We start from the raw sequence: 144,179 nt of genomic DNA, 5'->3' as shown, positions 1-144,179 counted from the left end.
TATGTTTTAGTATATGTTTGAATAAGTAAGGTGTGTATAACTGTATAGTTGAGGAAATGGAGGTGTGATTGATTCTTTGCATGACTGACTAAGTGTCTGAGTAACTCCATGGATGAGTGACAGTCTATGAGTGTCTGTTTACACTGAGTGTATCTAAGGTTATATTAGAGTCTGAAGAGGTTCATCGTATTATCACATGAATGATGTCATCAGTGATGTGATCAGTAATGTCAAATGAGATGTCATCAGTGATGTCATCAGTGATGTCATTTGAGATGTCATCAGTGATGTCATTTGAGATGTCATCAGTGATGTCATCAGTGATGTCACTGACCATGTCATGAATGATGTAATATGTGACATCATCAGCAGTGGATTGCGGGTGCGCGATATATAGTTAGTACAACTAACTATATATGGAATTTCAATGGTTTTGTGTGAGTAAAATAAGGTTTTTTAAATGCTAATTCCTAACTATATATGGTCTATAACCTATGGTTTTTTCAGTGAATTTTCAAGGTTTTGTAAATGCTAATTCCTAACTATATATGGTCTATAACCTATGGTTTTTTCAGTGAATTTCATTGGTTTTTTAAAAGCTAATATCTGTAGCTGTAAAATGTATTCTTCTTTAAATCCCAAAATATATTTTATATGTTTATTAATAATTTTTTTTTTAATACTTTTTTTTTGTTCGCTCCCGGTTCGCGAACCGGGAAGCTTCCCGTTAGCTCATCTTGATGCCGCGACCCAGTCCGCAAACCGGTAAACGTTCCGTTAGCGCAACTGCCGCGTTAGAAATCAACATCGTGACGCGTCGCGGAAGCGCGACGTATCACGTTGTCGCGTAATGCGTCTTATGACACGCCGCGTTAGTGCACCCGGAAGTGCTCCGGTACGCGAACTGAGACGCGAAGCGCAGCTCCCCGAAAGCGATCCGCGGCGCGTCGCGAAAGCGCGACGTATCGCGTTGCCGCGTAATGCGTCTTATGACGCGCCGCGTTAGCGCACCCGGAAGTGCTCCGGAGCGCGAACCGGAAGCGATCCGGGGCGCGTTCCGCAGCGCGTAACATAAGCGTAACAGGTCATGTGACTTGTTAATAAAACTTTTCATTGGTTCATTTCACTTTTGGTTTCATAATGAAGTAAGGCTAGGTCAGGTGACCTAAAAATAACACTTTTCATTGGTTTAGAACTATTGTTTTTCCCAAATGATGAAAACCCCTCCTTCTTTCCTCACTCTGACTTTCATCATTGTGAGAGGAAGACCATTTTGGATAGTTGAGCAATGGCATCATTAGTTGCTTCAGCTGGTGCACCCCCACCACCACCTCCACCTCCTCATGGGAAGAGAGGACCACCTCCCCAGTTCATCAGCAACACAGAGGAGGAAGAGGATGAACTAGAGGAAGAGGAGACAGAAGGACCACAGTTCTTACAAGAGGTGCCCCGGGTTTCCCATCGGAAAGCCAGTTTTATTTGGCAGTTTTTTTCACTCCCTCGAGGGCAGAAGAAAGTAAATGCTAGGTATGTCACCTGCCTCATTTGTAAAGACCGGTTATCTAGAGGCACTGATAAAAAGTATAGCTTCGGTAACTATACAATGCATCGTCACATGAACAGTTGGCATCCATTGAACTACAGCCAGGCAGAGATACGTGACATGCAAGATAACCCAACAACAACTCCTGTGGCCAGGTCAACATCACTGATATCGTTGACAGGAGCAGAGGCACGGGAAACCGTGCCAAACATTCAGGAGAACTTTGCTCATATGAAATTTACTTGTATGTATTGCGGTGCATTGCTGTCATGTGGTAACATGAGCATTACGTTAATCAACCTAGCTTATGTAAATCACAATTGCCCTAACCGCCCCAGACAGTAAATTTTTTTTTGCGCCTGTTGAGCCCTTTTCAATGCCTGTTTTTTGTTGTTTCCCCTCCATCAAAAACAAAAAAAAAACATAAAACTGTTCAAAAAATACAAAAAAACCAAACAATGTTCAAAAAATAAAAAAAAAATATAAAACAACAAAAACATTAAAAAAAAAGTTCTTTTCAGAACTACCTCCCCTTTCAAAAAAAAATTGCTAGAATGTTTAGCACTCTGGCAAGCTCTATTTCTTTTAGTTCGCTTCCCCGTTCGCTTCCCGGTTCGCGAACCGGGAGCGAACCCCAAAAATTTTTTTTACAAAAAAAAAGAAGAGTAAGTATAAGAGAAGTAAACAGAGAGTAATGTTAAAAGAAAGACAGCTATAGGGAGCAAACCAGAGATACTGTTTAATAGATCTATTTACCGAAGAAAAGATGGAAGAGGGTATAATTGGGAAAAACAAAAGAGATAAGGAAGTGAAAGAAAAAAAAGAGAGTAGAACAATAACAAAGAAGAGTTTCTTGGAGAATGTGAGTGAATGTTCAAAATCAGATTAAAATATGTGGAATAACAGAGAGAAAAAACAGAAAAGAAAAAGATTAATTGAAACAGCAAAGAAATGTAAATAACATAGAGCCATATCATCAACATAGGCAATAAAAGTTTTGCAGCTTTTATCGGCAGAAATGTGTCGCTAAAGCCGCTTTTGCGGCGGAAAACTGCCACTAAAACCACTTTTGCAACAGTTTTCTGCCAATAAAAACAGCAATAATTTTATTGGCTGTGTTCATAATATGCCCCTTAGTGTGCTTCAACTACACAGAAGAAGCATAATGAACAAGTAGTGAAAGAGTGATCAGTCAAAGACACTAAGAGTAATAGAGACGGAGTGAGTGAACAAGAGTGAGGAACTATGAGAAGAGAGGGACTGAGAAAAGGAGTGGAAGGAGTAGAGTAAGTAGGTAATAGAGAAAGGAATGAGGGAAGTAGCAAAGGCAGGAAACTGAGGGTTAAAGAAATGAAGCTGTCGAACTACTAGTAGGTGAATGTGATAGAAATGTAACGAAAAGAGTACAAAACATTTACCTTATAATTGTCGTTAACTTACTCACTTTTTGTTTTTATACTTTCAATCTGTGAAAGAGAGAACAAACATTTGAAAAATATTAAAACATGTATTTAAAAATTAGAAAAGACAAGGGAAAAGATTGAAGGACAAACAGTTTTTCAACAACTTTGACACTTACAGAAGCTTCTGCTTCTCCAGGCCCCCTACACAGTCCTAAAGATATACATTTTAAACTAACAGTATCTTGATGCAGATGAAGTGAGGCCTATCTTAAAACATGGTGCATCTTTTGCACTGCTGTTGTCTCACAAAAGTGTCGCAAGACACTAACATTTTAAATGATTGTTTCAGGATGCCAATAAGATGTGTCCTATCCAGAGGTTTGTTTGAGGTGAGGCCTACTCAGGGTTCCAAATGAAATTTCGAGTTGTTCAAGAGAACAGAGGACATAATACATGTGAAGGCCTACCAATGAAGTAAGTCATGTCCACTTCACTCTTGAACAAAGGCCAGACCTCTTCTGTGTCCGTGGACAGACCTAAACTTCATCTGCACAATGTCATTCGTAAACTTAGGAAACACAGGTGATGTAATTGAAAAATGTGGAGTTTCTTTTCCTCATTTCACAATCACATCATCTGTGTTGCCTAGGCTTAGGTATCTCATAGTGCAGATGTAGTGCAGCATATTAAACAGTACCCAGAAGTGCAGCACTGCATGCAACAACTTTGACACTTACAAAAGCTTCAGCTTCTGCATGCCCCCTACACAGTGCTAATTATATACATTTTAAACTGATGGTATCTTGCTGGAGATGAACTGAAACCTATCTTGCAACATGGTGCATCTTTTACACAAAAGTGACCCACAATGGAGCAAAAGAGGCGCACGGCCACCATAAATCTGACCCTAACATTTTAAATGATTGTTTCAAGATGCCAATAAGGTGTAACCTATGCACAGATTTGTTTCAGGTAAGTCCTACTCAGGGTTGCAGATGGAATTTAGGTTTGTTGAAGAATACAGAGGAGATAATACATGTGGAGGCCTACCAACGAAGTGAGTCATGTCCACTGCACTCTTGAACAAATGTCAGACGTCCTCTGTCTCCAGGAACAGGCCTAAACCTCATCTACACAATGTGATGTGTAATGTTAGGAAACACAGGTAATATAATTGAAAAACGTGCAATTTTTTTTGCTCATTCCACAATCATATCACCTGTGTTTCCTTTGCTTAGGTATCTCATTGTGGAAATGTAGTCTATCATATGAAAGACTACGTAGAATATGAGCACTGTATGCAACAACTTTGACACTTACAGAAGCCTCTCCTTCTCCATGCCTCCTACACAGTTCTAAATGTACATCATAAATGCAAACAGTACAGAATTAATTATACATGTTAAATGGTTTATTTTTGCTGTTCTCAGAATGTATCAAATTTCACTAAAAACAGTGACTTGAAGGTATTCATCATATAACAGCGGGGAAAAAAAAACACAATCAAAATGATTTTGTTTAAAAAACCCATACAACATAACAAATCAGAATTCAGAATTCCTTAAAGTTAACTTACTTTCCATGACGTCGAAGGATGTCCTATGAACAGCTTACACTCTGTTGTGCTGTTATTACTTTCAGACCGCCACTTTCTGAAAGAAAACCTCCATCGTTTTGAAAAACATGTTACATACAATAAATGACTTCTTGCTCTCTACCACACGTTTCCACAAGGCCAAATCATGTCAGAGCCATTTATAACTCTTAGAATTCTTGTAAGCCAATCCCGTCATGTTGTATTTCCGCAACTTTCACAATTAAAATGTTGAAGATCATTTTCACAATCCTGGACTAGTAATATCTTCCCCTTCTTGCTCAGTCATGTTCTACATTTCCTATGACACTGATACTGCTTACTATGAAGCAGACTTACACTATCTCTATGACTACTACAATTATTTAATTCTCTACATCACTTTTAATCACAAAGCAATATAAAACAGTAGACAGAATTGCAGACTTACATTCCCTCTACTCCATGTTTTGATTGGCTGCTTCAATTTGCTTATAAAAAGAAACAGTTTTTCTGAATTCATTCAAAGTGCAGTTATTTCTCCATGACGTCCAGTGTTATGGTAAGAAGTTATGTCTCTGTACTACACTTATCCTCAAGGCCAAATCGTGTAGGAGCCATTAGAACTTCTTGAAATTCCTCAGAGCACATCCCGAGATTCTTTCCCTAAAATTTTGGTTTTAAAAACACCAGGTAAGAGTTTTTAAGGTCATACGGCAATTTGTTTTTGAAAATTAAAACAGAATCATTGCAGAATGACCAGCGATTTCTAGACTTTAAATAAGCTGTGTAATGTCCTGATGTTAATGAAGGACCGTCATGATATATAATTGCTGCAGTTACAAAAGTCCTTCCTGATATTGACAACTGTGAAGCCACAAAATTTTTAATTAAAGTTGTCAATTTTGTTCCATCAGGCCTACATCGTTGGAACATTAAAATAACATACTGGCCATATGTTCGTATAAATAATGTGGACATCATTTCAGATTTACATTGGCTACACTCCATGTTGTGATCAGCTGCTTTTACTAGTTTATTAAAAGAGACTGATTTACTGTCTGGCAAAGTTAAATATATAAATCTTTCTGAGTCTACACTAGTAGTACTTGATACCCTACAGTTCTCGCAGTCATGCTGCCATTGATAAGAAAGCCCAAACAGGTGATCTACATCTACACCTTCAGCATGCAATACATCAAGCATATACATTAAAAACTCCTGACAATCTTGCTGAATATTTTGAGAGAATTGTGTTTGGCCTGAACATCTGTCTAACAGATTTCGAATTTCAGACACACTTTCTATATTTTTGTTCTATCAGTGCTACATTTCTCTAACACAGAATTTAACAAACTGCAAAATCTTTGATCAGAATTGACCACAATCTCTTCTTTTACATTTTCTAGAGAAAACAAAACATTAACCACTACATTAGCATAGCAGTTGACACCAGAACTGTTTTCAAATTGAAAACCAACATCTTCAACAGAATCCTTTTTGTTTCTGCTTATAATTTCAGGTTCATCGACTTTTCGTCTTTTTGCTACAACCTCCCCAGTATTGGTCACATTTCTTCGTTTCCGGCCTACCACACGTTTCTCAAACAAAGGACATTGAGGCAAATGTGGCGCATACTCTCTTCTTAACCTATTGTATTCCTTAACACAATCTAGATCCGCACAAATGTTTGTGACATCACACTCAATCAAGTACAATCCCGATAAAGTTCTAACTCGTGACAATGCCACATATGCCATACCCTCCTTGAACACAGAACTGCCAATATTCACCAATGCACTGTCTACACTTAAACCTTGCGATTTATGGATTGTCACCGCATATGCCAAGCAAACAGGAAACTGCTTACGGCGAACATATAAGTCTTTTACAAGCAAAAATCTAGCAGAACAACGACCAATTAGCTGTACTTCCTCAATGCCATCAAATTTAATTTTTAAAAATTCAATTCCATCTCTATTTCTGTATTTTACAAAATCAACAACATTACCCATTGATCCATTTACCAGACCTCTTTCAACATGTAAATTCCTTCTTAAAATTATACGGCAGTTCAAGCACACATTCAGAGTCTTTTCAAAACCTGCAGTTTTAGATATAGTCTTCTCTAATGAATCCAATTTTGTTTTCAAATTCTCAGACAAAATAATTGTTGATCCCATATGCTCTACTCTGTCAATAGCTTCCAGTTTCACAATCTCTTGCTTTTCTAAATGCAACATTTTGTTGTTGAATTTGGCACATTCTGCAAGAGTTGGCATCAAACATATTCCAGATTTCTTCTCAGTAATTTTCTGAAAAATATTCTCAGGCACAACATCTTGTTCTGGATATAAATTTGACAGTAATCGTGCATGTAAAGCTTCTTTCCCATGCTCGGTCACTTTTCCAATTCTAACATCTTGTAGAATAGTCTTGTAAACTTCATCCTTCGCCTGACGCATATTTTCATGCAGTTCAGCATAATTGAAGTTTAACCATATATTGACGTTGCCAATGCTCCCTAGGCACTTCCTGGTATCTTCATGCGTGAGCATTTTGAACACAGGTTGCCCTTTCACTGGTGTCAGCTGCAGAAGATCTCCGAAAACAATGATGTGTTTGCCACCAAATAACACATCATACTCTGTTTTGAGAACTTCTTGCATTCTCAAATGCACAAAGGCAAGCATGACATTGGAAACCATGCTTACTTCGTCAATGATAAGAAGTTTCATTTTCCTCAAGATTCTTGAAACTTCACAACAAGCATCTCCAGATAGCTTGTGATATTGTAATTTGTTGTCATGCTCCACTGGCAGCATCAGTAAACGATGTAAAGTAATCCCTTTAATGTTATGTGCTGCCAGTCCAGTTGGAGCGGTGACAACACAAGACAGCGATGACTCTGTCCTTTCCTGCAAATAACATGAAATTGCTTTAATAAGGAAACTTTTTCCAGTTCCCGCTTCTCCACTCACGTACAGTCGGACAGGCTTCAACGACGTACATGAGCACTCTTTCTTGTCATGACTTAATCCATGATCAATTTGCATGGTAACTTCGTCATATATTTTCCTCTGCTCAACGTTGAGTTGTCTTTCCAACTCTTCTAAGTTAACCGCATCCTCCTGAGCATGTGCCATGGCTCTTTCCACTTCATTCATAGCAGTGGCAGCTTCATTTTCGATAACAGGTCCTCCTAGTGGATCCTGACTCAATGAAGCAGAACTCTGACTGTCCTGAGAACTGTCTCTGGCAATCTCGGCTGCAATCGTTGCTTCCTGCTCAATTTCCGCATTCAACATTTCTACATATTTGGGAAAAGCAGGACATTCTATGGTCTCCTTGGCAGCATTGAAAGAGTCTTCGTAACAGAGGAAATCTCCAAGCAGTTCCTCTTCTGCACGCCAAGGCTTGAAAAGTTGCAAAAGTGCTAAATAGAAAAACTCCTTTTTTTCAGGAGATTCGCCACTCAATTTTCGATGGTTTACCAAGTGGCATTTTCTTTGCTTGACCAGACATCCCTCACTTCCTATTACAGCATACACTCCTTTCTCAGTATCTTCTTTGATGTTCCTCTTGAATATGTAATTTTGAAGAACCTCATACAGACAAACATTCTCGAGGTGACTGCTTCGATTTGGATAATATGTATCCAACATGTTGGTCTTCAAAATGTCGGTACTGTTTGGCTCCTTTTCCGCCAAATACTCAATTTCCCGCACAGGTTTCAGAACTCGATTACGCGTTGCAGCAAGACCAAGACTTGCCCAAACGATACTCCTGGACTTGGCATAGAGACTTGCTGAAGACAACCGGTCAGAACATTCGTAAGCTCCGATTTCTCGATGCGACAACATCTTCAGACTGAAACTGTACAACTTCTTACTGAGGCTCTTTTCATGGGAAATGTCCTCCCACATATCCTTCAATTCTGTCTTCTCTTTTTTGGTGATGTAAGATGTCACATACCGAGCCACAGCCATACAGTTATCAGCCACAAACTGTATATCCATGTTAGCATTCCACATGGACAAAATCACCGGGTTGTAGTCGTTGATGTACTTAGACTCTTCGTTCCTCTTCAAATTGTATGTGTTTTTAGGTGATTTCTTCATCACATTATGTCGCAGCGAAGACATCAAACTGTTTACTCTTCCTTTAGAAATCACCGGTCGTGGAAAGCCGAAACGACATTTGGTGTAGAACTTGTCCTTGTTTCGGAATTTACGACGACAGTACTTTCCACATCGATGGCTTTGGAAACGTAGAACTTTTTCTCTTAGGCTTTTCTTCTCCTTTGCGTTTGGAACAGCACACGTAGAATACTGTTGTATGAAACTCATCACTGATTTTTCTGGATCCGTTCCAAATTTAGGTGCATCCTTGATCCACAGCAGCATATGTATATGAGGAGCACCTCTTGCTTGGTACTCCTTTCTCCAGAAGAAATCCAACACCTCTCCAAGAGGTGGATTCTTCTTATTCATGATGAAAGACATCATAGCTTCAAATCTATGATTGAAGTACCTGCATACATTGACTGGATCCAAAGAGCACAGTTCTCCGGGTGTCTTGAATTCGATGTTTTCGATGTTTCCATTTGCCTCTCGTAGAAATTCAAGTAAGTCTTCCCAGCCATACTCGGCACAGCTCAGAGTGAGGAACCATGTGGGAGTTCCTAAGTTCCTCAGTTACATTTTAAATCACCATGACGACGGTACCAGTACTCATTAGTACCACGCTGACACGCCATGAGATTAATCAGGTGAGAATCCAAAATACTGTCTTGGACATTGACTTTATCCATAAAGTCACTTGCCGAGATGTTTTGCATGTGTATACCACTTTTCAAGATGTGGTTCACTGCATATGACAGTCCAGACAGATCGCTTTGAAACAGGAGATGAAACAAATAGGGAATGCATTGTCGAAACCTAGCATCTCCTGCATACAATCGCAAAGTCCGGTATTCAGAAGCAGGAATTTGATGAGGTCGCTCATCATATCTTCCTCCCTGACCTGTTGGAAAAAGCTGTGGGAAACACCGAGCTTCCAAACTTTCCTCCCAAACACTAATGGGACTCCCTTTGGCTTGTTTCATTTGAAACAACTCAATAGCATTCCCCATGACTTCCTTGGAATGCAAAGGATGAACACTATAATGTTCATATATTTCTTCACTAGTACAGGGTTCTACTTTCTCAATTTGACCAGCACACAAATCGCTATCCTCTTCCTCACTTACTTCCTCTTCTGCAACATATACATTCTTATAGTATTTATTATTTTTTTTCAAATACAATGTTGCCTTTTTAACTTTCCTAACATCCACTAAATCTTGCCATATTTTCTTATTCTTTGTCGGAACCCCATTAACTAAGATAACCAGAGGTTCCTCTTCCACTTTTTCTACTCCAATTGTGTTAATGTTTTTCTTCAAATCTAGAGGCAAATAAACAACTCTTCCCTTTAATCCTCTCTGTAAATCTGATGGAGGCAATTTCCCTGTCTTTGGCTCCATTCTTACAATAGCCTGAAAGGGATGGATACTTTGAATCAAAATAGATTCATAAGTATTTAAATCCTTCAATTCAGAAGGAATCTCAACCAATTCCAGATTATTATGAACTGCTCTAGCAGGCATCTGGTTTTGATTTAATTTGTTACAACAATAAGTACACACACGTTGATCCAATCCCAAATCAAAACAATTTTCTACCATCAAGTATGTTGTGAAATCCTTCCATTCACTATTATTTTCCCTTTCACTTTTTGCATATAAATCCACTAACTTAGTCTGATTCTTATAATAAGTGCGTCGACAACACACACAAGTGAAATTTGGCCTCTCACTTGATTTCACCTCAAACGTCGCAATTTCCCTCTGGAAATTATCTGTACTGGAAACCTGTACACTATCTTCCACATTACCCTCTTCTTCTTGGTCAATTTCAACATTCTCCTCTTTACTTCCAAAGTAACAAAACTCAATTTCTTCACATATATTCTTCACATCTATTTCAGAACCATGCAAAAGAGCAGCGCATAATTGTTTAAGCATAATTGCTGGACTCTTAGCATAATACAACATTCTAACTAATTTCCTCACTTTATTATGATGCACTGCTAGCATCCTGAAATGATGAAAAACACTCTGGCATACTCTCCTGGAAAGACAAGCCAGTGAATGACCATGCAAACCTGTCACTTCTCTCACTCTGCAAGGATCTAATTCTTGCAACAACTTCATTTTCTGCTTCAAACTTTTCTTATTAAATGACCGTACAAAATCACAAAGCAAATTGATGGAATCCTGTTGCACACTGCAAATACTACTACACTTCCAGGTGTACACAGGACCCTTAGGACGTCTTCCTAAAACCTCATTACCTAACACCTCTTCTATCTCTGTTGTCACAAGTTTTTCTTTTTCAACTGGACAACCATCTTTCACTTCATAAGCTCGACCACTGGTGTCAACTGCATGCACCAAATCATTATCCTGGAAATAACTCTCCTCATTAAAAAATGCCTCACAGCTTGAACTATGCATCCATTCTCCAGAAAAAACTTCACAAAAATTACTACGATTAACTATTCTCTTCCATCTACTATTTCTTTTGAAATCATAAATTGCCTTGTTTAGCTTCCTAATTCTATTGATTATCAAAATAAATAACTTACGTTTAATTTCAAATGCCTGATCAATAACTTTCTCAACTATTTTTTTTCTCTTATAAAAAACCACTTTCTGTTGACCTTTCTTAATATTTTTTAACAAATTGCCAATTATCCTGTTGCGGAACATTCGTTTACGAATGTCCCTAAACTGTTGTTTCCTTCTACTATCATGCACAGAGTTATCTCTTGCTCTAGCAGTAACATTTTTCATTGGCCTTTCCTTTCCGTTTGAATTGCTTCTCTTTTTCTGGACTGAAACATTTTCTGTAGTAATATTTTTTTTACTACAGATATTTCTTATGAATGTTTTTGTACTCTTACCCGGTGCTTTCTTGGTGACTTGACAAATCTTTTTGTTAGAGGACTGCTGCTTTTTTTCATTGACCTGCTGTCTTTGACGTTTTGCAGCCTTTCTCAGTCTTTCTTTGGTTGGCATGCTGAAATCTTGAAATGATCTGCAGTTGAATCTGTGGTAAAATATAATAAAAAATGTTATTAACCACTATTACCCAACAGTAAATCAATAACAGTCATCAAAAACTTAACACACTACTTGACATTTTTACATAGAAGATTTTTTAGTGCTTGGCAAATTTAGAATACAGAAATAGCAGAAAAGAAATGGAATTTATATTCATTTTACCTGTGCTGTTTTATATGTGAATCTGATCTAATTTTATGAGCATATTTTAATATTTTATTGAAGACACTACACATAACCTGTTTTTGAAGGTGTCTTTATTTTTAAATTAAACGGTTTACATTTTTACTTTTTATTTATTATAAATTTTTAAAATAAATGTTTATAGTTCCATAGGCTCAAGCACGTCAGCTTCCCATCCTATGTCATACAATTCTGACAAATCTGCATCCTCATCACGTTCTTCTTCATCCTCAGGATTTAAATCATCCAAAGGATCAACATCCACTGATGTTTCAATTACGAGTTCAATGATGAGGTCGAAATCAACTGATTGCTGATTGTCGCTCATGTTGATGTTGTCTTTATCTTTAAAGAAAGATAACAACAATGAGATGTTGCAGAGTAAGAGACAAATCTCAGAGATTATAATAGTAAAATTGTTTAACAAGAGTAACATTTTGCAGCTATTATTTAGCCATGTCCAGCGATGCTGAGGAGGTGAAGCCTATGTCCAATTTTTCAGTGAACAGGACTCATCTCTTCTTAACCTTGGATAAGCCTCACCGACTCTGTGTCCCCTGCACATACTTAAATGTAAAGGGGAAGATTTATGTTAACTGGCACATCCCCAGGGATGCACCAGTTAACGTGCACCGCTGCTCTGCCACCTGGTGTGCCGCATTTACAATCAGATAGGACAAAGCTGCGTCAAAACCCTGCACCTGCTTGAAGCAGGCATAGGTCTTGACGCAGCATTGTGGAGATGGGGCACCCCTGAGCCTTGCTGGAGCTGCATCGCACTTGCGATACAACTCCAGCAATGCGCCACCTTTACGGCACAGATGCGTCACGCATCTGTGCCGTTTTTGCCCCATGGTGCGCCGCATTGTAAATGCAGCACACCATGGGTGGCGGAACAGCGGCGCAGGATGACTGGCACATCCCTGGTGATGCGCCAGTCATCATAAATCTATCCCTAAGCTTCTTATTTTGTTAGAGATGAACCGCCATATGTATCATCAAACTATTTTGCATTTCCTAAATAGCGAATTTTAAGGAATAAATAGCGATTCTTTACCATTCCTAATTTGCGATGAGCAAATTGCTAATTGCAAATTACCCATTCATTTCCATGGGCCAGGAGGCCCATAGGAATGAAGGTGCAATTTGCGATTAGCTAATCGCAAATTAGGAATTTTTCCAAGGGTGCAGGGGTGTCTCAAGAACACCCTGCTGCACCCCTGAAAAAGAAATTTGGGGGCATATGGCGCACATACATGCCCTAAGGGCATGTATGGGCGTCATATGGCACCTTTTGTTTTTTGTTAAAAAAGCTTTTTTGAAAAGAATTTGCAAATTACCACCAACTAGAAGTTGGTGGTAATTTGCAAATCCTTAATGGCTTTTTTTGCATATTTTTTGTTTGATACATTGCATTTAAGGAATCGCAAAATTTGCAAATCCTTAAGTGCAATCGCAAAATAAGGAATAGCAAATTTTGCTATTCCTTATTTTGCATCAAACTTGTTTGATACATACCATTTGTCTAATTAGCATTCGCAAAGGCCGAAATTCGCAGAATTTCGGCCTTTGCGAATGCTAATTAGCTTGATACATATGGCCCCAAGTGAGGCCTGTCTTGCAACATGGTGCATCTTTTGCATCACTGCTGCATCGGTTTCATGTGGCACGGTTTTTTTACAGCATGACACATCTGCCTAAATGCATCAAGTTGTAAATATGTCGCCACATAGCAAATCTTTTGCACCGCCGCTGCGTCACAAAAGTGACGCACAGTGGCGCAAAAGAGGCATACACCTATCATAAATCTGTCCCTAGCATTTTAAATGATTAATTCAGGATGACGATAAGGTGTGGCCTATCCAGAGGTTTGTTTAAGGTGAGGCCTACTCAGGGTTGCAGATCAAAGTTACGCTTGTTGAAGAATACAGAGGAGATAATACATGTAAAGGCCTACCAATGAAGTAAGTGATGTCCACTTCATTGCGCCAGTCATCATAAATCTATCCCTAAGCTTCTTATCTTGTTAGAGATGAACCGCCATATGTATCATCAAACTATTATGCATTTCCTAAATAGCGAATTTTAAGGAATAAATAGCGATTCTTTACCATTCCTAATTTGCGATGAGCAAATTGCTAATTGCAAATTACCCATTCATTTTCATGGGCCAGGAGGCCCATAGGAATGAAGGTGCAATTTGCGATTAGCAATTAGCTAATCGCAAATTAGGAATTTTTCCAAGGGTGCAGGGGTGTCTCAAGAACAGCCTGCTGCACCCCTGAAAAAGAAATTTGGGGGCATATGGCGCACATATGGGCGTCACATGGCACCTTTTGGTTTTTTGGAAAAAAAGCTTTTTGAAAAGAATTTGCAAATTACCACCAACTAGAAGTTGGTGGTAATTTGCAAATCCTTAATGGCATTTTTTGCATATTTTTTGTTTGATACATTGCATTTAAGGAATCGCAAAATTTGCAAATCCTTAAGTGCAATCGCAAAATAAGGAATAGCAAATTTTGCTATTCCTTATTTTGCATCAAACTTGTTTGATACATACCATTTGTCTAATTAGCATTCGCAAAGGCCGAAATTTGCAGAATTTCGGCCTTTGCGAATGCTAATTAGCTTGATACATATGGCCCCAAGTGAGGCCTGTCTTGCAACATGGTGCATCTTTTGCATCACTGCTGCATCGGTTTCATGTGGCACGTTTTTTTTACAGCATGACACATCTGCCTAAATGCATTAATTTGTAATTTTGTCGCCTCATAGCAAATCTTTTGCACCGCCGCTCCATCACAAAAGTGACGCACAGTGGCGCAAAAGAGGCATACACCTATCATAAATCTGTCCCTAGCATTTTAAATGATTAATTCAGGATGACGATAAGGTGTGGCCTATCCAGAGGTTTGTTTAAGGTGAGGCCTACTCAGGGTTGCAGATCAAAGTTACGCTTGTTGAAGAATACAGAGGAGATAATACATGTAAAGGCCTACCAATGAAGTAAGTGATGTCCACTTCATTGCGCCAGTCATCATAAATCTATCCCTAAGCTTCTTATCTTGTTAGAGATGAACCGCCATATGTATCATCAAACTATTTTGCATTTCCTAAATAGCGAATTTTAAGGAATAAATAGCGATTCTTTACCATTCCTAATTTGCGATGAGCAAATTGCTAATTGCAAATTACCCATTCATTTCCATGGGCCAGGAGGCCCATAGGAATGAAGGTGCAATTTGCGATTAGCAATTAGCTAATCGCAAATTAGGAATTTTTCCAAGGGTGCAGGGGTGTCTCAAGAACACCCTGCAGCACCCCTGAAAAAGAAATTTGGGGGCATATGGCGCACGTACATGCCCTAAGGGCATGTATGGGCGTCATATGGCACCTTTTGTTTTTTGGAAAAAAAGCTTTTTGAAAAGAAGTTGCAAATTACCACCAACTAGAAGTTGGTGGTAATTTGCAAATCCTTAATGGCATTTTTTGCATATTTTTTGTTTGATACATTGCATTTAAGGAATCGCAAAATTTGCAAATCCTTAAGTGCAATCGCAAAATAAGGAATAGCAAATTTTGCTATTCCTTATTTTGCATCAAACTTGTTTGATACATACCATTTGTCTAATTAGCATTTGCAAAGGCCGAAATTCGCAGAATTTCGGCCTTTGCGAATGCTAATTAGCTTGATACATATGGCCCCAAGTGAGGCCTGTCTTGCAACATGGTGCATCTTTTGCATCACTGCTGCATCGGTTTCATGTGGCACGGTTTTTTTACAGCATGACACATCTGCCTAAATGCATCAAGTTGTAAATATGTCGCCACATAGCAAATCTTTTGCACCGCCGCTGCATCACAAAAGTGACGCACAGTGGCGCAAAAGAGGCATACACCTATCATAAATCTGTCCCTAGCATTTTAAATGATTAATTCAGGATGACGATAAGGTGTGGCCTATCCAGAGGTTTGTTTAAGGTGAGGCCTACTCAGGGTTGCAGATCAAAGTTACGCTTGTTGAAGAATACAGAGGAGATAATACATGTAAAGGCCTACCAATGAAGTAAGTGATGTCCACTTCATTGCGCCAGTCATCATAAATCTATCCCTAAGCTTCTTATCTTGTTAGAGATGAACCGCCATATGTATCATCAAACTATTATGCATTTCCTAAATAGCGAATTTTAAGGAATAAATAGCGATTCTTTACCATTCCTAATTTGCGATGAGCAAATTGCTAATTGCAAATTACCCATTCATTTTCATGGGCCAGGAGGCCCATAGGAATGAAGGTGCAATTTGCGATTAGCAATTAGCTAATCGCAAATTAGGAATTTTTCCAAGGGTGCAGGGGTGTCTCAAGAACAGCCTGCTGCACCCCTGAAAAATAAATTTGGGGGCATATGGCGCACATACATGCCCTAAGGGCATGTATGGGCGTCATATGGCACCTTTTGTTTTTTGGAAAAAAAGCTTTTTGAAAAGAAGTTGCAAATTACCACCAACTAGAAGTTGGTGGTAATTTGCAAATCCTTAATGGCATTTTTTGCATATTTTTTGTTTGATACATTGCATTTAAGGAATCGCAAAATGTGCAAATCCTTAAGTGCAATCGCAAAATAAGGAATAGCAAATTTTGCTATTCCTTATTTTGCATCAAACTTGTTTGATACATACCATTTGTCTAATTAGCATTTGCAAAGGCCGAAATTCGCAGAATTTCGGCCTTTGCGAATGCTAATTAGCTTGATACATATGGCCCCAAGTGAGGCCTGTCTTGCAACATGGTGCATCTTTTGCATCACTGCTGCATCGGTTTCATGTGGCACGGTTTTTTTACAGCATGACACATCTGCCTAAATGCATCAAGTTGTAAATATGTCGCCACATAGCAAATCTTTTGCACCGCCGCTGCATCACAAAAGTGACGCACAGTGGCGCAAAAGAGGCATACACCTATCATAAATCTGGCCCTAGCATTTTAAATGATTAATTCAGGATGACGATAAGGTGTGGCCTATCCAGAGGTTTGTTTAAGGTGAGGCCTACTCAGGGTTGCAGATCAAAGTTACGCTTGTTGAAGAATACAGAGGAGATAATACATGTAAAGGCCTACCAATGAAGTAAGTGATGTCCACTTCATTGCGCCAGTCATCATAAATCTATCCCTAAGCTTCTTATCTTGTTAGAGATGAACCGCCATATGTATCATCAAACTATTATGCATTTCCTAAATAGCGAATTTTAAGGAATAAATAGCGATTCTTTACCATTCCTAATTTGCGATGAGCAAATTGCTAATTGCAAATTACCCATTCATTTTCATGGGCCAGGAGGCCCATAGGAATGAAGGTGCAATTTGCGATTAGCAATTAGCTAATCGCAAATTAGGAATTTTTCCAAGGGTGCAGGGGTGTTTCAAGAACAGCCTGCTGCACCCCTGAAAAAGAAATTTGGGGGCATATGGCGCACATACATGCCCTCAGGGCATGTATGGGCGTCATATGGCACCTTTTGGTTTTTTGGAAAAAAAGCTTTTTGAAAAGAATTTGCAAATTACCACCAACTAGAAGTTGGTGGTAATTTGCAAATCCTTAATGGCATTTTTTTGCATATTTTTTGTTTGATACATTGCATTTAAGGAATCGCAAAATTTGCAAATCCTTAAGTGCAATCGCAAAATAAGGAATAGCAAATTTTGCTATTACTTATTTTGCATCAAACTTGTTTGATACATACCATTTGTCTAATTAGCATTCGCAAAGGCCGAAATTCGCAGAATTTCGGCCTTTGCGAATGCTAATTAGCTTGATACATATGGCCCCAAGTGAGGCCTGTCTTGCAACATGGTGCATCTTTTGCATCACTGCTGCATCGGTTTCATGTGGCACGTTTTTTTTACAGCATGACACATCTGCCTAAATGCATTAATTTGTAATTTTGTCGCCTCATAGCAAATCTTTTGCACCGCCGCTCCATCACAAAAGTGACGCACAGTGGCGCAAAAGAGGCATACACCTATCATAAATCTGTCCCTAGCATTTTAAATGATTAATTCAGGATGACGATAAGGTGTGGCCTATCCAGAGGTTTGTTTAAGGTGAGGCCTACTCAGGGTTGCAGATCAAAGTTACGCTTGTTGAAGAATACAGAGGAGATAATACATGTAAAGGCCTACCAATGAAGTAAGTGATGTCCACTTCATTGCGCCAGTCATCATAAATCTATCCCTAAGCTTCTTATCTTGTTAGAGATGAACCGCCATATGTATCATCAAACTATTTTGCATTTCCTAAATAGCGAATTTTAAGGAATAAATAGCGATTCTTTACCATTGCTAATTTGCGATGAGCAAATTGCTAATTGCAAATTACCCATTCATTTCCATGGGCCAGGAGGCCCATAGGAATGAAGGTGCAATTTGCGATTAGCAATTAGCTAATCGCAAATTAGGAATTTTTCCAAGGGTGCAGGGGTGTCTCAAGAACACCCTGCTGCACCCCTGAAAAAGAAATTTGGGGGCATATGGCGCACATACATGCCCTAAGGGCATGTATGGGCGTCATATGGCACCTTTTGTTTTTTGGAAAAAAAGCTTTTTGAAAAGAAGTTGCAAATTACCACCAACTAGAAGTTGGTGGTAATTTGCAAATCCTTAATGGCATTTTTTGCATATTTTTTGTTTGATACATTGCATTTAAGGAATCGCAAAATTTGCAAATCCTTAAGTGCAATCGCAAAATAAGGAATAGCAAATTTTGCTATTCCTTATTTTGCATCAAACTTGTTTGATACATACCATTTGTCTAATTAGCATTCGCAAAGGCCGAAATTCGCAGAATTTCGGCCTTTGCGAATGCTAATTAGCTTGATACATATGGCCCCAAGTGAGGCCTGTCTTGGAACATGGTGCATCTTTTGCATCACTGCTGCATCAGTTTCATGTGGCACGGTTTTTTTACAGCATGACACATCTGCCTAAATGCATCAATTTGTAATTTTGTCGCCTCATAGCAAATCTTTTGCACCGCCGCTGCATCACAAAAGTGACGCAGAGTGGCGCAAAAGAGGCATACACCTATCATAAATCTGTCCCTAGCATTTTAAATGATTAATTCAGGATGACAATAAGGTGTGGCCTATCCAGAGGTTTGTTTAAGGTGAGGCCTACTCAGGGTTGCAGATCAAAGTTACGCTTCTTGAAGAATACAGAGGAGATAATACATGTAAAGGCCTACCAATGAAGTAAGTGATGTCCACTTCATTGCGCCAGTCATCATAAATCTATCCCTAAGCTTCTTATCTTGTTAGAGATGAACCGCCATATGTATCATCAAACTATTTTGCATTTCCTAAATAGCGAATTTTAAGGAATAAATAGCAATTCTTTACCATTTCTAATTTGCGATGAGCAAATTGGTAATTGCAAATTACCCATTCATTTCCATGGGCCAGGAGGCCCATAGGAATGAAGATGCAATTTGCGATTAGCAATTAGCTCATCGCAAATTAGGAATTTTTCCAAGGGTGCAGGGGTGTCTCAAGAACACCCTGCTGCACCCCTGAAAAAGAAATTTGGGGGCATATGGCGCACATAAATTTTAAAAACATTCCTTTACCTCAAAAACGATTTTCAAGTCATAATTTGAAAACACTGCCCACGGGGAAATGACTTAAAATGTCCTTAAGACACATGAAAGTGTTTTTTTAAAGCCTTTGCAACTTTTTTAGGTCACTTTTAACATGGCTATGTAACTCAATCAATCAAAATCTAAATTTACCATGCACAGGTGGGAGCATATTTACAAGGAATTTGCTCCACGGGGAAAGGTCTTTTAATTTAATATGGGAAAAATAACATCAGAGACACTGAAATGCCTTATAAAGAAGCATACACCATTATGTCCTTGTCATAAATTTTAAAACCATTCCTTTTCCTCAAAAACGATTTTCAAGTCATAATTTGAAAACACTCCACATGGGGAAATGACTTAAAATGTCCTTAAGACACATGAAAGCGTTTTTTGATTGCCTTTGCAGCATGTTTGGGTCACTTTTTACATGGCTATGTAATGCAAACAATCAAAATCTAAATTTGCCATGCACAGGTGGGAGCATATTTACAAGCAATTTGCTCCACAGGGAAAGGTCTTACATTAAAATGGGAAAAATAACATCAGAGACACTGAAATGCCTTATAAAGAAGCATACACCATTATGTCCTTGTCATAAATTTTAAAACCATTCCTTTTCCTCAAAAATGATTTTCTAGTCATAATTTGAAAACACTCCACAGCTCCTATGCACAAAAACACCCTGTCAGTACTAATACTTCACATTTTCTCCAATTACAATTTCTCAAAGAAACAAAATCTATTTGTAAAACACTTGAGGCAAAGCAACATTTTAAAAACACAACTTTCTTCATAATTTTCTCCTTAAAGCACACTATTCTCTATCTAAATTAAATAAATCTTTTCTCACCTTAGCAAATACTTTATGAGTTTCAAAACAGTCTCAGAAACACACCACTTTGTCTTTAGCAGAGCAAAAGGTATGCACTCCAGAGTCTGCAGCTATCAAAAGCACAGAAATGCTGTAATTCTTCACACATATCTCTCATGTCACCCAATCAAAACTCTTCCCTCACTTTTTTCAAATCAAAACCCTTCCCCCCTCTGCCCTCTCTGCCTTTTTTGCATAGCAACCACCTCTTGGAAGACCTCTGGTGTTTGCAAGTTCACACAACAATGTTTCAATTGAACTCTGAACTCTCAGTGCACCTGCATATCCAGTGCAATCTTTCATTTAATGATTTTTTCTTGACCACTCAAAATACATCTTTCAAAGAACTCATCCATGCACCCTAACTTTCTGTTTTCAGCAATCAAAATCCACCAATCACTGTTACTGCTTCATTAACACAGAAACTCCACAGTTTTTTTCATTTTAAACTCTTATTTTTTCAACTGCCATTTCATTGCCACACTTCATCTGACTGCAGCAGAACCTTCTCTCACCATGTTTTCTGTCTGGATTGTTGGACATAGTTACATCTACTGGGCTCAGAGGTATGCTTATAACAGAAATTTACCTAACCTCAATTTACAAGATGTGGAAATTAAGTGGTTTGGCCACAGAGGATTAAAATGTCACCAATTGATACCATTGGTGAAAACCTTTATGCATTTGCCAAAACCTGACCTGTTAATTGTGCACTGTGGAGGTAATGACTTGGGCACTTTGACTGGGGTTGGTCTGGAAATGCTTTTAAAGGACACCTTTGAGCAATTAATGGCACTTTTTCCTCAGACTGCCTTGGTATATTCAAATATATGCCAAAGACAGAAATGGAGGTGGTCGAACCAATTTTGTCCACAAATTGAGAAGTCGAGGAAGCATGTAAACAAATCTGTTTCAGCTTACATGAGAGACCATGGAATGGGCTCCGTGTACAACAATAACTTGCGTTACTACATGCAAGATATCTACAGAGGAGATGGAGTTCACTTCTCAGATGAGGGCAACAGAATTTTCATTCTGAATTTAAGACTGTGCATTGGTACCTACTTATAAGTACCTAAATGTACCATAAACCCAAAAGCTCTTCTCAGAGCTACCCTACATCTGATCACTCACAATTATTATTTTACTCTAACTTTTTTCACTAATTTTCAACAAAGTACGCTCCCCGGGGCGCTACCCGGTACGCGAACCGGAAGCTAACCTCGCGAAATTTTTTTAAAAGATGTTTTTTTTTCGCACATATGGGCCTCCTCAGCCACCCTCAGAAAACCTAGGGGGTCAAGATAAGTCTACCGTGCCCCCTTCTACCCATTCTGAACATTAGTTGCCCTCCATCTTGTATCTTAATTCGACCGAAACACAAAATGGTGGACTCCCGTAACGCTTCAGGTTCGCGTACCGGGGCGCTCGCCAGTTCGCGTACCGGGGCGCTCCCCGGGAAGCGCTCCATCAAAAAAGGTGGGAAAGTAATTTACAGAAAAACGACTGGAGACACTTTCACCAAATATAGATTAGCTCATACTACATACCAATCCCTATCATTTTCACAAATTTGATTGAAATTCCATTTAGCCATTTAGCCTGTAGACCTCTCTAAATACCGTGAGGTAAATTACTTCACAAAACACATCTGAAGTGTTGGAATTGACAACCAATGAAAATGTTACTTTCATTTTCTACTTTTTTTACCTGACATTTGATTGGTTATATACCTGAATATATATAAAGGAAGAGAAGGAAACACACCCATTTTGACTACTACTTCCTGGTGTACATTTCAATTGGATTTTCACTAATCACTTCAACTTCTTTGTAAAGGTAAGTTGTTATTTTAAAAACTGAAGTATATTGTGCACTATCAGTTAATATGGTAAACTTTTTCTGATAGTTATATACTATCCCTCTGTAGTAGTTATAGATTTAGATAGACTTCTCTGTTATAGTTATGGATGGAGTTAGGTTTCTCTTGTATAATTATGAATTTACTTACGTTAAATCACATACACTTTTTTATATTCCTACTTCCACTCTGATACTATACACTGCCCAAAGATAAATTCACTGATAAAAACTGCCTATCTAAAATTAATCCCAACAGTGCCCTATCTCTACTAATATATATTTTTTACACTTTTTTATATTCCTACTTCCACTCTGATACTATACACTGCCCAAAGATAAATTCACTGATAAAAACTGCCTATCTAAAATTAATCCCAACAGTGCCCTATCTCTACTAATATATATTTTTTTTATCCAAATTTCAGGCAACATGGAAGGCAAACAGAAAGTTTCATTTCAAATTGTCCTGCAAGAGAGCAGCCAAGAATTAATTGATCCAAATTATATAGAATTTATGGATGAAACTTGGGACCAAGAACTACTGCAATGTGTGCAAGCAGTAGATGACCTCCTTCAAAATGAGGACATTTTACACCCTCAGAGATTACAAACTATGTTCAATGAAAATGACGACATTTCAGACAGTGAAATGTTAGAAATGTTATTAAATTTTGATACACAATCACAATAATAAATAATTGCTTAAAAAATAAAGAAATTAAAAAATAATCAACAAAACCAACAATCAATTAACATACAGTATTTGAAAAGTCTATCATTCTTTTTTCCTTATAGTACGTTCCCCAGAACGCTTCCCGGTTTGCGAACCGGGCGCTCCCCACGCAAAAAAATTTTTTTTTTTTTTTTTGCCCTGCGGTGCCCTTTTAAAGCCTCCACATCAAACCTAGGGGGTCAGGGAGGATCTACTATGCCCCCTTATGGTAATTTCCCCCTTTGTTTTGGCCTCCTCTTGTCTCTCGATCCTACCGAGAGACAAGATGGCGGCCGCTCCGGACTGTTTAGAATGTTGACAGACACCGGAGAGCCAATCAGCTTTGCTTCGCGAAGTTCCGTTACGCGTAAAGTACGCGAACCGGAGCGCTGCCCAGAGCGCGCTTACAGATATATATCTTTTTTTGAACGTTAATTTCTCAAAATCCACTGGAGCACCTAGCAAAGGCACATCGGGCTAACAGTCCCTACAATTTTGCCAAGTTTCGTGCAAATCCATTCAGCCGTTCGGGCTAAAAGTGAGGCCAACCGCCCTATGGAAATTAACATTGGAAAAACACGTTTTGGGACCCCCCTTTTTTCTCGGCCCCCCCTTGACGAACCCCCCCCAAATTTCTAGGGGCTGCTCAGAAACAAAATGTTCCATTTTCCTAAAAATTTCAGCCAATTCCGTCCACAAACGCCAAAGTTATTAGACATAGAATTTTCAAAAATCCCATAGGGAAAAAATCCTAACTATATATACCTACTGGCGACCGCCAGTAGGTAATATATATATATATATATATATATATATATATATATATATATATATACATACACATATATATATATATATATATTCACTGAAAAAACCATGGGTTATAGACCATATATAGTTAGGAATTAGCATTTACAAAACCTTATTTTACTCACACAAAACCATTGAAATTCCATATATAGTTAGTTGCACTAACTATATATCGCGCACCCGCAATCCACTGCTGATGATGTCACATATTACATCATTCATGACATGGTCAGTGACATCACTGATGACATCACTGATGACATCTCAAATGACATCACTGATGACATCACTGATGACAACATCCAGTGACTGTATGTTTCTGTAAAGTTAAAATATGTCTTACATATTGAAGAATGAGTGGATGTATAAGTGTCTGGATGAAGGATTTAGTAGGTGCATGACTGACTGTATGAGTGAGTGATTAAATGTGTCTCACTGAGTGCATGGGTTAGTGACTAAACTGTTTTAATTTGTGCATCATTGTGTCTGTTGTTCTGTAATCTGCTGCATGTGTTGATCATTAGCTATATGACTAACTATATGGGTTATTGATTGGTTGCCCAAGTATTTGTATGGGAGACTGAGTGTGTGTGTGGGTGGCTGGGAGGTGTATGACTCTGTGCATAGATGTGTGAGCAGTTGATTCACTAGATGTATGGGTTCAAAAGTGCACGTGGAAACAGCTGTATGGGCGGTTGACTGTGTGCATGAGTGTATTGGTGAGTGAATGGATATCTCAGTGCTACATGTCAAAGTAAGTACATATGTAAAACACAGTACATGTGAGAGTTGACATATATAAATAACTGTGCATAAGAGCCAGTGAATGTGTGAGTGGCTGTATGGATCATTGTGAACTTGTATCAGGGATTGTATAAGAGAGTAAATATGTGTTAGTATATGTTTCAATAAGTAAGGTGTGTATAACTATATAGTTGAGGAAATGGAGGTGTGATTGATTCTTTGCAAGACTGACTAGGTGTGTGAGTAACTCCATGGATGAGTGACAGTCTGTGAGTGTCTGTTTACACTGAGTGTATCTAAGGTTATATTAGAGTCTGAAGAGGTTCATCGTATCATCACATGAATGATGTCATCAGTGATGTGATCAGTAATGTCAAATGAGATGTCATCAGTGATGTCATCAGTGATGTCATTTGAGATGTCATCAGTGATGTCATTTGAGATGTCATCAGTGATGTCATCAGTGATGTCACTGACCATGTCATGAATGATGTAATATGTGACATCATCAGCAGTGGATTGCGGGTGCGCGATATATAGTTAGTGCAACTAACTATATATGGAATTTCAATGGTTTTGTGTGAGTAAAATAAGGTTTTGTAAATGCTAATTCCTAACTATATATGGTCTATAACCCATGGTTTTTTCAGTGAATTTTCAAGGTTTTGTAAATGCTAATTCCTAACTATATATGGTCTATAACATATGGTTTTTTCAGTGAATTTCAATGTTTTTTTATTAGCAAATATCAAAAGCTTTAAAATGTCAAGTACGTGGTAGGTAAAAACATTTTCGTGTTTATGCACGCTGATGTGCTTTGAACGCTGCCCCCCCCTCCCCTCTTTTCTTTTAGGAGTATTCTCTCTTTCCAGATAGTGAAGGGTAGGTAACGCAGGCCTTTGCCCCCGTTGTAATCCGTCGTGCCTGCTTCCCTCTCCATTTGATTGATTGTTATCCAAGCATTTACTGTTTTGGAATTGCTTCTCTTTGGTTCATTCTCTATTTACAAACAAGCACATAGTCGCAATACTCTGTTTAGTCTTTGCAGATAGTGAAAAATCGTTAGAAAAAACAAAAGGAATCAAGCAAAATCAGTAGCCCACTAATGGGATCTCTTTTTGACCTCGCTAAAATAGAAACATTAGGAACAACCCCTCATGAGAAATATGAAACTAGTGAGAGGAACCGAGCTCGACGCCATGATGGCTGCAAGACAGCTCGGCTCCGCCGCCCACCCCGCCCAAAATAACGACAAACCCTATGCAAATATTATAAATATATACAACACACCAGCAAAGTAACAGGGTAAAACGTTTTATTAAATAACTATTTACATGGCAGCCTGCTGCAACATCGATCCAAATACATGCTGCCGTTCCCGGGATTTCTCCCCGACTACTCTGCGGCCTACGAGATGGAGAGGCCGGGGCGTTGACTATGCGGGGCCTCTGGCCGCAACCACAGCGCCAACGATCGCTGCTGACGGAGGGTAGCCTTGCCGGTGAGACCACTGATCTGAAGAACCGCTGCCTGCGGTGCCTCCCTGAGCCGCTTGACGGAGGCCCCCGAGGGGCGGTGTGGTGGCGCGGACTCGGAAGGGGCGCTTGGCTCCTGCCCCCTCCCCAAGTCTTGTTGCCCTGCTGTGGCTTGAGATCGCCCCCGACATAGGCGGCCGGCTCCCGGGGTCCGGCGGAACTTTTTGTCTTTTGGTGACTCTTCCATTCTGGACCTTGTCCCACAATCCGTTTGACCTGAAGACACGTCCTGCGGTGCCCTGGTCCGACCATCACATATACCTGCGCCAGGAGACGGTGTGGGGTGCACTGGAAGGAAGAGGCGGCGCGAACGAGCCTCCCCCACCTCCCCAGGTGGAGGTTTCTCAGCTGCACCCCAGCGCTTCACTCGGCAGCTGAGTTACGCCCACTCTTGCGGCACAGTGCCTATCTCGGCCAGCTGAGTTGCGCCTGCTCTTGCTATTACAGCGTCTCACCCGCCATCCGGCTGAATTGCACCCACTCTTGCGGTACAGCGACAGGCGGCTGCCACGGAGCTCACGAAATGGCGGTCGGCTCCACAGACTTGGGCCTGGCCTGCAAGGATGGCTCTGGGCAACCCTGGAACTCGGACGCTTGACTGCTAGGGCATGGGCCCCATTCCCAAAAGCGTCCCCTCAGCCTTGAAGATTCTACAAGAGTCACCGGGGCCCCCGACTCCCGCAGACTTCCGGTGGGGAGCGACTGCCATGATTGCTCGTGGAACGGTCACGACGTAGCCACGGGGTGCTCTCATGCTGACGCCAGCTTCAGTCTGAAACATCCAGAAACACTGTAGTATCGCGTTGTCGCGTAATGCGTCATATGACGCGCCGCGTTCGCGCACACGATGCGCGAAGCGAGGCGCAAAGCGCAGCTTCCCGGAAGCGATCCGGGGCGCGGCGCGGAGCGCGTAACGTAAGCATAACAGGTCATGTGACTTGTTAATAAAAATGTTCATTGGTTTATTTCACTTTTGGTTTCCTAATGATGTAAGGCTAGGTCATGTGACCTAAAAATGACACTTTTCATTGGTTTACAACTATTTTTTTTATCCCAAATGATGAAAACCCCTCCTTGTTTCCTCACTCTGACTTTCATCTTTGTGAGAGGAAGACCTACAGTGCCTCGCTCGGCCACCTGAGTTACGCCCGCTCTTGCGGCACAGTGCCTCGCTCGGCCAGCTGAGTTCCGCCCACTGTTGCGGCACAGTGCCTCGCTCGGCCAGCTGAGTTCCGCCCACTCTTGCGGTACTGTGCCTCGCTCGGCCAGCTGAGTTCCGCCCGCTCTTGCGGCACAGTGCCTCACTCGGCCAGCTGAGTTCCGCCCACTCTTGCGGCACAGTGCCTCGCTCGGCCAGCTGAGTTCCACCCGCTCTTGCGGCACAGTGCCTCACTCGGCCGGTTGAGTTTCGCCTACTCTTGCGGCTACAGCGTCTCACCCGCCATCCAGCTGAGTTGCGCCCACTCTTGCGGCCTACGACATGGAGAGGCCGGAGCGTTGACTAGGTGTGGCCTCCGGCCGCAACCACAGCGCCAACGATCGCTGCTGACGGAGGGGAGCCTTGCCGGTGAGAGCCACTGATCTGAAGAACCGCTGCCTGCGGTGCCTCCCTGAACCGCTTGACGGAGGCCCCCGAGGGGCGGTGTGGTGACGCGGACTGGGAGGGGGCGCTTGGCTCCTGCCCCCTCCCCAAGTCTTGTTGCCCTGGTGTGGCCTGAGATCGGCCCCGACAAAAGCGGCCGCCTCCCGGGGTCCGGCGGAACTTTTTGCCTTTTGGTGACTCTTCATTCTGGACCTTGTCCCACAATCCGTTTGACCTGAAGACACGTCTTGCGGTGCCCTCGCAATGCGGCCTGGTCCCTGAATGTGTGCAGGTGGACAGTATTGATTGGATCAAGATGGCGGCTTCACACAAAGCTGACTCAAGTGTTGCTGCTGATGCTATGCAGACAAAAACTGGTTTTCAGTTTGTACATTCTTCAGGATTTTTCCATCCAAGGCTGGTTGAGAGTTTGTAGAACGATGGCTTCAGATTTTCAACATACTACTCTTCAACATTCTTCCTAAATGTAACAATGTGAGACTCACTAGGAGAACGGCCGTTTATCTTTCCTTTCAAAATGCTGACAACAATATTTATGAATGAAAGACACCATCTTGTAGCATAAAGGGCTGCGTCAAGGGTGGTATTGCCTAGAATGTCTTGTTTTCTAGTGCTCGTAATGACGAAGCCAGAACTGCCGAAAGGGATTCTGGCCCTGCCGCTACTTATTGGAGACATTGAACTATACTCTGGACCTGCCTGGCCTCGACCAAAATGGCGCCAGTATGGGAGCGACTTGCAACTCCTTATGACGTTCTAGTTACTTATCCTTGACGTTATGGGGGATGTATGCGGTCTTTGTGCACATGGCGGGCGGGGAAGGGTACTGACTGGGAATACGGACAACCCTATTGATGTCGATTTTTCATTATTGATTATTGTATTAATAAAGCTTCGAAGTAATGTTACCCATGATACTCGCCCATGGTTTGCGTATGGACGATTTTATTGTAACTGATCCTGTTATACTTTCAATTAAAAAATCAACCTTCACTGATTCTGCAACCGTTTGTCACGTTTAGTTTTTTCAATTAAATTGCTCGCTTGTTACATACTCCTATACCCCTGGCTTTTGAAAGACACCATCTTGTAGAATAAAGGGCTGCGTCAAGGGTGGTATTGCCCAGAATGTCTTGTTTTTTAGTGCTCGTAATGACGAAGCCAGAACTGCCGAAAGGGATTCTGCTCCTGCCGCTACTTATTGGAGACATTGAACTATACTCTGGACCTGCCTGGCCTCAACCAAAATGGCGCCAGTATGGGAGCGACTTGCAACTCCTTATGACGTTCTAGTTACTTAGCCTTGACTTTATGGGGGATGTATGCAGTCTTTGTGCACATGGCGGGCGGGGAAGGGTACTGACTGGGAATACGGACAACCCTATTGATGTTGATTTTTCATTATTGATTATTGTATTAATAAAGCTTCAAAGTAATGTTACCCATGATACTCGCCCATGGTGTGCGTATGGACGATTTTATTGTAACTGATCCTGTTATACTTTCAATTAAAAAATCAACCTTCACTGATTCTGCAACCGTTTGTCACGTTTAGTATTTTCAATTAAATGGCTCGCTTGTTACATACTCCTATACCCCTGGCTTTTGAAAGACACCATCTTGTAGAATAAAGGGCTGCGTCAAGGGTGGTATTGCCCAGAATGTCTTGTTTTCTAGTGCTCGTAATGACGAAGCCAGAACTGCCAAAAGGGATTCTGCTCCTGCCGCTACTTATTGGAGACATTGAACTATACTCTGGACCTGCCTGGCCTCGACCAAAATGGCGCCAGTATGGGAGCGACTTGCAACTCCTTATGACGTTCTAGTTACTTAGCCTTGACGTTATGGGGGATGTATGCGGTCTTTGTGCACATGGCGGGCGGGGAAGGGTACTGACTGGGAATACGGACAACCCTATTGATGTCGATTTTTCATTATTGATTATTGTATTAATAAAGCTTCGAAATAATGTTACCCATGATACTCGCCCATGGTGTGCGTATGAACGATTTTATTGTAACTGATCCTGTTATACTTTCAATTATAAAATCAACCTTCACTGATCCTGCAACCGTTTGTCACGTTTCGTTTTTTCAATTAAATGGACCGCTTGTTACATACTCCTATACCCCTAGCTTTTGAAAGACACCATCTTGTAGAATAAAGTGCTGCGTCAAGGGTGGTATTACCCAGAATGTCTTGTTTTCTAGTGCTCGTAATGACGAAGCCAGAACTGCCGAAAGGGATTCTGGTCCTGCCGCTACTTATTGGAGACATTGAACTATACTCTGGACCTGCCTGGCCTCGACCAAAATGGCGCCAGTATGGGAGCGACTTGCAACTCCTTATGACGTTCTAGTTACTTAGCCTTGACGTTATGGGGGATGTATGCGGTCTTTGTGCACATGGCGGGCGGGGAAGGGTACTGACTGGGAATACGGACAACCCTATTGATGTCGATTTTTCATTATTGTTTATTGTATTAATAAAGCTAGAGATAAGTCAAGTACGTGGTAGATCAAAACATTTTCGTGTTTATGCACGCTGATGTGCTTTGAACGCTGCCCCCCCCCCCTCATCATTTAGATTACCACCGCCCATTGCACAAAAGCGTACCGGGCGCTCCCCAAGCAAAAAAAACGATTTTTTTTGTTTGCCCCGCGGGGCCCTTTTAAAGCCTCCACATCAAACCTAGAGGGTGAGGGAGGATCTACTATGCCCCCTTATGGTCATTTCCCCCTTTGTTTTGGCCTCCTCTTGTCTCTCGATCCTACCGAGAGACAAGATGGCGGCCGCTCCGGACTGTTTAGAATGTTGACAGACACCGGAGAGCCAATCAGCTTCGCTTCGCGAAGTTCCGTTACGCGTCAAGTACGCGAACTGGAGCGCTACCCGGAGCGCTGTTACAGATATATATATTTTTTTGAACGTTAATTTATCAAAATCCACTGGAGCACATATATTGAGACCTAGCAAAGGCACATCGGGCTAACAGTCCCTACAATTTTGCCAAGTTTCATGCAAATCCATTCAGCCGTTCGGGCTAAAAGTGAGGCCAACCGCCCTATGGAAATTAACATGGGAAAAACGCGTTTTGGGACCCCCCTTTTTTCTCGGCCCCCCCTTGACGACCCCCCCCAAATTTTCAGGGGCTGCTCAGAAACAAAATGTTCCATTTTCCTGAAAATTTCAGCCAATTCCGTCCACAAACGCCAAAGTTATTAGACATAGAATTTTCAAAAATCCCATAGAGAAAAAATCCTAACTATATATACCTACTGGCGACCGCCAGTAGGTAATATATATATATATATATATATATATATATATATATATATATATATATATATATGTGAAGGGGGCGGAGCTTGCCGGCATCGATGGCGGCCGCCTGAGCGCTCAGCTCCGCCACTTCACCTAAAAGATCCTCCACTTATCCTGTTCCCCCACAGCGCTGGAAGTCGGGCGGGACTGCGCCTCACCCCCGCATGCCGCTGACGCCCCCGGTGCCGCACTCAGGGTCCGGGCGGGGCCGCAAGACACCGGAACACACAAGCGGGAAAGCCGAGGCGGAAGGCCGCGGTGCCGCGGCCTCAGTTATTTCTGTCCCCGGGCTGCGTGACGGGACGTGCGGCGCGGGCGCTGCCGGAGGCCCGAGTGACATCACGAGCCCGCATCCCAGCCCCGAGTATTCGGCTGGCGAGGACGTGGAGGGCTGCACACTGCCCGCAGGAGCGCCGGGGGGCCGCGGAGGGCCTCCACTGTCATCCCCTGCAAAACAGATTGTTCTCCCCTGCACAACAGTTTGTTCTCGCCTCGGAGGGACGAGAATCGAAGGGGCTGCCCCGGCGGGCCAGATCGGCGAGGGGGGCCGTCAGAGTCGACGAGGGGGCCCAGTAAGGTGAGGTGCTCTCTGCGCACGTGGCTGGTTCTGGGGCTGTGTGGGCCCCCAGACGTCTCTCATCGTAACAGCCTGCGCGTGCCAGCCAGGATGCGCTTTCTACCCCCCCCCCCGGACACGATAACGGCGACACTTCTGGGACTACTTTCACCCCAGCTGGGGTAGTGAGAAGCATAGAGGCAGGCGCCCTGCGGCGCAACCCCGGTCAACGGCCCGGCTACTACTACAGAGCCCCTCCTGTAGGGTGGACAGGTAAGGGGCACAGAGACAGTCACGGTCCCCTTTCCGGTGAGGGTGGCAAACGCGAGGGAAGTTGGGCTGGGGTGTCCCGGAATCCCCTTTGCTGAAAGGGTGTCGCGGCCACCGCGAGAGACAGCTCCCCCCGGGGCCTGCAGATTGAGAGGGAGCTCGACAGAGCAGCAGCGAGGCAAGATGGGGAAAGGGGACGCGAAGCAGTCAAAACTCCCATTCGAGCAGCGTCGCACCAAGCCGGCGGACTCGGGAGAAGCAGACAGTGGGCAGGCATCTGCGGCGCTGGAGGGCTCTATCTACGCTGGCATAAAGGACCTGCTGGTCACCATGGAAAAGGGCCTGCAGGAGAGTATGGCGTCGATCGGGACCAAGCTGGACGCCCTCACCTACCGCATGGACAGGATGTCGGAAAGGGTCGACAAACACGCAGAACGCCTCGACATGTCCGAAAGACGCCTCACGGAAGTGGAGGAAGGACAAATGGAACTGGACAAGGACCGCAAGCACATGGCAAAGTTATTGCAGGTCATTCAGGACAAGTCGGAGGATTTAGAAGCGCGCTCCAGGAGGTCCAATATACGGATCACGGGGGTGCCGGAGACGACCCAAACGGGCAAAATGGAGCTATTTGTGGAGAAGTTGTTGACCAGCCTGCTGGGGGAAGGTGTATTCTCCAACATGTTCATAGTGGAGAGGGCACACCGCTCTTTGGGACCGAGACCTCCACCGGGAGCCTCCCCCAGGCCCATAATAGCCAAACTCCTAAATTACCGTGACAGGGACTCGGCTCTGAGAGTCGCACGGGAGAAAGGACAGCTGCAATTTGAGGGATCCAACATATCCTTATACCCTGACTTCACGGCTCGTGTACAGGAGGATCGGAGACGTTTTGCCCCTTACAAGCAACAGATGAGAGACCTTGGTCTGGACTATGCAATGTTGTATCCGGCACGGCTGCGGATAAATCAGGGTGGTCACTCCCATTTCTTCACAGACCCGAAAGAGCTGCAAAAGGCGCTGAAAACCTGGGCGAAAGAGCGACGAAACAGCCCGAGGGATAGACCAGAGGACCCGGGCCCCTCCAGTGGGCTGGAAGAGCAAGAATGACGGCTCAGCCTCTAGGGGCTCGTCCGGTTGGGGCTGGGCCGGCGCTCCGCCACTGTGGGGTATGGGACAACCAGTTCTGCTCCGGGGTTCACACCACGAGATGTACGGAGCAGAGAAGATGAGCTGTCGACGCATTGGGAGTGAGCACGGACTGCGTCGAATGGTGAGACTGTTCCTGTATGTGGGGGGGTTGTTTGACCTTGGCGCCACTTGAGTGCATTGCTCGCTCACTATGACTTAGTGGCTTTCAAGAGCCTGTTGGAGCTGACAGATTTTCTTCCCCCTGGTCTGCATTGACTTTTCAAAGAATGGGGTGTTGGGGCGGCGGGAGGGTGGGGCGTTAAGTTTCTTGGCTGCCAAGGTTACTGGTCATGATTAGAGACTCTGTTATAGCATGCTGTGGTAGGACTACGGATAGAGGTGAAGGGGCGGGGAGCCTGTTGGCGAACGTTGGTTTTGTCTAAATGCTTTCTGACATTCTCTTGGTGACCTCTGCCCTAGAGCTGATCGCACACAGGGTTCCGGCTGAGCCCTATGGTTTAGGTTTGGGGGACATGGGGAGGGGGGAGGTCTTCTGTATCATGCTAGGCCGAGTTGGGGTTGGTCTGCTGTGGGTGGAGGGGGGGAAGACATGGTTGCCGTTATGAGACTATGGGAAAGTTGCAATTGTTATGTTCTGTCTCAATGTGCCTTACCTCAAAGAAATCAATATTCTTGCTTCAACTGTTTGATTGTCTGCTCTTCAGTCTGTTCACGACACTTGCCTGCGTTGACACTTCCCGGGCGGCTCCCTGATGGCTGAGGGCGGGGTTGGAAGGGCCACTGAGCGCCCCGGATTGGTACACGCCATGACATGGAATGTGAGGGGGCTGAATGACCACAGGAAACTTAGAAGGGTACTCTGCTATCTTAGACGCCATAATATCGACATCGCGCTTTTGCAAGAAACGCACCTCCCACTCACCAGTAATATGCTACACACCAGGAGTTTAGCGGGTAAAGTAGCGGTGGCGGGGTTCACCACTCACGCGCGGGGCGTCCTCACCTGGATAAACCCGAAATCGGGATTCCTCCTGCAGACCCTCCAGGTCGACCCAGAGGGGAGGTATGTCATGGCGTCCTGCACAGGGAGGGGGATGGAATTACTAGTAGTAAACACATATGGCCCCAATTTTGACTCTCCTGTATTTTTTGACTCCCTGGCCATTGAGATCTCCAAACACAACAAGTCACACATACTGTGGGGTGGGGACTTTAATTTGGCGCTAAACCCTGACTTAGATAGGTCTTCGGGTCCCCCCCGGCGGCCCTCCGCAGCCGGACAGTCACTCTCTGCGAAGCTGGTGATGTTGGACATGATAGATGTGTGGAGGAGCAGGAACGACGGAAGGAGTGGTTTTACCCATTACTCTGCGTTCCATGACATACATACAAGGATAGACTACTGGTTTGCTACGGCGACCTTTGACCGCCTGATAAAGGGCTGCAAGGTTCTCCCCCGCACACTCTCGGACCACTCCCCCATTTTGTTGACCCTGGAGACCCCGGTGAAGGGTTATGCTCCGTTCACCTGGCGCTTTCCGCCGTATTCCTTGTTGGATCCGGTTTTCCGCAGAGAGTTGGCGGAGGCGATCGAGGTGTTTTTTGAGACGAATGTGGGCTCGGTTGACGACTTCCAAACGGTGTGGGAAGCATTCAAAGTATATATTAGAGGGATTGCAATGTCCAAACACTCTAGTATCTTGAAGTCTATCAGAGCCACGTTGGCTCACCTTGAGCGACAATTGCTCGCTCTTGAGATGAGGTCTCGCTCCCACCCGGACGACTCTGTGCAGGGGGAGATTAAGCGTCTGCTGATGGACTACCACGAGGCGGCCGACAGAGAGGTACTACACCTGGGCAAGTATGCCACGGCACGCACTTACGGAGAGGGGGAGAGACCGGGTGCAGTCCTAGCTAATATTGTCAAAGGACGGAGGAGAAAGGCCCATATCCCCGACTTAAAGAACGCGAGCGGGGACAGAGTGTCGGGTGAGGCGGAGATGGCGGCAGTCTTTAGGGACTACTATGCGGATCTGTATTCCTCCAAAAGTGGAGATTTGACGGAGGAAATCTCAGATTATTTAGAACATATACAGCTTCCATTTCTCCCTCACTCCAGCAGGGAATTCCTGATGTGTCCCATTCAACTGGACGAAATTAAAGACGCACTGGCCTCCATGAGATCGGGTAGTGCGCCGGGTATGGATGGCCTCTCGGTCGATTTCTATAAAGCGTTCCAAGAACAACTACTACCGCACATCCACACACTACTGGACGACATAGGGGTTCAAGGTACCATGCCCAGCTCTATGAGGGAGGCGATGATAGTTACCATTCTTAAGCCGGGTAAGCCATACGCCGACTGTAGCTCATATCGCCCGATCTCGCTGCTCAACGTTGACACCAAACTATACGCCAAAGTACTCGCGAATAGACTGGCGCTTCTCGCTCCTGATTTGGTAGCCCCAGAACAGGCGGGATTCATCCCATCCAGGAATTTGACTTATAATATCAGAACGGTCTTGGGTACCATTCAACACGTGAAGCAAGACACACCAGCGGTAGCACTCTTTTTAGACATGGAGAAGGCGTTTGACTCCGTTGAATGGTCATTCCTGCTGCAGGTACTTCGCCGAATAGGCCTGGGCGACCCCTTTCTCCAAATGATTGGCGCGCTCTATGATGGCCCGGCGGCAAGGGTCCGGGTAGGCAATGCGATATCCCCTCCCTTGTTCATAGGGAGAGGCACCCGTCAGGGATGCCCTCTGTCCCCTTTACTATACGCGCTGGCTGCTGAACCCCTCGCCTGCGCCCTAAGAGAATATCATAATCACAGGGGAGTTAGGTTCCCCACATACAAACTGGTAGTGTCTATGTATGCGGACGACACCTTACTATATGCCCATGACCCGGCTATCTCGCTTCCCCCGCTCCTGCGAGAGGTGGTCCGATTCGGCGCGCTCTCGGGGCTCAGGGTTAACTGGGCGAAATCTGTGGTACTGCCCCTGACTCCGGTGACGTCTCGGGTGGAGACCGAGTTCCCTGTACAATGGACGGAGGACCCGATTAGATATCTGGGGATCCAGATACATACGGACCCAGATTTACTCCTGAGGCAGAACTACGGACGGGCGGTCAGTAGGCTCGAGGACAAGATAGACATATGGTGTAAACTACCTCTAACGCTGATGGGCCGCATAGCTCTGATGAAGATGATAGTGCTACCATGATTTCTATTCCTGTTTAACGCACTACCGATCGTGCTCTCTAAATCCTTCTTCCATCGTCTAAATACTCTACTGATCAAATTGGCATGGGCAGGCAAACAGCCGCGAGTCAAATGGACTACGCTCATCCTCCCATACAAGTTGGGGGGGTTGGCGGCGCCAGATCTGGAATTGTACTACAGGACCGCCCAGGCATCCCATCTACATACCTGGATACATGGTGATAAGCTAATCCCGCACGTCCGACTAGAACGATTGTTCGCGCACCCCGTACCGCTCCCGGCCATGATCTGCCAACCGCAGGATCGCCGGACGGGGATATTGGACTCCATATCCTCTACCAATCACGCGTGGCACTCACTCCTATTTCGCCGGGGAGGGGCGTTGCTATATTCCCCGGAGATGCCGCTTGAGTGGATGCGCTGGCTACCTCCCATGGCAGACAAGGCGACCACACGGGAACTCGCGAAACTGGGGCTGAGCAAGGCGGGAGACCTCTTCCACGACGGCACGGCCAAAACCTGGGACCAGGCGCGGGGAGACGGAGTCGCCCCTCCGCTACTCCAGAGGTTCCACTTCCACAGGACTCGGAGCGCCCTTGCCGAACTCCTGGGTCCAGATATGTCGGAGCCTCCGGACGTGCCGGAACTAACATATGTGATCTCCCACAAAGACCCCAAGAAACTTTTGACGAACCTTTACGGTATAGCGAGAACTCAGGGGGAACATCAACTTATGAAAGCTCGCTTAGAGTGGCAGAGGGACCTGGGAACCTCACTCGATGACTTGACGTGGAGCTATTGCTGCGAAAGCACAAAGCGTATTTCCCTAAATGGGAAACACCGACTCATACACTTTAAGTTCCTTCAAAGGGTGTACTACACCCCAGCACGACTTCACAGATATGGGCTGCGGCCGGAGGCGCACTGTGAGCGCTGCCGAGCGGCAGACGCCGACTTCTTGCACCTGGCATGGAGTTGCCCGGGGATACAAAGTTTTTGGCGAGACATTTTCTCCGAAGTGAGCAGGATTCTGGAGGTCGACTTAGACTTGGATCCGGGATTAGCACTAATTGGCAACTCAAAAAGACTCCAGAGGGCGCTGCGCAGACTTACGGACATGGGGATGCTGCTAGCGAGAAGGGTGGTAGCTCAGTGTTGGATGCGGGGCCCTCTTCCTACCAAGGCTAGATGGGCGAGAGACATGCTATACTGCTCCACGCAGACGGAGGCATACAGTGAGCTGCTACCCCCGAAATCCCGCATGAAGAACTTCTGGGCCCTTTATGGGACCTACTTGCAGGGCCAGCAAAACGAGGGCACCACAGACAGAACCCCTTCAGGGGCAGCAGCTGATCCCACACACGATTTGGACTAGGAAGCAGACATCAGGGGGGGAGGATAACAGGGGAGTACGGAACTTGAGGGGGGAGGGGTTGGAGGAGCAGGGATTCCATGGGGGAGAGATTCACAGGGTAGGACACACACCACCCGATTTCTTCACTAGTAGGGGAGTGGGAGGCGTAGTTGAGGGTCGGACCCCCCCGTTCAAGGCCCCTTTGCCATCACTGGGTTGGTCCTGATAGATGGGTGGGACGGGGTGCATACACGGTCGTTGCAGAGATGGCTAGGCTAGAAGGAGCGAGACACATGGGGAAGGCCACAGACAAGGTTTGAGGGGGGGCTCAGAGGGAGTTTAAGGTTTGTTGGGGGGGGGCGAAAATAGAAAAACGCACAGAATGACGGGTGGCCGCCCACTGGTAAGACCTATGCTACATAATAAATCTCAGATGTACCCAAGCGCCGCCGGACCCCCGGGTTGTCGGCCCTGAGGCTGTGTACTACCTGTACGGTGATTAAGGCGAATAACTGTGTTGCGGCCTGCCCCGGAAGGGTTGTGGGCCAGAAGCTGTGATAACTGCATGTCCTTATTCTGTGCAACAAAATAAAATAATATATATATATATGTTTCATGTGCACTACGCCTCAAAGTAAAGCAACGGGAAGCGGAGTTAAAGCAAAACGACATATCATCCTGCCACGAACTGGTCGAGCGCCGACGTGCTGGGTCAGAGGACAAGGACACGATCGGGAGTCTCCCAGGTAAGCGACTGCTGGTGGGTGTCTGTTGTGTGTGCCGAAGTAAGGTGAGAGAAGGAATTGACCGGCTACTGAGAAGCCGTGTCCATCTGAAAGGGAAACAATTCTTTCAGCAAACCTCGCTTGGTAAAATCACACAAACAGTGATTTGGGGCCCGATCAACGGGGCTCCTACTGAAACGAAAGAACCATTGGTGTTAGCAACTGTCCCGTAGAGTGCAAAGTGACTGCAGATATCGAGCACTGGGGCTGGACTTGAGCTTATTAAAATGAAGTGAACACTTGTGAAGCAATGGAAGAACGTGAAGCTAAAAGAATGACGAAGGCTGAAAGCTGAAAGCATGTTCCAAAGGGGCACGGCAACAACCAAACGCCGAGATGAGACGAGAAAAGATACGCAATCAGCCACAAACACCTCAAAACAGTTGTTTTTGCAACTTGAAAAACTAATGCAGAAATAAATTTCTAGATCGTGGGAAATAATTACACTAGAAAAATATATAGAGTGTAATATGGTACCAAGAGGCTTGCGTATCTTCACGCTCCCAGATCACCCAGACACGAAGCCTGATATGCTGGAGGAATGGGGAAGGAGTAATATTGAATGTTACCGCAACATGATGCTAATAATCATCAAATATGCGAGAAAGGAAGTGGAAGAACTACATCAGAAAATATCGGAGATCGAAAGTCAACTAACTGCCCTAAAAGAAGATAGTGGCATAATGAAAAAATTAAGAACGGATATGGGAAAAAAATCTTGATAAACACGAGGACGAAGTCAAAATAGAAAACAAAGGAAGTTTCGTAGAGACGAAGACGACTATGAGTTTGGCACAATTCTAACGTTTGCTAGGAAATATGAGGTCTTTAAACAACAATGGAAAACAAACACTGATGTAACCACTGGGCAATCTGCGAGTGAAACAGAATCAGATTTGAGCGAAGGCGAGCAAAGATCAAGAGGGCCGAGGAAGTTTTCTTTTTTAGAGGAGCTGAAGCTGCTATACCAAGAGCAGCAGACACCTCGGGGCAAACCAAGAGGCCGAGTGGCGGGCCGAACAAGAGCAAGAGGCAGGGGATTCTTTCCCTCAAGAGATCAGGACGAAAAACAAGGAGAAGCAAGCGACAGAAGCGGTGGATACAATTTGAGAACCCGCACAGTAATAAGGAAGTAACCCCACTGAAACAACTACAAAACAAACCCCCCGACCTAGTAATCAACCTTTCTAGATATACACTAACCGAGAGTGAAAAGGATCTCCTCAACAAAGGGTTATCATTTTGCCCAGAGATACACCAGGATATTGTAGACACCAAAATAGATCTCTACAAATATATAAGAAACTCAAATAAAAAAAAACACTTCACGAAATTTCCAAAGTACAGAGGAATGGCTCCAAGTCATGGGGCGCCATCTAAAGACTCGGATAGTCATAAGATAGCGGAAATACCACAGCTCCGCACAGCATATGAGTTAGCAAATGAAACAAGTGCCTCACAGATCCCGAATACACAAGTACTGGAAGAAATGGGCATAGAAACTGGGAAACGAATAGCCACAGAATTTAAAAGTAAATCAAAATTCTGCCCTGCCTTAAATCCGGGGAACAAGATAGACATCTTCTATGATCTTGTGGTGGGAGATCTTGAAAAAATGCGAAATAATGGGAACAAAAAACCAGAAAACTTGAGCAGAAAAGAACGCATGGCAATACAATCCCTGAAGAACAACAACACTATCGAGATAAAACCTGCCGATAAAGGCGGAAATATAGTCGTCATGGAGAAGAACGACTATATAGAGGAAGCCATGTGACAATTGAATGATAAAAACAATTACAAAGTATTACAAAGGAATCCCACCCAAGATTTCATGATTGATCTGCGGAAGAAACTAGAGCTATGGAAAGATAAAGGCCTTATATCGGAAGAGGAAAGGACATTTTTAATGGTAGACAATCCTATCACGCCCACCATACATTTCCTTCCAAAGGTCCACAAAACTCTTAACAAACCTCCAGGACGACTAATTATATCCAGCTGCGGAAGCCTCTACGAAAACATCTCAATTTATGTAGACCATTTCCTAGCTCCAATTGTACCAACGCTGAGTTCATATTTAAAGGACACAGGCGACTTCCTACGTATACTTATGGACACAGAATGGCAGCCCACATATCTTCTAGTGACAATTGATGTCATATCACTGTATACTTCCATCAACCATGACATTGGCATACAGGCGATCCAATACTTTCTTCAACAACGGTCAGTAAATGAATTTGAACATTTAAAGATGCTGGTTGAAATGATCACGTTGTGCCTTCACAGCAATGTGTTTTTGTTCAACAAGAAGGTGTATGCACAGTGCTGCGGAACTGCCATGGGAGCTTCCTTATCTCCAAGCTATGCTAACCTCATGATGGGGAGGTGGGAGAGGAGCGTAGCTTGGAGGGAAGAAAACAACCAACATATGGCAAACGTGGCATTGTGGCTGCGCTTTTTTGACGATCTCTTTCTCTTATGGAAGGGTACGGAATCGGAATTTTTAACATTCTACTCTATACTAAACACCAATGATGTGGGACTTAAATTCACATATAGTATAAGTGCTAAAGAAATAGAATTCCTCGATACCAGGGTGTACGTTAGGGACAACAAAATACAAACGACTGTTCACAGGAAGAAAACTGCGACGAATAGCTTGTTACACGGCCGAAGTTTCCACCCAGAAAAACTCAAAAGGAGCATACCCTATGGAGAAGAGAACTCTTAAGAATGAAGTGGAATTGCTCGGAAAACTGTGAAATGGAGAAAAAGTTCACAGAGACCAAAATGCGGTTTGCACAACGTGGGTAGAAACAGACAGATATCAACAGAGGGAAGGTGGAAGCGAGAAAGAAAACCAGAGCAGAAACCCTCTTAACCAAAGAAGAGAAAAGTAAGGATGAACAAACCGAAAAAGAGGCCAACCGATCAGACAAAAAGAAAGGAAACACAGCACAAAAGGAGGAACAACCGCGCATGATAATGACGTTCAAAAAAGAAAGTTATAAAATTCTAAAAATTATGACAAAGTATTGGCACTTACTGAAAAAAGATCCTGACATTGGCGGTAAGACCATTAACGTCTTACCGCAGAGCACCGAATCTTTCTGACCATCTGGTACGGAGCCATTTTGAAATGAAGAAATCTGGAAATTGGCTCCAAATTAGGTCCAAGGGTTTCACGAAGTGCCGAACATGTAAGGCCTGTAAAATTGGAAAAAACTTGAAAAATCTCACAGACCCAGCTGGAAAAAACTTCGAAATCAGGGACAACATCACCTGTGAGTCCTCATTTGTGGTTTACATGCTCCAATGTTGCTGTGGCAAACAGTACATTGGGAGCACAATATGCCCACTTAAAATCCGCATTTTGGAGCATGTTCGTGCTATACAAAATGGAGACCACACATATGCATTGGCCAAACACATCATTTGCCACCCTGGAAAAACATGTCTGGATATAAAATACTCCGGATTAGCAACCATCTCACAACACGAACGAGGTGGTAATAGAATGCTGAAATTGAGGAGGCTGGAGTCTAAGCTCATCATGAGATTTAAAACGAAACAACCGCTGGGCCTCAATGGGGACGAAGAAATGTATGTTCACCTACAGAACAATAATATCTAAGGGAGACTACTGTGTCAAAATGAGAGAAGCTGCGGCACAAAATGACTTGATTCAATCATGGAGAGAACTTTGATTGATAGAACCTTTGTTTATTCCAGGCTTTTGAGTGTTTTAGAGTTTATTTATGTATATAGCAATTACTACAATAAGGGCCGCTATTGTTACAAACAGATTGTGAGAGAATCTGCATTTCACAGGGTCTAATATAGAGCGGGGTTAAGGGCATTCAGCCCTAGAAACGAAAACATTACACACACGATTACAATTCTTTTTAGTTTTTAACTAACTGATCATGCATACACAGGCTACACCCCGGAACATAATCGTGTTATAAATCGAGAATAGGGACATGTACAGTGTAGTGCAATGTAGGAACACCGCTTAGCCACCAACCCGATAGCAATACACATAAAGATGGCCAATTTTGTATATATTGCTTGCACAAGAGGGATATACATGGCCTCAGACATACGATACAAATGCAGTGGCCGCATGAAAGAACATAATAAACATCTGAGATGAAACATAGGGTGGTGGTTAGGGCACTCAGCCCCAGAAATTTGAGCATAAGCAACAAGATGATACACACGACCCCTATAATTCCGCTCGCGGGATCTGGGGCGCTGGCTTGAAAACACAGAGCATGCTGAAATGCTTTAACATTAGGAAAGGCCCATGTTGTGATGCTATTGTACACCACCGTAACATTGTTTCACCCACAGACATAAGTTAACCGCATCGCTGCTAGAGCGATTCCCCTGCTGTGCTGGACAGCAATAAAAACGGGTGAGGTCATGACGAGCTCAGCTCGTCATGAGCACAGGAGCACTGTTGCAATGTGTAGCACTATAAATAATGAAATGAAAAAGGGACAAACTGTATAACACTGCCGTGAAAAGGAACTACAGGTTCGAAACGCGTAGGCCCTCACAGTTTTGAAATAAATATTCTTGAAAATTACCAAGTGGAGTGCCACGAGGGATTTTGCGTGGGATTTATATATATATATATGCAGAGATGTCGGCTGACAACGTCCGTAATCGGGAAGCAGCAGCTTTGACTATGTTTTCCGACGACTCTCCGGTCCCCGATAACATCCGGAGGCGGACTAATGAGGGAGTGAGCAGTGGCAGTAACACATTAAGGGACATTTTCAAAGTACTGGAAAATAAATCCAGAAGTGAGCAGGCTAAATGGTGGGAGTCAAAATCCCTACAGCGGTACATTGATGTTAACCGAATACCCCGTGGCCTCCGGATTCTGACAGCACCCACATACGAAGATCCCAACCCCGAATTAATGAAGGAGTGGGCGGAAATTAACTTGGAAGCGTCCCGCCGGCAAGTGCTTGTTTTGATCAAATATGCTGATATTGACAGGGCGGTGCTTCTGGGTGAAATTGCTACGCTGTATGAACAAATAGAATCTATGGGGGAACCGGAAGAAAGAGCAAGATTGTTAAAAGAAATGAAAACACGTTTAAACAAAGAAGAAGCGAAAATAATGGAATGTAAGACATTTAAGTTCCAAAGGGACCGTACAGACTACGAGTTGGGGCAAATATTCACGTTTTCTAGGAAATATGATGCAATGCGGCGACCTGCCCCCAAACCAGTTGTGAAACCGAGAGGCAATGCAAAACAAAAGCAACAAAGTGACTCGTCTGCCTCAGCATTAAGCTCAGATGTAGAGAGCGAATCGGAAACGGACCGACGCAGGAATGCAGCTGCCAGTACCCAAGCCATACTATCTTCGGGACAAGAAATTAGTTTTTTATGTCAGGAAAGACTACAGACATTGAGGCCAAGGATATGGCAAGATTACACCGGCAAAGGTCAAACTACATACGCAGGCAGAGGCTCAGGGTGAGGAAAAGGCGGCAACTATCAAACGCCGAAGAAAGGCAGAGGTCAGTGGGTGGCAAATCAGAAATCATGAAGGGTCCTTCCAATCGAACAGTAATAAACCTGACATCACTTAAGCTATCTGGGGAGGAGGAATGGATTTTGGGCCTGGGCCTCTCCTATGCACCGGCCTGTAATTTCAATTACCCAGCCACCAGATGTGACATTTACAAAGCTGTTCGCAAATTGAAACTGCGCAAATTTTTCACGTTGAAAACAATGAATAAGAATAAGAACATGCCAGAACAACTTGAGGTCTTGGCAGACATACCGGGGACCCCGGTTCCAGAAGAAATTACGGAGTTGTGGAACACTGATGGGCTCGGATACGGAGAACGGGTGTCCAAGAAATCGCCCCTTGGTGAAATTGACAAATTGGGGAATCGTATATCCACTGTTTCACCATTCAAACCCCAATCTACATTTACCCAGGTGATGCCCCGCGACGCCATTGATATTTTTCACGAAAATACTGTCAAACAGTTGAAGGTACTGCAGAGGAATACTTGCATGCATATGAATAAGAGGATGGATAAATTAACGCAGGAATATCGAGCACTTGTTGCACGGCTCTTCAAGGATAGAAACATCATTGTCCGGGGGAGCGACAAAGGAGGTAATGTGGTCCTCATGACCAGGCAGCAGTATGATGGGAAGCATACTTACAATTAAATGACCGCCAATGCTATGAACGGACAAACACTGCAGCATTAAATAAGACAAAAATTGACTTCCATAAGAAATTGGTCAAGTGGAAAATGGCAAAACTTCTATCTGAGGCCGAATACAAATACTTGAAAAATGACAACCCTGTAACACCGTGTTTGTACTTTATCCCTAAGGTCCACAAGGATGTCAACAACCCCCCTGGCAGACCCATCATCTCTGCCAGGCGTTAGTGTGCACTGCCAAACCCTTATAACATGATTTCAAGGGCTGCACCCGAGGTGGTTCTGAATGTTTACCACGCCAACCGCTTCATTACTATGGTGGTTGGCCACTTCCCGTTGGTATAGCGACTATTGCGCTTTCTACACCCATGGTTCATGCATTGCATAATGTAAAGGTGTTTTGATTCAATCATCCTCTGTTCTCCACCTGCGTTTGTTTGGGATCCCATGAGGACCATCTTAACTGTGTGCTTATATGCCCCCACTCCAGGAAGCTTGCCCATCACCCCTTCTTGTCCTGATGAAGACCCTTTTCTAAGGGACTACTGATCCAACACCTTTTTGGGTCGAAAAGTAGACTACCAAGCTCCGTACCAGCTTCTACCCCTAGCACGAATTGTACTGATGACTTACGAAGTTTGGTTGCTCAAAATTTCACGATCATTTGATGCTCCTGTTTGAAGCCAGGTGTAAATTTTGTTTTCTTTTTGCTTTTAAACAAGTATGTTTGACCTGCATCACGTTCCCTACCTTGCACCACTTCCTACCACTCAACGTTTCCCCCCTGTCCCTTTCCCTGTCATTGGGCACTACTATTGGTCAAGTAAATTATCCATGTAATGTAGCTAAAGATTATTGTTAGTACTCTGTGATTAAATAACACTGTACTCTAAAGGAAATGTATCTCATGTGCTTTATCTATCCTCCCGTTCTGGGACCCCTCTCTCTGTATTACTACATACCCAGGTCCCAGTGACTTCTCTTTGGGTTGACTCTACTTTGTGTAAAATATTCAAAACTTAGCAACAAGATTAAAAATGCCATTAACTCGACCTGGAGCGTCCTAAATGATAACCAGCTAGGCAAACTGGAAAAACCATTGTTCGCATTTGAAAGAAATAACAATCTGAGACAGGACCTGGTGCATACATACAGAGACGGCCCCAAACAACATCAACTCACAATTGCAGGCAATACAGCGGTGGGCAACTATAAATGTCATAGTTTCCTAATGTGCGATCAGTATATTCTGGGAAAGGAGTATACTTATAATGGACACACCCTGAGACCCAGAACACGAAACAATTGTAGAACGAAAAATAATGTATTTTTAATGGTATGCCCATGCAATTTAGGTTATGTGGGCGAGTCGGCACGAGAGGTCCGTGTCCGATTACTGGAACATAGGTCAGCCATTAAAAATAAAAAACCTAACGCCTCTCTAGTGGACCATTTTTATAAAAAAAGCACATACCCTTGTAGATTTTAAGTGGTTCATCATTGAACATATGGAGGGTAACAGGAGGGGTGGTGACCTTACAGTAAACAGAAAAAATCGGGCACAGTGTTACATTTGCATTCTCAATACCATTAGAAATGGTTTAAATATGAAGGAGGATTGGATGCGTATAGTAGAAAGTTAAATAGAGTTTCCATTGAAGTCTGAATATCATAGAAACATTTTTTTTAGTGACAGGAAAGAGAGTGTTTTCTGTGGGGTGTGGGCCACGGTCGGATGATATGTATGTACCGGCCATACATTCATCTTGCTGTGCATACACTCTCACACTGTCACTCTTCAATAAGGTATTTTATTTAAAAAAAATTGTCATCACATACAAACAGCTTGTTTGGGAGTATCTTTTAGCATGATGTATTGTGAAAATAAATGCATACAATAAGGAAGGAAGGTCCATGTAAAGAAAAGAAAAAAAGTGGTTTGGTATTGAGATATACCATGTGCTTGGCATTATATATTGTTATGCACATGTTCTATATATGTATGTACACACAGTATTGAGTATCTTCGGCCTAGTATAAGTATAACTTTAGCATTAACTTAGTCGGCACTGTGTACACAAAGATATACATTTATCCTAAATTTAAGCGGTCATATACCCCAATAGATTTATTTGTCAATATATAGTCATTAAAGTAACCATCGCGGTGATTTACTTACATTTCTTATCAGCTTGTTATTTAGGACTGAGTACAGGAATGGTTGCCCTTTTAACCATAATATTTTAGGGTGGGGTCCACCAAGGATGGGAGAGGTGGTGTTTCCCGTTTAATTAGCCCTGAACTGAAGGGCCCAAATTGGTCGAATGTCAGCATGCCGGCTGGGATTGAGTGCAGGAACCATTGCCCCTTTAACTATGTTATCCCAGGGCAGGGCCCACCGAGAGAGCAGGAGAAATGACGTATCCCTGTCGTTGACCCTGAACGAACGGGTGCTGCGGAGATGACGTAAGCGCCATTACAGGTGTTTTGATTTTGGCAGTATAATTAAAGTGAAGGTCGGGCGCGGTCTCCGTGTACAAAAAATTCCTGTATCTCGGAGGTGCCGCTCACGCCATTGAGGACCAGGATCGCATCTTATTGTATGCTAGGTAAGCCCGGGCTCTGAGGACATGCCAGTCAGATAGGATGTAAATCCCTAGGGGGAGGGTGATTGGTTTACCCCGCTACGAAGTTTAGTTTTAGTTTTAACTTGGAGAGTGAGTGCTGGCGATTTTTACTTAAAACTTCCGGTGACAGTTGGATAAGATTGGACTTAAATCCTTAGGGGGAGGGTGATTGGTTTACCCCGCTCTGAAGTTTAGTTTTAACCCGGAGAGTGAGTGTAGGCGGTTTTACTTAAAAATTCCGGTTGGTGAGAAACCGCAAAGAATTATTTAATAACAAATGACAGAAGCTATATTACTCCGGTTTATGTGTAATGGCAGCATGTATGTGAGAGGGATACAGTGGCCCCAGTATACAGGATATTGGTTACACGTGATATTTTGAAGTTCGTGGCTGTTCCATCTAATAACCGCAGTGAGTCATTTATTGTAGGGTTGCAACAAGAAAGGAAGGATCCCCTTGTGGCTTTGTTTTTTCTTATTATGGCAACTACTGCGTATAGTGTGGAGTATAGGGATTACCCAGTCTGTAGAGAAACAGAATGAAGGTTGTGGTGTATCCCTCTAATGAAAATGTAGGGCACCTTTTTATTTATATATTCTAAGGTCCCGCTGTATTTGGACAGAATTGAGGGTCCAACTTATGGGAGGAATCAGGACTAACAGGCGTATCGTTCCTCTTTTTAACCCAAAGTTTAAGCCCATCTCTCCAACAGATGTTAACCTTTGGTGAGTGTGAATGCGGTGTTTATGATTCAGGCAAAGAGCTCAACAGTAGGGGCATTGATTGTTTCTTTTTATATATATATAGACATATTACCTACTGGCGGTCGCCAGTAGGTAGTTATAGTTAGGACCTAGTTTCCATAGGAAATCCGCAACATTCTATTTGGAATAACTTTTGCGCCGGTTGACGAATCTTCGCGAAATTCTCCTTCCTCAAAAGTTTAGGGGTGATTCGTGAAGCGAGGGACGAGAAAAAAGGGGGGTCCCAATCCGTGTTTTCCCCATGCAAATTTCCATAGGGACCTTTAGACACGGCTACAGACTGAACTGCTGAACGGAATTACACCAAATTTGGCAAAAAGGTAGAGTTTGGTTAGCAGATTACACTTTTTTTTAAATGGTGTAAACCCGTTCAATAGTTCCTGAGGAAAGTAAAATCATAGATATATCTATAGACGAAGTACCGTTAGCGTACCTTTCCGAGCACAAGCTTTATGCTAATTGGCTGTCAACACTCCAAACCAGGAAGTGTTGACAGTCATCGTGTGCCTCGGTAGAACTGAGGCACAAGAAAGCAGTGAAGGAAACCACGCAAAAAATCGCGGGATACGCGTACGGTACGCGTATCCCGCGAAAAAAAAAAGAAAAACCCGAAGTCTGATTTTTTTTTTTAATTAGCCCCCGGGGGGGGGGGGGGGCAAATCCCGGGGGCAATATTGTTTATTATAATGGGGGGCCAAGAGGGGCCCCCATCCCTGGGGACCGCCACCCCACGGGGCTTGAATGTTATGTATGCGGGGGCTCACGGCCCCCCCACAGCCCCAAAGACCGCCACCCCCTTGAGCTTCTTTTTCTTTAATAATAATGGGGGGTCCAGAGGGGCCCCCAACCCTGGGGACTGCCACCCCCGGGTCTTTAATATTATGTAAGCGGGGGGTTCCCCAAATAATAAAAAAAAAAAAAAAGAGGATGCAGGCCAGCCCCGGGGATGGGGCCTTAAGTGGCCTGAGGGGGGCCCAAAAAAAAGAAAAAGAAGGGGGGTTACACAGCCCCCCATCTTAAAAACAAACCACCCCCCCAAAAAACGGGATCGGGGAGGAGGCCACGCCCCCTCCCTGCACCACTCTGCAAACGCGCCCCCTGGTGCGTTTGCAGAAGGGGAAGTAATTCCCCTTGAGTACTGAAGGTCCCTGGGGGTCAAGTAGCCCACCAGGAACCTCCAGTATGCGCCAGGGGACTGCCTTGCAGAGAGGTGTAATGAGGCCACACCCCTTTTTACACCTATCTGCAACACAGCCCCCTGGTGCATACTGGAGGTTCCTGGTGGGCTAGTTGGTCCCCAGGGGCCCCCAGTATCCAAGGGGATTTAGTTCCCCCTCTGGAAAGGTGCCAAGGGACTGCATTGCAGAGAGGTGTAATGAGGCCACGCCCCTTTTTACACCTCTCTGCAATGCAGCCCCCTGGCGTATACTGGAGGTTTGTGGTGGGCTAGTTGGCCCCCAGGGACCCCCAGTATCCAAGGGGATTTAGTTCCCCCTCTGGAAACGCGCCAGGAGGCTGCGTTGCAGAGAGGTGTAATGAGGGCACGCCCCTTTTACACCTCTCTGCAATGCAGCCCCCTGGCGCATACTGGAGGTTCCTGGTGGGTTAGTTGGCCCCCAGGGACCCCCAGTCTTCAAGGGAATTTAGTTCCCCCTCTGGAAACGCGCCAGGGGGCTGCGTTGCAGAGAGGTGTAATGAGGCCACGCCTCTTTTTACACCTCTCTGCAACGCAGCCCCCTGGCGTATACTTGAGGTTCCTGGTGGGCTAGTTGGCCCCCAGGGACCGCCATTATTTTATTTATTTAAAACATTTATAAAGCGCCTGACTCACCCCGAATGGAGTATTTCCGCGCATGATGACAACAAGCAATACAACACAGGAAAAGAATAGGAGCTAAAAAAGATGAGTCTTAACCTTTTTCCTGAATGTCAAATAGTTGGTATTCAGGCAAAGATCCAAAGGCAGCTGATCCCATAGAAGGGGGGCTATGTAAGTGAAGGATTTTCCTCCCAGTCTGGATAGCTTAATTCGAGGAACGACTAGTAGGCCTTTTCCCTCAGAACGAAGTGTGCGAGATGGGATATATTTGATGAATTTTTCAGCCAAATAGGTAGGAGCCATCTGATTGAGGCCTTTGAACACAAGGCAGCACACTTTAAAATGAATTCTCTTCCAAATAGTAAGCCAGTGTAAGTTATGTAGTAGGGGAAGAGATGGGGCTCGTCTGGGTGCACTGGTCACCAGACGTGCAGCAGTATATTGCACTACGGCAAGCTTTGTTAGAATCCTTGGCCGAAATCGGCAAAGCATTACTATAATCCAAGCGACTAAGAACTAAGGCATGGATTAGTGTTTTCCGAGTACTAATTGGAAGGAAATTAAAGATCTTACGAAACAAACTCAGCGCATAGAAGCAGGATTTTTTAATAGTTGCTATATGAACGTCCAGGTTAGGATCTCTGTTTACTAGGACCCCTAGGTTTTTAACAACTGTTTTAGGTGTAGGAGCAGTACCTAGTTTTTCTGGCCACCAACTAGGAGACCACCTATTAACAGCATCCTTAAAGAGCATGATTTCCGTTTTTCCTGCGTTTAACTGCAGGAAGTTATTCTTCATCCAGGAGGTAATCGTTTTCATGCCTTCCAAGAATGCGTTCTGGATGTTGGGGGTATATTTATTGTAAGTAAAGATCATTTGCGTGTCGTCCGCATAGGAAATTGGGGAAAACCCAATTTTCCTAAGAAGTTGCTAAGGGGGCGACATACACATTGAATAAAGACGGGCTAAGACAAGAGCCCTGAGGTACCCCTTTCGTGACATGGCTGATCTTAGATTTAAAAGGGCCTAGGTTCACTATTTGTGTCTTATCTGTCAGGAAATCTTGTATCCAGTTCAAGGCAGTGTGCTGGACACCTGTAGAGCGTAATCTTTCCATTAGTATTTGGTGAGAGATAGTATCGAATGCGGCGGATAGGTCGAGCAGCACAAGAATTACTGCCTGACCTGCATCCGCCAGCATTCGAATGTCATCCGTTACCTCGACCAAAGCAAGACGAAAACCAGACTGGGAATAGTCCAGACAGTTGTTGGATTCCAGATAAGCTGAAATATGGGTATTAACATGTTTCTCTAGCAGTTTACTGTATAGAGGTAGCAGAGAAATAGGATGATAATTAGTTATGATGTCCGAGGCCAATTTGGTGTTTTTATGAATGGGCATAATTTGAGCAACTTTCCATGCTTTGGGAAGTTGGCCTTTTTTAATGGAATGGTTGAAAATGGAACTGAGAGGTTCTGCCAATTCAACAGCTAATTTTTTAGCAAATTTGGCAGGAATTAGATCAGTTGGAGAGTCGGATTTTGCAATTTAAATAGAAGTTCTGTGTCCTGAGCTGTCAGCAATGGAAATTCTTTAATGGTTCCCTGTCCGAGACGATCAAAAGATTGGACAGTGCCAAAGTCGCACTTATTATTATCAGAAGAGGTTATGTTAATATATATATCCTCATATTTTGAGAGAAAGTAGTCTGGAATTTTATCACTGAGGAGTTGGGTGGGTTCTACTTCTGTGTTAAGGGCTTTGGCGGTTGACAAAGGTATTAAGAATATGAAAAAGCATTTTGGGGGAGTTGCCTGATTGTTCCAGTTGCATAGTAATATGGCGTTTACGTGCATATTTGACGTTTTTATGATATGTAACAAATGCCAATTTATATAGTTCCTTGGTTACAGAATCCTGGGTGCGCCGCCAATTACGTTCGAGTTTTTTACAGTTTCTCTTCTCCATCCTAAGATCAGATGTATACCAGGTGGTTTGAATGCGGCTTGACACAGTGTTAGATGTTTTCTCCGGGATTAGCGCATCCAAAGAAGTTTCCACCGTGTTGTAAAAGGACGCATAGTGATTGTCCACTGTGACAGGACCAGATTTCAGCTCATTCCAGGTGAGCATTTCACCAAATTTATTAGGAGATAATTTGTGCCAGTGTCTGAAGGTTCTGTTGGTTGGGGTCTTCTTTACTATCTGTTTCCTAGGATTTAAAAGGTCAAAAGAGACCATAGAATGGTCTGACCATGTAAGCGGATGAGTGCAAGGGGACTTAATCCCCCAACTTAGAACGTGCTACGGGGCGTGTTTGCACAGTGGTGAAGGTAGGGGGCGGGGCTTGAGGTGATATGTGTGCAAACACGCCCTGTGGCGCGTTTTAAGTTGGGGGAATTAATTCCTCTTCAATCTAGAGGTCCCCTAGGGGCCAACTAGCCCAACAGGTACCAATAGTAAGTGCCACAGAGCTGCGTTACAGAGTGTTGTAAAAAGGGGACGTGGCCTCTGAACACTTCTTTGCAACGCAGCTCCCTGGCGCAAACTGGAGGTACCTGGTGGGCTAGTTGGCCCACAGGGGACCTCAGGATTGAAGAGGAATTAATTCCCCAACTTAAAACGCGCCATAGGGCGTGTTTACACACATGTCACCTCAGGCCCCGCCCCCTTCCTTCACTATTGAGCAAAATATTCCTCTAAAATCAGCCGAACTACGAATTCCAATTTACTCACCTGTTATCACGAGAGACGTCAGTGCTGCATCTTTGAGCCCAGTACAGACCCTGAAAAGTAAATCTAAGTGTACTTACCAGTAACTTGTATTTCCTTCCATAGGAATCTATTGTGTGGTTTTCACCAGAAAAGTTTCTATGGGGCGATTATGATCGCGGATAATCCGCATCCTCCAGGATGCGGATTAACCGCTGCGGACTGGATTAGGATGGCTGGGAGATATTTTTTCAGTCCGCAGCTTTTTCGCCGGGGTCGCCTTCTGACCGTGGCGGAAAAGCTCTAACATGGCTGACGGTGTCTATCAGACACCGGCAGGTATATTAGGATGGCGGCGGTCCTATGCCTTTCCACGGCAGCATTTCCGCCGTGGAAAGGCATACGGTCTTCTCTTTGGGGGCCCGTTGCGGGCCCCCAGGGGTGAAGGGGAGGTGGAGGGTGCACATGGAGGGTACCTATGGTACCCCCCTGCCTTTGCGTGCACAAAGCGGCAGGCACCACGCGGTGCCTGCCGCATCGTGCATGCAAAGGTCAACATGCACTTTTTAACCTTGCGGCGGGTGCTGCTACAAGCAGCACCCGCCGCAATGTTAAACATACAGGATGTGACAGCCAGGGTGGCGGTCACATCCTAATTTGCACGGAGGGACACCCCCGCTGCCCCTGCGGATGGTCCCTCCACCTCTGGGGTGGTGGACGGACGCAGGTCCGTCCCCCATCCTTATAGGGCCCTAGGTGTCTGTTTTCGAAATGTACAAATATTCCTCTAAAATCAGTCGAACTATGAATTCCGATTTACTCACCTGTTATCAGAAGAGACCTCTGTACTGCATCTTTCATCCCACTTCTGATCCTGAAAAGTAATTCTAACCATACTTACACTAACTTGAATTTCCTTCCATAGGCTAACATTGACTGGTTTCACTTGGAAATTCTTCTAAGTGTGGAGTTTTGGAACTTTAAAAAATTCCTCTAAAATCAGCCGAAGTACGGATTCCAATTTACTCACTTGTTATCAGGGGAGACCTCAGTGCTGCATCTTTCAGCCCACTACGGATCCTGAAAAGTAATTCTAACCATACTTACAGTAATTTGAATTTCCTTCCCTAGGCTAACATTGACTGGTTTCACTTGGAAATTCTTCTAAATAAAAATAAAATGTATTACAATTTCAATATTTTCAAAAAAAATCCCCAATTTTTATTAAAAATATGTAATGCAATTTAAAAAATAAAATATCTAAAAATAAATACTTTAAAACAATGTAGTAAATCAGTATAAAAAAATATAATAATTAATACATTTAAAAATTATCATTTACAAAACCTTTGAAATTCACTGAAAAAAACCATAGGTTTCAGCCACGTTATGGTTAGGAATTAGCATTTAAAAAACCTTGGAAATTCACTGAAAAAACCATAGGTTTCAGCCACGTTATAGTTAGGAATTAGCATTTAAAAAACCTTAGAAATTCACTGAACAAAACCATAGGTTTAACACATGTTATAGTTAGCTGGACATTTTACTCATACAAAACCATTGAAATTCCCCCGTTATAGTTAGTTCAGCTAACTATAACTCGCTCGCCCGCAATGCACTGATGATGACGTTACATATTACATCACTCATGACATGGTCAGTGACATCACTCATGACATCACTGATGACATCTCAAATGACATCGAAAATTTTCAAAAAAATGGAGATACCAATACCAGTTACAACAACCTATTAGTTAATTCCAACATCTACATACACATCCACTCATTTACCAACAGTTGTATATAGTCACTCAAACATGTACTCACTCATATGTAATCATACACCTATACATCCTGTTACACACCGATACTCATCCATAGACTTACTCACACACATACTCACACATCAAACATCCATTTACTTGCATATACAGCTATACACACACCATTACACTTACTTCTACAGAAAGGCACACATACTTACTCTCTTAAACACTCACTTATAGAAACACATACTTATTTATACAGGAACTCTTCCAATCTCTCACTCTCACATATACTCACTTATATACATCAATACTCACATATACTAGTTTAAAACATATATAGTTACTCATAAAGATACTATTGAGACTGTCATTCACTCACTAACACACCCATACACACACTCATCCCCATACAGTCCTGCACACATGCTGTCTTCAAAACACTTACAAACAGTGAGTCAGTCATTCATGCATCTGTGCGCTAAGTGATACCCCCACCAAACCATACAGACACTCATTCTCGTACTCAAAAAACAACTAATAACTCATATAGACACTCATGTAGCTACTCACCAATCCATGCAGCCCCTTATACACAAAGTGAGACACTGATACAGATATTTACATATTTAAACTTTTCTCGCTAATACTTGTATTCACTAAGATACACTTAATAAGTCAGTTATACAATCAATTCTTAAAAAAAACATCAATTTAGACACTTATTTACCCATGTATTCATCCATCGACCTTTAGATGTACATATATAAAAAATATTTATTTTCAGAAAGAACCACATTCACTGGATGATGTCATCAGTGATGTCATTTGAGATGTCATTAGTGATGTCACTGACCATGTCATGAGTGATGTAATGTGTGACGTCATCAGCAGTGCATTGCAGGTGCGCGAGTTATAGTTAGCTGAACTAACTATAACAGTGGAATTTCAATGGTTTTGTATGAGTGAAATGTCCAGCTAACTATAACGTGTGTGAAGCCTATGGTTTTTTCAGTGAAAATATATATATATTTATTTAAAAATGTTGCATACACTGATTAGATATCAGTCGAAAAAGGCGCGATGCCGAAATGCGTCCAGTTTTGTTTGTCTGTGAATTACGAGAAATAAATATTGGAAAGAATCTCAAGCCTGGAGTGCGATCCATTCCTTTCACTGTTGGGAGAGGAAATTGAGCGTTAATAATATATATATATATATATATATATATATATATATATATATATATATATATATATATATATATATATATAATCTTTACTATGTCTACTATGTAACGGCACTATGCACTTTAAAAACGGTATGCCAGCCCCCATGACGGTGTCATGTGATCAAGGCTTCGTTAAGCCGAAACGTGTCATGGCAGTTTGGTGTTGGGCTAAACAATAAATAATCTGCACTATTCCTGGGTCTCGCCTCGTCTGTTCTGGCTGATTTGCTGACTTTCGGACGTCCACATACCATATATATATATATATATATATATATATATATATATATATATATATATATATATATATATATATATATATATATATATATATATTTTTTTTCACTGAAAAAACCATAGGTTTCTCACACGTTATAGTTAGGAATTAGCATTTAAAAAACCTTGCAAATTCATTGAAAAAAACCATAGCTTTCATAGATGTTATAGTTAGCTGGACATTTCACTCATCTCATCTCCAATGACATCACTGATGACATTATCCAGTGAATGTGTCTTTCTGAAAAACAAATATTTTTTATATATGTATATCTAAAGGTCGATGGAAGAATAAATGGGTAAATTAGTGTCTAAATGAATGTTTTTTTTGTAAAATTGATTGTATAACTGACTTATTAAGTGTATCTTAGTGAATACATGTATTAGAGAGTAATGTTTAAATATGTTAATATCTATATCAGTGTCTCACTTTGTGTATAAGTGGCTGCATGGGTTGGTGAGTAGCTACATGAGTGTCTATATGAATTATTAGTTGTTTTTTGAGTATCAGAATGAGTGTCTGTATGGTTTGGTGGGGGTTATTACTTAGCGCACAGATGCATGAATGAGTGATTCACTGTTTGTATGTGTTTTGAAGACAGCATGTGTGCAGGACTGTATGGGTGGGTGAGTGTGTGCATGGGCGTGTTAGTGAGTGAATAACTGTCTCAATAGCATATTTATGAGTAACTACATATGTTTTAAACTAGTATATGTGAGTATTGATGTATATAAGTGAGTATATGTGAGAGTGAAAGATTGGAAGAGTTCCTGTATAAATAAGTATGTGTTTCTATAAGTGATTGTTTAAGAGAGTAAGTATGTGTACGTTTCTGTAAAAGTAAGCGTAGTGCTGTGTATATAGCTGTATATGCAAGTCAATGGATGTTTGATAGTTTATTTGCATTTGTGAGTATATGTGTGAGTAACTCTATGGATGAGTATTGGTGTAACAAGATGTATAGGTGTATGAGTACATATGATGAGTGAGTACATGTATGAGTGACTATATAGAACTGTTGGTGAATGAGTGGATGTATATGTAGATTTTGTAATTACTGAATAGGTTGTTGTAACTGGTATTGATATCTCCATTGTTTTGAAAATTTTAGTTTCTATTTTTCAATGTGTTTATCAAAGGTTATATTACAGTGAGAGGAGGTCTGCCACTCTTTTACAAGGATGATGTCATCAGTGATGTCATTTGAGATGTCATCAGTGATGTCATGAGTGATGTCACTGACCATGTCATGAGTGATGTAATATGTGACATCATCAGCAGTGCATTGCGGGTGCGCGAGTTATAGTTAGCTCAACTAACTATAACGGGGGAATTTCAATGGTTTTGTATGAGTGAAATGTCCAGCTAACTATAACATGTGTGAAACCTATGGTTTTTTCAATGAATTTGCAAGGTTTTTTAAATGCTAATTCCTAACTATAACGTGTGTGAAACATATGTTTTTTTTTAGTGAATTTGCAAAGTTTGTTAAATGCTAATTCCTAACTATAACGTGTGTGAAACCTATGGTTTTTTCAGGGAATTTGCAAGGTTTTTTAAATGCTAATTCCTAACTATAACGTGTGTGGAACCTATGTTTTTTAGTGAATTTCAAAGGTTTTGTAAATGATAATTATTAAATGTATTAATTTTTGTATTTCTTTGTTTTTATACTAATTTGTTAAATTTTATTATAAATATTTATATTTATTTTATTTTTATAATTATATTTCACATTCGTATAACAAAACTAAATTCAAAAATAATTTTTTGTTGATAACATTTTTAAATAGTATTTTAAAATTAAATTCTATATAATTCCTTTTTTTTTTTTTTTTTTTAATTTGTATTTATTGTTGCATCAAGACATACACATTGGCAGGAGTAATCAGTCGTCAGTGTAGCGTCAACATTCAGCTACATCCAACCGCTAGCGCAACTGTTCCATTTTTATTTGCAACTTTCAACTTTTAGGGTCATAGATTGGAAATTCAGCAGCATTCAATATATACATCGTCTTGCTTAATCATGGTAGTATAGCGGTTAAAGCCCTGTACTCCACAGTTCGCATATCTATTGTTCATGCCGGGAGAGCACGGGAATCCCGGAGCCTTTCCTGTCACTGCGCATCCCTACCACTCCTGTCACCCCTCATCTGTGTCATCTTCCTCCCCTGAACTGTCTATATCCTCCTCTTCAGGCAGTGGCTCACACAGATCCCCCCTATATGTGTTCCAAGGTGACCATATTTTATTCCATTTACGTGGGTTAGCTCTGTTGATACACCGCCCTCTCTGCCATCATGAGCATATCCATGTTTCTGTACCACTGCGCTAAGGTTGGTGCTTCTGATGCCCCCCATTTTTGCGCTATGTCTCGCTTTGCCAACATCATTCCGATAACCACCCATTGCCGTCCGTGCGACGTCGGGTTGGTCGGGCCCCATACATTCAATAAACATACTCTAGGGTCAGGTGTGACGGAGATTCGTAGGGTCTGGGCAACAGTACGTGTCACACGCCACCAGTAGTCTACCATGCTGGGACAGGACCACAGTGTATGAAACAGTGTGCCTTCTTCTCCGCAATTTCTCAAGCAATAAGGGTGGTCTGCCCTCTGAATTTTATGTAGGGTGGTGCGTGTGTAGTATACGCGGTGTAATATTTTAAATTGCACTAGCCGAAATCTCGCCGGGATACCAGCTTCTCTAGGTGACGCCATCGCTGCATTCCAATTTGTCTCATCCATCTCCCCCAAATCGTCCTCCCATTTCTCTTTCAGTTTCTGCAACGGATCGGGTAGATTGTTTATCAGTTTGCGGTAGGTGAGGGAAGTGGCGCTGGCTTCCATGTAGTCTGTTTGTAGGCGGTCTTCCAACGGAGCAGATTCCGGGACCTTAGTACCTGGTGCAATTGCATTCATTAATGCATGTCTAATCTGTATGTAACGGTATGTCTCATTAATGCCCAGATCATACTGCTCCCTCAGGGTCTCAAATGGAACCACCCCATCCTTCGTCCACATATCACCCACAGTGGATATCCCGATGTTATCCCATTGGGTAAACCCTTTACTATGCCTTAGGTTACCCAGGGCCTTGGAGTCCCACAAGGGTGTAAGCTGTGTAATCACACCCTCCCACTTCAGTCGTACCTGTGCTTTATGCCATAGCGTCACTGTGTGTCTAGTTGGGCCAATCAGTGTTGCCGTCAGTCCCTTGGTGTAGAGCGGGGCCAGAAGGGTGTTGGTACCTAGCTGCCTCCTGTCCGCTAAATACGCCGGGTCATCCTGCGGTGCATGCATCCACTCGTTGATCACCTTGAGGTGAGCCGCCCAGTAGTATAGTTCCAGGTTGGGGAGTGCCACCCCCCCACTATACCAGTCTCTGACCAGTTTCACCTGTGCGACCCTAGCTGGTCGGTTCCCCCATAGTAGGCCCGACAGTTGACCTGATACCTGGACGATGGGACCATCGCCGGCGTGTTCTCCAAGACATACAGGAAACGGGGCAGCGCCATCATCTTGAATAGCGCCGCTCTGCCCAATAACATTAATGGGAGGGTCTTCCAGTGTTTTACATCCGTTTTCAATCTTTCGAGCAGCGGCCTTAGATTCAGGTCCTGAAATGTCGTGTGGTTTCGCGTGATTTGGATCCCCAAGTACCTGAAGGATGCGGTCTCCAATATTAATGGGCAGCCCTCTCCAAGGTTAGGCGGCGTTCCATGCAGCATGTAAATCACCGATTTCGACCAGTTAATTTTATAACCTGAGGCTATACCGTGGTTCTCACACAGCGCCAGTAACACTGGAATTCCCACTGCCAGGTCCGTTAGGTATATTAACATATCGTCGGCATATAGTGACACTGTCCTCCCACTTGTCTCCCCAGTCTATGCCCCGCAATAGCCGAGTGGATCTAATAATAGTGGCTAATGGCTCCAGCACCAAGGCGAACAGTAGCGGCGAGAGCAGGCAGCCTTGTCTCTTACCCCTTGCTAGCGGTATTTCTCTTGAGATGTGGCCGTTCGCCGTCACTCGCGCCACTGGGTTACTATACAATAATTTAATCCACGCTATGAATTTTGGGCCGAAACCCATGTGTTCTAGGACCGCGAAGAGGTAGCGCCATTCTACCAAATCAAACGCCATTTTGGCGTCAAGCGAGAGGATTGCTGCCGGTTCTGTCAATAATGGAGCTCGCGCCATCACACCATGTAATCGTCTGAGATTCATCGCCGTACTCCTGTGCGGCATAAGCCCCGACTGATCTGGATGTATGAGGTGTGTTAGATGAGGCAGTAATCTGTTGGCCAGTAGTTTTGCCAAGATTTTGCTTTCAGCGTTGAGAAGGGATATCGGAAGGTATGAGCCGCATTCTTCCGGCGGTTTGCCGGGTTTCGGGATCGCCACTATGGTAGCCACACATTGGTCAGGCGGCAATTGTCCCTGTTCCAGACTTTCAGTAAACATATTGAGTAGGGGCGTACTAAGCGTCTCTGACATGGTTTTGTACCACTCAATCGGTATCCCGTTAGGGCCCAGTGCTTTCCCCGAGTGTAGTGCTGCGATAGCCGTCTGTAACTCCTCAGCGGTTAGGTCTGTTTCCAGCTCTTCCACATTATCTTGTGACAGGGTGCGGGTGGGTACTCCCACGAGAGCCGTCTCTGCCATCTCCTGTGTAACGTCCAATTCAGGGGAATACACCACTTGGAAATGGTCTGCCAATAGTCCAACTATCAGTGATGGACGGGTTTGTAGTACACCTGCAGGGTCCTTCAACTGTAGTATATTTCTCTGTCCTCCCTGTTTCTTTTCTAGCCAGGCTAGGAGCTTACTAGCTTTATCCCCAACATCGTATATCCTGTGCGCTGTGGCCGCTATATTCTCTACTACTCTACGGCGTAGAAGATCGGTATGACGCTGCTGACACAGCCGGAGCGTGTGCAGCGTGTCCCTCGACGGATCAGCCATATGGTCTTCGTTAGCCCTAGCAAGTTTGTCCTCTAAATCTAGTAGTTCCTGTTTCTGGGTGTGCTTGTACCTTGTTATGGTGGATATAGCTTGCCCTCGAAGAACCGTTTTGTAGGCTTCCCACAGGACAGAGGGGGACGATACTGAGCCTACGTTCTCTGCGAGGTAGCACTTCGTCGCTTTTTTCAGTGTTTTAGCCACTAGTGGCACCTTAAGGTACCCCGGGTATATCGGGTAGATGCATTTTCGGGTCCGCTCCGGGTTGGAGAGAACCAGCGTCAACGGGGAATGATCTGAGATACCCCTTGGCTTAATTTGTACGTCATCGATAGTGAGGAGCCCGTCGCCCAGTGTTAGGAAGTAGTCTATCCGTGACAGACTGTCATGGACCGCCGAGTGGTATGTGTATTGTTGGTCGTCCGGGTGTAACTGCCTCCAGATGTCCACTAAACCCTGTGCTTCTAGAAAGCCATTTAGCCGGGAAGGCCCGGAAGTCTGCGCTCGTGCCGGGAATCTGTCTCCTGTGTTGTGTGCCACCGCGTTAAAGTCCCCTCCTAAGATGAGATCTCCCTCCGGGAGTTCCAGCAGGAATTTCCCCAGTTCCGGGAGAACGACTGCGTGCAGTGCCGGCGGAATATACACCGAGACCACATTCAGTGGCCTCCCTTCCCACTGTCCGTGCGTTGCCGCAAAGCTTCCCTGTGTGTCTACTTTCGTGGACTGGACTATGTATCTAGAAGATCGGTGCATTAGGATCCCTGTACCACGGGACCCCCTAGTGAATTCATAGTGAACAATCATATGGTAACCTCTTCTGTCTAGGGCATGTGTTGCTGTGCCCGTCAAGTGCGTTTCCTGTAATAGGACCAGGGCCGGATTTAGTCTTCTTATACTTTGCAGTACTAAGCCTCGTTTGACCTTGTCCCCCAGTCCCCTCACATTCCAAGACATGAGTTGCAGCGGTGTCACTGGCCCCATTCTAGATTCCCCCCTCCCCTAGCTTCTGCGGTTGAAAGTACTTGCTTGCCATACCAGCTGAGTTCGATTTAATTGCCGGGTTCTCGCTATACTGCGTGCATGCGCCTCGTAGTTCCAATCTCGACCAGTGAAATAATCTAGAATTTGCAAAACTTCCCAACCCCCAACTCCCCCCCCCTCCCTGCCCCCCTGCTAAACGGACTCAAAACTGCCCACCCCCCCAACTCAGCAGAGTGCCTGACCCAAACCCAAAACACAGTACTTGCACGCTGGGGTGAAGGACTCTCCGGAGTCAGCGGCCCCCCTTCTTGACCACGGAGGACCTCCGCCCAGTGTCCTTGGCGGCTCACCCGGTCAGCGTTGCATTTGGCCTAGAAAAGTAACCTCGGGAAGTCATTGTTCTTCGGTATCTTCAGTCTCTGGTGTTGCGCTCAGAGGTGAGTGCGGTGCCATTTCTCCCCCGGATGCCTGGGAGCCCGGACGAAATCCATTAGCTCGGTGCTTGTTTGTCCTGTTGGAACGGCGAGGTTGGCCCGTTGGTCTCCAGCCTTCCAGCCAATCCTGCGCAGCCTCCGGTGTGTCGAAAAACCACGTTTTATTGTCCGCCACGAGCCGTAGCTTGGCTGGGAAGAGCATTGAGTAAGGAATCTCTCTTGCCCTAAGCTCTTTTTTCACTTCGAAGAATGTCCTCCTCCTACGTGCGACTTCCGCCGTATAATCTGGAAAGAACGCTAATGTAGAGTTTTGGATTTTAATGGGGGGCGAGTTTCGTGCTGCTTGCAGTATCGCATCCCTGTCTCTGAAATTAAAGAGCCGAGCAATGATCGGCCTTGGGGAGGCACCCGTTTTCGGGCGGCCCCCCGGGATTCGATGCGCCCTTTCCACTGAGAAAAAATCGGAAAGACCCTTAGGCTTGAGCTCTTGTTTGATCAGGTCTTCTACGTAAAGATCCCTCGCTCTCGTGTCCTCCGATTCCGGAACCCCTATTATGCGGATATTGTTCCGTCTTGAGCGCCCTTCCTGATCATCCAGCTTTTCACGCAGGTCCTTGTTTTCCTTCGAGATCCGTTCCATACTTATTTGCAATTCTGATACGTCCTCCACCAACGATTTGGTCACTATTTCCATTGTGTTCACCTTTTCTGACATTTTGTGGAAGTCCGCTCTTATTAGTGTTATTTCTGCTGAGATCCCACTGTCACCTGCACTTGTGTCAGGGCCCGCATCACATCATCTAGAGTCGCTTTCTTACCTCCCACCGTTTCGACGGCTTTGTTCGCCTGCGTTTTAGCGTCTGTTGGGGAGGAAGTTGTTTTATCATATGCGTATCTTTCAAGACGTGACTGTGCAGTCCCCCCTTTCGGCCCTTTACCGGTCATGTTGGTGTTCACTTCAGTAGGGCCCTGTAGCAGGGTGTCCGCTGTGAATAGCTTCGTTGATGGAGCTGAGTTTGTCGGAAGTATCTCTGGTGGATGCTTGCAGCGTTTTTCGCGACTTTCGGAATTATATGGGCCGTGCAGTGACGATGTGCACCAGGCGACGGAGCTTCTCCTTCTTTCTACCAGGCAGCTGGTGGATGCGACCAGTACTATTCACCGCGCTCAGGGTGTAGATCGTTCGTGATCTATAAGGTAGTGTCGATGCCACCTGGCGATCCGCCGAGTACACTCATGTGTGGTTTCCCGCTGGCGCTAATTGTCCGTGGTAACAGTGTCAGGGGTGATGCGGCCCCTCGGACGCTGTCCTCACCGTGTTCCCGCTAGGCAATAGATTGCAGGCTCTGTCTGCGGTGGTCTCCGTGTTCAGGCCGCTACCATTTCGGCCGCAGCCAGGAAGCGCCCGCGTGTCCGCTGCTGTGGATGAGCAAGCGGCGCTTCTCAACCGCCGAGGTCGGGGGCACCGTCGTCCGCGACGTAAATCATCTTTTATTAGGGCAGGAGAGCTGGGCTGAGTGCACCTATGCCCCGGTATGAACGTCTGAGGCTCCACTACACACGATGGGGTGTAGGGCCCTCAATATACTGGGTCCGCACCCTGAATACAGTGTCTGTTCACAGGCGACTGTCGGAATCGTGTGCTGGCGTATCCCCGTCTGCCGCTGTGCCGCCGCCCTATGGGCGCCCCAGGGGTCCGTAGTGCTCCTCACCGGGGTAGATCGTAGTCCGTCGATCGCCACCTCCCGACCCCCACAGGTCCAGCCGGGTCTCGTGCGGACTGGAGCGGCTCTTCCCCAGTCCCAGGTACCGCAGTGCTCGGAGTTCAAGATTGCGGCACCGGTCCCAGGGTCGGTAGGACCGACCGCCTCCGTCCGCTGGCCAGGTGCGTTCCTATTACTCGCCGGGCAGTAGACAGCGATGCTCGTCCCCCCAACCAGGGGCGCCTTAAGTCCGGTGTCGGCGCGGTGCCCTCCGTCACTCCGAGGTCACCCACGAGCGGGCGCTTCCGGTGCTTCCTCGCCCTGCTTGGAACACTTCCTGTCGGCTCTCCGCGCCAGGCAGCTCCCCGGCTCCAATTCTCCGCAGCGGCCTGAACGGACCGCACTTCTATCTTCACTTCCTTCCGTCGGATTTACGTTCTGCTCGCCACCTTTTGAGCCGCCCGGTCCCGGGCTTCGGTACCTTGCCGCAGGTAAATATTTATCACCGGATCATTAGTCGGATCTTCAAGGAGGCCGCTTCAACCACGGAGCTCGCCTTCTATGCTGCCGCCATGTCCGGCTGCTAGCCACGCCCCTCTATAATTCCTTTTTTATTGTTTTTTTATTAATCGTACGGTACGCGTAAATGACATAAAACTGTTCACTCTTCCTTTCGATATTACAGGACGTGGAAATCCAAAACGACATTTGGTGTAGAACTTGTCCTTCGATTTGTACTTTCGACAACAGTATTTCCCACAACGATGGCTTTGGAATCGTAAGACTTGTTGTCTTAAGTCTTTTTCTTGTATACTTTTGGGTATATCACATGTAGCATATTCTTCAATAAAAGACAACACCGTATCATCTGAGTCTGTTCCAAATTTGGGAGCATCTTTGATCCATATTAGCGTAAGTATGTGAGGAGCACCTCTCACTTGATACTCCTTTCTCCAAAAGAAATCCAGAACCTCTCCAAGAGGAGGATTTTTTTTATTGGTGATAAAAGACATCGTAGCTTCGAATCTATGATGCACACATTGAATAAGAATAGACTCATAGATATTTAAATCCATCAGTTCAGAAGGAATACTTACCAACTCAAGATTATTATGCACAGCTCTAGCAGGCATTTTGTTCTCGTCTATTTTGTTATAACTATATTTACAAAAACGCTGATCAGAACCCAAATCAAAATAATTCTCTACCAACAAATAAGTTGCAAAATCCTTCCACTCATTATTATTTTCCTTTTCACTTTTTAAATACAGATCAACAGTCCTGGTCTGATTTTTATACTGAGTTCGTCGACAACAAATACAAGAATAATTTGGCTTCTCACCTGAAATCACCTTAAACTTTGTAATTTTTTGCTCACAATTTTCTACAGTACAACATTGTACATTCTCTTCCACATTTTCTTCTAATAATATCTCAGTTTCTGCACTGTCTTCCTGAGGACCACTGTAACTAAGCAGAATTTCATCACAAACATTTGTTACATCTGAAACCGATCCACGCAAAAGAGCACTGTTCAACTTTTTTAACATTAGTGCTGGACTTTTTGCGAAATACAATGTTCTGACTAATTTCCTCATTTGAGTATGAACTGCTAACATCCTGAAATGGTGAAAAACACTTCGACATACTTTTTTAGAAAGACAAGCCAGAGAATGACCTTGCAAACCAGTATTTTCTCTCACTCTGCAAGGGTCTAGTCCTTGCAACATCTTCATCTTTTAACACTTTTCTTACTATAGTTACGTAAGAAATTACGTAAAAAATCAATAGATTCTTGCCGTGCACTACAAATACTTCTACAATTCCAAGTGTACACTGGAGCTTTAGGACGTCTCCCTAAAACTTCATCAGCTAACACCTCTTCTGCATTTCTAGGAACAATTTTCTCGTTCTCAATAGCACAACTATTTCTAACCTCATAAGCACGACCACTAGTGTCAACTGCATGCAACAAATCATTACTTTGTAGATAACTCTCTTCATTAAAAAAAGGCTCAGAACTTGAACTATGTTTCCATTCACCCAAAAAACCTCTGAAAAATTACTTCTGTTAATTACTCTTCTCCACTTACTTTTGGCCTTCATTAAATGGATTGGCTTGTCTATTGATTGAATCCTATTAATTACTAAAATAAACAATTTTTTTTCAATTCGAAAGCTTTCTCAACTACTTTTTCTATATGTTTTCTTTTGTTATAAAAAGCAGGTTTTTTTACATTTCTTGACTTCTTTCAACAAGTTCGACAAAACTCTATTATAAAACATTCTTTTTCTAATTTCCTGAAATTGATTCTTCCTCCTTTTACTATACACTTCTTTTCTACAAGGTACATTTCCATGGCTATTCTCTTTCTTCTTGCTTTTCTTTTTATTTGCAGATACATAATTTATATTTTTCACATTGTGCACACTACTCTTAAGGGTCCATTAGGATGTCGGGCGGTGGCACCACCGCGGTGGTGGCGGTGCGGAAAAACAGCTATTTCTGCCCGCGAGCAGCGGTACTCAGGTCCGCCACATTAGGATAGCAAAACATAGGTCAATTCCCGTCTGCCGTAGAGCGATGCGCACCGCCATCAAAGTGCACCCGCCACTGCGGCGGCGGGAGCCAATCGAGACACTCCGCCGTGCCGAATGACATCCGCCCCGCTCGACAAATTAGGATGGCCCAAACAAGTCAAGTCAAGTCAAATAATTTATATAGCGCACTACATACCCAGAGGGTCTCAAGGCGCTTGAGGAAGGGTGGGGAATTATTTGTCGAAAATCCAGGTTTTGAGCTGCTTTCTGAAGGCTGGGTGGTTTTGAGTGAGGCGGAGGTGAGTGGGAAGGGAGTTCCATGTTTTAGCCGCTAGGTAGGAGAATGATCTTCCCCCCATGGTGGATTTGTTGATGCGTGGAACCGCAGCGAGGGCTTGGTTGGAGGAACGTAGCTGGCGGGGGGGGGGGGAGTAGAAGGATAATCGCGTGTTGAGGCATTCTGGTCCAAGTTTGTAGAGTGCTTTGTGTGCATGAGTGAGGAGGCGGAACGTTATCCTCTTATTGATAGGGAGCCAGTGGAGGTCTTTTAGGTGACCGGAAATGTGGTCTTTACGCGGGATGTCTAGTATGAGTCTGGCTGATGCGTTTTGGATGCGCTGGAGTTTTCTCTGAAGTTTAGCGGTGGTACCGGCGTATAGGGTGTTTCCGTAGTCCAGGCGGCTTGTAACTAGTGCGTGGGTGACCGTTTTTCTAGTTTCGGTGGGGATCCAGCGAAATGTTTTTTTGAGCATGCGGAGGATGTTGAAGCAAGATGAAGAAACTGCGTTGACTTGTCTGGTCATCGAGAGAGAGGAGTCCATGATGACGCCCAGGTTCCGTGCGTGGTCCGTTGGAATGGGTGCTTTTCCTGGGGCAGCTGGCCACCAAGAATCGTCCCAGGCAGAAGGGGAAGTACCTAGGATGAGGACTTCTGTTTTGTCTGAGTTCAGTTTAAGACGGCTGTGCTTCATCCACTCGGCTACTTTCATTCCTTCATGTAGGTTGGTTTTAGCGGTGTTTGGGTCTTTGGTGAGGGAGAGGATCAGCTGAGTGTCATCAGCGTAGGAGATGATGTTGAGGTTGTGTTGGCGTGCGATGGCCGCGAGGGGGCTCATGTATACGTTGAAGAGGGTGGGGCTGAGTGAAGAGCCTTGTGGCACGCCGCAGGTGACTTCGGTGGCCTCCGACTTGAACGGTGGGAGGCGGACTTTCTGAGTTCTTCCGGCGAGGAACGAGGTGATCCAGTCCAGTGCTTTTCCTTGGATTCCGATGTTGTTGAGGCGTTGTAAAAGGGTGCTGTGGCAGACTGTGTCGAAGGCTGCGGAGAGGTCAAGGAGGATGAGGGCGACTGTGTCTCCATTGTCTAGTAGTGTTTGAATGTCATCTGTTGCTGCGATGAGGGCGGTCTCAGTGCTGTGTTTGGCTCGGAAGCCGGACTGTGATGAGTCGAGGGATTTGTTGATTTTGAGGAAGGCGGCAAGCTGGTTGTTGACTGCTTTCTCGATGACTTTGGCCGGGAATGGTAGGAGCGAAATGGGGCGGTAGTTTTTGAGTTCGGTGGGATCAGCTGTGGGTTTTTTCAGGAGGGCGCTGAGTTCGGCGTGTTTCCAGCTTTCCGGGAAGTTGGCGGATTTGAAGGAGCAATTGATGACGTCTTGGAGATAGGGTGCTATGATGGAGTCTGCTTTGTTGAAGATGTGGTGAGGACATGGGTCTGTGGGGGATCCTGAGTGGATGGAGTTCATCAGGCGGATGGTGTCCTCAGTGGAGATTGGGTTCCAGTCATTAAGGATGTTCAAGGGGGGTGAAGGTACGGTGGAAGGTTGGGTGGGTTGGTGTCCGGGTTGGTTGTCGAAGCTGTTGTGGATGTCTGCGATTTTGTCGTGGAAGAACGAAGCTAGGGAGTCGCAAAGGGTTTGAGAGGGAGTGATGTCGTTGGAGTTGGCAGTGGGGTTGGAAAAATCTTTGACGATGTTGAATAGTTCCTTGCTGTTGTGGGCGTTGTTGTCTAGTCGGTCTTTGAATGCAGCTTTCTTGGCAGTTCGGATCAGTTGGTGTATGCGGGTGGCGTTTTTGAAGGCGTCTCTGGTGCTGGTGTTTGGGTCTTTTTTCCAGGCTTTCTCAAGGGAGCGACAGAGTTTCTTGGATTTCTTAAGATCATCGTTGAACCAGGGGGCGTTTTTGCTGCCTAGTTTGATTTGGCGTTTTTTCAAAGGTGCTAGGTTGTCGGCGCAGTTGGTTATCCATTGAGTGAGGTTAATGGCTGCTTGGTTGGCGTTCGATGAGTGGGCAGGGGGGTTTTGAAGAAGCGATGAGGAGATCTGGTCGATGGTGATTTTGTTCCAGTTTCTTTGCAGAGTAGGTTGAGGATGGTTGTGGGTTGTGGTCTTTTTGTAGACAAAGTGAACGCAGCTGTGGTCCGTCCAATGGAGAACTGAAGTGTGACTGAAGGAGATGTGTTTGCTGGAGGTGAAGATAGGGTCGAGAGTGTGTCCTGCGTTGTGGGTGGGGGTGTTAACTAGTTGTTTGAGTCTGAGGTTGGCGAGATTGTCCAGAAGGGTGGTGGTGTTGCTGTCGTTACTCTTTTCCAGGTGAAAATTGAGGTCTCCCAGTAGGATGTAGTCCTCGGAGGGGAGGGCGTGTGGGGTGATGAAGTCAGTGATGTCTTCACTGAATTGTGCACGGGGTCCTGGTGGCCTGTAGAGGAGTGTGCCTCTGAGTGTTGTCTTGGGGTCGGTGTGGATCTGGAAGTGAAGGTGTTCGGCGTTAGTGAGGTTGTTGTCAGAGTTGGTTGAGACGCGGATGGAGTTCCTATGGACGATGGCGATGCCTCCTCCTGTTTGGTTAGTGCGGTCCTTTCGGATGATCTTGTAGCCTTCCGGGATGGCTATGGTGATGTCCGGAGCTGATGAGGCGTTCATCCAGGTTTCTGTTAGGAAGGCGACGTCCGGAGAAATGGTGTCTAGTAGATTCCATAGGTCGATGGTGTGTCTGTGGACCGAGCGGGTGTTGAGCAGGATGCAATTTAGGTGGTTAGTGTCGGATCTCTGTTTGGTGTTTGTGGGTGTGGAGTTGGTCTTGGTGCCGTCATACTTGCCGGAATTGCATGTGAAGGGTCCATGGGTGTGTCCAGGTGCGGCTTGGGCGCAGTTGGGGAGTCGGCCGGGGTTTAGTGCTAGGAGGGTGAAGGCGTCTTATGTAATGCGGGAGGGGTGGGTGGAGCGGGGGCCAGGGGGTCTGGCTCTGGGCGCGGGCCAGGCGCGGACGGGCGTAGACGGGCTTACCTTTGGCGCACCTTCGGCGCGGCCGCAGCGCGTGGCCGCTGCGCGTTGGGACATCTGCCTTAAGAGGATAGTGGAGGGGGGCGGAGCATGGGAGGGTCAGCTGGGAGGCGGTATCGGGGAAGGAGAGGCGGGCCAAGGGAAACCACAACAACAAAATGGAGGTCAGAGGTACATTTAAACAGGGGCAGCAAATGTGCAATAGCACCGAGTGTTACCAGCGCGTAAATATGAGCCTGAGAAATGATGCGCTATGCAGAGCAGTGAGTGCGGCGCTGCGTCTCAAAGCGCTAGATTATGAGACTTTGATTTTCGCAAATTACATTTAATTAAAGCTGCGATGTTAAACACCAAAAAAACGATACAAAAGTTAAAGCTGGCAGAGTGAACGATACCAGATCCGGCAGCAATTCTATTCAGCTGATTCAGCTGATTCAAGCTGACGCACCGCAGCGGAGACACCGCCCAGCTTGAGCAGGCGGAAAGTCGACAGTGGATCGCGAACGCCGAGACCTTGTCGTGAACGCCATGGACCAAGCCCTCCATATGCATCCGGTGATGTACCTGCTACAACACTACCGCCAGATGGCTGACAAGGAACACACAATACCAGTGCCACACACACTGAAGGCACACAATCCTTGCAAGCACATACACACACAAACAAACACACACCCTGGGTGTAGCCACAAACACAACACACACACAGGGATGCCTCAACAAATGCCTGCACAAGAACAACACACAAACACTACAGGAACACATACTGAACTCCAATAGAAACAGACATACCCTGTCAGCCAAACTGGGGAAAAGCAATGGGAGCACAGACACAACAGGAGTACACAACAACATCACTCAGGAACAAAACACACACACCATAACACCAATCGCACAAGAAGTGCATCTGGACAAACACACACTGCCACATCAAACCGACCACAGATGCACATGCACATGAAACCCTAATCAACAAACACCACAAGACATCAGGGGATGCACATCAGGCAATGCCAAGGCCACATACACACAGCACTGCATGCACAACAAGCAGTGTGTGCATAACAAGCACAACAGCCACACCCACACATGATTGACACAACCGCATCACACACACCACTAATCAGCACTGCACAAATACAACAGCACACCCAGGAACTGAAGCAATACCCCAGCCAACATCCACACATCCAACACAACTACACATGGACCATTCTGGGATACAAGAGCCCAGCCACCTCTACCAGAGCACTGGCCAGCACACACAGCTGAAGTGCACATGACCACTACAGAATGACCAATAGCACAAGGACAGCACACATAAACCATTGGGGCAATGTCCAGAGTGGAATAACACTCATGGCCCAAGAACTGCACCCAAAGCACAAGCCCACAAATGAAGTGATGTGGAGGCACACACACACGGAAACCAAGGGGACAGCTGACTTCAAAGTGAAACAGCCTGCATGTCAGTAGCAGACATGTAAGGGGTGTACCACACACAAATAGAGGGAGGGAACTCCCACAATGGCCAGGCACAAGTAGCACACATAGTGGATGGTCCACAACCACACACACCATGCCATACAGGAGTTGAAAAACCACCATGTGCCTGCAATACATGACAAACACATTGCCAGTGTGGAGCAGCAGAGCCACGCACTTTACACAAAAACAACCAAAACACATTGAGGATCAACCAACACAACACTGATGTACAACTCGCACACTTCAAACTTACAAACACAACAAGGAGTCACACACAACACCATGGATACACCAACAAACAGCACAGTGCACTACAAACCGCTCACACAAGTGCATCCAATCCTCTACACAGGGCAAGACAAAACAAACAACAGAAATACAACTCCTGGGTGACATGTGTGTCCCCCACAATATAGGGGCACACATATATCCACTACAAACTGACACCCTTCACACTGCACACTTCTGCTACACCCAAGACCACGCATCTCATGTAGGCCATGGTACCAGGACCAAGGGCCAACACAAGATGACCATACACATACAAGGCTGGGCACACAGAAAGGAAACCACACACATACTTCATGACATATCCCAGCCAGCTCCTAAACATTTGCACACCATCACACCCTGTGCTGGCAGTGTCCCCCAAACAGACATGTGAACAGTGTAGGCAACAGTAGCAAATTACTAACAAGATGGCTGCATGGCAGGTAAAATAGCCATCACACATGACAACATTTGCAGGGTAAGAATAGACTGAAGACCCTGTCACCCCTGTTCAAAAATATGATGCCTGCAAAGAACCTTGCAATGTTGACGGTATACATGGAGCATGGTGCACAGGCAATCAAATGCGAACAGAAACAGAACTGAAATCAGCAAGGACACTGACAAAACACACAACAGAAGTAACTGTATTTATTCACGTATTGCACAGATGTAGCGGTACAACAATTGTAGACAACAGCAAGGCTCAAAATGATGTACAAATGCTAGATACCATGCACAGGTGAAACACAAACAGGAAGGCCAGTGTCCATAGCACAGGGGAGAGGCCAACACAGCAGATCAACAGGGCCAGGGTCCATGGCAGGTGAGAGTACAGCACAGCAGAGCAACAGGGCCAGTGTCCATGGTAGGTGAGACAGCAAGTAGACGAGAGGCTGCACAGGGGAGAGTACAGCACAGCAGAGCAACAGGGCCATTGTCCATGGCAGGTGAGAGGCCAACACAGCAGAGCAACAGGGCCAGCAACACACCCATGTTCCAAACAATGTACAGGACTAGCACACCTGTATGATGCACAGGCGTATGAGGGTGATGTCAACTCACTCCTGGCTGTCATGCGGACTTGTACCTGGCTGTGTGTCGGGGACAGGAGGGCCACTTGACTGTAGTGACAGAGCCCCAGGTGCTGTGGGGCTAACAGTGGCTTGGCAAGCTGGAGGCTGTGTGGACCAGGTGGCATAGTGGCACGTGGAGGTGGGGTCATGCAGACCTCTGACACAGTGTGGGTGGGTGAGGTTGGCGGGGTGCCCTTCCACTTTTTGGGAATATGAAATGGCTTCCCTGACTTAGGGTTGATGGAAAGTGGTGATGACACAACAGGCACACACCCCAACTGTCCCACATCAGGTGCAGACACTGGTACTACCTCTGGAGATGTGCTGGAACCCGCGGAACGCTTGGTCTGGCTACGTCTCTGGACCATCTTCCCCTCTTTGCCAGGTGTACCCCCTACCGTGCCCTCCTTCGCCTTCCTGCCAGGGGTGGTCTCTACACTGCCCTCCTTTGCCTTCTTGCCACGTGTACCCCCTACAGTGCCCTCCTTTGCCTTCTTGCCAGGGGTGGTCTCTACACTGCCCTCCTTTGCCTTCTTGCCAGGGGTGGTCTCTACACTGCCCTCCTTTGCCTTCTTGCCAGGGGTGGTCTCTACACTGCCCTCCTCCAGCTGCATCAATGGACGTGGAAATGGGGTAGATGCTTTTGGTGGATGTGTCCCTGTGCTCTTCCTAGGTGTACTCCTGATATGCAAGACCTCCTCAGTGGGCACAGACACTGCATGGGTAGGTTTGTGTGATGTACTACGGACAGGAGTGTCTTTTGCTGGTGATGCCTCTGCAGCATGTGAGGCTGATGTCTGCCTCATTGCTCTTCTGGCTTTGCCCTTCCCTAACTGGCTCTTGTCTGTGCATACTGGGGTGGCCATGCTCTTCAGTGGGGATGGTGTCTGTGGGCGGGAGTGTTTGGGTTGTGTCTTCTGTGTGGTCCTGGTGCTGTACCTTTTCGTTGACACAGGCGAAGCGCGCACACTGTCATCTGATGTGGCCACTGACTGGGGTGTGGACAAAGGCACCTGAGCTGCAATGGGAGCATGTGCCTGTTGAAGGGCTGACGTGACTGTGGATGACAACGCCTGGACTGTACGGTGTAGCCCACCCACGTCTTAGTGTATTCCCTCCATGTATGCAACCACCTGGCCTAATTTCTGGTCATGGTCACTGAAGGCATTGAGCAGGGCGGTCTGACCCACACAAAGCTGGCGCAGGAGCTCAACACACTCTGCACTGAGGGCAGCAGGGGGGGCAGGTGCAGGGGCAGCAGTGCCAGGTGTAAATGTGACTCGTCCCCTCTTAGTGACACGGATACGGGCAGCGCCAGAGGAAGCGGATGGGAGGCTGGGCACTGGCCGCTGGGTGGTAGATGATGATGCAGACTCCTCATCCCCTGTGCCTGCCAACATGGATGCATCCCCGCTGCCATCTGATGATGTGGTACTCTGTGTCTCTGGCACATATTCCTCCTGCACACTTCTGTCCCCCTCAGATGCACTGGTGGGCTCTGTGTCACTGGCCTCCAGTGCAGCTGTAGTGCTACTCTCTCCACCATTGGTTTCTGGATCATGCTCCTCCGTGGTCTCTTGCGAATGTGCATGAGAGAGAGAGATACAGGGTTGTGTAAGTGTCATCATCTGGTCACACTTATTACAAGCACTGCAGTATAGGAGATGCCCAAATCTACATGGTAACCGCCACACCCTGCAATCACTGTGCAGCAACACACTAGAAATAATACCATGAATTAGCCATGTTGATGCAACACATCACTCCTCCCTGCCCGTAGATGGAGTGCCCCCCCAAATCGCCCTGCCCTAGGGACATGATGTGGATACAACACTTATTACCAATGTCAGACCTTCAGGGAACAGGAGGGGACAACACGCACATCTATTAGGTCATTGTAGTCCACAATGCCAAGTAGGCCATAGCAAGCACCATGTGGTAATCTGGGGCACATTGTTTTCAGATGTGTGGGCCTCAACGATGATGGTGCATGCAAAGTAGGCATACATGAAGTCACACTCAGAAAGTCGACACTGTAGATCACCCCATTATGGATTCCCCACACTATCCCAATGAAGAACGACCATGTGGAGCCTAACCCATCTGGCAATGCGAAAGTACAGCAGGGATTATCAGCTCAGTAAGGCCAGGGTGGGCCAATGCCTGATAGAATGACACATCACAGCAGTCACTCACATACACAGCACATCACAGCACCGCACACACATCACATGGGTCTCCGGTGCCACAGGCCCTGTACACATGCATCCACTCCCAGCAAATGTCACCCTCCCCAGATACTCACCACCCCTGCCTTGCTGCCGATGCTCCCTCAGACGTGCATCCAGGTCTGGATGAGTCACTGCCAAGATGAGGCCCATCAGTGGAGTCATGCTGCGCCTTGCCAAATGCCTTGTGCGTAGTAGCAACCCCAAGGTCATCTCTGCTACATGCTTTGCCAGCCAGCTGATATCGTCCCACCTCTTATGACAGTGGGGGTCTCGTCTGTTGGAAACCCCAGGACTCTCACCTTTTCTGCATTGGCCCTCCACAAGGCCTTACGATGGTGTACCTTGAGCTGCAGGTATGAGAGAAAAGAAGGGTAAATGTCCAGTTACACAATGTCAGATACCAACATCTATCAGAACAGTGGCAAGACACAGACTCATGACTAATTGTAACCTCCCTCCCTCCAAAACTGGGGGCCCCCCTCACAAGGGCACTATGCATGGCCCAGACATTTGTGATTGCATGCACACATTGGGGCGTATATGCTCCATGACATTCCCACAAATGCATGATGCCTCAACACAATATGCATCGACAGAAGTGTATAGGTCTGCAGTAATCCAGGGCATAGATGGGGCATATCTACTATTCAGTGTGAAGGAACTGGAGCAAGGAGCATGTAAGTTTGGTGATGTATAATCGTTTTGGTGGGCAGGCCCTGAATCTATTCTCTGGCTCACACTGACTCAGACTACAGGTGCACACAGAAATATTCACACATGCAAATACTGTCCTGGCACCTACATAGCTATCAACCATTGGCTCTGTATGTCTGATAACGTAACACACACCACACACACATACAAGTCCAGGCATATAAAAGAGTGACATTGGGACACACACACTCCCTTGCCCTGGAGACAGCTTGTCTGTCCGTGTTTCACACGACACCACACCACCAGGCATATACTGCAGCTGCGAAACTACACGTCTGACACCCCCCTGCCCTCCAGCTACCTTCATGGTGACTTACCACTACATTGGGACCACCAAACAGTCTTGGGTACTGTCAGCACCTCATCCACAAGGACCTCCAGCTCCTCACTTGTGAATGGACTAGCACGGATCTTCTCTGTCCTTGCCATCCCTGTGGACATGTAACACCTGTGGTGGAAGTGAGTGGTGAGGGGTCCCAGGCAGCAGGCTCTTCAGGCAGCAGTAGCAGAGGGTCCCAGGCTGCAGCAGGATAGGGTCCCAGGCAGCAGCAGGAGAGGGTCCCAGCAGCAGGCTCTTCAGGCAGCAGCAGGAGAGGGTCCCAGGCAGCAGCTGGAGAGGGTCCCAGGCAGCAGGCTCTTCAGGCAGCAGCAGGAGAGGGTCCCAGTCAGCAGCAGGAGAGGGCCCCAGGCAGCAGCAGGAGAGGGCCCCAGGCAGCAGCAGGAGAGGGCCCCAGGCAGCAGGCTCTGTGAGCAGTGGAAATGTGAGGCTCATTCCCACAGATTTATAGCCCCCTGGGGTCGTTTGGAAGCTGCAAAGCACCAACAATTGGTTGTCCGGGTCTGCCTCTTTCAAAAGTACCCAATTACCGCCTCCGCGGTGGCGGAGCACACCTTCCGCGACTTTCAAATCTGCATCATGCCACCGGGATCATCGCTCCCATTGGCTGTAGGCTATGCTCCATGGTGGTGATGCACCGCGGGTTCCCGGGGTGCGCTACCGCGATGGTGCATCATTCAAATGCATGCAATGACCGAGTCCGCGGTGGCGGAGCATGCCCACCGCCATGTACACATGTCCATATGCCAATGGCTACCGCACTTGTGAAAGGGGGTGGTGCTGGCATCACAACGCCGGGGACAGGCGGTAGGTACCGCTATTTTCATAACCATTAATGGCTATGACAATCCTGAACACTGTATCAGTACACAGCAGCAACATGGTGAAGGGCACATCATTGTACACACAATGCCATACTTCCATGTCATCCACAGGTGGACGTACGTTCAGTGTGACACACTTTGGTCTGTGGTCCCTACCATGTTAGTTATGCATTTGATGGCTGATGATGCTTGACATTCTTGAGCTGGTGTTCATGAAGTAGTACAAATCAATTTGTTGTGGGTCAGTGATGACCTTGACAAGGCTTGTGTCACTGCATTGTATCGTATCAGACTGGTGCATTCACAACAGCACATGCACACAACTGAATGTTTTCCTGATACTGTGATCATTGTGTTGATGGATGTGTGCAGAGTTTACATGATGCATTGAGGTGTGACGGGTACAGCAGATGGGTATGATACAGACATGGTAATTTCCAAAACATTGGCGGATGTTGCAGCACCTTGCCTGCACATGTGAGTTGTATTCTCCAGTATGTGCGCATTCACATTCCCGCTGTGTTTGTGGCACTTGTGTATTGTCAGTGGAGAGGTGTGCCCTCTTTGTGTATCAAAAGGCCACCCATGTTACCTGGTGTGCCATGCATCTCTCAGGCAGTCTTTGTTTTTCCATGACATCATTGATGGTATGTGCTGTGGCCATCTCATGATGGTTGTCACTGACATTGTTGCAGCACCTTGCCTGCACATGTGAGTTGTATTCTCCAGTATGTGCGCATTCACATTCCCGCTGTGTTTGTGGCACTTGTGTATAGTCAGTGGAGAGGTGTGCCCTCTTTGTGTATCAAAAGGCCACCCATGTTACCTGGTGTGCCATGCATCTCTCAGGCAGTCTTTGTTTTTCCATGACATCATTGATGGTATGTGCTGTGGCCATCTCATGATGGTTGTCACTGACATTTTCAATTTTACATCTCAACTAGGAGGCCAAATCTACGTCACCTGACAGTGCTGGAGGACATGGAGAATGAGGCAATAATACGGAAATTCCGCCTGGATAGACCAACACTGAAGATCCTGTGTGATCTATTGGAGCCCCACCTGCAGCCTCGCCGTCACTATCGAACGGCATTCACACCCACATACAAGGTGATGACAGCACTCCACTTTTTTGCGACAGGTTCCTTCCAGGAGACCGTGGCTAGCGCTGGAGTGATGTTGCAGCCCATGTTCAGCATGGTGCTGAGGGATGTTCTTGCAGCCATGATGCTGTATCGGAATCACTACATCCATTTCCCTAGGGGAGGAGAATTGGCTTGAAGGGGGACTTCTATCCCCTTGGGCGCATCCCACATGTTGTTGGTGCCATCGATTGCACCCATGTAGGTCTGGTGGCACCACAGGCGACGGAGCACATTTATAGGAACCACAAACATTATCATTCCATCAATGTGCAGGTGGTGTGTCTTGCGGACATGACCATGTCTCATGTATGTGCGAAGTATCCTGGCTCGGCGCATGATTCGTACATCATGAGGAACAGCATGGTGCCAGGGATGATGGAGAATCTGCATTCCGAGCGTGCTTGGATTGGGGTGAGTATGCCTACTGATATGGCATGCTGTGTGTTACGTGATGCACTCTGGCTGTGCAACATTGCAATGGGTGTTTGTCATTCACAGGTGACTCAGCATATCCCAGTAGGCCATGGCTGTTGAGCCCCCTCAGGAATCCTAGGACTCCGGCTGACATCCGCTACGATGAGGCCCATGACAGGACCCGACGGGTAATCAAACGGACTTTTGGCCTGCTGAAGTCAAGATTCTGCTGCCTTGACAGGACCGGAGGTGCACTGGCATACTCGCCTGGGAAGGTGTGCAAGATCGTTGTGGCATGCTGTATGCTGCACAACCTGGCCATCCCCCTGCTTCTGGACGATGGTGAGGAACCAAGGCCACCACCTGCTCAAGAACCTTAGTCCAGTGATGAGGACAGTGGAGAGGAGGAAGGAGTAGACCTCCGCCAGCAGCTCATCGACCGCTACTTCACTTGAAGGTGGGTGACGAGGTACAACATGTACATTGTCTGGTGTGGTTGCTGTTGTTGTGAAGGGCTATGCACGGATGTAACCGACAGGCACACGTTCAGTCACCTGTGTGTGGTAAATGTGACATTGACGTTCCATATGGGGACGTTTGCTGGACCTTATTTGTTCACACCTGCAGCCCATTGTGTAGTATGCCTGTGGTGCCTTGTGTATGTTTTGTGTAGTGTTCTGCCTGTGATGCCACATTGAGACCAGTGACTGTTGTACTGTTGTGTCTCCCTAGGTGCTACAGAAGAATACTGCCCTACATACTGTACATCATTTGGACACATCATGGACATTGTCAACACTGTAAATATTGCACTAAAAACGAAAATGCACATAATCAGGTGCGTCAGGTATTTTATTTTGAAAGTGGACATGTGAATTGTGCGGGAATATTTACATGAAGGTGGGGAATGAGCAGTGAGTTGACAGTCCTGTTCGATGAGATGCAAGAGTAGACACCACATGGATGTAGTGACCCAGTCCAACAGACTGGTGCCATTGCCAAGGAAATGTGGGGAAAGACAGTCCAAACAGTGAATGCAGTGGGGAAGAGGGTTGTCATCACGGCTGGCTCGGTGACTGGCGTGTGGCAGGTGCTTTGCCTACGGAGACTCCCAGGCTCTTCTTCGGACACCCCCTAGATCTTTTTGGTGGTGGGGGGCCTGCTGAATAGCCAGCGGCGTCAGAGTACTCGCCCCTCTCTGTTGGCGCAGGGGAGGATGGTGCACTGTCATCCTGTGGCACAACAGGAGGGGACGGAGGTGGTGGTTGGGACACATGCCTGTCCCTCTGCAACACCACTTGCTGGCCCATGAGGTCCACCATCTGTCCAAGGAGGTTGTCGATGGACCTCATCTGCAGGATGAAATCCCTTAATTGTTCATCCGACTGGCCACTTTGTCCCTGGACCTCTTGGTATGCCTGCACAACTCTGGTGAAGTGGTCCAGGGATGGTGTCCACTCTTCCCGAGGTCTGGTGGTGACCCTGGCCCTCTCACCTGCTCTGCTGCCACGGACCTCTTGCCTCGCCACTGTGGGTCCACGCACTCTCTCCCTGCCCTCCACAGTTATTGGTGTGGGCTGGTCATCCCCTGGTACCAGTGGTAGTGGCGGTGGTGGTGGCTGCGGTGGAGGCATAGGCCATGACCGCAGGGGTCTGCTGCGCTGTTGTTGCAGCAGACATGGTGGTGGGGAGGTTGGGGGCCTGGGACCTCTGGGTCTGTGGCACACCAGATGGGCCGGGCCGGAGCTCATCGTCCAAACTGTCCTGGGAGTCCACATCTGAGAGTCCATGTGCCGGGGGTGGAGACTGGCTCTGCTGGTCGTTGGGGTGGTCCTCAGCAGTGAGTTCTTCATCACCTGTGGAGTAGATGGGGAATGGTCAGTGTTGGGCACTGTGCAAGTATTGTGTCATCTGCGTATCATCGACTGTCTGTACACTACACAATTATGAAGTCACCTGTAGTACAATTCATGGCAACACTGTGTGTAATATCATAGTGCAGAGGAACATAATTTACTCATACATGTTGAATGTCAATGCATTGCATGCAATTCTTGTTTCATTTAGGGATGCAGGTCTACCACATACACACACACACATCAGGAAGAGTTAAGATAGCTATCTACCTGTTAGGTGAGGGTGAAGAGTGCATTGGCTGACACATGCTCCTGGGTGGGGGAGGCCTCCATTCTGCTGGAGTGTGGGCCAGGGGACATGCTGGGGGTAGTGATACAGGCCTCCCAACCCCAAACAGTGCTCCAATACAATGTGGCTACCTACCTGTAAGTCTGTTTTTTTAACTGTGCAATGGCTGACACATGCTCCTGGATGGAGGAGGCCTGTATCCCGCTCAGCTGTGGGCCAGGGGGCATGATGGGAGTGGTAGTGCAGGCCTCCCTCCAACAGACAGACATCACAAGCAAGATAGCTACCTACCTGTTAGGTGAGGGTGAAGAGTGCAATGGCTGACACATGCTCCTGGGTGGGGGAGGCCTCCATGCTGCTGGAGTGTGTGCCAGGGGACATGCTGGGAGTAGTGATACAGGCCTCCCAACCCCGAACAGTGCTCCAATACAAGATGGCTACCTACCTGTAAGTCTGTTTGTTGAACTGTGCAATGGCTGACACATGCTCCTGGGTGGGGGAGGCCTGTATCCTGCTCAGCTGTGGGCCAGGGGGCATGGTGGGAGTGGTAGTGCAGGCCTCCCTCCCCCATACAGGCCTCCTAAGCAAGATGGCTAGCTACCTGTTGGGTTAGGGTGGACAGTGTAATGGTGTTTAGGTATTGCAATGAAGTACTTCTCAGTGTGTTGTTTTGCATTTGTTTGTACTTACCAGCCTCCGCTACCCAAGCTACTCCTGTGAGACTCTCAGGAAGCAGTATGGCAAGCACCTTCTCCTCCCATGGTGTGAATGTTTTCGGTGGGATGGGAGGGCCACTGCCAGTCACGTTCGCCAGCGTCCAGTTCTTGCTCCTCCTCTCCTTGACAACCCTCTTGAGATCATGCCACCGCTTCATGATCTCCTTCTTGGACTCTCACAATCTCATTGACCATGACTGTCAACTCACTCTCGGTGAATTTGGGCATTTTTTGTAATGTCATGGTGTGTGGTGGTTGAGGTGTTTGTGGGTGCAGGGGTGTGGGTGCAGGGGTGTGGGGTTGAGGTGTGAGGTGTTGTGTGCCGGGGGATTGTTTGTGCTGGTGTAATGGTGGTGGTGCTGGTAGTGGTGGATGTGTGTGTGTGCTGTGCTCTTTTGCCTCTCCTGTTAGATGTGGTGTATGGCCTTCTCTTCTGGAGTGTTGCAGAGGATTGTGGTTAGTGAAGGGGGTGGCTTTATACTCAGCTGTGTGGGTATGTCCAAGTGGAATTTGAGTGTCAGGTGTGTTTTGGGAGTTGTCCTGTGCTGTTTTATTTTTATTTGCATTTATTAGTTTTATTTGTATGTGTGTTATGTAGTTGGGGGGCATGGCTACTTTTATTTGTGCAATGTTTGGCATCACTGCGGTGTTTTGGCATCGTCCGCCATGTTTTTCATGTCCCGTCCGCTGCGGTGGCTATGCTGCAGCTCTTCCGCTATTTCTCCCATTCACTCCTGTGCACGTCCGCGACGGTCGGTAACAGCGGTTCCGACCGCGACACCCTCGGGGATATCCTAATTTCCCGTGCGGTGTGTCCGCTGTCCTTGCGGCGGGTTGTTGCTTTTCCGTTGCTTTTCCGACCGCCGCGTCGGTTTTTGGCTATCACCGCCCGCGTCAGACGGCTTTGCGTGGTCTTCTACCGCCGCGGTCGGTCTTTAGTGGCGGTTGATCCTAATGTGGAAGCCGGTGTATCTGCGGTGCAGGCGGGCGGTTGGTTTCCGCCTCCATGGCGGTCGGGGTGGTTTTCCGCCTGCTATCCTAATGACCCCCTTGGTGTTTGATAATTTCCTGAGAAAAGTCTTCGTTCTCTTACCAGGACTTTTTTTCTTATTCTTAACACATTGTTCTTCATGTAAATTTTGTGAATGACTTCTCTTTAAATAAACACCTTTCTTTCGTAGTTTCCTCTTTTGAGCTTTTGTAGGCATGATGAATTTTTTTCAGTGTTGATAAATAGAATCTATTATAAAAAATATATATAACATTAAAATAAATATATATATGAAATATACTACTATATTACTTATAAGTAGAGAAGGAGGATTATAAGGACAAAGGTGGGACTATGAAAATAGAAGGACTTACAACAAAAGAAGAAAGAGTATGACACAAGGGAAACTATGAGATAAAGGGAGTATGAACAGACTGGAAAGTATGAAGAGGTAAGAGGGAGTATGACGAGAAAGGTGGAAGTATAAGGAGAGAAGTATAAGAAGAAAGAGTGTGAGCAGAGACGGGGGAAGTATAAAAAGAGAGAGAAGTACTATAAAGAGAAAAGAAGTAATATTAAGAGTGAAAAGTGTATAAAGAAAGAGGCAGGAGTATGACAAGAGAAACAAATATAAAGAGAGAGGTCAGTATGAAAAGACGGAGAGTATGAGGAAAGTGCTGCAGAGTGTATGCAGGGAGTCAAGGAGGAGTAAGACAAGAGAGCAAGCACTATCAACAGAAAGAAGTATAAACAGAGAACAGAAAATGAAAATATAAAAGGAATATCAAGAGAAACAGGAAAATATGAACACGGAAAGAAGAAGTATAGTACAAAAGGGAATGAACAAAAAGGCATGGAGAAGTAGGAGAGGAGAGAAGAGAATATGAAAACAGGAGGGAGTATAAGGACTGGGGGGACAATGAGGAGAGGAATGTCACAATAAGAAAAGAGGGCGATATCAGTACAGAGTGGGAAGTATAAGAAAAGAGAGAAAAAGTGTGAGCAGAGAGAGGGGAGTATGAGAAGAAAAAGAAAAGTATGAGAAAAGAATAGGGAGTATGTGCAAAGAAGAGCGAGAATAAAAGGAAAAAGAGAATATAAGAAGAGAAGAGTATATATGAAGAAAGAGGAAAGAATATAAAGAGAGAGACAAAAATGTGGAGAAAAGACAAATATACGAGAAGACTTAGTGTATAAGGAGAGAGGGAGTGCTATGAGGAGACAGTAAGAACTAGAAGGACGGGGTGAATATAAAGACAAGAAAAAAATATAAAGATTAGGGGAAGTATGCAAAAAGAGGAGCACGTATGAAGAGAAAAGAAAATTATAAGAAGAGAGAATAATATAAGAAAAAGGAGGTAGTATGATGAGAGAGGAAAGAATAAGAGGAGAGAGGAGGGAGTATGACAAGAGAGTGTAGAAAATATGAAAAAAGGGGCGAATATAATTCCTTAATAACACAGACGCACAGTGTGATATTAGACAAAAAAATATGAGACCTTGCATGTTACTATTTACTACTGAAAAACGTTTAAGTGACTATACACATTTAATATATATAATTACTACATTTCAGTGAACAACCCTGACTCATTTTGCAAATACATATGCAATTTACTACATTATTACTGCCAATATTTCATAAAAAAAACTGACACAATAAAACAACAAAGGGGCTTGTAAATCTACCCAGAGTGTATACAGAGGGAGAGAAAGGAAAAAAAGGACAGAACAGGTAGTATCAACAGAAAAATTAAGAGGGAGGAAAATGAGGAGACAGAAGGAATATGAACAGAGACAGGGAAATATAAACACAAACAAGGGCAGTATGAGGACAGAGGAGCATATAAGAAAAAGGGGGTACTACCAGGAGAGGAAGAAGTAAGAGGAGAGAGGGTAGAAAATATGTAAAAAGGGTAAAATATAATTCCTTAATGTACACAGACGCATAGTGTGATATTAAACAAAAAAATATAACACCATGCACTATACCACAACACATTTACTACTGTAAAACGTTTAAAAAGAGGCGAATATAATTCCTTAATGTACACAGATGCACAGTGTGATACTAGACAAAAAAAATATCAGACCATGCATTTTACTATTTACTACTGAAAAACCTTTAACTTACTATACACATTCCATGTATAGAATTACTACACTTCAGGAAACAACCCTGACTCATTTTGCAAATACATATGCAATTTACATTATTTTCGCCAACATTACATAAACAAGCATTTACAATGCAATGGTTTCGCCTTTGGAAAAGTTAGAGCTATTGCCATTGCTCATGACATTTCTTTTTTTTTTTTACTTATAAATAAATGGCATTGTTATTTACATTGCCAACCTCAATGAAGGTCGAAGTCTCACAATGCCTGTCTCACAAGGCACACAGATACACAGCAGTCACCCACTTCACAAGGTATAAAATACACTCAACTTCCGGCATCACAAGATACAAAATGCACTGCAGTACCTTATGCAAAATGCACAAAGTGGGAGGGGGGCGGGAAAGGCACGGACAGCGGGAGGGGGAGGGCAGGCACACGGACAGCGGGAGGGTGGCGGTCAGGCACACGGACAGCGGGAGGGGGAGGAAACGGCAAGGAGGGCGGGCAGGTACAGGGACAGCTGGAGGGGGCGGGCAGGCACACAAGATTGCAAACTTACTATCATCACTGAATGATTTATTTAGCGGGAGGGGGGCGGGAAGAAAGACGGACAGAGGGAGGGGGGTGGGAAAAAGAATACAACAGCACAGTAATGCTGAAACTGCGCGTTTATCTGGGGCAAATTAGAGTTGTGTGTGCCCAAGTCAGCCGGTGCTCGGTAGCGCAGCGCCTTAAGGTAATTGCTGGTGCGCTATTCCAGCGTTACTGTGCCTCGGCTGGTGGCCGATCGGTGTAGCGGAGTAGGTCTGATGTTTGTAGTGGCCGGGTGTCTCACTACAGTGATCACTAGTAAAGTGTCACCTGTCCCACTCGGGTATGCACTAGTGCAGCACGGCTCTACTTTGAGCGGTGGACGCTTCATGTTATCTGGGGCTCACCGTGCAGCTGGGCTCGGTACTTCCGAAATGCTCCAGCGAACGCCGAAGACTCATCCGTGCAGGGATTATCAGGTAGTTTGGGGCTCTGGGTGAGTCAGTGGGTCTAGAACGTGCTTTGTTAACTCAGGTGGTTGAGCAGTGCAGCGAGGCTGTTCTCACTAGTGCAGTCTGGCTCTAATATAACTTAGCGATGGCTCGTTAGTGAGCAGAACTCGGCGATAGTGATCAGAACTCAGCGATGGGTGAAGGATCGGCAGGGCTCGGGGTGGGTGTAGGATCGGCAGGGCAGAGCTCGGTGTGGGTGTAGGATCGGCAGGGCAGAGCTCGGGGTGGGTGTCGGATCGGCAGGGCAGAGCTCTAAACAGCAAGCACTCACCTGGATTTCCTCCGGCGCTACAGCAGACTCCTGCAAAAGCCAATTCCAAATAAAGAAAAACATGGCGCCCAATACAGCTGACTTCACCACTTTTCACACCCCATAATCTGAAGATTGAAACTATAGTGTGGGGGGGGGGCAGATATATGGCTGTGGTTCAGCTAGAGCTTGTATATGAATAAAGGGACACAGAGATATATGGCTGTGGTTCAGCTAGAGCTTGTATATGAATAAAGGGACACAGAGATATATGGCTGTGGTTCAGCTAGAGCTTGTATATGAATAAAGGGACACAGAGGAATTGAAGCAGTGTCCCGCGGTCTCGGTTTTTCAAATGAAAGAAAAACAATAAACACATACAGTATGAGAAAGTGAAGTAATGTTTTGCTTCTCAGCTGAATTTCTTGAGGAAGCGTAACCTGAATCCGACCATGCTTTTCATCAGTACCTCGTTGTCATATTAATTCCTTTAGCTCGCAGTTCCGCAAGATTGCAAGCTTACTATCACCACTGAATGATTTATTTAGCGGGAGGGGGGCGGGAAGCAAGACGGACAGCGGGAGGGGGGTGGGAAAAAGAATACAACAGCACAGCGGCCGACCTAATCAGCGGGAGGAGGGCGGGAACAAACATGGACAGCGGGAGGGGGGGCGGGAAAAAGACCACGGCAGGAAAGAATACAACGGCCGACTTAATCAGCAGGAGGAGGGCGGAAACAGAGACGGACAGCGGGAGGGGGGCGCCATTAACTCAGGTGGTTGAGCAGTGCAGCGAGGCTGTTCTCACTAGTGCAGTCTGGCTCTAATATAACTTAGCGATGGCTATGATCTAAAACACGTTTAGCTTGTGAAGGTACTTGGAAGTTAAACCCACAAACTGCCAGGGTTAGTGGGATGTTGCAAGGGCTAGTGTGCCGGTGCAGGGAACTCCCCGGACAGGGCTCCGCCTCTCACCTTACCTGCTTCTCGCCAGCCGGGAGCACCGCGCCGTCCGCCGGTGAGGCCCGTGTGCCGTGCCCTGCCTCCTGCTCGGCTTTCAGGCTACGTTGCAGATGCAGGATCTGGTAGCGGAGCTTCTCGTTCTCGGCGTCCCGGGCTGCTGGCCGCTTCTTCCTGCCGTGTCAGGCGGCTGATCTCCCCGGTCAGCAGGCGGATCGCCTCCTCCTGCGCGGCCATGTGGGCTGCCATGTCCAGGGAGGCCTCCAGAGCAGCAGCCGGGAGCCCGTTCGGAGACGAGGGAGGCGGGGATCTGCTGTGGGACGGGAGAGGGAGGCGGGGATCTGCTGTGGGAGGGGAGAGGGAGGCGGGGATCTGCTGTGGGAGGGGAGAGGGAGGCGGGGAGAGCAGAGGCCGTGTTACATCGGCATCGGGACCAGCTGCGGCTCGGGAGGCGGGAAACATGTTTCAAATAAACAGATCTCAGCAAGTGACAGAGCATTCACTGTTTCAGGCAAAATAAAGAAGCACAAGCACCTACGAGCACACGGACAGCGGGAGGGGGGGTGGGGGGGGCATTGGCACATAATGTAGATCAAAGGGGCGGCTGACGAAAGAAGGGGGCGGGCTTAAAAAAAGGCACGGGAACGCCCCCGATTCGCGTCCGGACGAGCAAAGAGTGACGGACAGCAATGTCTGCCAATGGCTAGCCTCCATTTATGGAGCTAGCCAATGGTAGACTAAGGCGGGACATTGGCACATAATGTAGATCAACAGATTTCGCCTGCGCGAACGCTGCTGCGCAGCGGACGCCAGGCGAAACCTAAAAAGTGACACAATAAAACAACAAAAACGCACAAGGGGCTTGTAAATCTGCCCAGAGTATATACAGAGAGAGAGAAAGGAAAAAGAGGAAAGAACAGAGATTATGAACAGAAAAATGAAGTATAAAAAGAGAGGGAAGAAAATGAGAAGACAGCTGGAATATGAGGAGAGATAGGGAAAAATAAACACAAAGAAGGGCAATATGAAGACAGAGAAGAATATAAGAAAAAGAGGGTAGTACCAGGAAAGAGGAAGAAATAAGAGTAGAGAGGGGGAAGTATGACAAGAGACGTTAGAAAATATTGAAAAAGGGGCAAATATAATTCCTTAATGTACACAGACGCACAGTGTGATATTAGACAACAAAATATGAGACCATGCATTATACCAAAACACATTTACGAATGAAAAACGTTTAAGTAAGTATACACATTCCATATATATAACTACTACATTTCAGTGAATAACTCTGACTCATTTTGCAAATACATATGCAATTTACTACATTACTTTTACCAACATTACATCAAAAAAATGTACACAATAGAACAACAAACACGCACAGGGGGCTTGTAAATCTGCCCCAGAATGTATGAAGGGAGAAAGGAAACCATAAGAAGACAGATCAGGGAGTATGAAGAGAAAAATTAAATATAAAGAGACAGGGAAGAAAATAAGGAGACAGAAAGAATATGAGGAGATACAGGGAAATATAAACACAAAGAAGGGCAGTATGAAGACAGATGAGAACATAACAAAAAGAGTGTAGTACCATGAGAAAGGAAGGAGTAAGAGGAGAGAAGGGGGAGTATCACAAGAAAGGGTAGAGAATATAGAAAAAGGGGCAAATATAAATCCTTGATGTACACAGACGCAGAGTGTGATATTAAACAAAAAAATATAACACCATGCATTATATCAAAACACATTTACTACTGTAAAACGTTTCAAACGGGCACATATAATTCCTTATTGTACACAGATGCACAGTGTGATATTACAGAACAAATATGAGACCATACATTTTATCAAAACACATTTAGTACTGTAAAACGTTTCAAAAGGGGCAAATATAATTCCTTAATGTACACAGATGCACAGTGTGATATTACAGAAAAAATATGAGACCATGCATTTTATCAAAACACATTTACTACTGTAAAACCTTTCAAAAGGGGCAAATATAATTGCTTAATGTACACAGATGCACAGTGTGATATTACAGAAAAAATATAAGACCATGCATTTTATCAAAACACATTTACTACTGTAAAACGATTAAGTAACTATACACATTCCTTGTATATAACTACTACATTTCAGTGAACAACCCTAACTCATTTTCCAAATACATATGCAATTTACTACATTACTTTGTCCAACATTACATCAAAAAAAGTGTTACAATAGAACAACAAAGACGCACAAGAGGCTTGTAAATCTGCCCCAGAGTAAATGAAAGGAGAGAAGGAAAAGTAAGAGTACACATTAAGAAGTATAAAGAGAAAGATAAAGTATGAACAGAGAGGCAAGAAAATGAGGAGATAGAAGGAATATGAAAAGAGACAGAGGAAAAAGTCAAAAGTGTATGCAGCAGTGTATGTATACTGACTGCAAAATTGTAGATTTAGAACACAAACCTAATTCTAAACAATCAACACTATTAACTACTCAACAGCTAAAAACGTGACTGCACACATTCTGCATTTTTTAGTACTGCACTTTGTGTATGTGTCTTGTAAAGCGCACTGCTGCCCTGAGGCGTCCTGGCGCTGTAGACCGCTGGGGAACCCGTCCTGGCTATCCCTGTGAGATGGTCCCTACTGGGTATCTCCAAGGTGAAACCAGGCATCCCCGGCAAATGTGGGGGGCCGTTGTAGAGATGAGGCAAGCTAATGCCCAGAGTTGCCGAGTGCGATCCCTGGTTAGAGTAGGCACCGAGGCGAGAATTATCGAGTCCGCTGACCCTGGTCCACGACCCTGCCGCGTCGGGGATTGAACCCTGGTCCCGGGCCGTTCTCTGCTTCCGGGTCTGCCTCCTCTAACCAGTGAGCCACACCACTCCACTACAAAGGTGACTCACAAAACAAATTAACTTAGCAAATGATTTTATCATAATAGTTATCCAAATGCGGAGAATACATTACTCTTAATAAAAACAAAATGTACCACATATAGGACCAGATGTATCAACATACCCCTTTGCGATTTCTAAATAGCGATTTTTAAGGCTTGATACATCTAGGCCATATTCCCTTACAATTTATCATCTCACCTTAGATATTCTTATACAGAATCTCTGCAGCAGAACCAAGAAATTGTACATTTTCCCTCTCAATTTACAGTTCTATACCTGTAAATAACAAATCAAAATCCTTCACACATTAATTGAAAACCAAACACAAATTTCTATTGGTTCAACATTTCAAACATTTCCAACTGACATGACTTTCCACCCTACCCCCAACAGATCATGCAAATGTCAACTGTCAACAAAGGTCAAAAATTCAGCACTCTATAAAACACTGCTCCTCAACAAATTTACACTAGGCATAAGCATTTACTTATAAGTACCAATAAAGAGAAAATGTCTCAATACAACCAACCAACATATAAACACAAACTTGATACAAATCTGTAAAATATATATTTTTTAATTGATTTTTTCTTGCTTACGTAGGTTATGGAATGACATAGAGAATTCACACAGTACGTTGTCCGTACATGCATGGTACGTGTGCGATAAATCTACCATAAAACAAAAATAGCCTCTATCACAAATTTTTTATAATCCCCAGGGACCCCATTACCCAGGGCTCAAATATAACGTTGGGCACCGTGTGGGGAGCCCTAAACCCCCATGATCCCAGCCAGCTCCGTTTGTCCTTCAGGAGCCGGCATTGCTTTTAGTCAGAGAGAGCAGCTTACATGCTGCTATCTCTCGCGAAAAGCAATCTGCTTTCATACTTGAAAGACAGAACAACCCTAGGGGATCAGGAAGTCCTATAGCAAATAGCAACCTTTTCCTCTCAATCTACTCACTCAATCTACACACAAATACAAATAAGTAACAAATCACATTTATTCCCACATTAAATCAAAATGAAACACACTTTTATATTGCTTGAACTTTTTAACCTTTTTCCAACTGACACAACTTTCAACCCTTCCTCCATTCCACATTCTGCCAGTTACCATAGAAACACTTCAGGGAACACCTAACTGAGAACACAGGTGAAAAGTTCATCAAACAATATTGCAAATAAAAACAGCAAGTGTGCTTGAGTTGTCAATATAGCAGCTTATCTAAAGTAATGTTCTTTTCTATCACTTTTTCTTAACCAATACATTTCAGGCTTTCAAAAACAGATAATTGCACCCTAGTTTCTGTGTAAATTTTTTTCAAACATCCAATCATTTCTTTACTTTTTTCCAAAACTACATCTTATCCACCATTTTAGAAAAATCTTATTTTTCAAACTGCCATTTCATTTACAGAGACCATCTGAGTGCATCCAAACCTCTCTTCAAAATGCTTAAGGTGTGGATTGTGGGACACAGCTATATTTTCTGGAGCCAAGTCTCCTGGCTGAAGACGGCTGATAGCCAGAAACCGGTCCTAGCATGCTTGATTCTGGTCCAGGGAAGACATGGCTTGGCAGTTCGGTCTGGACTGTTCCCATGAGGCACAGGGTCAAGACTGATTTGCATATGGCCCTGTCTGAACTGGGGTGGCTTGGTGAGCAAAATAACGATGGATTAAACCCAGGTCTGTGACTGGGGGTGAATGTTTAGCCATTGTGCAACATTCTGTCCATCATCTTGTGTGTACGCAGAACAGAAAGGACATCACAAAGACCTAGGTTTACCAAACGTAGACATTAAATGGATTGGACAGAGACGGTTAAAGTGGCACCAATTTATGCCATAGGTGAAATCCTTTTTGCATATCCAACACCCTGACCTCATAATTGTGCACTGTAGTGGCAATGACCTAGGATCTTTGACAGGGGTAGGTCTGGAAATGTTTATGAAGGACACCTTTCAACAACTGATGACACTTTTCCCCAAAACTGCCTTTGTCTATTCTAATAACGACAAGTTATCTGTGAAACAAACTGCAAGGTAAAAATTGTAGTGTTATGTTTCCCCCCCCCCGTGATTATATAATATTTTCTGATTTCGACATATTACCCACCTCATAAATTCCAGAGGTAGGTTTTGTAATGGTTTCCTTAATTTTCAGTACGCGGGGCTCTTTAAGGCTCCAGCCCGACGTTACAATCTATCTTGGGACAGAGAGACACATTATGAAGTAAAACCCAATTATATGAAAAGCACTGGGACACACCTCTGTGTAACATCCCCATTGGCCAACCTACCTAGTGGGCGGTCAGAAGCTGCGCCTCAAATACCCTAATTCTGATGATCCAGCCGTTTACCCTGCTTGATGTAGTTCCCTTTCTGGTATGCAAAAAGAAAGGTTACCTATTGGCGGTCGCCAGTAAGTAGTTAGTTAGGACCTACTTTCCATAGGAAATCCACAACATTCTATTTGGAATAACTTTGGCGCTGGTTCTCCAAGAAAATGGCCTGCTCGTCTCCGCACCTTCCCTGATAATGGTGGGGGGTGAATTGTCAAGTGGGGGGCGAGAAATAAGGGGGGTCCCAAAACGTGTTTTCCCCATGCAATTTTCCATAGGGACCTTTAGCCAGGGCTACAGCCCGAACGGCTGAACGGAATTAGACCAAATTTGGCAGAGAGGTAGCAATCGGTTCGCAGATTGTGCTTTTTGTTAAATGGTGTAAATCCGTCCAGTAGAAAATCAAAAGTAAAATAATAGTGATATCTATAGACGAAGTACTGCTCGCGACCGGAGATCCGTTCAATTACGAGCACGAGCTGCATTCTGATTGGATGTCAACTGTCTGTCAACACTCCAAACCAGGAAGTGTTGGCAGCCATCTTGTGCCTCGGTAGAACCGAGTCACAAGAAAACAGTAAAACAAAGTTAAAAAATAAGGAAAGTGGTCAGGGTAGAAACATCCTGACCCTCTAGGCCTGCTCAGGGGGTCCCACATGGATCTTTAGGCCCAAAATATATATTTTTTAAAAATAAGTAATCGCGGGGTACATGTATTGTACGCTTACGCGGTGGAAAAGGAAAAAACTAGAGCTATATTTCTATGATAGTATGTAAAACTTTCCTTTTTTTTTTGTGTGCACCAGTTGTACTCTCTACGCATGCGCAGCCTCGTTTCCAAGCCCACGTTTCTTTCTTTTTCTTCAAGTTCGCCAAGCAATCCTCTCCTCGTTTCAGGTATTAAATTTGCCGCTTTCTTTTCCCGGGCCGTGTGTGTCATCTGCTGCTATACTTTTGTAATATATTAATAATTATATTCTACCTATATTTATTTGAAACGTATTGCCGAGGCGCCAAACGTTGATTACATACTCCGTCCAATGCCATTTTAGTAGTTTTCCTCCGTTATTTTTATTGTACCTGTTACTTTCATTTTATCCTCCGCCTATCTTCTCTGTGATCTATGAGATTTCCTACCACAGACACCAAAGTGTTTGTCCTTGGCCTCTTATCTTATCAGACTTGGTCACACGCATACCTAAAAACTAATTTGAAGCACGTAAGCCACATCCATTATAACGCGTGTCCGTCACCACAAAGCCATTATCATGCTTATGGATTTATCATGCATTGTAAATGTATACTAGTTGTAAAAGCATGCAGGGTAAAGGCATGCGTGGTAAAGCCATATGCGTGCTAATGAATTCGTGGTGAGGATCAGGCGTGGTTATGACCGTGTTGTAATGGCTGTTTTCCCCCAGGACACTGCAGGAACCGGGTCTGGGTGTGGCGGTCTCCAGGGCATTATGCGGTGAGCCACGCAGCCTCCCTCACACTAGATAGAAATCTCCGGGGGGTGTTCGTTTTCGTGTTTTGAGGGGCGTCATTGAGGCCCACATAGTTAATTTTGTAGGGGGGTAGGTTTGCACGCGAAAATGTCGCAAGAGGTTTGTAAATGTGGTGCACATTGTTTTACTTTGATTTCCTTTCCATGTTGTCCATTCAGAGAAAATATAAGTTATTGTACAGCTTGTACTTTTCAACCCTACTGTCAAACATCTTACTATAGTATTTCAAATTATAAATATTTTTGTTGTGGACCGCCCCCTTCCCCCACCCCCACCCCCAAAAAAATAAAACAAGTATATAGTTTTTTTAATTACCTTTTATCAAAACAACAATGACTGTAAACGTAACTTAAAGATAATGTAATAAACAACTAGAAAAATAACTGAAATAAAACAGTATTATAAACAAATTGTGATGTGGACTCCAAAAGACGTTGGGTAGGTAATCTGCAAAATAAAAAAGAAACAAAGAGTTTAATGTTATATAGATGTGACTAAATAAGGTGAAGCATTACAAGTGAAGGTAACACTACGATTTTACGTGTGCAGTGTGTCTAGTACATTTCACTTCTGTTATAGTCCCGCGTTCAAGTGGTGTCTATATGGAAGTGCCTACTGCGTTACTGACACAAAAGTGGTACAACGGGATTGTAAATACGCCAACTTATTTCTAATGCATTGGAATGGAGGCATTGTATATCTAGGCCGCATGCAGTTCTTAGATGAGACTGACAGTTAATTCTAGCTCACTGTTGTAGGTTAGGATTTTTACTTACAAACTGCAAGTAACAATATGATCTCTCTGACAAATGCAGTGACTCACTGACCTATTTACATAATGTGCATTTTGTTATCTGCATCAGGTACATGTTCTTTGCAGCATGCACATTAACCTTCTGCGCTACCTTTCCATGAGTCAAAACTTCCATTAGACAAAACTCTGATCTCTCTCTAGGAAGAACATTAATCACTGGCTCGCAGAAGCCTACGAGTGCAGGAGCACAAGGGTTCGTACTGGATCAATTTCATTAACATTATTACTCCTATGTGCCTCTCTGTCCCCCTCTCACTCCTGCCTTGTCCTGCCAGCACCAATCCATATCTGATTGGCTCAAGGTTCAATCAGGGACCTTGCACTACTCCTGGCCAGGGGCTTTGTCCTTATTGGGCTTATGTGTTGCAGAACTCAACACCATTAAGACGACTTATGCAGCAAGCGGCCTGCAGGGTGAAAATGAGCTGGCCACAATAGTGGGACATCTGATGGCTATGACAGATGGGGATGGAAGACTTGGGGTATATCGGGTGGGGTTGGTTAACTCACAAATGTCAATATACCAAAGTGTATGATACGATGCATTCAGCCTAAGTTATCCCATATGATTCAGATAGATGCTCAGTAGTATAATGACGCGACTGCATTCTCAGTGGACTATCAGTACGTGGGTACCCAGTCAGTGGCTTCCACAAACCTAATCATTTAACATTACGAGGCCTGTCCAGGCCCAGGTCTAAATGCCTCGGTGCACACGCGCATTTCCATAGGCACGGTGCTCGTGTTCTTTCATTTTATGTGATTGTTTTACATATAATTAAGCCACCCATCATATAATGACAGCCCTGCTGACACCGGCTGACTCAGTCTGACAGTCTGGACGGGATGTGGGGCATGTCTCGGGGGAGCAGCAGCTGCAGGCTGCTGCTTAATGCTCATGGCTGAATAGACTATTCTTCTTTTAACAGACTAATAGTTACCAAGGTAAAGTGAAGTCAGAACAAGGCAGCGGCATTGCCTACTAGAGACTCTGACACCATTCTACCTCTGCAGTACCTATTCATGGATGTAATTCAGTTGGCAAGTAAAGCACAGGACGTCACTTCATGGTTCTATAGATGACTTACGTGTAGAGAGAAGCATAGCTAAAAAAAGCGATAATGCAGTCACAGAACACTTGGATGCGAAGAGAACCATAAACCTAAATTCTTGAACATGCTGATGAACCCCATATTTCTGAGACAGGAGGATTCCTTAACCTTTCACCTTAACCTATAAGTTATATTAATTATATTAGGAAGGAAGAACGGAAAAAGTCACCCGCAGTATTTCAAATTGGGCTGATTGCATCCGGGAGAGGCCGCCGCCAGGGTGGGATATGGTACAGAGTCCGGCGCCTACAGTACCGGTCCGAGACCGAGAGATCTTTCTCCTGGCAGGTTTTCCCTGGGCAAATGTGATAGTCGATTGTAGATGGAGTATTACTGCATGAGACAGTGCCACAGCTCTTGTGTTTCCAAATTGGGTGGAAATTAAAATTTGTGCCTGAATTGGGATCAGAACAGAACTTGAAATTAAAGTTAATGTCAATTACGAGCATGAGAGAAACGCCCATAAAAACCTATTTTAGGAGATGTTATGATTACAATTGAAAACCTAAGAGCCATTGCAATTCACAGGTTTTCATGAGTTACACAAGCAAATCTACCAATCCTGTGCTTGCAGCATCACACATGATCCCACAGACATCACAATGACATCATCAGTGACAGCACTAGTGACATCATTTTTCAGATTATCAGTGAGATCATCAATAACAATATTGGTGAACATATGTGTTATAACTGAGATGCAAGTACCAATTGTTTCTAGGCAATAATTGCATATATACATATAGACATATATTCATTTGAAAGCCATTTAATCCTTGCTAGAAAATGATAACTGTTATGAGAAAACTTCAGTGTTGCATAGAATTTACAAATGATTGCACCTCATTGGTTTCTTGTTCAGCCTACATATAGATTGATAAAGTATTAAAGATTTGTTAGTTGCTTATTGCCTAGAAACAATTGGTACCTGCATCTCAGTCCTAAAATGTATACTAATAAGGTAAAGGTCCTACCTAAAATAGGTGCAAATTTTGAAGCAAACGCAAAAACTCTATTCCTGAACTATATAACGGGGATTAACCAGGTTTAGCAGGCTCACAAGGCTCTTAACCCAGAATCCCACATTGATGCCAATATGGAGGTGTGACCTGCTGAAGGCCAGTCCATTTGCAGAGAGTTTGCTAGGAATAGCGAAGAGTAAGTCCACTTGTCTATGTGGGAAGCGGTACTGAGGGTGGGCCCTTGGAGAGAATGAGGGCCAGGATACAGAGCTCAGTGGGAATGTCTAAAGACCATGCTCCTTAAAGTCCACCCAGAGCCTGCTAAGCACTTCCAAAGGCCTTGTGTACTTTAACATGTCTACCAAGACATGTTCAGTTGAGGCGAAGCAGCACTAAAATGAAGAAGATTGTGCCGCAAACTATTGTAATTGTGTAGTGTACCAAGGTATGTTCAGTTGAGGAGAATCAGGACTAAAATGCAATAGATTGTGAAAACACAAGGACTTAGCCTGTCACACAGTATACTTGTATTCATGTATTGAGCACTGGGAGACACACATCTGCACACACAAATAGGTAATACATTAGAGACAGAAAGTGATAATAAATGAGTCACAGGCAATGTTCCCTCTAATTTTTTTCCTCTGTGTGCGGCAGTGTAAGATCTATGTGCGCTGCTACCAAGGCTATGAGCACCAGTAACCAGGTGCGCATGTTGGTGCAGCGCCAAATATCACTCCAAACTTTTGCTTAAAAAAGTGAAAAGACGGTGAATTTTCTCACATACAGATCCACGGGAACAGTGTTAAGGCGGGTTTGAAACCATTCCACATAGCAATTTGAAACCTTGGCAGCTATGTTGCTGCATTTCTTTTCTTAATAGAGCTGGGCCGCGGGGTGATTGTGTGCATTTGTTCAAGTTTTCATGATAATTTCTGCTCATGATAGGCACTGCGATTGACTGGAAATAATCTGCTTTGCCACACTTTTCGAATCAGCTTTGTTTAACTCGTCAATGAACCTTGCTTTACCTCTCAAAAAGACAAAAAAAATTCTTGGAAAATGGACTTCAGGAGATTCAGGTCGTTACCCTACCCTTACCTCAGCTACCACCTCCACAAGGATGGGGAGCCGCAGTCTTACTGCTTTGTCACACGGTAACTGCTGCTGAGGGTACATCATTTTAGGGGTCAAAAATGAGGTTTTCAGGGAAAGGGAATGGGAATGGTAATTCCAAGTGCACGTGATTCAGGACCCCAAGAGTAAAGCTTTCATTAGAATTCTCTGCATGCTGCACAAAGAAGGGAATAAAACATTTTTCAGCAATAGAATAAAAATGCAGCTCTGCTGGGGATTTTCACCTCTCCCTGCCAAACAAACTATGTCCATCAAATTCCCTTTCTTTTCCAACTCCAAGTACACATTTTTTTTTCTAGTGACTCTGTCCAATCATGTTGATTCACCTCATGTACTCTAGCTCAGCCATTCTACTAGAAAGACGATCATTAACCCTCGAAGTAGTCTAAAAGCAGTAGTAGTAAAAGCACCACACATGCAGTGGTTGAAGTGGGCGGGATCTGCAAGGCATGGCGTGTCACTACTTCTTTAATTTGATAGATTCTGTTCCCCTGCTTTTTTATTTTAAACATGCGTCCCAGGATGGCAGAAATAGCCAAGGCCCACAGATAAGGTTCGGCGTTCATGGCAGTTCGGCGCGGGCCAGGTATGGAAGGAAAAGGACTCTGTCTCTTCCTTCTTGCCCAGAGAAGACAAGGGCAGTTTTCACTTCTCCTCTGCCGCTGGCAAAAACTCTCACTGATATCTGAATAATTCATGTAAAAGCATCAAGGTAACCATGTTGCTCCTGCTTACATTTCACATGCTTTACTTAACTTGCATTCCCTATGAGTGTTTGCTTTTTCCATGATTTTGTAACTTTTTTTTAGGCAGCATATTACTCTTGTCTAGTGCGTAATTTGAATTGTGTCGCATCCAGGAGTTTATAGCAGGCCACAATTGGGTTGTAGCTGAAGGCAGTGCAGGTTTCTATCAATGGGGCAGTATGGTGTTCAGTGGAGGAGAGGATGTGGCAGAGCTGCCGAATCTGGAACTGGGGAACCAGGTTCAGCCTTCATGACCAGTCCACCAGACCACTCTCCTGAGGGAGCACATTCCCTTGCTAGACCTTAGAAGCCCTGGTGTCTTTGCACCATCATGTGTACCCTAACGGTGGCAACTGTGGGCTCATCTTAAAGGCCTGTCAACCACAATCCATACGAAAGTTCACCTCCAGTCTTGCAGACAGGCCTATGACGAAGCACACCCTAGCGCGACAGTCACTAAGGTCACAGGACCCTTGAGCAAGGTGGCTCTAGGGCGGTGCGATCGCACCGGGCGCTGACTTCGGGTGGGGTGACATGCTTGGAAGTATATTATGTTTCTAAAAGCACTTGCTGCCTCCTTCCTGGCATCCAGCAATTTTAGGCAACAATAAAAATGTCATGATAACTCCAGTGATTAATGTTCTTCCTGAGAGAGATGTGTCAAGTGGAAGGTTTGACTCATGGAATGGTAGCGCAGGGGGCTAATTTGCCTGCTACAAATAACATGTACAATCCAGATCACAAAGTGCACATAATGTATGGGTTACTGCTTTTGTCAGTGAGGTCCTTTTGGTACTTACAGTTTATAAGTCAAAATCCTAACATAGAACAATGAGCTATTAACTGTCATCAAGGAGCTGCATGTTTTTTCCCCAGTCTGATTATCCTAATGTTGCAAAAAGAGTTCATGTGAACAGAAATCAATTCTGGTTATTAAAAAGAAACCTCACTCATGGTATTACGTTCTAAATTCAGTATGTTAGTCCAGACCAATCACTTTTAAACTACACTGCCTTCTCGTATGGATGTCAAGTGACTCCTACACCTTGTAGTCCTTTGTCTTATGCAACATTTCCTATACAGAGATTTATACACATATGACTAATTGTCTCTGTGTAATGAGTGTGATGTAAACTGCTCTAAGCCCGACACAAAAACTGCCACTCATTGGGCTAATTCTGGACATTGTAGCATTCAGGGTCTTTCCTCTGCTGCAGTAAGTCCTGGACATTCATGACATAAGCCCAGTGTTTTGGGATTGCTCCTGGGTCTTGGTTCGGAAGGGTCTGTAGTTTTGTAATCTCCTGGTCTTTAGAATACTTCTCATCTCAAATGTCAGGCGGCATATACGGCCCTGCGGAGGAACCTGAGATCCCATGGTTCCCAACATCAGGGATGCCTCACTGACCCCATCCTAATCTTGCAGAAGACTGGTAAAGATCTTCTCTGGTGGTATCCTTCTGTGAAGCAAGTTTGTTGATGGATTTGTTCAAAAATGATTAGCAAAGAATGCTATTGGTTTAAATTAATAACGACTGCTTGGTCCGATCTGTGATCTTTGAGATCTGTGCGTCTCAGGGGGAGTGCACTGTAAGACATCTCTTGTAACAAAGGATAACAGTAATCTGTGAACTGGCACGTTGTTTAGTTAGATGCCCTCAGTATGCCATGAACATTATTTCGGTACTCTTATTGTGTCCATTATCTTTAGTTCATTTATATAGTGCAAAGTAAACCAAATTGGTTTCTTGTTGCTAGAATTATTAAAGACATTAAGATCAAGAACGGTGGTAAAACGTTTGTAGAATAAAATCTACTTAAATGAGTTTTATCAGCTTTCTAAACAAATGGAGAGAAGAGTGCGTACTTATTAGCAGAGACCACTGAAAATGCTCTATCTTTATAAGTGAGGTTGGAGTCATAAGGATTTCCAAATACAAAATGCCCATTAGAATGCAGGTGTTCAGAGGGAAGATGGCACTAAACTTGTTAGAATCAAAGGAAAGATGTTTTGGCATAAACGCTTTTGGAACACTGAAGTTATTTATGGATTTAAAATGAATTCTGTCACAGAGCGCAGCTGCGGGGTGATTGTCCACCTCTGTTAACGTTTCATGTTAATTGCAGCGCCCTTCATGGGCTGCAATTAACATGAAAACTTTAAAAAAAGCACACTGTCACCCCACAGCCCAGCTCTATTTAGAGAAGAAATGCAGCCAGCTTACAAACACAGTGTGTGCTTTTAAGTGATTCTAAAAGCACACGCTGTGTTTGGTGCAGCATTTCTTTGGTTTTCTAGAGTGTGGCTGCAGACAGATTTGTGCTTTTGTTTAAAGCATTAGTGTTAATCGCAGCTCGTGACGGGCTCTGCAATTAACACGAATATTTAAACAAAAGCACGCAATGAACCCGACAGCCGCACTCTAGAAAACAAAAGACATTTAGCAAGAGGGAGCACTTGCTAAATGCAGAAGCTGCGCAAATGCTCTCGAGGATGTGTGCGCGCCACAGACACAGCAGTGCGCACTCCGGGGCACGGAGGTGCGTGGGCGCTCATGCGCGCGGGTTAGAGGGAACACTGGTCAAAGGCTATTCGGTGTCATGTGTGTGTAAAAAGCAAGACAAAAGGAGCTGTATATTTCTGCCTGTACAGTGCACACCTCAAAAACACATGCAGGCACCATTCGTGGCAGGTGCTCATGTGGGCTGCACACAAGCACCCCCTGTTATGTTATGTTGCCCAATTTATAAAGCGCGACATATATGTGAAGCCTAGGATATACTGACGTGGATAATTGTATGGTTTCCTGGTTAGTTACCCAGGCTGTCAGACGCAGATGGACTGGGCCATTAACACAGAGGGGGTGCTACAATAGACGCACCCGGCCTTCATTTATTATTCAAACTGCGTAGCCAACAGTGTCGCAGCTGGAAGTCTGTGCAGCAGTTTTCTGCGGACAAGCGTGAGGCGGGAAGACAAAAAATTCCCTCGCACTCGACGGCCCATTAGTCTCGTCTGCCTCAAATATGCAACGCCAGCGCCACTATGCAGGAGAGTAATAAAACTGTCAAATGGGCTACACAGCAGCATTTCAGGTTTCCTGCGCACTAAAAATAATTGCCATAGCTATCATCCAAATTTTCTTATCAATAAAAAAAATCAGCCACCAGAAACATCCATTGGCAGTTCAAAGAGAAGACGGGACATTTTCACTGCAGGGCACTGCCGCCTTCATTAATTCAAAGAATTTTTTTTTTAATTCTTTAAACGTGTATTTATGCCCTGTTTTCTTTGGTTATTTTTCTCACTTTCTTTCCTACGCTACGATAAGAGAAAAAAACCGTATTGATATGCCACAGGTTTTTAGGCGAAGGGCTGGGACCCTTCCTTGAACTATTCTTTTCCTTGCTCTTCAAAAAAATCCTGGTTGCAGAAAGGCCTGTTGTACATACACCGTCAGTGGCGTGAAATGTGGCTTTGGAATCGCAGGAGTGAGTGTTTCACACCTTGGAAACACTCACTCTGAGACCTGCGATTCTGAAGCCACATTTCAGTGACGCCACGCCACGGTGTATAATATCTCTCGGTCTCGGACCAGGGGGAGACAAGCAGCAGTGCCAGTGCACTGTGAGTGAGAGTGTGCAGACACGCATCATGATGTAGAGCAATTAGGTCTGGAAACCGTCGGACTGTATTTGCAAAGCAGCAGCAAATGCAATTTTTTTTATATAAGAGCCGCCGCGCTGCCAGTGACTGCCGACTACGCATGAAGAAGAAACGATCATCATGATTCATGCGCCAGCGCCGCCGCCATGTTCGAAACAATTATAAAACAACAGAACTGAGACCTGACTGTGCAGTAGTTAATAACTTAAAAATAAAAACTTACGTTATAAACTGCAGTGCAGTCACTAACTCCCTGACTCAACAAGTTTAACACACAGAGAGAGAGATGGAAGAAGACTCTGACACACACGACACCGGGTGGCACGACACGAGGTCTCGAGACCTCGACTCTAGTCTCGTGACTGACTACTCATGTGTGGGTGGCAGAGCGCGCCAGGCGTGGTGACGTGCCGACAGCGCATAGAAATGGCCAATCACCAATGCATGGCTTGCATAAGCCACAGTGTGATTGGCCATACAAGTGCTTGCATGCCACCACCCATGCGCGGCACCATCCAGCAGGCTGCCTGGCGAGCAGTGACTGCTCTCAGCCAATCCCGGTGTGCATTAGCAGCGCCACTGTGCCAGGATTGGCTAAGAGCAGGGTTACTGCCTGCCCATAATCGGACCTGGTGGCCCGGGTTCCACGCACTCTGAGTCGCAATAGGGGAGGGAGGGGGGAAGGTACTGTACTTTGTGGGCATGCGCGGGCCAGTACTAAAAATACCTAGCCCAAAAATCGACATGCGCACACTGCATCTGGCTGTGCTGTTTGTGCTGCCTGCTCTTTCAATCACTGCCGCAGCCCCGCCCCCACACCTCCCGCGATGTCGGGCTTGTCCCGAAGCTCTCTGTGTTGCCGCAGAAAGTGCACTCAGAAGATTAGACTTCTCGAGATTAATTTTGTTATTTGGATGAATCCTGCCTGATTGTTAGCATGACGGTCATCCATGGCTAGTGGGGCAACGCCCCAACGCCCCCAATGGATGCACCACACTGCATAGAAGCCAATGAAGCCTTTGATTTCAAAACTCACAGTGAAGCCCGAGGCTTTGCTAGAACACTAAAAGATACAGAGTTTCAGTTCTTTCTGTTTTTATTTCTAAAGAAAATGTCAGCTGTCGAGATTTTATACAATCAGTTACAAGGACAAGACATAGATACTGTCTCTGTGAAATGATATACCGCTGAGTTTGTCGGAAGCATAAACAAAGTGAGAGATGAGGATGAAAATTTAGACAGCCAACTGCCAGCGGCCTGTCCTGAGGAACACCATGCTTCAGGAAAGACTCAATGCGTTGGCAATGCTCTCTATAGAGAGCAAGCAAGTTCAAAATATCGCTGACTTTAACATTCAAGTAATTGAAAAATTTGCTGCGCTTAAAGACAGTCGTGCTGAATTTAGATACAAAAATTAAACATGTTGAATGGTGCTAGTTTGCGACCTGTTTAGTTCTTTGTTGAATAAAAAACATCTGTGAGGTACTCAGAAATGCATTGTATCTCGAAGTCTGTTATGAAGCTCTGTGGTTATACTGAATAAGCAGCTACCTATGTTATATGACATCTCTTTAATAATGTAATAACTGCACTTTCACAATTGCTTTATTAACCTTCCTGCTTTCTCAAATTTGCTTGAACATGCACCATTTTCCCACTATATTCGCAAAATTTTCTCGGGGGAGAACCCCCCAATCCCACCTTAGGTTGTTTGGGCTCGCTCGCTGTGCTCCCGAGCTATGGTGAAGTATGACAATCATTGTACGCCTCACCACTTGCAAATGTCAACGTCCGCCACTGGTTACCATGCTTTTCACCTCATCGCTTGCTCAGCCTATTAGACAGCTAGTTCAGCGCCTCTTACAGTTACCCCATCCCTGCATGCTCTCATCTTCATCTGTCATCTCTCCCTAGCCTTTTACCATCTCTAATTGGGTCTGCCCCTCTTACATCTATCTTTCCCCACCTTGTTTCTACTCTTTACATATCTTCGTTCCAGCCAGCCTCTCACATTCTCTTGCTAGTCCTGCCCCTTTTACATCAACCTCTACTTTTCTGATTTACTTATCTCTCACTAAGCCTTTAACCTCTTGGTGGTACTGTCCCTCTAACGTCCACCTCCACCTCCCGTCTACCGTCTTCCTCAACCAACCTCTTATCATCTTTGGGTGTTTCTGCTGTATTCCATCCACCTCTCACCATTGCTTCTCTCCCAACTCTGCATATTTTTTCTGCTGGTTCTGCATCACTTATATCCATGTCTATTGTCCATATGTTAAGCTAAGAAAAAAGGGGACTCCCTAAAGTATTGTCAGGTCTAGAGGGGGGAGTAATAAACCATCAGTAAAAAGGGGGAACCTCTATTAGGACCTATATTTCTTTATACATGAGCATTAAAGTCACTTCAGAGTTACATACAAGATGCTACAAGAAACATGAAAACATTCACTTAGACTTAGTATTGATATTTTATTTCTATCATTTATTTTCTATCATTTTCATAACAGTTTCGTTTTTTTCATTTTTTGGTGATTGTTTTATCAAAATTACAATACAGTGACATGGTAACATATGTGCGAATCAGTTAAAATGCAAGATTAAATCATATGTAAACAAAAGACCCCAACACTATACAAGAGCAGTTGTTTTCACTCATACCAACATTCATACATGCTCAATCTTTCATACTAATGGTGCTGACATAATACACAACAGTGAAAAAAATGAAAAACAGATAAAAATGTCCTCTAATAGACTCCTCAAGATGTCGCTAAGACCAGTAGCCTTTAGGTCTTTCTTTTTGTTGTAAGCGTTATTGGTCTTTTATGATCCTTTCCATTCTTTCTCCAAAGTTTGAATTAAATTGTGCATGAGGGTCTTGGGTGCGTACGGCCTACTTACGTTTCGGTGATATGATTATTGTACTTCACCTTCTTCAGGGCCAAAAAGAGACTGGACAACATACAGGTGCATACATACTCTTAAAACCAAGGGGTTCTCATTATCTGTAATAGGAACATATGTACCATCATTAGTTACTGAGCATCTATGAGTCATCGCATGGTTCGACTATTTAGATGAACTTAACGTGCTTGTTGCTCACCTGTGCCGAGGTCTAAGAAATAGTCGGGTGAGAGGAATTAAATAAACAGCTAGATACCTTAATGCCCAAAGACAAACAAAGGCTTGTGAGAGAATGAAATAAAGTCTTGTGAATCCCAAAGTGTTCGAACAGTTCATAGATAAAAAGACTGAAAGAGAATTTGGATCCCTGCCTGCCAACTGCGTGTGTATACATGCATAACATGCAGGGTGGTATAGTGTATACTCTCTCTAAGTAGATTACTGATACCTGTTTCTTTCTAGTGACTTCATAGACACGTGAGAAGAGGAGGTGCTACTGGGCGCTTATATTCTGATACTATGATCAGGTGTGCAGTCCTGCAAGTCAGACGCATGGGAGACTAATGAGTTATTTTGCATATTGGTTATATCAATTGGAATTTAGTCTATACATAACTGGATGATTACCTAGGAGCTGTGGGTCCACATCGAAGGATCAATGTTTAAGATATATGCCTGTAGCGCTTTCTATGGCTTCAATCAATGGCTCCCTATTGACTGTTAGACCTGTAATGAGAGAGTGAGGGAGTTCAAAGATCTGTCTCAGGTACAGGGTAATAATTTTCTCTTTTATGCTTAAATTGACAGAAAACGCCAAGCGAGATGGACCCTATGCTTACCACTCGGAGGGTATTCTCTGTCAGTTGATTAATTATACATTTGGATATGTTAGTGTAATTAATTTTTATTGGTGGGTGTGGAACAACCCATACCTAACAGATTTTGTTTTAGTGCTAATTATAGCCGTATATTTTATTTGGAGCAGTTTCTATTATTGTCACCATTTTCTCTGACACTTCTGACTCTTCTCATGGTTTGCGGACTTATATTTATTTACAAAAACGGCTCTCCAAACATATGTGTAGAAGGTGTTAAGCAGTATTCTTACACCTATTATTTACTACCTGGCGCTGCAAAGATGGTTTGTCTCACCCCCGTGTAAGTTGCCTATCTTCATATGTCTGCACAGTATGCTAAAAAAGATTCTTTCTGGTCAGCGACTGGCTCGGTACGTTATACGCCTACTAAGCGAAACGCGGGTCTATTGGAAACAGAGCCCGGACGAAAAGCCACTTATGTGTATACCAGCCTCCATTGTTTCTTTTAACCCCTTCAGTGCTAATGACAAGGGTAACTCGTCATGGAGTTTCCATTGATTTCAATGGAAAGTCAATGGGAAGAGGGGGATGTACCTTAGCAGCCAAGTGGTTAATGTATCTTCGACTGTTTAGTGCTGATGTAACATGTCCCTTTCTATGCAGGTCGATACTGCACAGTTCTCGAGTCCCTACTGGCCAGGCATATTGCAAAGAGCAGAGGCTGCTTGTTAGCTCGTGGCAGACGGTAACAGTCACTATAGCCTAATAGGATCAGATTCGTTAACTAAGTGAAAAAGGGAACTCCAAGGGAAGTCTCTTACCTCTAATTTGGAGATTTGCTCGACTTCTGGGGGGCGCCTCCGGCCGATGTCACTGCCACTGACATATGATAACTGTGCTGCGTGTGTTTATATAGCGGCAGTGTGATTTAATTGTTTGCAGCTGTGGCCAATACCGGGAGTATGAATACTTCGTAACTTTGCATAAACATCGAGATGGGACTTTGCTGGATCCTAGTGAATCAACACTGAGAGAGGACTCGACAGTGTGTGTTTTTAGAATATTTTAATATGGCGCGCCCTAGCTGTAGTGGCAACCTCACTGAAATCTCTAATTGTTACTGGGGTTAAATCGTGAAATGTAATTATGTGGATAAAATAATTAAAAAGAGAAACTGATGTCATGAAGTTATTTTTTCGATAGATGTCCGCTACAGATTATGTAAAGTATTGTATCTCGGAGTTTGACATGTGCTGGTCGCTGAGCACTGAGGTGGTCGAAATAAATATTCTATTAGTGCTGCTTCTGTCACTCTATCGGGAAAATTGTGAGGTTTAAGGACCACCTTATACCGATTCAGGGCGTTATGCGTGTAGTCATAGTTGCAGGGCATCATGCGTGTGGTCACAGTTTGATGAAATTATTAGGAGAAGTATCCTGCATGTGCTATATGGATAGGTATGACAATCAATCACTCCCTATGAGAGTGTCCTACAATCAATTCATGAGGGATTACTAGAGTGGCCAAAGATTCTGAGATGATACTAGAGTGGCTTGTCTTATGAGAGTGGAAATATATAGTCATATTGTACAGTGATGGATGAAAGGTTCTCAGCTTTCAAAGAGAATTACTATCAATCAGGTGGCACTATGGGTTAGACATACTATAGGGTGCCAACCAGAGGTGTTTTCGCTAGTCTGTGATGATCCAACATATTTCTTCATTGTGTCCATGACGTACAGTGTCTAGGTGGTATATCCAGAAGGTTTCTCGTTGTTTCCTGTATTTAGTCATGTCTTTGCCTGGAATACTCTGTACTCGTTCGAGGATGTACCAACGCATGTCCTTTTCTGTATGGCCATATTGAATGTAATGTGTTACCATGGGGGCATTGGTTTTTCTAGTTCTAACCGCTGATTTATGCTCTGAGAACCTCACTCGAAATTCTCTGGCTGTCTCTCCAATGTAGCCCAAACTACAGGGACATAAGATGAGGTAAATTACGTTGGAGGTTTTACAATTTGTCATTTCATTGAACTGACCACTTTTGTTTCTGTAGGTTCAAGAGTTACCCGAAATGACTTGGTCACAGGCATGACAGGTACCACATTTGTGGTTCCCTTTTGGTAAAGGTTTTCCATCCATGGTGCGTTGGAGTGATTTATCTTTTTGTTTTGCCCTGTTGTGGACTAATTTGTCTCTAAGGTTGGAGTTCCTCCTGAATGCGATCAGGGGTTTTCACAGTTCTGTCTCATGATCGTGGGTGTTTCGGATTTTCCAATTTTTGTATATAATCTGTCTGATTTTATTGTTTAGGGTGGTATGATTCAGGACACAGACCAGATTTTGATTTGGGACTTTTGCTGTTTGATTTAAGAGGGCATCCCTATTGTAATATTTCGCTCTTTTGAGAGATTGGCGAACCAATCTTTTGGGATAGCCTCGTTCCAATAGGCGATCTTGTAGCTTATTGGCATGTATCATGAAGTCTTTAATGATGGTACAATTTCTCTTTATTCTTAGAAATTCCCCGAAGGGAATAGAGTCTTTTTGGCACGGAGGATGATAGCTACCGTTCTTATAAGATGGTGTTCTTCGCGGTGGGCTTGCGGTATAGGCTGACTGTAATTTCTCCTTCTGTGTTTTGGATCCAGATATCCAGAAATTCAACCTGTTTGGCTGAAAAGTTACAGGAGAATTTCAAGTGTGGATCTGCTAGGTTTAGCCAACCCATAAATTCTTTTAACATTTCTTCTGCTCCTGTCCATATAAAGAAAATGTCATCTATGAAACAATGCCATCTAGTGACATTCTCGTAGAATGGGGCTAATTCGTTAAATATGTTTTTTAGTTTGAATTCGCCCATATATATATTAGCGATACTGGGGGCACAGGATGCCCCCATGCTGACTCCTTTGATCTGCTGGTATAGGTTCTCTCTAAATTCTAAGAAATTATTATGGAGGACAATTTCCAAGCATTCCATAATGAATGTGTCTGGTCTCTGTCCCGGTGTCCTAGCAAGGAGCGCTGCCACTGCTTCCATTGCTCGGTCCTGGGGGATGTTGGTATAGAGAGATTCTATATCGCATGTAACTAAAAATTGTGTGTTCTCATTGAAGGTGGCATGTTCTAAGATGGTAATAATGTGACCCGTATCTTTAATGTAGGAGTCATAAGTGGTGGTGATTGGGCATAAGAAAGTATCTAAGTATTTTGAGAGGGGTTCAGTGTTGGAATTTATAGAAGCCACTATAGGTCTGAGTGGTGGATCTAAGATGTTTTTGTGTGTCTTAGGGACCCCATAGATCGCTGGTGTTACTGCATTGGTTTTTATCAGGAAGTACATTTCTTTTTGGCAAATGAAGCCTTCTTCGAATGCTTTATTGACTGTCTGTTCTATATGTCTCGTGAGCTCAGATAAAGCTCGTCTGTTGTTTTTTTTGTAGTGTTCTTCTACATCAAGCATTGCTTGGATTTTGTTGGTGTAATTGTCAGTATCCATGATTACTATCCCACCTGCTTTATCGCTCGGTTTGATAGTAATGTCTACATTTTCTTGTAGCTGTTTAAGGGCTTCTCTTTCTGACATATTCAGATTTTGTGGAGGCTTGGGGGTGTATTTTAATATTCTCTCCAACTCTTTTAGCACATTTTTTTCAAAAATGCTAACTTCTGGTCCTAGCATTTCGAGTGTGGGCGTAAAAGTAGAGGAAGGCTTACACCCTGATAGATTGGCCTCTTCTTCATTGTCTGTTATCCCGTCAAAATATTTTTTGAGCCTCACTTTACGAAAAAACGAGAACATGTCTTGGTTAATTTTGTACCTATTGACAAATGAGCTAGGAACAAAAGAGAGCCCTTTACTTAGAACTCGTACTTCTTCTGATGATAATTTGTGTTTAGATAAATTAAAAATAGGAATAGCTGGTGTATTGTCTGGCTTTATTGTTTCCAATATTGCTGCCTCCTGGTCTGTACATAAAGCTGAGGATGTGGAGGGTTCGGCTGCTGGTATTGGTTCATATTCGTCCCTGAGTAGCGGGGTCTGTGTAGACCCCGGCCTCTCCCTAAAAAAGACCGCCTCGGACCTCTATTGAATCTCCCTGCTTGTTGTCCTCTTTGGTTGCTGTCGTAGTAGCCATAGTCCATATGTTACCCTTTACCTCTCATCTCTCCCCAAGACATAACTTTGTTCATCGATTTATTCATCTACATCCACCTCTCCCCTTTCATCCTCCTGAAAAACCGTATCTTTTATTATTGATTCTGTCCCCCTTAAATCCACCTCTTCCCATCATGCTCTACTCTTTTTCACATCTTTCCGCCAGACCCTTACCTTATCTGGTGCATTTTTACGTCTTACATCTATCTCTCCCCCAGCTTCGTCCCTTCTCTTACTTGTTCTGTTCCCCTTATATTCACTTCTCTACTGCTTGCTCTACTACACTTTACCTGATCTCATTGATTCTGCCCTTTAATGTCCTCTTAAGTACTCCTGCTGGTACTGCTTCCCTTACCAACTCCTTTTCATGTGCTTCTCTCCAGCTCTCATCTCTCCCTTCATCCTTGTAACTGTTTTTGCTGATCTGTCCCCTTTACATCCACCTCTTTCCTTTCAACCCAGCATCTTATCTTTTCACAGTTTCTACCTCTCTTACATCCACTTTTCCCTTCCATGCTCTACATTTCAATTAATGTCTACCCCTACCCCTCCTTCTCACTTTCCTCACTAATTCTGCTCATCTAACACCTACCTTTATCCTCTCTGCTGCACATATCCTCTCTCATCTCTCTCCACCCTCTAATCTTCTCTTGCTAGTTTTTCCTCTCTAACAACTAATTCTCTCCTGCCTCTCTCCCCCAAGCCTCTTACCTGCTCTCATGGTCCTGCTCTTTTACATCCACTTCTCACCATTCCCTCTTGCCACAGCCTAGGTTCTCCTGATCAGTCTGCCTCTCTTGTATCTACTGCTACCATACATGCACTTCCTTTCACATTTTATCTTTCCCACCAGCCTCAATCTTTTTGCTGGTTCTGCTCCCTTTACATCTACCTCTTCTCCATGTTCTGCTTCATGTTTTATCTATCCCCTGCCTATAGCCTCATCTCACACGTTCTTTCCCTCTAACATCCTCCTCTCCTATCAATGAGCTCATCTTCACAGCTTTTGCCAGTTCTCCTCCCATACATCCACCTCTCTCCTGTTAACCTCACCATTCTCCCCAATCCTCCTACCTTTTGCATGGATGGGATTCTGCCCCTCTTACATCCTTCCCTTTTGCATGCTATGCCCTTCACCTCATTTCTCTCCCAGCCTCTTCCCACTGATTCTGTCCATTACATTCACCTATCCTAACGTCCCACCTCCCTTTCCTCCAGCCGCTTACTCTTTGTTGCTGACTCTGCTCCTCTGTGAGCATCTCTTGACTCACTGCTGTACTTTCACCTTCTGCTCTCTCCTCTCACCTTATTCTGTTTATCTTCCCCTTTCATTCATCTCTCCATGACGTTCTCTGCTTTTCTCCCTTTCCCTTCATCCTGGGTAAACTGTGGCCATTTGTGATGCTAAATTATTCTTTTTTTGTGAGCCCTGCAGTATATCCTGCTTTTAATTCAGGCAGGCCCAGGGCTCCCTTCACACCTAAAGGCACTTTAAGTACCCCGTCTTAAGCGGTTATCCTGCAGATGCAGCGATTAGGCCCATTGAGATGGGCCAGCAGCAGAAGCTGCTAAAAATTGAAATTATTCAGTTGAAGGGGCCCTCTGGCCCTTGTAACTCTTGTGTCTTTCAAAAGGTGGCGCTTTGGTGCAAGGCATTAAAGACGCGGGGCCCTGGGCAGCTGCCCATGCCTAGCGACGGCCCTGGAAGTATAAGTGGTTGGTGCTCAAACGCTCGTCATCTATTTCCGTATCTTATCCTTTCTCGTTGATTAAGTAATTCAGAGGTGTGACCTTACAATAATGGGTAGCAAGTAAATTCTGTTGTCATAGTTCGTTTGCAGGATTTCTACTTGTTTGTTGATGTCAATTAACATCTAAATTCTTCATGAAGACTCTTGTAATTGACGATTTTTTACATACTCAAGACTGTAGCAATCTTATTTCCTTAGCATACCAGTACCTCTTTTAATGTTTAGTTTCGAGAATCGATTCCCTTGTTTATAACCACCTCACCTGTCTACTGATACTTAAGGGTGTATTTAAACACCCAAAGGTTTGGTGTATTACCATTTTAATTCACGTTTTCCTACTAAGTGTGTGACTACAGGGGAGATGTCCCTGAGGCTGAACCATGAAGACCTAATATATACCAATATAGGGTAAATCACCCTATTGAATGACTGATTGTATCGAGTGCACTTGCATGTAATTTCACTGTCTTTATCTTACAGTTTACGCTCACACACCAGAACCACACAACTTTTTAGAGTATTGCAGTGACCACGAATGGGGAGAGTGTGCTGAGAGTTGTAATATTGGTGTTATGGGATACACGTCTTCTCACAAAATATATATGTGAATTAGGATTGGCACTAATATCAGAAGCTTACTTTTTGTTCCTACCTACAGGTTCACATTTGAAGTATAGCACACAGGTATGAGAGACTTATTCCTCGCATATGTACTTTTTGCGTGCCTAGCATGACTGTTTAAGGCAGGGAGTTCTCTAGCCCTGAGAAGACGGTAGACAAGTACAGGCACATAATATAGTCAAAACATGTCGGTAATTTGATGTGGTTAGGTGAATCATCAGTTATCACCTTTAGACCCCGGTTTTTGGTTTTCTTATATACCATGGGTACCTCCGAATAAAAAGGAATTCTTGGGGTATACCTTTAGGTAATATCAATCGGTTATCTAGATCCCTGCAACTGTCCTGTAGGACAAGAATATAACAGAACTCCCAAGTTTAGTTGAATTCGCTGGAGTAGTAGTATCTTACACCACCCTGGAGGCCTACGATGTTGAAGAATGCCACGATAAATGAGGCGACATCTCAATTATCTATGTCTGATCCTGTAGGTTATGATGCCACCTAGGAAACAGTTTTTACCTTAGGCACTTAGCTTACTCAAGCAATTGCTGTGAATTTAGACTATTTTTTCCTCATCAGACTTTAACCCAGAGTAAGGGAGAGAAAAACACCCAAGGAGGTATGAAGTAGGAAGAGAAATACGGAAAAACAGTAGCAAAAAAGAAAGCAGGGATTGAATAAAACCTGAAAGAATAAGATAAATGCTAGGAAGTGTCTGGTGGTGGATTAAATAGGCATGACTAGCAGCTTTGGTACTAGCCAGCCTGACATTCAATAGCACTGGTCATTAGCTTCTGAGCAAAACTTTGGCCCACCACTTAATATTTTACAAATTAAGCACTGGTGGTACGAACCTCTAGGATTGACCTAACACTGTCCATAGCATGTGATTGCGACATTTATAAACAATTTCATTTGTCCACTCTGTCCCTTCCAAGCAGATTCTTGGAATCTGTTTGGAAGGGGCAGGATGGAAAAAAGAAGTGAAGAAAGATGTTCTGTACATTTTGAAAATTGATAGGCCATGTGGAATTTCATTCTCAGATTATTTTATAACTGTCTCAAACACATACTGCATTATACCCACATTTTTGCGAAATTCAATCAATCAATCAATCAGAGGTTTGTAAAGCGCGCAACTCACCTGTGAGGGTCTCAAGGTGCTAGGGAGGGGGGAAGGCAGCTCCGGATCAGTTGAAAAGCCAGGTCTCGAGGTCCTTCCTGAATGTGTGGAGGGTCGAGGAGCGTCTGATGTTCACCGGGAGCTCATTCCAGGTCCTGGCTGCGATGTAGGAGAAGGCTCTCCCGCCTATTCTGTTTCTGCGGATCTGGGGGACCTCTGCCAGGGCTAGGTCGGCAGAGCAAAGGTTCCTTTTGGGTACGTGGAAGGATACACTCTCGTTGAGGTATTTGGGTCCGATGTTGTTGAGGGAATTGTAGGCTTGGGTGAGGAGTTTGAAGGTTACCCTCTTCTCGACGGGGAGCCAGTGGAGATCTCATAGGATTTGGGTCAGTGTTCATGACGCGGTGTCCCGAGGACGAGTCTGGCTGCGGCGATCTGGATGGTTTGGAGTTTGTGTAGAAGAGTTCTGTTGATTCCGGCATATAGTGTGTTGCCGTAGTCCAGTCTGCTGGTTATGAGCACGTGGGTGATGGTCCTTCTGCAGTCGGGGAAGGGGGGATCCATTTAAAGGTCTTGCGGAGGATGCGCAGGCATTTGAAACTAGTGGAGGCGACGGCATTGATCTGGCGGTTCATGGAGAGGGAGGAGTCGAGGATGATGCCGAGGTTTCGTGCGTGTTCTGTAGGCTTGGGTGGGTTTCCGAGGGCAGAGGGGCACCAGATGATGTCCCAAGTGGAGGTGCATGGTCTGTGGATGAGAACCTCGGTCTTCTCTGAGTTGAGCTTCAAACAGTTGTCTTTCATCCAGGCTGCCAAGTTCTTCATTCCTTCCTGGTGTCTTTGGGATTACTCATGAGTGAGAGGATGCGCTGGGTGTCGTTGGCGTAGGATAAAATGCCGAGCCCATGCTGTCTGATGATAGCGGCGAGGGGGGCCATGTAGACGTTGACGAGCGTGGGGCTGAGCGATGATCCTTGGGGTACTCTGCAGTTGATATAGGTGGGTTTGGAGAGGAAGGGAGGGAGTATGATCCTCCGGGTTCTGCCAGAGAGAAATGATTGGATCCAGTCGAGGGCGGCTCCTTGTATCCCTGCGTCATGAAGTCTGGTTGTGAGCATGCGATATGAGATGTGTCGAAGTTCTACGTAGAGGTCTAGAAGGATGAGGGCCGCAGTTTGTCCCTGGTTGAGTAGAATGCAGATGTCATCATTGGCAGCGAGGAGGGCGGTCTCGGTGCTGTGGTTGCTGAGGAATCCGGACTTGGAGGCGTCTAGGATGGAGTTCTCTTCGATGAAGGCAGTTGGCTGGACGTTTATGAGTCTCTTGGTGACTTTGGCTAGAAGGTCCTTAGGAATGAATTGGAAGACATTCTCAATTTGCGATTCTCAATTAGAGAATCGCAAATTGAGAATGTGATTTCAGGGTTGCAAGGGTGTCAATAGGACACCCTTTTGCACCCCTGAAATTAACATGTGTGCACATGTGGCCCACATACATGCCCTAAGGGCATGTATGTGACCCACATGGCACTTTGAAAAATGCCAAAAAGTGCATTTTTCATAGAAATCGCAAATTACCCCAACCTGAAGTTGGTGGTATTTTGCGATTCCTTAAGCCACAATTCGCACAACTTGGGTGCTTCCTACATTGCATTTAAGGAATCGCAATTTGCGATTCCTTAAATGCAATTGCAAATAAGGGATCGCAAATTTTGCAATTCCTTATTTTGCATGTGGGTTTGTGTGTGCTACATAGCACACTGCCCTAAATGCGATCGCAAATGCTGAAATTCGCAGATTTGCGAGTGCAATTAGGCTTTCTACATATGGCCCTTACTTTTTAATGCCTTGATTTAATATACGGTATTCAGACGCTTAGTGGGTCAACACAAATATGATGGAACACAAATAAACTTCTTTTGTGTTTCTCTCTAAATTTCCTTCACAATACCCTAATTAGTGGCCTAAAGAATCGGCGTCCATAAACTGACGTGGTCGACACAGGAAAGAACATTCAGAGGGCTATCCATTTTTGAGAGGAAATTAAAATCTGAAAGGTACTATTAAAATCAAAGTGGCCATCACTTCGTATAATAACAAGTCACCACAGATAAATAGAAAAAATAATTTACTAAAAGATCGATTTTTTCGGTGTCTACACAGCAAATACACGGCAGCAGCAGAAACATTATCTGCCAAAGACTGCTTGGGTCTGTTTTAAATCGTAAACACCCATTAGGTACACAGATTTTTAATGTAATTAAATCTTGTGGCACAAATATTAACTGGATATGGTTTGTTGAGGTGCACAGAGGATGCTATACCTTATCTATGCTTACTTAATATAGATAGATAGCTAGAGCTCCCTTAAGAGCATGCATGCCTGACGTCGGATAGAATTAAGTCTTATATCTCTGACTTATTATAAAGCACATACTGGGATATTTGGCTCTCTTCTTTGGTTATTCTATTGGTCATCACTTTCAACTTCTGAGCACTGTTTTTATACCTTGGGCACTGGTTAAACATGATACACCAATGTTGGTAATCCTATAATAAAATACTTGGTACCTGTTAGTTTAGCAAATCATTATAATTAACCGAGCAGGTATATTAACTCTAGACTATATTGTTGTCTATTTTCCATTTAGTAACCACTGTGACGGAGTCCTGATGAAGGCCTATGCCGAAACGCGCGTAGTTTGTCGACAAGCCGCCAGTCTCTGCACATCATTAATTTGATCAATGGTTTTAAAAATAATTATTATTTGGTCATTGATATCGTTGAAATGTTTTTGACTGTAATAATAATATGAAAAATATGACAACTGTGAATGACTTTTTGATAATTGGTTAACAGAGTGTAAAAAAATGTGTATTAATTGAAAAAAGATAAGTACATTCTGTGTTGTTTAGAAAAAAGTGTTTGTACTGGAATATATACTTTTGTATAAAAAAAGAGATAAAAAAATGAAAAAATAAATCTATGTGAAATTCACCGTGCCCAGGTGTGCCGTTTTCCGGTTGTATTTTTGCCTGTCAGGGTATGTCTACCCTAGATTCAGGGGCCCCGTTCATTTCCAAACGATTGTCCTGCAGCCTGTCTGTGAGGGGTAGCTTAGTCCATTATTGACCATCCAATTTCAGGTAACCTTATATATATTGTCCTTGGTGTTTTCATGTTGACGCATTTTCATTTTTATTTAGAATGTCTTTCTTGACACTTTATATATGTTTTTCAGTTGAATACTTTCTACACTGGGTGTGAGGTTAAACAGATTCTTGTAAATATCCTTTTTCTCCCTTTTGGTTTTCTATAAACTTCCTGGTACTTTTAAACCAACCAGAACCATGGCAAATCTACAGACCTTCGGGTTTACAGATGAGCAGCTTGCAAATATGGTGGGTAGTACAGTTAATTTTGGCCTCCAAATGACAACAAGTACAGATAAAAGTGTTGACACAATAGCATTATTAGCTCTCAGAAAGAAAATCAAACAAATAGAGCTACATGGGCAATACATGTTGGAATATCTTAAAGCAGGGGTAATTCCCCAAGGCTTATGAGTGAGAAATATTCCTGGACTATTTATCCAGAGCAAACAATTTTTGGAACAATGGTCAATGATAGCCTACCGTTGTCCCCGTGATTATATGATGCTTATTGTTGAAACTGCCAAGGAGGTCATAGAACAATTGGCAGCAGAAATATTTGATCTGGATAACAAAATTAAAGCCGCGGGCACAGTTGAAGAGGCCAAAAAAAATTAGAAGATATAGAAAGAGACCTCCGTTCATACACTGAATATCTGACTAAACGGAAAGTAGACAAATTGAAAAAAGATAAGCGTTTTTTTTCAGTAAGGAAAAAATGTAACCCTATCTATCGGATCATTATTATAATCAACCTGAGGGAGCCTATAATGAACAGACTACCAATAGACAATATGGTTGTAAAGTGACTACTTTTTCCGATACATCAGATTCGGACAATGAAAGTCCATCGGGCCATTACGAATCTAGAGGTAATGGATATAATGCGAGGAGACAACCGAATGCACAGCCTTTTATAGGGAGGCATTTCACGAGGCAGAACAACTGGAGGCCTCAATGCCAGCCGCGGTTCCAGGGAAATCCACAGATGGATTACAATCAATACCTGGTGACCCGGAACGCTCAGTACTGGAGGGAATAGAAACCATAACTATTTTCAATCTAATTGGTTCTTCTCTAACTGAGTCTACCTACGCTTTATTGTCAAAATGATTGACGTTTGCTCCCCATTCAGGTCTAAATAAATTTGAATTATTCAGAGACCTAATGGCTTTCTTCAGAATAATTTGGTCGCGGATATTTTTTGCCAACCAAGAGTCACAATCAGAAGATGTGAATTTGTCAGGCCTTTCTCCGAAGTCAACATTTACCCCTACTGTACATTAGCTTCCACCAGAAGTGGCGGTCATTGAGCAGGTTGTCATCAATAAGATTACTAACATTACTAGACATATAAAAAAAACATTTCAATCTAAAAGGAGAGGAATATAAAGCCTTAGAAGATCTCAAACAGACACCCGCTATTACCATCAAAGCATGTGATAAAGGAAGTGGGATTGTCTTGTTTGCCACTCCCACTTATGTATCCAAAATGGAGAGCATGCTAGGAGATCAACATTTCTATTGCTCAATAACAAGAGTCCCCACGACGAGCATTGCTAATAAAATACATAGGCTGACCAGCAGAGCTCTTGGGGATGGTGACATCTGCAATAAGGAATGGATATTTCTTAATGTAGAACATCCAAAGATGGCCAGCTGTAGTGCATGAGCCACTTTAGTGGTCTGATGATCTGTGATGACCCTCGATCACCACCATTGTGTACTGATTTTAGTGTGCTATGTTACTTTAGCCTTAATGTAGGATGGTCTTGCATTAGAATAATCTTGCCAAAGAATAGAAGGTGTGGGATGTCGAGGTGCACAGTTGTTGGTGATGGTGCACACATGTGCTCCATAGGGGATACTGAGGGATTAAGGGCATAGTGTTATTTGAGTTAGGTGAATTATGACTTTAGCCTATTGGCTTTGACGTGGTATAATATTATTCTGCTTTCCAAGTAGTAGAGGCCTATGCTTGAGCAACTCCATATTCTAAACAGCAGCCACCTTCTGAGCCTCTGTAGGTGAGAGGTGATATTTGAGATTACATGTGTTGTTCACTGGCAGTGAACCAGAGCAGACCAGTTCTTATCAGGAGGAATGTGCCTTCTTCGCATTGGCGCCAGAACAAAAGCTTGGCCAGCTGCTGTTGGGTGCTTGGTGTGGAAAAGTACAGGAATCTTGTGAGAAAGGTAGGCGGGTTCTTCCAGAAGCTGCGATAGAGGATAGAGTTCTATATTAGAGAAAGGGGGTCCGAGAGAGAGAGGCAGAGAGTTTCTGAGAGGCGGAGAGAGAGTTTCTGAGAGGCAGAGAGCTGAGATGCTGAGAGCTGGAGAGATGCTGAGATGCTGGTCTGGTGTTTTGGCGGTCTGATGATACATCACGGTGGAGACGTGCAGACGTGTGTGTGCCACAGAGAGTCCGGAACCAACCAGTGAGGGAAAGAGACGGACCCTTCTTCAGATGACAAGACGCCTAAGATTATGGTGAGGTGTTCGATGTATATCTAACTTTATCTAACTATGCTTTTATTTTGAGGCTCTATGTATATCTATGTGCTGATGATTGCTGCTAATGTTTACTGTGATATTTAGTTATTTCTTTCTTTTGTCATCCTATTATCATGTAATAAAGAAACCCTAGAGCAGTGTTTCCCAAACTGTGGTCCGCGGACCCCCAGGGGTCCTTGACACATTCCCAGGGCAACAGTTTTAAAAGCACAGAAACGTTTCTTGTATAATTAGCAGCTTCCCTGCAACAATAAAAGTGTCAAGAGAATGCCAGTGATTAATGTACCTGCTGGAGAGCGAGGAGAGTTTTGTTCAGTGGAAGCTTTGATTTAACTAATGTAGCAAAGAGGGTTAATGTGCCTACTGCAAAGAACGTGTAACATGCATCTTAAAAAGCAGTATTTTATGTGCCTAGGTTCGTGGTTACTGCTGGTGACAATCTTAATCTAGCAGAGGGACCTATAAACTGGCATCAAAGAGCAGCTTACCAGTTAGTAACTTATATTTTGTCCCAGTTATTCATTATCCTGATGCTGCTAAAAAGATATATTTGGGTGGAAATACATTTTTAATGTTAAAGTCAATGCTAGCCACTGTGTTATGTTCTGAATCCTGAGTTTGTGCTTTTCCAGACCAAGCACTCTTTAAACATTTTATATACACACTGATTTACATGTATGATTCAATGTCTCTAGATGTGTGTGATGTAAAGTGCTCTGACATCCTACAATGGTATGAGAGATGCTATAAAACAAATGAAATACATGTGACAGAGGGGCTATTACTGTTATGTTATGTTATGTTAAGGCCGTACTTTTAGAGCGCACGGCTACCCCAGGGGGTGTCCCGGCGCTTTGGCAAAGAGGCCTGAAATCCAAAAACACAGAGGCAGAAACGCTGCAGTCACAGTGATTACACGGAAAAGAGCATGGTCTTCAGCTCTTTCCTGAAAACTAGGAGGCCATTAGCTTTGCGGAGGGAGAGAGGGAGCTCATTCCAAAGGCACGCTGCCATATAGTGGAAGGACCGTCCTCCCATCCGAACTCGTTTGACAGTGGGCACCTCCATTTTAGCCAAATCGGCTGACCGCAACATCCTCCGTGGCACATAGAAAGCAGTACGCTTTCTAATGTAGTAAGGACCAACATCGTGAAGGGCTTTGAACGCCAGAGTGAGAATTTTAAACCCGATTCTTTTAGAAATAGGTAGCCAATGCAACCTATTTAAAAGCAGAGAAGCACTGGCTCTCCTTGGCAGGCCAAATATGGCTCTGGCCGCCGAGTTTTGGACAATTTGCAGTCTAGCCAGAAGATACTTGGGCAGACCTGCAAAAAGCGCGTTCGCGTAATCTAACCGTGACCCCACTAGCGCCTGGACTACAGTCTTTCGATATTGCAGGGAAAGCAGTGGAAGAAATTTTCTCAGCATTTTAAGAATGCCGAAGCATTTCCCTGCTAGCCCCATAATATGGGGTCGGAAAGATAGGTCGTCATCAAATACCACTCCAAGATTTTTCACTTGGGAGGATGACCTCTCAGGAGGGAACATGTCCTGGGGCCACCACGACTTCCAGCTCCGATCGGGGGCACAGCCAAAGAAAAGCAACTCAGACTTATCCGAGTTGCATTTCAGGCTGTGCTGCTGAAACCACGCAAAGACTGCACTCAGACAGTCTTTGATCCTGTCACCGTCAAAGACCTCTCCTTTGCTGCACGTAAACAAGAGCTGGGTGTCATCAGCGTATGAGATGACCCGGGCCCCATAAGCCTCCGCTACCATCGCCAGAGGGGCCATATAGATGTTAAAAATGGTGGGGCTCAGGATGGACCCTTGAGGAACCCCGACCTCTAGCGATGGCATTTCAGCGGAGAACGATGGAGCCCAGATCACCTGTCGGCGGCCCGATAGGAAAGATTGAAACCAATCCAACACCGTCCCCCGCAGTCCGATCTCCCTGAGTCTTGAAAGGAGACCATCATGCGGGACGGTGTCGAAAGCCGCCGACAAGTCCAGCATGACTAACATCGCCTTTCCCCCTCGATCGAGCGTCTCCCTGATGGCGTCGGTCACCTCCACAAGGGCTGTCTCCGTGCTATAATTAGCACGGAAACCCGATTGAGAGTCATGGAGAATGTTGTTATTCTCAATAAAGGTGGTAAGTGTATACTGAACATGCTTCTCAACCACCTTCGCCAGAGCAGGGAGGAGGGAGATCGGTCTGTAGTTAGCCAGCAGCAAAGGATCTAACAGAGGTTTTTTGATCAGCGGCAGAATGAGTGCGTGTTTCCATTCCCTGGGCACCACTCCAGAGCTCAAAGACAAATTGAGCAGGGGGTTCAGCAAGCTGTTTACTGCCGATGCCACCTTGCCCAAACACTTTGCTGGACAAGCATCCAGGGGTGAGCCAGATTGAAGCCGAGACAGTAGCTCCAGCGACGTTCCACAGGACATCTGCGGAAAGACCGATAATGTAGGTCTGGGCTCTGCCTCTAAGGATGGTCCCGGGCTCCATATATGACCTAAATCGTCAGCATCCGAGGCAGAATCCACGGGAGGGAAGGAATCTTGAATAGTTTTAATATTTGTGACAAAAAAGTCTTCAATATAAAATACTAAGGTCCAGATGTGTGATCTGTTTTTATATGCGCGAACGGGTTTGCGAGCCCGTTTGCGCATGCAAAAACCTATTGGGCCATGTACATAGCCTATTTCGCGAGTCGCAATTTGTTTGCGACTCTTTAAATAGGTTTTGCAACTTGCTATTTGGAAGGGGCATTTCCTTCCAAATAGCGAGTCTCAAAATCATGTACAAATGTTTTGCGGTCGCAAAACAGTCACAATTACCACCTACTTCAAGTAGATGGTAATGCATTCGTAAATGGGAAGGGGTCCCCAGGGGACCCCTTCCCCTTTGCAAATGCATGCAAAATTATTTTTTAAGGGCTGGCAGTGGTCCCAGGGACCTCTGCCTGCCCTTAGAAAATGAAACAAAAACGTTTCATTTTCTTTTTTTATTTTTATTTTAAATGCATGGTAAACTGGCTACATTTTTTTTTTTTTAAAACTGCTTTATTTAAAAGCAGTCCGAGACATGGTGGCCTGCAGAGCCCAGCAGGCCACTATCGCTGGGAGGGCTGGCATTCCCAATGGGCTCGTAAATTGTGAGAGGCTCATTAATATTAATGAACCTTGCAATTTGCGACCCCATTGGGAATCCCAAACAGTGTTAAACACACTGTTGTACATTTCATTTAGCAACTCGCAATTTGCCACTCGCAATGTGTCGCCAATTGCGAAGCGCTAAATGAAATGGTCATACATCTGGCCCCAAAATCCTTAGTACTTTGAGTATTTGTTTTGTGTGCACACGTATGTATTATTTTCAAATTACTGTTTTAATGTTTGAAATTTAACACATGCAAATTGCTTGGGGGTCCCCGGCTTCCAGTGGTGACTCAATGGGGGTCCTCAGGAGTCAAAAGTTTGGGAACCACTGCCCTAGAGCATATCATTTGTTGGTATTCCTTGTGAGGGAAGGTTGAGACCCTTTTACCAAGTACTTACAGAGGGATGGGTGATTCCCCTCTAATGGGTAATTGTTGATACGGAAGGGGAAGTGCCTCCCATCAAGGATGTTTAAATTACATTGCTAGGAGGAGCATGCGCTGTGTACCCTCTTAGATTAGGAGGTGTTGTGAATTTCTGCGTACCCTCTTGGATTGGGAGGTGTTGTGACTTGTTATTTGCGAGCTCCTCAGCAATGGTCTTATATGTTGTCAGTGTTTATTCCTTTCTTGGGTAAGTATTGTGAAATGTGGTGTCTTTCTGTAACCTGAGAAAGGGTGTGGTAAGTAATGACCTGGTGACTGACAGAAGCACCAAAACATACTGAGAAATTTGTCATTACACCAGCAATAATGGCATTCCAAAAATACATAAAGATGAGGTTAACCCTCCATTGAGACCCACTGTAACTACCATTGGTTCGATTTCGGAACCTCTTTCTAAATATGTTGATGCCATCTTATGTCCACACGTGTCGCGAACACTGGCGTATGTCCAAGACACAACTTATTATAAAGCACATACTGGGATCTTTGGCTCTATTTTTTGGTTATTCTATTGGTCATCACTTCCAACTTCTGAGCACTATTTTTTATACTTTTGGCACTGGTTCAACGTGATACACCAAGGATGGTAATCCTATAATAACATACTTGGTACCTGTTAGTTTAGCAAATCATTATAATTAACCGAGCAGGCATATTGCTTCTAGCCTATATTGTTGTCTATTATCCATTTAGTTACCACTGTGATGGAGTCCTGACGAAGACCTATGCCAGAACGCGCGTAGTTTGTCAACAAGGCACCAGTCTCTGCACATCATTATTTTGATCAATGGTAAAATTAATTATTCGGTCATTGATATCGTTGAAATGTTTTCGACTGTAATAATGGTATGAAAAATATGACAACTGTGGATGATTTTTTGATAATTGGTTAACAGAGTGTAAAAAAATATGCGTATTAATTGAAAAAAGATAAGTACATTCTGTGGTTTTTTTTTTAGAAAAAAGTGTTCGTACTGGGATATATCTTTTTGTATAAAAAAAAGAGATAAAAAATGAAAAAATTCATCAAGTTAATATATCACCAGGTCATGATTTGTTTTTAACTAAGTAATGTTATCATGTTGAATGTCTAGAATAGTTGTGCCTGCTCTATGTGAAATTCACCGTGCCCAGGTGTGACATTTCCCATGGTTGTATTTTTCCTTCCAGGGTATGTCTATCCTAGATTCAGGGGTCCGTTCTTTTCCAAATGGGTGTTCGACTGTGGTGGCATTCCAGGAAGTGATGGTTGAGTTAAAAAATCCACTGTTTGCACCATGTTTCAAAGAAGCCTTGGGGGCTGTCAGATCTAGAGGAGGTTGAAACAAAGCAGTAGAATCTGTGTTGTAACAAGTTCACCACACGCATTAATCATAGATGTAAGAGATTAAGAGAAACCAGAAACAATAAAGTGGGATAGTAGAAACAAACCTGAATGCTAATCATCTCTTTTGTAGGTAATAAACTTACTACTACTCACTAGACTCTAGTGTGAAAAAATGGCGTGTACTAAAGGGTGTGGCCTCATCATGTAATACACTCACCATCCCCTTTAGGACCCTTAGTTTTCATTTGTCAAACATTCTGCTCAGCTGTGGGTAGCGGTTGCTCAGAGCTTAGATAAAGGAGCAAGTGTAAAGCATTTGAACAGAACCAAAACAATTGAAGAAGAAATTGACAAGACACTAGAGAAATCGGACATCAATTTATGAATATAGACTGTATTTTTGTAGTTTTAGACACCACAATGAAAAATATCCACCACGGGGTTCTGGAAATATAGTTTTTACAAGGTTTAGTAAACCGAAGCATTTCGCTCACCCATGAATATGCATTGCAAATTCCATGAATTTGACACTTAGAAGCCTTTTGAGCAAAGATTTGGGCAAGTTGTAAGGCAGTCAGTTGGAGTCACTTGGTATTGACCAATCCCAGCAGGGAGCAAGTCAGGGAGACAGGCAAGGCCTCTGCAAGAGTAGCAGTCTTCGGACTGTTCCAGGTGCTATAACTTCAGTTCTGTGGATTCCATGAAGTGGTCCTGATGCTGCGGAGGATACAGGATACTGAAAGATGCGCATGGATACTGTGGATGCGACTCAGTCGACAAAGGTCTTTGTGCAGTGACTCCTCAGTCCATGATGGTGATGAGGTGTGTTGGACACAAGTTTCGATGTCCCATGAGGTCCTCTACTGTCTGGCCAAAGTCCAGCTCCCACTGGACTACCAGTCTTCCTGTGTCACTGTCACATCCAAATCCTTTTCTGGGATGTAGCTTGCCTTCTGGGCAACCAGACTGCACTCCAATGGCTTTCCCATGTTCAGCAGACTCTGGTACAATTCTGGTCCCTGGTGCTGAATTACAGCAGGTAACAGTGTTCCGGGAATCTGGGCTACCACTCGCCCTTAGCAGGCTTCTTCAGCTGTTGCGTCCTTGTGCTGTGAACAGAAGGCCAGGCGGCTGACCCTTGGTGTTTCTTTGCTTTGGCTGGGCTTTGGAGGCAACCTCTCCTTGAGCTGGACACAGAGGTACAGTTCCTCTTCTTTGATTGCCACCAGGTGCAGCAGGTGCAGTACATGTCGGTGTAACCTCTCTTTGCCAGGAACTCAATACAGCAGGGCAGTTCTTCCTCTGGCCTTTTTCCAGTCCAGTCAAGATGTGAGTTCTGGGTGCCAGGGCTGCCCAATTTATGTACAGAAAATGCCCTCCGTGTAGGATGCAGTTGGTAGCCTCCTGAGTTCCCTCCCTCCTGATGACCATTTCTGGGAAGTGTGATATTTGGCTATCCCAACATGAACTATTCTGCACACTCCCAAGATGGCAGACCCTTCTCTCTGCATCCAGAGACAACAGGTTTACCCTCTCCTTCTCAGGTGCCAGCGTCTCCCTAAACAATTGCTCATCTACCAAGTGTATCTCATTTACTCTTCCATGGCGGCTTCAGCTTTGAAACTGGCTTTTTGGGCCAACACTTGTGTGGCTTCCTGCAGGAAGAAGGTAACACCTCTCTCCAGTGCAAGCCCTATTGTGTCCTTTCCTGGGAGTCATTAGTACGTCTCCCCAGGAGGGCAGAAAGCTGCCTCGGTTGAAGCTCTATGTGCAACAGTTTACATTCATTTCAACTTGAGAACCAAGTCAGGCTTAATGCAACAAGTTATTTGATAGCTTGGAGTACCAACTTTGGTTGCACAGTTCAGGAGTTAGCACCAGTCGCGTCCGGCATGGCTCACAGGTAAGGGCTGGTGGTGTTGCGCAGGGGAGTTTTAAATTTAAAATAAAAAGTTAACTTTCCCAGCTCGGTCCCGCGTCGTCTCGGTCACTCTCCTGAACAGGAAGCAGGCAGCCTCTCTCTCCTCCCTAAGCCAATCACAACGCTGCAACAGCAGCGTTGTGATTGGATGGGACGCTGACCAGCCAGGCATCTATGGGGAGGCCATCTTCTCCATGTAGGTTGCATGCAGCCTACATTGAGAAAAGGCAGAGTGTGCATGACTGGTTTGGTCGGCCCCAGAAGGCCGACCAGTCAGCGCCCTCAGCAGTGGGCAAGCCACTCCTACCCTGCCCTAGAGCAGACCCGCCCACCCACCTGCCCCCAGCCAGAAAATGTAAAATTAAATGTTCTGCCTATAAAATATGCTGCACCCTGCCTTAGGGCTCAATAAGACAGACATAGGGGTGTGTAACACATGTTTCAGGGGGACATTGGACTTTGCTATGGCTTTTAAATGGCTAAGTCATAGTAGTATGTCGAAGTATGCAGTGACAGACTAGGAGACTCGTTTTTCTCTTGCCAGCCCGAGGGTGACATAACAAGTGCTGCAATCCCTGGGGGGGACTCTCTCTAAGCCATGGGTACCCTGAGTACCATATACTATGGATTACATGTTAGTTAGCCTGGGCCAATTTGGTATAGCAAATGTAACATACAATTTTTGGGGTCAGAGCACTGGCACTGAGGTCTGCTTTGCATGCCTCGGTGTAGTATCAGAGTTGAAAAACCAGCAGCATGTGTTGAAAAACCTAGGGAGCCCATGCAAAAATAGGCATTTCCTTACATATAGCTACAGAAAATAAAAACAGTTCAAAGGAGAGCACCCACAAAGGATGCAGGTACACTAGTTTGAAATATCAAATGGGACAAGATATCAATTAAATGGATTGTCCTTGGTCACTGTATAACAATTGTTGATGCTTTTAGCAGATAGTTCAAGACTTAGAAAATGAGTATGTTCTTAGAAGCTGGCACCCTCCTGATTAGACAACTCCATTGTGATTTGTATATCTCTCTTGTCCCATTCCCATTTCTCCTGGATTCCTTTAGCTGACATCCTGTTCCCAATCCAGAGTTGGCTGGAGGGTTTTGAAGGAGTGACTGAGCAGTGTACTGGCATTTGTTGCATCGTCTCAGTGGAACCAGGAACCCTGTTAGTTAGAATATTGAACCTGACTCCCCATTTATACGCTTTTTCTCAAATGTTCGTTGTACTGGAGTTATAATAGTCATTTTGACCCCCCCCCCACCACTTCAAATTATATACAATTGCATCAATGCTTGTGGGACTGGAGTTAAAATGTTAAATAAGTCTTTCTACTAAATGATCTGAACTTTCCCCCTGTGTTCCTGGGACTGAAGTTAGTTATATGAACCTTTCCCAATGTTTGTGGAATTGGCGTTAAAATAGTATATTGGCCACTTTCCACAGTTTTATTGTGATTGGGATTAGAGTAGTAAATCTGACCTCTCCAATTCTATGAACTTTTCTCAATGTTCGTGGGACTGGAGTTAGACTAGCAAATCTGACCCACCAAATATGCACACTTTCTCCAATGTTTCTAGAACTGGAACTAGAATAGTACATCTGATGACACCTCAAAATATATGCACTTTCCCTAGTGTTTACTGGACTGAAATTAGAATAGTAAAAACGCCCCCTCAAAGCATCTGCAATTTTCACAGTAGTTTTTGGACTGGATGAAGAATAGCAAATCTCACCCCACATTAAATTATATAAATATTTATAATGTTTGTAGGATAGCAATTAAAAACATGTTTTGGGCATTTTTTTATTTTTTAAATTTTGACTTTTATCATTTCTATGTGGATATTTGTTGGATATTGTTAAAGAATTGAAAAATATTTTGCTAATCATTTAAATATTATTTCAATTATTTACAATGGTTTATAATGGTTGAATGAATCTGAAGTATACGTTTTCAGATACAAGTGTTTAATTTAAAATGTGGTATTAGTTCTCTATTGAGGTCAAGGCCCTCTTGAGGCCTCTTGCTGCAAGATGTACAATGTTCTAATCTTCAAATCAGTCTTCAGAACAACATGATTCTACAGTTATGTGATATCAAGCAGTGCTGAACCAGGACAAGTATCAGCACAGCAGATGTATGATTCCACTTAAAAGAAGTAATCAAAGCAGAACTCGGTAGAGCACAATTGCAGGAAGCTCTCAGCAGAACTGCACATTGTTCCTTATGAGACCATACTCTCATATACAGATCTGCATAGAATATACAATCCAACTTAATTATTCAAATGAAATTCACTAGATGATAGCATTCCGTGTATCACCCATTGTGGAAATGTGGCAGGGATCGCTGTTAGCATTTAGATGAAGCCATCTTGCTTCCGGCAACCATCTTACTGGCCATGTGCTTTTTCCTTCTTCACTGTTGCTTGCCCTTGTGCTATGCTCAAGAACTGGCTATACTTAGCTCCTGCTACTCTGCACATGCTCAGAAGAGTCTGTAGCTGACCATGCACCTGCTCCAGTCTGTAACTGTCAGGTTGTTTTTACCAAAGGCAGCAACTCATTGCTCCTCCTTTTTTGTTGACTGTGCATTCTCTGTATGACCATCTATGTATGTAACTCTCCTATGTGTGCTTGTACCGCCTTCTTTTGAGCTCCTGTGTGGGTATAAAAGACCCACAGTTTTTCTACTCCTTGTGCTACTTCATACACTACCGAAGGGTGTTGTGTGAATGTAGTTCCACCTCATGAGGTTAATAAAATATAATTTTGCTATTTCAGTTTCCGTGCCAACTTCTATTTACTGGTCTGAGGACTTGTGTGCAGAGAAGGGCGAACCCCTAGCACTGGTAAGCCTTGCTGAGGTTCACCTCTACAGATTGGCACCCAACCAATGGGGCTCATCGGCGACTCGGATGCACGAAGGAGTGGTCAAAATGGAGGACTGGAATCTCTTTACGGATGATCACTGCCGAGGAGACCCGCGTCTTGGCACCCACAGCGTTTTTTCTCTCTTCCTGATCTGACCCTCCAGGCAGTGCCGGTCCTCGACTGAGATCCCTTCCGGTGTTCGGCGTGCAGAGACTATTTGGTCGATTCAGAACTTGGCACTTGGAATCTGAAGTTTTTTGCTTGATAAGGTCGTTTGATGCGACAATTTGTCTATGAAAATTGGCCAATATTTGGAATTTGTTTGGATATATATAAATTGCAATTTATATAGGCAGGTAATGAGGGGATTTTTCTCCAACCTTTGAATAATTCGTAGCAGCACATTTTGTGTTAAGTGCTGCTGCTGTATAGTATTGTATATGCTCCAATATTTTTGGCATGCCTGTTTCAAGCACACTTCGTAGAATGTGTTCCTTCTTTGGAGGCACCAATGTGAATATCGAGCGGAATCAGCTGGCTCCCCCTGAGGGGACACCTAATAGGGACATGTATATTAAAAAATTGTATTTCTTCTATAATGTACAGCACGTTATGGAATAAATATACTAGCAAGGGTCCTGAGTTACTGTGGCCTATACAAGGATCATTTGATCTTAGAAAAATTCAGTATGTGGAACAATGTATGTTTAAGCGCAAAAGTAGACAAGATATGTTTGACTGTGTACGAATGTGGGAGAAAGAAGCGCTTGAACGAGTGAGAAGAGAGAAAGCTTTGATAGAAAAAGAACAAGGCAAAAATATCCATGCGAAAGCACTGGAACTAAAAAAATAAAGAAATTAAGGAAATAAAAGAAAGAGAGAATAGGGAGCGTCGTTTACAGGTAAATGGCCAATACCCTAGCCGAAGCCCCCTTTACCCTCTCCTAAATAAACCTCAAGATGATTCAATTTTGTTAGATCGCTCCCCGCCTCCATATACTTTTCCCTCTGCCCCTGAAGTTGATTCTGAATGATGATACTTCTCCATCGGATCAGGATAAGTTAGGATTGAATGCTCAGCGAGAGACTCGTTCTTTTCTGACGGATGATCGTGCAGCCACTCTTAGATCTGCTGCTCGTGAAGCAGTTTGTGATAACATTTTCTGCTTCAGATCTTGTAGCAGATGTACAACAATGGCAGGATAGAGCGCAGTTATACTTTGTAGAAATGTTTGCCACAGAAGTAATTGAATGGTTTAGAAAGCATTCCACAGAGTTAGAGCCTGCTGATATAGCAAATGATTATAAACAATTGCATGACGGTCTTTTTCTCTCCTCTCAGGTGGCTGACTTAATTAGACGCGTGGTTAAACTACGAGCTGATGCACTCTGTTTGCAGGAGGAGAAAAAGGCAGCAGCTGCAGCTGAACAAACAATTCAGACCACCGTGCCACAGGATGACGCTTCAGGGACAGATAAGAATATTGTGGTTCATGTGAAACCCATGCGGGAAGCTGCGCCTTTGTATGTCCCTCCAAGGGGTAAAGGAACAGATGATAATAACAATTCCACTGATGCGAAGGGTTATTTTTTTATAATTGGGTCTCTACTCCTTGGAGTAGAGCAGATGTTATGGCTCTTAAAGCTGCTTTGCCTGACCCGCGCAAAAATCTGGCCGCTTCTTATGAAGAAGATGAAGGAGCCATTAGTTCTTGTACCATGATTTTATCTGATATTGATATGTTTTTTGGGCTTATTTTACCCCCTGATATGTGGAGAGCTATTCGTAAAGTCGATGATCATACAACTTTTGGGGCTGTTTGGAAGGAACTAGAAAGGATCTATGCGGAAAGGGAACCCGCACAGAAACCACAACAAGAAATTTTAGACCTTCCAAAAGCTATAATACTTAAATTGAAAACTCTCATTCCTCCTAAAAAGATAGATTGGACTGTGTTAGCATCCTGCAAGCAAAAGGCAGATGAATCGGTCTCTGATTCCTTCACACGTTTTGAGGAGGCATTGCACGACTTTAGTGGCCAGTCATTGACCGATGACAGGCAGGCATCTGTTTGTCGATAAATGTGTCGCGAACATGTTGCCAGGAATAGCTAGTCGCCTAAAAGCCAGTGTGAGTTCATGGACCACATCTTTCCCAGTCTCTCTTTTGACTATGGCCCAGTATTATGAATGTCAGGAATTAGAAGCTAAGGGCAATGAGGAAAAAAATAATAAGGAGCTGAATACAAGGGTTATGATTGCTCAGGTTTATGGCCCATCTTATGGAAGTGGTGGTAGAGGCGGACGTGTAATGTATCACCCAGGCACACCCTCTTTTTCCCTAGCGACTTTGTCTTCTGATCAGTGCGCTTACTTCAGGGAGACTGGACATTGGACTTTTGAATGTCCTCGTTTACGTACTCAGCAGTATCAGCGTGGTCGGGGACAAATGAGAAGCCGGCTGGGGAATCGAGGACATAGGGCAGGTATGGATGATCGAGCTAGATTTTAGTCTGTTAGGCATTCTCTGAATTCTTTGAATACATGTGATAGGCGTAACCAATATCAAATATCTGATTATTTGAATTCGGATTTGAAGGACTCTGCTTATGCATAGGAATGCCTAGGATGTGGGTAAGAAATCATTTGAAGTCCCAGTAGATCAGAAGCGTCCCTATGTTCACGCACATGTTTTGGGCTCCCCTGTCTGGCTTAACCATTACATCGATAGGTTTGGATGGGACACCTTCCCTTAGCCCACTGTCACAACCACTTGCCTTCCATGTTGATAAATTTACTGCTCCATGTCAGTTTTTCCTTTCCCCTAACACACCGGACAATATTTTGGGTCTTGATATGCTCAAGTATTTTAGGGCTACAATACGTTGTTCCTCAGAAGGTGTGCGTGTTATTTTGAATGATAACTATCAGGTGACTGAGAAGTCCTGTCTCATTAGAGAGAATATTGCTTTGGCTTCACTCCCTAGTACCTTGTGGGCTACTTCAGACACTGATGTGGGACAAATGGTTATTCCACCAGTGCATATTCATGTAAAGGAGGGAGCTTCTTTGCCTTGATTGCCTCAATACAAAATTTCTCGAGACGGTGAAGAAGCACTTTTAGGCATTGTTCATGATCTGATTGAAGTGGGGGTTGTGGAAGAAGTCCCTTACAATATTTTCAATAGCCCTATCCTTCCTATTCTGAAGAAAGACACTGATACTAAAATCTACAGGTTTATCGTTGATTTACGAGAAGTTAACAAGATTGTGGTGCCTCTATATCCGGTAGTCTCTGACATCACGACACTCCTTACCTTGGTTCCTCCAACTGCTACCACATTCACTGTGATTGATTAGAAGAATGCTTTCTTTTCCATCCCTATTCATCCTGACAGCCGATATTTGTTCGGCTTTACATTGAATAAGCGATCCTTTAGATTCTGTCTAGTTCCCCAAGGGTATACAGGGAGTCCTAGTATTTACAGCCAAGCTTTGAAACGACAGCTTGATTCTTTCTCTGTGCCGACTTGGGTGGTTCTCATACAATATTTCGATGACATCTTGTTGGCAGCTGATACGCCTAAACAGTGTGAAGAAGGAACACTGTCATTGATTTCATTCCTTGCATCACACCATCACAAAGTTTCTCAGAAGAAATTGTAGTATTATAGACAAAGTTACCTATTTAGATCACCTCCTGTCTAAGGAGGGACATGCACTTACACCAGACTGCATTCAAGCTACTTTAGACACACCAGTGCCCCGTACTCAGAAAGATGTCCATGCATTCATTAGACTTACTTATTTTTGTAAGCAATGGATTTTAGGCTTCTCACACATTGTTAAACCTTTGTTGGCTCTTCTGACTAAAGACACTCCAATGCACCTTCCTTGGACTACTGAATGCCAGAATGCTTTCCACCAGTTGCGTCAAGCTCTTTGTTCTGCACCAGTATTAGGTACTCCAGATTACACTAATACATTTACACTCTATGTACACGAGAGAGATGGGTGTGGACTTTCAGTTTGAGTACAGACACACGGTGACAAGCAACAGCATATTTTTCAGCTGTTCTTGATCCAGTTGCTCGTGCACTGCCTGGATGTTTCCGTTCTGTCGCAGCGGCAGCTGTGTCCATACGTCAGAGTGAAGGGATAGTCTTGTTACGTAGTTTGCTTGTGTTAGTACCCCATGCGGTTGATACCCTTTTGAACCAAACTAAAACACAGCATTTAACTAGTGCTAGGTTGACAGAATATGAATTGACACTCTTGGCCTCTCATATCACCTTGAAAAGATGTTCAACCCTGACTCCAGCTACTTTGTTGCCATAACCAGCGACTCAGTCCCTGTCACAAGAGCCTCATGATTGTATATTCCTTACTGAGGAACAGACAAAGGGTTGTGTTGATTTGCAAGATACGCCCCTCTCAAATGTTGATGGGGAGCTGTGGTTTGATGGGTCCTGTTTGAAATTATCAAATGGCACAACATCAGATGCATATGCAATCACAACACTTATGGACGGTAGTTAAGACAGCTCGTATTCCACAGAAGTCAGCTCAGGCAGCTGAGCTAATAGCCTTGACAAGAGCGTGTGAACTTAGTACTGACTTGTCTGTGAACATCTATACTGCTAGCCGCTATGCTTTTGGAGTGGCTCACGATTTTGGGTTACTCTGGAAGGAAATAGACTTTCTTACATCCCATGGGATGCAAATAAAGCATGGAGAATTGATACAGAATCTTCTGACTGCCTTGACTTCCCAGAAGAAAATAGCGATTGTTAAATGTAGCGCACACAAGAAAGTGACCGATAAAATAGGACACGGTAATGCCTTCGCAGATCACACAGACCATGAAACTGCAATGCAGCGAAGCACCACATCTATGTACGTAGTGAAGTCACAGGCTGAAAGTTGGCATGATGTTAGGCAGGAAGTGCTAGACATGCAGAGATCTGCTTCTGCAGAAGAACTTGAGCAATGGTCTAAGGAGGGAACATTGGATGATGAGGGCTGTTGGAGAAATAAAGACATGACCAAGTGAAAACTGCCCACAGCCTATTTACAACCTATGATTCATATGGCACATGGGCCGGCACATGTTGGAACCTCCTCGATAACGGAATTGCTTATGCAAGTTTGGGACATCCAGAAATTGCTGGCACAGCTAAAAGGAAAGTACAGTCCTGCTTGATTTGTCTTCAGTACAATCCTGGAAAAGGGACACAAACTCCTACAGGAGGGTTTGCTACACCAACTGCACCTTTTGAAGTTTTGCAAATGGATTACATCCAGCTTGAATGCTGTAATACTCTAAAATATGTCCTAGTAGTGGTATGTGCCTTGAGTAAATGGATAGAGGCGTACCCTACGAAAGATAATACAGCTCTTACTACAGCAAAGGTGCTTCTAAAGGAATTCTTCCCTAGATTTGCTGTTTGCAAACTTATATGGAGTGATAACGGACCCCATTTTGGTGGGCAAGTTGTTGAGTATGTCCTGAAAGGATTAAGCAGAAGTTCCATGCTGCCTTCCACCCACAATCAGCAGGGCTAGTGGAGAGATACAATGCCACCCTAAAGCTTAAGCTAGCTAAAATTCAGGCTTCCACATCCTTGAAATGGCCTGATGCACTACCCTTGGCATTGTTGTCCATTAGATCAGTGCCACATTCACAATCTGGCCTTACCTCATATGAGGTGGTATTGGGAAGGCCTATGAATATTTGGGGAATTCCTAAGCCACGCCCCATACGTGATGTACCATGTGTCTTGATGAGTGACTATCTATCACAGTTGACTGACAGTTTGATTTCCATTCATCAACAGGTTCGAGAAGCTCTTTTTGACAGGTCTGAGGGTAAAGGCCAGGGACTACGGCCCGGCGACCATGTCATGGTCCGATCCTTCCAAAGGTCGAGCAGCTTGGAGCCTAGGTGGCGCGGCCCAGAGCAAGTCTTCTAGAACTACGGTCCGAGTGACGAACAGGAGGAACAGGGTGCATTCTGCCCATTGTAAAAGAGTGCTGTCTACCCTGGCGTAACCTGCTGCTCTGATCGACCATCGAGACATCCTGGACACGGAGAAAGGCCAAGCCATATCACCTGAAGAACCTGAGGAAGTCTTCCCGGACCATATGATTCCTGGTGTATCCCGATATCAACTGCGGCCCCGGAAAGAAACTTCATTGTTGAAAAAGACTGGTTGAGCAACCGTCCTGGGTTAGAAAGAAACTGAGCTGAAGAGGGGGGGGGGATGTTTTGTAAAGTGACACCCGTCTTAACGCTCAGTGAAGAAACCAACGGCTGCCCAGGACTTTAGCGATCCAACGATTTTGTTACATCAAGAACGAGATGAATATGCCTATGGAGAAAGCATCAACTTCTGCGAGGATCTGTGATAAGAAGATAATGTGCATTGGTGGATTTATTGTCACTGTGGTCGCTATGGCAGTGATAACTTGGGTTGTAGAGGAGGTGGCTCCTGCTCGACTTATACTGACTGACACTACTCCAGCACCTATTGAACACCACTATGTGCCTCTCCCTTATCATGTGGTACAAAAGGGGGTGGTGATGGATGGAGCATCTGAACCAATCAAACACTCACACCCAGTCAAGAGATCTGGGTTTAATCCATCACCGTTCTTTAGCCCACTCTGCCACCTCAGTTCAGACCTGGCCATATGCAAATCAGTCTGACCCTGTGCCTCATGGAAACAGTCCAGCCCGAACTGCCAAGCCATGCCTTCGCTGGACCGGAATCAAGCTTCCGAGGACCGGTTTCTGGCATTTCAGCCGTCTTCAGCCCGGCTTGCCTGAATCCAGCGGCAAAGTGAGCAAGGGACTCACGTCTGAGCATACCCTGCCAACTTATGGCGAAAAAAGTGGTACAAAAGGGGGTGGTGATGGACAGAGCATCTGAACCAATCAAACACTCATACCCAGTCAAGAGATCTGGGTTTAATCCATCACGGTTCTTCAGCCCACTCTGCCACCCCAGTTCAGACATGGCCATATGCAAATCAGTCTGACTCTGTGCCCAGATCTGTTGACTGGGTGTGAGTGTTTGATTGGTTGAGATGCTCCGTCAATCACCACCCCCTTTGGGAACAGTCCAGCCCGAACTGCCAAGCCATGCCTTCCCTGGACCGGAAACAAGCTTCCAAGGACCGGTTTCTGGCATTTCAGCCGTCTTCAGCCCGGCTTGCCTGAATCCAGCGGCAAAGTGGGCAAGGGACTCACGTCTGAGCATACCCTGCCAACTTATGGTGAATAAAGTGGTAAAAAAGGGGTGGTGATGGATGGAGAATCTGAACCAATCAAACACTCACACCCAGTCAAGAGATCTGGGTTTAATCCATCACGGTTCTTCAGCCCACTCTTCCACCCCAGTTCAGACATGGCCATATGCAAATCAGACTGACCCTGTGCCTCATGTGAACAGTCCAGCCCGAACTGCCAAGCCATGCCTTCCCTGGACCGGAAACAAGCTTCCGAGGACCGGTTTCTGGCATTTCAGCCTTCTTCAGCCCGGCTTGCTAGAATCCAGCGGCAAAATGGGCAAGGGACTCACGTCTGAGCATACCCTGCCAACTTATGGCGAAAAAAGTGGTAAAAAAGGGGGTGGTGATGGACGGAGCATCTGAACCAATCAAACACTCCCACCCAGTCAAGAGATCTGGGTTTAATCCATCACGGTTCTTCAGCCCACTATGCCACCCCAGTTCAGACATGGCCATATGCAAATCAGTCTGACCCTGTGCCTCATGGGAACAGTCCAGCCCGAACTGCCAAGCCATGCCAGATCTGTTGACTGGGTGTGAGTGTTTCATTGGTTGAGATGCTCCGTCAATCACCACCCCCTTTGGGAACAGTCCAGCCCGAACTGCCAAGCCATGCCTTCCCTGGACCGGAAACAAGCTTCCGAGGACCGGTTTCTGGCATTTCAGCCTTCTTCAGCCCAGCTTGCCTGAATCCAGCGGCAAAATGGGCAAGGGACTCACGTCTGAGCATACCCTGCCAACTTATGGCGAACAAAGTGTTACAAAAGGGGGTGGTGATGGACGGAGCATCTGAACCAATCAAACACTCACACCCAGTCAAGAGATCTGGGTTTAATCCATCACGGTTCTTTAGCCCACTCTGCCACCCCAGTACAGACATGGCCATATGCAAATCAGTCTGACCCTGTGACTCATGGGAACAGTCCAGCCCGAACTGCCAAGCCATGCCTTCTCTGGACCGGAAACAAGCTTCCGAGGACCGGTTTCTGGCATTTCAGCCGTCTTCACCCCGGCTTGCCTGAATCCAGCGGCAAAGTGAGTAAGGGACTCACGTCTGAGCATACCCTGCCAACTTATGGCGAACAAAGTGGTACAAAAGGGGGTGGTGATTTACGGAGCATCTGAACCAATCAAACACCCCCACCCAGTCAAGAGATCTGGGTTTATTCCATTACCGTTCTTTAGCCCACTCAGCCACCCCAGTTCAGACATGGCTATATGCAAATCAGTCTGAACCTGTGCCTCATGGGAACAGTCCATCCCGAACTGCCAAGCCATGCCTTCCCTGGACCGGAAACAAGCTTCCGAGGACCGGTTTCTGCCATTTCAGCCGTCTTCAGCCCGGCTTGCTAGAATCCAGTGGCAAAGTGAGTAAGGGACTCACGTCTGAGCATACCCTCCCAACTTATGGCAAACAAAGTGGTACAAAAGGGGGTGGTGATGGACGGAGCATCTAAACCAATCAAACATTCACACCCAGTCAACAGATCTGGGTTTATTCCATCACCGTTCTTTAGCCCACTCTGCCACCCCAGTTCAGACATGGCAATATGCAAATCAGTCTGACCCTGTGCCTCATGTGAACAGTCCAGCCCGAACTGCCAAGCCATGCATTCCCTGGACCGGAAACAAGCTTCCGAGGACCGGTTTCTGGCATTTCAGCCTTCTTCAGCCCGGCTTGCCTGAATCCAGCGGCAAAATGGGCAAGGGACTCACATCTGAGCATACCCTGCCAACTTATCGCGATAAAAGTGGTAAAAAAGCGGGTGGTGATGGACGGAGCATCTGAACCAATCAAACACTCACACCCAGTCAAGAGATCTGGGTTTAATCCATCACGGTTCTTCAGCCCACTATGCCACCCCAGTTCAGACATGGCCATATGCAAATCAGTCTGACCCTGTGCCCAGATCTGTTGACTGGGTTTGAGTGTTTGATTGGTTCAGATGCTCCGTCCATCACCACCCCCTTTGGGAACAGTCCAGCCCGAACTGCCAAGCCATGCCTTCCCTGGACCGGAAACAAGCTTCCGAGGACCGGTTTCTGGCATTTCAGCCCGGCTTGCCTAAATCCAGCGGCAGAGTGAGCAAGGGACTCACGTCTGAGCATACCCGGCCAACTTATGGCAAGCAAAGTGGTACAAAAGGGGGTGGTGATGGACGGAGCATCTGAACCAATCACACACTCACACCCACTCAAGAGATCTGGGTTTAATCCATCACGGTTCTTTAGCCCACTCTGCCACCCCAGTTCAGACATGGCCATATGCAAATCAGTCTGACCCTGTGCCTCATGGGAACAGTCCAGCCCGAACTGCCAAGCCATGCCAGATCTGTTGACTGGGTGTGAGTGTTTGATTGGTTCAGATGCTCCGTCTATCACCACCCCTTTGGGAACAGTCCAGCCCGAACTGCCAAGCCATGCTTTCCCTGGACCGGAAACAAGCTTCCGAGGACCGGTTTCTGGCATTTCAGCCGTCTTCAGCCCGGCTTGCCTGAATCCAGCGGCAGAGTGAGCAAGGGACTCACGTCTGAGCACACCCTGCCAACTTATGGCGAACAAAGTGTTACAAAAGGGGGTGGTGATGGACGGAGCATCTGAACCAATCAAACACTCACACCCAGTCAAGAGATCTGGGTTTAATCCATCACGGTTCTTTAGCCCAATCTGCCACCCCAGTACAGACATGGCCATATGCAAATCAGTCTGACCCTGTGACTCATGGGAACAGTCCAGCCCGAACTGCCAAGCCATGCCTTCCCTGGACCGGAAACAAGCTTCCGAGGACCAGTTTCTGGCATTTCAGCCGTCTTCACCCCGGCTTGCCTGATTCCAGCGGCAAAGTGAGCAAGGATCTCACGACTGAGCATACCCTGCCAACTTATGGTGAACAAAGTGGTACAAAAGGGGGTGGTGATTTACGGAGCATCTGAACCAATCAAACACCCCCACCCAGTCAAGAGATCTGGGTTTATTCCATTACCGTTCTTTAGCCCACTCAGCCACCCCAGTTCAGACATGGCTATATGCAAATCAGTCTGACCCTGTGCCTCATGGGAACAGTCCATCCCGAACTGCCAAGCCATGCCTTCCCTGGACCGGAAACAAGCTTCCGAGGACCGGTTTCTGCCATTTCAGCCGTCTTCAGCCCGGCTTGCTAGAATCCAGTGGCAAAGTGAGTAAGGGACTCACGTCTGAGCATACCCTCCCAACTTATGGCAAACAAAGTGGTCCAAAAGGGGGTGGTGATGGACGGAGCATCTAAACCAATCAAACACTCACACCCAGTCAACAGATCTGGGTTTATTCCATCACCGTTCTTTAGCCCACTCTGCCACCCCAGTTCAGACATGGCCATATGCAAATCAGTCTCACCCTGTGACTGATGGGAACAGTCCAGCCCGAACTGCCAAGCCATGCCTTCCCTGGACCAGAAAGAAGCTTCCGAGGACCGGTTTCTGGCATTTCAGCCGTCTTCACCCCGGCTTGCCTGAATCCAGCGGCAAAGTGAGTAAGGGACTCACGTCTGAGCATACCCTGCCAACTTATGGCGAACAAAGTGGTACAAAAGGGGGTGGTCAGACTGATTTGCATATGCCATGTCTGAACTGGGGTGGCAGAGTGGACTAAAGAACGATGATGGATTAAACCCAGATCTGTTGACTGGGTGTGAGTGTTTGATTGTTTCAGATGCTCCGTCCATCACCACCCCCTTTTGTACCGCTTTGTTCGCCATAAGTTGGGAGGGTATGCTCAGACATGAGTCCCTTGCTCACTTTGCCACTGGATTCTAGCAAGCCGGGCTGAAGACGGTTGAAATGCCAGAAACCGGTCCTCGGAAGCTTGTTTCTGGTCCAGGGAAGGCATGGCTTGGCAGTTCGGGCTGGACTGTTCCCATGAGGCATAGGGTCAGACTGATTTGCATATGGCTATGTCTGAACTGGGGTGGAAGAGTGGGCTAAAGAACGGTGATGGATTAAACCCAGATCTGTTTACTGGGTGTGAGTGTTTGATTGGTTCAGATGCTCCGTCCAGCACCACCCCCTTTTTTACCACTTTGTTTGCCATAAGTTGGGAGGGTATGCTCAGACGTGAGTCCCTTACTCACTTTGCCACTGGATTCTAGCAAGCCGGGCTGAAGACGGCTGAAATGCCAAAAAACGGTCCCCGGAAGCTTGTTTCCGGTCCAGGGAAGGCATGGCTTGGCAGTTCAGGCTGGACTGTTCCCATGAGGCACAGGGTCAGACTGATTTGCATATGGCCATATCTGAACTGGGGTGGCAGAGTGGGCTAAAGAACGGTGATGGTGTAAACCCAGATCTGTTGACTGGGTGTGAGTGTTTGGTTCAGATGCTCCGTCCATCACCACCCCCTTTTGTACCACTTTGTTCGCCATAAGTTGGCAGGGTATGCTCAGACATGAGTCCCTAGCTCACTTTGCCACTGGATTCTAGCAAGCCGGGCTGAAGACAGCTGAAATGCCAGAAACCGGTCCTCGAAGCTTGTTTCCGGTCCAGGGAAGGCATGGCTTGGCAGTTCGGGCTGGACTGTACCCATGAGGCACAGTGTCAGACTGATTTGCATATGGCCATGTCTGAACTGGGGTGGCAGAGTGGGCTAAAGAACGGTGATGGATTAAACCCAGATCTGTTGACTGGGTGTGAGTGTTTGATTGGTTCAGATGCTCCGTCCATCACCCCGCCCCCTTTTGTACCACTTTGTTCGCCATAAGTTGGGAGGGTATGCTCAGACGTGAGTCCCTTGCTCACTTTGCCACTGGATTCTAGCAAGCCGGGCTGAAGACGGCTGAAATGCCAGAAACCGGTCCCCCTAAGCATGTTTCTGGTCCAGGGAAGGCATGGCTTGGCAGTTCGGGCTGGACTGTTCCCATGAGGCACAGGGTCAGACTGATTTGCATATGGCCATGTCTGAACTGGGGTGGCAGAGTGGGCTAAAGAACCGTGATGGATTAAACCCAGATCTGTTGACTGGGTGTGAGTGTTTGATTGGTTCAGATGCTCCGTCCATCACCACCCCCTTTTGTACCACTTTGTTCGCCATAAGTCGGCAGGGTATGCTCACACGTGAGTCCTTTGCTCACTTTGCCACTGGATTCTAGCAAGCCGGGCTGAAGACGGCTGAAATGCCAGAAACCGGTCCTCGGAGGCTTGTTTACGGTCCAGGGAAGGCATGGCTTGGCAGTTCGGGCTGGACTGTTCCCATGAGTCACAGGGTCAGACTGATTTGCATATGGCCATGTCTGAACTGGGGTGGCAGAGTGGGCTTAAGAACGGTGATGGATTAAACCCAGTTCTGTTGACTGGGTGTGAGTGTTTGATTGGTTCAGATGCTCCGTCCACCACCCCCCCCTTTTGTACCACTTTGTTCACCATAAGTTGGAAGGGTATGCTCAGACGTGAGTCCCTTGCTCACTTTGCCACTGGATTCTAGCAAGCCGGGCTGAAGACGGCTGAAATGCCAGAAACCGGTCCTCGGAGGCTTGTTTACGGTCCAGGGAAGGCATGGCTTGGCAGTTCGGGCTGGACTGTTCCCATGAGTCACAGGGTCAGACTGATTTGCATATGGCCATGTCTGAACTGGGGTGGCAGAGTGGGCTAAAGAACGGTGATGGATTAAACCCAGATCTGTTTACTGGGTGTGAGTGTTTGATTGGTTCAGATGCTCCGTCCAGCACCACCCCCTTTTTTACCACTTTGTTCGCCATAAATTGGGAGGGTATGCTCAGACGTGAGTCCCTTACTCACTTTGCCACTGGATTCTAGCAAGCCGGGCTGAAGACGGCTGAAATGCTAAAACCGGTCCCCGGAAGCTTGTTTTTGGTCCAGGGAAGGCATGGCTTGGCAGTTCGGGCTGGACTGTTCCCATGAGGCACAGGGTAAGACTGATTTGCATATGACCATGTCTGAACTGGGGTGGCAGAGTGGGCTAAAGAACGGTGATGGAATAAACCCAGATCTGTTGACTGGGTGTGAGTGTTTGATTGGTTCAGATGCTCCGTCCATCACCACCCCCTTTTGTACCACTTTGTTTGCCATAAGTTGGCAGGGTATGCTCAGACGTGAGTCCCTTGCTCACTCTGCCGCTGGATTCAGGCAAGCCGGGCTGAAGACGGCTGAAATGCCAGAAACCGGTCCTCGGAAGCTTGTTTCCGGTCCAGGGAAGGCATGGCTTGGCAGTTCGGGCTGGACTGTTCCCATGAGGCACAGGGTCAGATGGATTTGCATATGGCCATGTCTGAACAGGGGTGGCAGAGTGGGCTAAAGAACGGTGATGGATTAAACCCAGATCTGTTGACTGGGTGTGAGTGTTTGATTGGTTCAGATGCTCCGTCCATCACCACCCCCTTTTGTACCACTTTGTTCGCCATAACTTGGCAGGGTATGCTCAGTCGTGAGATCCTTACTCACTTTGCCCCTGGATTCTAGCAAGCCGGGCTGAAGACGGCTGAAATGCCAAAAAACGGTCCCCGGAAGCTTGTTTCCGGTCCAGGGAAGGCATGGCTTGGCAGTTCAGGCTGGACTGTTCCCATGAGGCACAGGGTCAGACTGATTTGCATATGGCCATATCTGAACTGGGGTGGCAGAGTGGGCTAAAGAACGGTGATGGTGTAAACCCAGATCTGTTGACTGGGTGTGAGTGTTTGGTTCAGATGCTCCGTCCATCACCACCCCCTTTTGTACCACTTTGTTCGCCATAAGTTGGCAGGGTATGCTCAGACATGAGTCCCTAGCTCACTTTGCCACTGGATTCTAGCAAGCCGGGCTGAAGACAGCTGAAATGCCAGAAACCGGTCCTCGAAGCTTGTTTCCGGTCCTGGGAAGGCATGGCTTGGCAATTCGGGCTGGACTGTACCCATGAGGCACAGTGTCAGACTGATTTGCATATGGCCATGTCTGAACTGGGGTGGCAGAGTGGGCTAAAGAACGGTGATGGATTAAACCCAGATCTGTTGACTGGGTGTGAGTGTTTGATTGGTTCAGATGCTCCGTCCATCACCCCGCCCCCTTTTGTACCACTTTGTTCGCTATAAGTTGGGAGGGTATGCTCAGACGTGAGTCCCTTGCTCACTTTGCCACTGGATTCTAGCAAGCCGGGCTGAAGACGGCTGAAATGCCAGAAACCGGTCCTCGGAGGCTTGTTTACGGTCCAGGGAAGGCATGGCTTGGCAGTTCGGGCTGGACTGTTCCCATGAGTCACAGGGTCAGACTGATTTGCATATGGCCATGTCTGAACTGGGGTGGCAGAGTGGGCTAAAGAACGGTGATGGATTAAACCCAGTTCTGTTGACTGGGTGTGAGTGTTTGATTGGTTCAGATGCTCCGTCCACCACCCCCCCCTTTTGTACCACTTTGTTCACCATAAGTTGGAAGGGTATGCTCAGACGTGAGTCCCTTGCTCACTTTGCCACTGGATTCTAGCAAGCCGGGCTGAAGATGACTGAAATGCCAGAAACCGGTCCCCGGAAGCTTGTTTCCGGTCCAGGGAAGGCATGGCTTGGCAGTTCGGGCTGGACTGTTCCCATGAGGCACAGGGTCAGACTGATTTGCATTTGGCCATGTCTGAACTGGGGTGGCAGAGTGGGCTAAAGAACCGTGATGGATTAAACCCAGATCTGTTGACTGGGTGTGAGTGTTTGATTGGTTCAGATGCTCCGTCCATCACCACCCCCTTTTGTACCACTTTGTTCGCCATACGTTGGCAGGGTATGCTCAGACGTGAGCCCCTTGCTCACTTTGCCACTGGATTCTAGCAAGCCAGGCTGAAGACGGCTGAAATGCCAGAAACCGGTCCTCGGAAGCTTGTTTCAGTCCAGGGAAGGCATGGCTTGGCAGTTCTGGCTGGACTGTTCCCATGAGGCAAAGGGTCAGACTGATTTGCATATGCCATGTCTGAACTGGGGTGGCAGAGTGGGCTAAAGAACGAAGATGGATTAAACCCAGACCTGTTGACTTGGTGTGAGTGTTTGATTGGTTCAGATGCTCCGTCCATCACCACCCCCTTTTGTACCACTTTGTTCGCCATAAGTTGGCAGGGTATGCTCAGACGTGAGTCCCGTGCTCACTTTGCCACTGGATTCTAGCATACCGGGCTGAAGACGGCTGAAATGCCAGAAACCGGTCCTCGGAAGCTTGTTTCCGGTCCAGGGAAGGCATGGCTTGGCAGTTCGGGCTGGACTGTTCCCATGAGGCACAGGGTCAGATTGATTTGCATATGGCCATGTCTGAACTGGGGTGGCAGAGTGTGCCAAAGAACAGTGATGGATTAAATCCAGATCTGTTGACTGGATGTGAGTGTTTGATTGTTTCAGATGCTCCGTCCATCACCACCCCCTTTTGTACCACTTTGTTCGCCATAAGTCGGCAGGGTATGCTCACACGTGAGTCCCTTGCTCACTTTGCCACTGGATTCTAGCAAGCCGGGTTGAAGACGGCTGAAATGCCAGAAACGGTCCTCGGAGGCTTGTTTACGGTCCAGGGAAGGCATGGCTTGGCAGTTCGGGCTGGACTGTTCCCATGAGT

At 45.0% G+C, this 144,179-nt stretch overlaps 1 long non-coding RNA gene across 1 annotated transcript; it reads left to right on the top strand.

The window, feature by feature from the left end:
* The first annotated feature begins 46,896 nt into the window (after positions 1–46,896).
* On the top strand, positions 46,897–115,940 carry LOC144822880 (uncharacterized). Its single transcript, XR_013608714.1, has 3 exons — positions 46,897–47,139; positions 51,718–51,868; positions 115,589–115,940. It is a non-coding gene; the product is annotated as an uncharacterized LOC144822880 (long non-coding RNA).
* Positions 115,941–144,179: the final 28,239 nt, after the last annotated feature.

The sequence above is a fragment of the Lissotriton helveticus genome, chromosome 3_1, assembly GCF_964261635.1.
Source record: "Lissotriton helveticus chromosome 3_1, aLisHel1.1, whole genome shotgun sequence".
Classification (NCBI taxonomy): Eukaryota; Metazoa; Chordata; class Amphibia; order Caudata; family Salamandridae; genus Lissotriton; species Lissotriton helveticus.
This window is presented reverse-complemented; position numbering and strand designations above follow the sequence as displayed.